This window comes from Cygnus atratus, chromosome 20 (assembly GCF_013377495.2).
Source record: "Cygnus atratus isolate AKBS03 ecotype Queensland, Australia chromosome 20, CAtr_DNAZoo_HiC_assembly, whole genome shotgun sequence".
Classification (NCBI taxonomy): Eukaryota; Metazoa; Chordata; class Aves; order Anseriformes; family Anatidae; genus Cygnus; species Cygnus atratus.
Genome location: NC_066381.1, coordinates 6,070,209 through 6,171,209, shown reverse-complemented (window position 1 = coordinate 6,171,209; position 101,001 = coordinate 6,070,209). Strand labels below are relative to the sequence as shown.

At 49.4% G+C, this 101,001-nt stretch overlaps 2 protein-coding genes, 1 long non-coding RNA gene and 2 other non-coding genes across 6 annotated transcripts in view; 4 read left to right on the top strand and 1 right to left on the bottom strand.

The window, feature by feature from the left end:
- Positions 1 to 8,145, top strand: part of NCBP3 (nuclear cap binding subunit 3) — a 17,723-nt gene extending 9,578 nt beyond the window's left edge. For both annotated transcript variants that reach the window (XM_035559090.2, XM_035559088.2), the window contains exons 7-13: positions 528 to 636; positions 1,401 to 1,500; positions 1,845 to 1,951; positions 2,075 to 2,360; positions 3,127 to 3,284; positions 4,496 to 4,660; positions 5,147 to 8,145. In XM_035559090.2, coding sequence (XP_035414983.1) covers positions 528 to 636; positions 1,401 to 1,500; positions 1,845 to 1,951; positions 2,075 to 2,360; positions 3,127 to 3,284; positions 4,496 to 4,660; positions 5,147 to 5,382 — 1,161 coding nt within the window. In that variant the 3' untranslated portion in view covers positions 5,383 to 8,145. The remainder of the gene's footprint in view (positions 1 to 527; positions 637 to 1,400; positions 1,501 to 1,844; positions 1,952 to 2,074; positions 2,361 to 3,126; positions 3,285 to 4,495; positions 4,661 to 5,146) is intronic.
- An 872-nt stretch (positions 8,146 to 9,017) lies between these two features.
- LOC118254138 (uncharacterized) lies at positions 9,018 to 11,175 on the top strand. Its single transcript, XR_004780597.2, has 5 exons — positions 9,018 to 9,276; positions 9,708 to 9,731; positions 10,167 to 10,245; positions 10,511 to 10,566; positions 11,004 to 11,175. It is a non-coding gene; the product is annotated as an uncharacterized LOC118254138 (long non-coding RNA).
- On the top strand, positions 10,010 to 10,084 carry LOC118254223 (small nucleolar RNA SNORD49). Its single transcript, XR_004780619.1, has one exon. It is a non-coding gene; the product is annotated as a small nucleolar RNA SNORD49 (small nucleolar RNA).
- On the top strand, positions 10,857 to 10,930 carry LOC118254228 (small nucleolar RNA SNORD65). The gene has a single exon (XR_004780623.1). It is a non-coding gene; the product is annotated as a small nucleolar RNA SNORD65 (small nucleolar RNA).
- Positions 11,176 to 26,321: 15,146 nt separating the features above from the next.
- LRRC75A (leucine rich repeat containing 75A) lies at positions 26,322 to 95,293 on the bottom strand. The gene is made up of 4 exons (XM_035559236.2): positions 95,033 to 95,293; positions 69,046 to 69,174; positions 49,987 to 50,099; positions 26,322 to 28,506 (listed from the first exon to the last, which is right to left on the bottom strand). The coding sequence occupies exons 1-4, from the start codon at positions 95,291 to 95,293 to the stop codon at positions 27,903 to 27,905; spliced, it is 1,107 nt and encodes a 368-aa protein (XP_035415129.1). The 3' UTR covers positions 26,322 to 27,902.
- Positions 95,294 to 101,001: the final 5,708 nt, after the last annotated feature.

Here is a 101,001-nt window from a genome sequence, read left to right as displayed (position 1 = left end):
CACATTGATGGTGAGTAAGTAATTTAATCTTCACTGGTTGAATGTATATAATAGATGTCATTAGTATTTTCTTTAGGAATGGCTCAGTGAACATTCATACATATGATGGAAATCTGAATTTTGGTTTATATGAACAGATATAAATGGAAAAAAAAGCCTGTAAGTCATTGTTTGAGGGCAAGATAACCGGATAGTGTAACCATTTACATATGAAACAAACAAGTTGTCACTGTTCAAGTTGTGCTATTTATTTTCTACATTTGAATCAGTAATATAGTTTCATTTGAAAGTTTATTGAATGTCAATCTGAGATAAGGTTATGAAGAAAGAGATAAAAATATTTTAAATCTTTTGGGCAAGTTATTTTAAAAATTCACAGTAGTTTGTCAAAAAAGAAAAAGTTCACCTGAACAGAATTTGAAAAGTAACTTACTTAATAATCAGTTGATTGCTTCTCTGTAAGCAATCCATTTTCATTCAACAGTAATTTTATTTTTGAGTCCAAAATACCTTTTTTGCCCCCAAAGTTGGATGCCCTGTCCCAGGTAGAAGAGGATTCTCTCCTGCGTAATGATCTTCGCCCTGCCAATAAACTGGCTAAAGGAAACAAGCTATTCATGAGATTTGCTACTAAAGGTAAATGAACAGCTTAACAAACATGAAGAATTAATTGCTTGTTGCAGTTTTATTTGTTGACTAATTAATGACTCAAATACCTGATTTTTATTTGCAAAATTGTTATTTTTATGGTAATTTTTAGGTGTTAACATTTTAGAATGGAATACACATCTAATGTGTGAACTAAATGTAGTTCAAGTTGTATGAAGATTATTGTACATAAAATTTTGTCTTGCGCTCAGGGCATTCTTCCTGATACAATAGAACAGGTTTTATGATGCCCTTCTCCACAGAGGTAAATTTCACATTTTATAAATATGAAAATCATTTGAGATGTTTATGAGGTATTAGTGGAAATTGTTGCTAAATACAGTTGAGATATTAAATTATATTTATGAGTTAAATTAAAATGCATGTAATTTCTGGGTCATGTAGAAAATGACATATCCGTAAAGGAAAGAGAGGTCAGCAATAAGGTAAGTAGAGCCTCCAGCAGTTACAGTGGCATGTAATGCTCTGTTAACTGATATGTAGAAACCGAGAGTCCCCATGGAATTAAGTTTCTGGACACACACAAAACTGTGCGGTGCTAGGACAAATTTTAGATGAGGTATCAGCAAAATTTTATCCTTCATGAAAAAAATTGAAGTAATACTGTTCTGTAGGACATATTCAGTCTTCCGCTCTCTGTGTCTGACTGGATGGTTATTTATTTTTATGCTAGTATAGTAAGGTATATTCTAAGAGGGAAATATCCCAATAATTTATGTTTTTCCTTTCAGATGACAAAAAAGAGCTGGGAGCTGCAAGGCGAAGCCAATATTACATGAAGTACGGCAATCCCAATTATGGAGGCATGAAGGGGATTCTTAGTAATTCTTGGTGAGTACAGGATAGAGGAATTGGAACACTTCAAGTGCTCAGACAAGATGGTCCAAAACTGTTCTAACTTGTAGATTTTTTTTTTCTTTTTAGTTTCTGTAGATATTTCTTAAGAGTGAATAATTTTTTTTTACAAAGTGATAATGAATTTGCAAGAGAAGTATTTTATTGTGAAAGTAAATGTTTATATTCAGAACATTAATGCAGAACAGATCTCTTACGTAAATGTATTTGTCTGTTATTAGAGTGAGTGATAATTGCACATACTTAATCCAGGACTGAATACAGCTCATTCACCGTGCCTTTTCTGTGACAGCAGTGTCATTCTTTTTATGGTGTTTCAGGAAACGAAGATACCATTCACGACGAATCCACCGGGATGTCATAAAGAAGAGGACACTTATTGGGGATGATGTTGGCTTAACTCCTCCTTATAAACATCGTCATTCAGGTAATTGATGCCAATATTGATGCTTAATTGTATTGAATCATTTATTTACATTTTTTTTCTGCATTGGTTTTTATCTATGAATGATAAATTTCAGCTTACAATAATCGATATGTTTTGCTACAGGCTTAGTAAATGTTCCTGAGGAACCTATTGAGGAGGAAGAGGAGGAGGAAGAAGATCAGGATATGGATGAAGATGACAGGGTTGTTGTAGAATACCGTGATGAACTGCAACCTTTCAAACAGTCTCGAGACCGCAGTGCAGCAAGACGATCAAGTGCAAGTGCATCTGATTCTGATGAAATGGACTATGATCTTGAATTGAAAATGATATCAACCCCCTCTCCCAAAAAGAGCATGAAAATGACAATGTATGCAGATGAGGTCGAATCGCAACTGAAAAATATTAGGTAAAAGTTTCCTATTCTGTAAAAGTGTCATTTGAAATATAATCAGTGACAGTGCAGTCAAAGCTTAAAGACAAACTGTTGAAGCCACTATTTTAAATCTTAATGTTATTTTGTAGTAGATGTTTTAAAGATGAAATGCAAAATACAGAAAAGCCTGTATTGGTCTTTTCTTTGCAGTTAACATATTGAAAATACAACTTTCTTTGTAGATTTCTGTATTTGGCATTATGATAATGTAAAACTCAAAGTGGAATCAGTGGACATATAGGCAAGCAAGCACAATTAACCTCTTGCATTTCATAGCTGGGCCAACCATCCTTGGATGTATAATGACAAAAAGTAGTGTCTGTTCATTATGGGCATATTAACCAAAACTACATATATTGTAGGTAATTAAAATAACCTTAAAATGCATCCCTCTAGTAGTATATTACTATGGTTCATTATAATGTCAAGTCTTTTAACAATTCTGAAATTGTTCATTTACTCTGAATCTCAACCCATGAGGCACAGCCTTAGAGATACAAGCTGGACATCTGCATATCTGCCTTGTAATGGTTACCGAGGTGTTCGTGTGATTATTGTTATACTTCTGATCTTCTGATTCTGACCAAAAAGCATACTCTTAAAAGTTTTTATTATTCTTACCTGTTTCTCAGTAGAGAAATCCTGATAGTACTGTTTTCTATAATTTTACTTACAAGAAGATGTGAGAGCTATGTTAGATTTGATTTTGTTTAAGGGACTTAATTATTTTTTTTTTTAGGAATTCTATGCGAGCAGATAGCATAGCGACCAGTAATGTCAAAAACCGGATTGGCAGTAAAGGATCGTCGGAGAAAGTTGTAGATGTAAGACTACTGTTAGAAGAAAAACGTCAGCATAATAATGGGCCACGCCAGCAAAACAGCACTGTAAAATCAGGTAATTTGAAACTCTGACGCTCTGCAGAATTATGACTGGTTTATTAAAATGGATATAGTCATTTCACATTTGTCCTCTACTGTGACTTAAAACCTGAGGGAATTCTGTTCAGCAGCAGTTTCTGCATTTATAAAGTTAATTTTTCCTCACTAAGGTACAGAGTTGGGGATTGCTTTGGGGGAAAATGACGTATGTTTAAGTGAGTGACATTTATTTTTATATAATTTGTTTGCCTGTGTCTATTTTCCCCCACTTTGTCCTTTTTATTTACTTAATTGTTGAGGCAGAGATTCTGTATGACTCTATGGGAAACAGCACGAGGGGAGTCAGGTACGAACTCAAACTTGAGACACCAGCTACTTACATGAAATAATACATATAATGTGAATATGAAGGTATTTTTCAGTTGGCTGTCTTTTTATTTATTTTAAATTTTGTGCTTAATTTACTTTTTTTTTGACTCCAGCATGTGTGATTTCAGCTATTTCTGACATACGTAGTATCCAGAGGATTATCTGACTGATGGGTGAAAGATACTCTTGTTTGTATCAATGTAATATAGAAGTTACATTACTGTATATTATGTTTCATGTACATTTTATGCCTCTGACAAGGTGGCATATAAATCATGTAATTCCTCTTTCCTTCATATTTTTGTTTGAACCTTTTTTAAGACTAGGCACATCAGGCTAAATCAGACAAACTTCAGGATATGAGATTCTTATCATGGATTAAGTGTCAGTATATTTAATATTCTTATATTCTTATTTTTATTCTGCAAAATATTAAGCAGTATTAGAATTCTAAAGCAAAATATCTATAATCTGAAAAGAATTATTGAAGGCCTAACAATTATCTTACAGTCATACCTCATGCTGGATACATACATGCTGAGCTGCTGAAATATATGCAGCAAGCCATGGAATTACTGCTACGTTTTTGGACAGAATATAACCTGAAAACATTAAATATCAAATGTATTGCCAAGAAAAAAATAGTGAAATCTGGGTAAATTTTATTGCAGGCATTGCCAAGACTGAAATCTGTGTATGAAAGACTTAATGAAAAGACTATAGAAAAGATGAAAAAAAAAAAAGACATCTGTAAAGTTCCGAGTTCTACAAAGTGTGCAATGAACGCAAAATTAGCTGGCAGAACTTAGGTAAATGCAACACGATTTTTGTCATTTTAATCACTGAAAATATCTCTAGATGTGCGGCAAAGACTGGGAAAAAGACCCCATTCTCCAGAAGTTAAGCCTCCAAGTAGTACTTCTGCTCCTCGTCGAGAACCGATATCTGATGTACACAGCCGGTTAGGAATCCCCAAACAAGATGTAAAAGGCCTCTACTCTGATACCAGAGAGAAGAAATCAGGTTAGTTTTATGAGGAAAAGGTAATAGTGCAAGTATTTGCAGTATTATATTCGATTTTAGAGTATAAGAGAAATTTCAGCTTAAAAATTGTGAAGGATATTTAGATGAATGAAATTAAAAAACTTAATTAGTACATGCTTGTTCTGAGCTTTGAAATCTAAATGTTTGCAGGCAGTTTAAACTGCGTAAGATAACAATATTTTTCTGGAGGTATGGTTAAGAGTAGAGGAATACTTCAGAACTGTGGTCAAAACAGGGCAGTAAAACAAGTGCAGTGAAAGCAATGGCACTTCAGACCTGTGTGTAGCGTCCTCTGAAATGGGAAACTGAGTGAATGAGACTGTACTGAAGCTCATACTTTAATTTCAACCACTGCTTCAAGGCACAGCAAGTTCCATACCAGACATTGTGGGAGGAGTACGAGGAGTTTAAAGAGATGCAGTAAATTGCTGTCATTTTTAAAGTGCTTGTTTTTCATCTAATTAGGTAATTTATGGACCCGATTAGGGTCTGCTCCGAAGACACAAGAAAAGACTTCAGATAAACCTGAAAACCCTGTGACATCTCCAGAGGAGGAGGATTCAGAGCTCCAAAGGGTTTGGGGTGCTCTCATTAAGGAAAAAGAACAGTCTCGACAAAAAAAGAGTCGATTGGATAATTTACCATCTCTACAAATTGAAATCAGCCGGGAAAGCAGTTCTGGATCAGATACTGAATCATGATTTTACACTTTGATCCTCAAGATTGTGACTCTGCACCGTGACAAGATTTCCTTTGTCCAAAAGTTGAACACTGGCAAAGACTCTGCAGTGAAGGTTCCAGAAACGTCTCTGTTCCTTTTATACAAAAATAGATGCATATGCCACTAGAAACCTAAAGCAATCATGTTTGTCTGGAGTCTGTGGTTGGCCCTGTGTTACGTAGGGCGTTGTCATATATGTTTATTACAGCAAACCTGTAGTTAATTCTAGCCAGACACTTTTCCCCGAGCTCAGAATTTAAAAGAAGAGGCAGAAATACTCTGTATTTTTAAGAAGACCTTTTTGTTCTTAATATTTTTAACATGGAATCTTTTAACAAAATATTTTACACAATTCATCCAAAGAACAGGGCATTTCATAGCCAACACCATTGCCTTGCCCTTCTGGCTCTTACCAGCACCTTTCCTCTTAAAGTAATAACAATAATGCTTCCTGGGTAGGCAGCCAGCGAGGATAAAGCATAAAGGGAATGTCATGTTCCCTTCCTTCAAAATACTGAATGTAAATCTAAGTTAAATGTTGCAGTACGGTGAAGTTTCGTATAGAATCCATACAGCATCACTGCTCTCAAAGAATTCTACTCATTTGTTTTGGTCATACTGTGTTCTGCTCTTGTAGGGATTGCAGTGCTCAAGACTGCAAAGATGGGTGTTGGAGAGAATCATGCAAATTCCCAAGGGTGCTTTGTTTTTGGTTACATACTGAGAAGTCATATTTCTCTCATTTCAGCTGTATTGTTTTGAAGAAATCTAACAGTTTAAAAACTTACATTTTTATATTTGTGAGAATTCTCCTGTTGGCCATGGTGAAAGCTATAGTGATGTTTTCCTACGTGCTGTTTAACTATACATATATATATAACTGAAAGAGAAAAGGAAAACTATAGGATCACTGTCCCATGTCAATATTTCTGAATGTTCTTATTATATAGTACATGTGAATGTGCACATGGTTGACTTGTTACATTCAGCTTTTTTATCTGCAAACCCTCTCTAGATAGGTAAAATGTTTGATCAGAGTGCAGCTGCAGTTTTTTTCTTCTGTTGCCTATGGCATAAATTTTGATTGTCAATTCTGAATAAGGAATGATGATAGCACATCGGATTCAGCTGAATGGAACAGGTGACAAAAACAGTGCTACATTGTGACAGTCTGAAAGTGCTTGCATTCTCTTTGTGACTGTTCAGCCAGGAGAAGAGGGTGCTTGGGGGGGATCTTTTCAATGTATATAAACACCTGAAGGGAGGATGCAAAGAAGATGGAGCCAGGATCTTTTCAGTTGTGCACAGTGCTAGGATAAGAGGCAGCAAGCACAAACTGGAACACGAGAGGTTTCCTCTGGACATCAGAAAGCACTTCTGTGCTGTTCGGGTGACAGAGCACTGGAAGTTGCCCAGAGAGGTTGTGGAGTCTCCTTCTTGAAGATCTTCAGAAGCTGATGGGACGTGGTCCTGGGCAATGTGCTCTGGGTGGCCCTGCTGGAGCAGGGGCTTGGACCAGATGACCTCCAGAGGTCCTTTCCAGCATCAGAGATTCTGTGATTCTGTCCATATTTCGTAGGTTCTATCAGTCCAAAATGTCTGTGAATATTTCTTCCCCTTTCTGCTTTTTAGCAAACGATTTTTTCTCTCCCTGTGCCCACCACTTTTTTTTTAAATGAGTTGGAGTAGGTTTGAAATTTCACAAAAGCAAGGGATCTGCAGTTAGCTTTTCTTCTTGGCTTTTTTATGGGTAAGAAAGCAGCATGTAAAATGAGAGACTTGAAGTGTTATCTAGTGACTGACTAGGCTTCATGTCTTTGTTTCCTTGTTTTGTGTCACCCTTGATTTTATATTTAATTATTGAATATATAAATATGGTTCATAAAAGTATTATGGAGAGTAAACGACTGCAATGTCTGATCACTGTAATAACTCACTTTAATGTGTGCTTTCATTAATATCCCTTCCAGAGCTTTAAAATAGAATCCTACCTTACCCGTTTCTCAAGATCCTGATAAAATTCATTTAACCAGTCTCTTTTTGCCAGTAAACCTCTGTGTTGTGTTACTGCTTTGAATCCATTACGGCCTTTCCTTTTTCTGAAAGGAGAAGGTAGATACTGATCGTGCTTCTGGTCTATGAAGATCGTCTTCTGCGTTGCTGTGAATCCTTGCATGTTTTTAAGCTCAGTAACTGGCTGTGGTCTGCTGTTAGTTGCTGATAACCACTGTGTTTCTATGTAAAAATTCATAACTTGAGCCTGGTGAAGGATGGACTAACTGGTATGAAAGGCGGAATGGGAATGAATAGAAAGTCTCTTCAGCTGATACGAAAGATCCGAATAAATGGACACATGAAGGCAAGGAAAGTGGTGTAGGCAATGGCTTGCACTCTTGGAAGAGGAGCCATTAATACTGGTTCTGTCTTCCATGTAGCCGTAAGTACGCCTTAGAAATGCCTCTACGTTACTAGGGTCTATTGTGTTTATGGTTTGGGGAGGGGGTTGTGTGTGTTAATGAGACCACAGGAGTTTAGCTGCAAGAAAAATAGAGTTTACTGTTGAAGCGACCTACAGAGAGGATTTTTTTTTCTTTTGGTAACTGAGTGTTTGCCTGGTTTTGGTTTTTGATTATGTACAGAGAAGCCTTGAAAAGGCATTTGCTGGTGTCAGGAATGCTACCTTTGGTCTTCCTTAGTTACCTGAACATGAATTTCTGTGTTTTGATAATTAAAAATGAGCACTGAATCTTTAGTGAACGTTTCTTCCTTAACATAGTTAACAAATCTGTTTGTCCTAGAGAGAGATTGCATAGAGAATTTTGTTGTAAGTGCCCTTCCTTCTCTTTGTGGTCAGGGAACCACAAAGATTCCACCTTCGAGTGATTTGCTGTAGAAATAAATGTGCTGATGCTGAGAAGTGCAACCTATGTATTTTACTAGAATCTACTGCTTTTAAAAACTGCAAAAAATTAGAAGTTGGGCTTTTTTTGCAGGCAAATCTGCACCATGGAAGAAAAATGTGTTTCTGAATTTGACGTGACTAGTTATAGGACCACACTAATGCTTCTCATAGAAAGCTTTTCCTGCCATCAAAAATGGGAATTTTGGTGCAGGGTTCACGTGAACATATCGCACAAAGGGACCCAGCCTCTGTGCCTGCAGCTCTCCTCCTGGGCTGCCTCAACATGCTAGGCTTTTTCTGTGAAGATGAATAGGTGAGCTAAGAGGGGAAAAAACTAACTTATTTTCGGTTCAAGGTGGTGTTATAATGTGAAAACACAGCGAACACCTGTTTTATTCCCAATAATCACACTGGCAAACTCCCTTTTACTGGAACGTAAGTACCAAAAGGCCACTAGTGCAGCTTTTCTGAACAAAAGGGCTGCATCCCCCTGTCTCCCTGTGTGTAAGAAGAGGGGTCAGAGGCTGCTTTTGCCCCCCGCTGCCTGTTTTAGGGCCGCCCCCTTCCATGAGGGCCGTTCACCCCAGAGCGCACTGCAGAAAATGGCCGCCCCCGGCTCCCCCGCCCCGCGGCAGCAGTGGCCCAGCCCTCCCCCCCCCCCCCCCCCGAGTGGTGCGTCCCGAGCCTTATAAGCGGCGGCCGCGGCGGTTCGCGCCCTTTCGCCCAGCGCGGCTGACGGCGTCGTGGTGGGGCCCATGAGGGGCCGTTGGGCGCCGCCATTTTACTCCCCCCCCCCCCCTTCCGGCAGCGGTGGTAGCGGCCGTGCCTCGTGGTCTCCAGGGCTCGGTCGGACCGTAGGAGGCAGCGGCGGGGGGGGAGAAGGAGCCTCGCTCCTCTCGTCTCCACAGGCAGCGCATGGAGGCGGGCACCGACACAGGGCCCCGCCGGGACGGCTTCGGGGCCTGCTCTGCGGTACGTGACGGGGCTTCGGGGGGTGAGCGGCCTCGGAGGGGGCGGCCGGGGCGGCGGAGGCCTTCTGGGGACTTTACCCTTTTTAGCAAACGGCTTATCCGTTTTTTTTTTTTTTTTTTTTTTAAATCTTTTTGCTTTTGTGCTTTGGTGTGCTAAACCCTTGCGATGGAGCAAGCGTTACGACCTTCTAGTTGATGTTCCGTGGAATTTCATGTGAAAAACTGCCCTTTGTGGCAAAAATGCTCTGGCAGCCAGCCCAAGGGAAATGTCTTGAGTAAAAAATTGTTTGGGGGGGGTCGTTGGCTACTGAAAGCTATTTGAGAAACATTTGGGTGGTTTTAAATTATTTTTAGTTACAATAAATGTGCTTCGATGATTTTTTGGAATTACTGCTGAAGTGCACTGTATTAATGCTTGTTTTATTCCCCCAGCAGGAAGATGTCTTGAAGCAAAGAGTAAGTTAAAGTTTATTTTCTTCTAAGCTGTACCAAGTTGTTCAGAAAGTTCCGGGCTTTTCCTTACATTACTAACAATGTAAAGTAGTTAAATACAGGACTGTTAATTGAAAATAATCTCTAATAATTACAGTTTAAAGTTAGTTACGGAAATAAAGCTGCTCAAAACTATCTTATGTCCCATTGAGCTAACAGTTAACACTTTTTATCGACAAACGGAAAAATGTACAAGCAGTTAAACAATTACTTCAAGTAGTGGCATGCAAAAGTTGTTGGCTGTTGATGATGATACCCTTGAATAGGAAGTGCCGTCAGATGCGAGAACTGACGATAACCTTCTTATTTGTCTGAAATACAGCTACATGTGCGCGCGGTTTGATTTCTCTGGAAATCTGTCTGCTAGGACTAATCAGGTAATGTTTGTTTGCTCTGCAGATGCCTGGTATTTCCAGATAAGCATGATGTGATTAGGACTGGGAGCAGGTAGCTCGGTGGAGCTGGCCGTAACGTGAAGGTAAGTGATGAATTTCAGTGGACCCTGTAGAGCTTTATGCCATCTAGAATCCAAGTTGAGAATAAATGGGTTTTATAGGTTGCCAAAAACATGAGAAGCAAAGTTTGTAGGTTCATTCTCCATAGCTTGAATCAATCTACTTTCCCTCCTTTCTTCCTCAAAATATAAAGCCCTATGATACTTATTTCCAGCAATCCTTATATTTAAGTATAGCTTCTGGATCTCTGCTGCCACGTATGCTGATGTCTATCAATTGATGTTACAGCCCTTCACAAGTCCTGGGAAAGGAAGTGAGACTGCAAGAGCAGGAGATTCTTTAGGGTGAGTTTAATCTGTATGCTCTTAATTCCTTGTGATGCTTTTTGGCTACAGTCTCAGAAAAGTTACGTAATTGAAAACATTGTCGTTGGCCATATTTCTGTGTATTCTTATCTCTAAAAGTACAATTAATGAAATTCTAGGACCAAAAAAAAATGCTTTATTGAGCTAAAATACTGAGGGTAAATGATATGAGCAGCTGTCTTCTGTACTACAGTTTTGCTGACAGCACTAGAATAGACAAAGGAACAAAGGTATTCTGTTAGAAACGTATCAATTTATTTGTGGATATCATATGATGAAATAAACCAAAATTTGCTGGAATTACCGGCAGATTGAGTGGTGGTGAACAAAGGTTTTTCTGATGATATCTCTTATGGTAAGAAATGGATTAATAATTAGTGTTGTTTGGTTAACTTATCCATGCTGTTGTATTACAGGTGTTCATGCTGAAAGCATGTTTGTCTGAGGAAGAAGGAATCCAAGGAAACGTGTATGTGAGCTCGGGGACTAGTCTGTGTAAACACTGCATATTTTTTCTGTCCGTAGACTTTAAGAAAAGACAGCAGTAATACTGTTACGATTACACACATTAAAATTCTCATAAAACCATCTTGGGTCTATTTTTGTTACTTGACTGCGTACAGAAATGACTTTCCATTACACGACATGTTTTTGATAAACATACTGCACACTTGTGTGATTAGCTATAATATGATAAAGCAGCAGATGTATACACTGCAGTGTAATTACTGCAAATAATGTAAACAGCTTTTAGTTGCGTAAGCGTTCTATTTGGTGTTTGGTAATTTACTTGCTTTAAACAGTTTAAACAAGTGATACTAATACTGCTACTGTAATTACCGTGGAGATGAGGCCTTAATACCTCTACAGCAAGAAAAGCAAATGGTCCAATTAGGGCAAACACAACTGTTTCTGTAGCTTGTTCCAGATTTGGTGCTTATGCCTTACTTTGGCCTCTTTTTTTGAAAGCCTAATACGGACACAACAGAGTCTGTTTCTGTAGTACCAGCATTCTAGCTGTGGTCCAAATGTGAAAAGTAATTTCCAGATGCAGAGAAACGGAAAAGAGATCCTCTGCAACTTGTTTGCTGTCTTGGGTGTAGCTGGTAAGAGTAAAAAAGGCTGCTTTTGTGATAAGTGCCCACTCTAGAATGATGTACGATGAAGGTAGGTTAATGGAAGGCGTCAAGTTTGGGGAGAAATCTGGGCATTCAAAATGGAGATGCTAGAATGAGAAACACTGCATCCGAGGCTGAAACTTCCACTGAGGTTTATTATGGAAGTATAACTGGCAGGCTCAAACACTGCAGTGCTCTTTATATTTGTAGGGGAGGTATGGAATCTGTCTCACCGTATGTAAAATGATTGAGCATGTGCACTGAGACAGCCTATCAGTGCATATGTTGCTGATCATTTTGCCCACTTGGTGTCACCAAGTGAAAAACGTTTGTGTAGTCTTTAAAGTGTGCTTTCTGAAAAAGGTAAAGATCACTAATTAATTAATTGTGACCACACGCTCATACTGTGCCAACAACAACCTAAGTAATGTTAACTGTACAGCTCCAAGTAGAACATATCTTGATATTGCTTCTGAAAGCAATTAAACTTTTGTTCCATATGAAGTTTTGTCAGAGGGTATGTGGCCAGGAAGCAGCCCTCGAAGACAGCTGACAAAACACCTTTAAGTCAAAAATGGTGGCACGTGTGATGAGTAGTATTTTTATTGTAGTAATTTAGGTGAACAGTTCTTGATTGTCATAAAATAAAAAGCAGGGTATGGATGTACCCAGGTACTTGTAGTCCGTAAAACCACTGTCGGAGGGTTTGCTTCCTTTCAGGATGGTGGGACAAGGGAAAAAGCAGCAGTGACAGGGGCGTGTCAATGTTATTCCACTCCTGGGTGACAGGTGAGAGACTTCAGGGACCGCCCCAGCTGTGACTGCATTCTCTGTAGCTTAGGTAAAGAAAGAAGGTACTGTGGCTTGTTGCAGCTGATGTGGCATCACAGGTCAGCGTCACAGGTGAGCTGTGCTGTCTGATGGCTGTGCAAAAGGCATGTAAGGTCTTGTTAAGCCACAGGTTTGGGGTTTGAAAGGACCACGTCACTGTATTCTGCCCATGGAACTGGATGAACTGGAATGTATGTCATACACTTGGCATGTCCCAACCTCCTGTTTTCCTGAAGTTCATAGGAAGGGTGCATTTGGTAGAGGCCAGCCTCTTGGGATGCTGTAGTTACTAGAATACCATTTTATCGGCGGGGAGCAAGGTTTGTCTTTGCCTTAGCTGAATTTTGCATTTCTGCTTGTTATTCCTTAACCAGACGTTAACTGATTGAGCAAGAAGTTAGGAATGACCTCGAAACAGTTCTGCATAGTTCACTTGTGCTCTTTGAAATAGCCAGTCAAGTATGAAAGTTGAAAGAAAGTAACTTTTGATAGTCATAAATTAACATAGTTCTGTTAACACAAGGCTCTAGAATGCTGTCCAATTCATATCAGTGGAACCAGTATGTAAATCTTTGCTTAGGGAATTAATTGTATGAAATGGTATTTCAGAGGCTTCTGTCATTGTAAAGCCAGAGTTAAATGTTTTAATCATGTCAGAAGAGGTTAAGTGTTTTTCAGAGAAACATCTAGAAGTAACAGAGTGCCTGATACTTTAATACCATGCAGGTAAATTAATCTGGATTCTTCCTAAGGGCATTATTGTGATAGAGTTTAATGTAAATATTCAATCTGGGTAATGAAGTATGCAAAAGTTGTTTGGATCTAATTAGTTTCTTCTTACCTGAATGCGTACTTGAATAATATGAAGAACAGTTTGCTATAATGTTTATTTAAATGAAAATTTTAAATAGTTGCATTCTGTTCCCTGTTTTAAGAAACAAAATTATTTTCACTTAATTTTAAAAACTTGTGTATGAGAACTTGTTGACAGGTGATTTTTTTTTTTTTTTTTAGCTGACATGATATGTATTGGAATTAATGTTTTTAAAGGTTTCATAAGGAGCTCAAGGAATCTGACTGTTTTAAATGGGTTTCTGTATACCATTAGTGATAATGGAGGGTACTGTGGTCACACACCCCCTGTTAACAGAAACTTCTCGGCACTTTTTTGCTCAGCAGTTCAATGTGCTGTTTAATTTGCTTAAGATAGTTTTGCTGCAACCTATTTTTGTAATTGCTCTTGCTAGTATGTATCAGAATTATCTCATTAAAATGGGAAAGAGTTGATTGGGGAATACTTTAGTAAACAGGAAACAGCTTATCCAGGTTTATTGAGGTTACAAGTTGGTGGTATCTATTATGGTTAATTATTCAAGAGTTTCCTTTTGGTATTTGTTTATTGTTTTCATCAAAAACAAAGTTCCTCAGCAGGGATCCTCTTAACAAGCTGGTTTTTTTGCAAAGATGAATGAATGCAGAAGTGTTGTTCTTATTAGAATATGGTGCCTTTTGACCAAAATAGGTGTCCTGAACATAACAAATTACTATGATCTTAAATGGAAGCATTAAATAACCTTAGTATTTGTCTTAACAGTGCACGGAGGGGAGGGGAAATAAGATCGTTCTGTTTTTATTACATTTAGAAGGCATCAGCTTTCCAGTGTTATGAAATAAGTGACAAAATAAATCCTGGTTTTAAAACACAATTATTTTGGATTTTCTAAAGATTTAAGAGAAAGTTGGCAGGAGTCCCTGGCACTTAAACAGCCGACAACCACAGATAATTCTAAAATAGATGATAGTATTAAAGCAGCAAGAAAATAAATCTTACGCCGTGAAACAAAGAATGGCAGAGTGCCAGTTCTTAGCAATAATCGAGATGCCGATGTCATGTAGTAATTCATTTGTGCGAAAACATAATGATTACGTATGGTGCTATTATCCACAAACTACAAGCTGTAACTGCTGACCTGATGGAGAGTAGCTGCTCTGGGTAATAGACTTCTTGTTCCCATTCACATCTTCCCTGCTGTACTCAGATGGTGCTGAGGGCGCCAACAGCAGAGATCACTTTGTGATGTGAATACTCGCCTAATTGTAAGCAGAATCAAATCCTCAGGCTCCTTTATATGCAGGACGCTAAACAAGACAAGGTGGTGCTGACCTGTAATCTATTCAGGGAATTTGTCATCTGACTATGCTAAAAGGCACAAACAGGCAGCTCACTAGTCCATTGGAGGCAGAATATAAAATAAATAATAAAAATAGGCTGAGGTGTTACAATGCTGAAGATGGGAGAATGAATCAAAAGAAGTATTAAATGTGCATGGTGCAAATGGTTTGCATATGCCAGTGAAGGTGCATTGGTTTCATCCCTTGTTCCTTCCAATGTTGCATAAAAAAAGACGTGGGACAGGAAAGCAAGCATCAGGGGCAGAGAAAGTGTTGGGAGATGGCTGCCTTTCCAGCACGCTTGTGGTTTGCAAGCTTCGTGTTTCGTATAAATGCTAATTACCGTTATTTCCTGATTAGTTATTGTAAAGCAATCATATCTACATAAGCATTAAAATGAACACTTGCGAATCCATGAATTACTATAATTAATATATCCCAGCTATTAACTAAAGCCAATCTAAAATGTGCTCTTTCTTGGCTTGGTAGCTGCTATTCCAGTTGAGTCAATTCTAGCTGGCTGTATCAACTTAATTAGAAGGGAGGAAGGGATGTACTGCATATTTCAGAATGAAGACTGTCCTAAACTGTAAAACTTCACTCCTTATTTCTTGAAGGTAGATGGAAGAGCAGTTAATTTTTCAACTCTTCTCTCCCTCGTCGTTTCAAATTAGTGGAGGAGAAAGCAAGGCGCCGTCAGAGGAATTGCAGTTTTCTGGCAGGGAATGACTAAGATGATATTAGTGTCATGCAAGGAAAATTTAGAGGTTTGTTTTCTTCCAACTGCTGCATTAGCAAATGCTTTGTTACAGTTTTTCGGATGCTAGAGTCAGACTCTGAGCTACTCCAAATACCCATGGGACGTTTGACCTTCCTAACCCAGGCCTTGAGCTCAGCAATGTTTGTAACACCTGATTGACTTTGTGTAGCCAAAGCTTTGTCACATTTTGTGTGTTCCTATAAAGAAGGACAAGGTCAACACATTATTTAGTTGTCTGGTAGAACAAACACGCATCTTATTTTGTCAGTTGGTGTAATTTAGTGTCTCAGTTTTACACTTAACATCAATTTTAGTCCAAATACAATGAACTCATCCTAACCCTGCTCAAGATTTAAAGAAGGGAACAGGTGGAATTTCATTTAGTGCATGCAAAGAATAACGTATTTAGAAAAATGTAAGCATTTGTGCTCCTGGGCTCTAATTCAGGAAGAGGGAGAACATCTGCCCTGTTTCACCACCCGATGTTTGAGACCACAAGATGGTGCAGCCATCACCTTCAGAGCATTTACTGTAGAGAAAGATTTTGAGACCTTGGAAGGTGCTTGTCTGGGGAAACATGGTGTTTCTGCTATTTCCTTCTTCTAATAAGATTTGCAACTTTCATTACCACACAGAGAATCCCCCGTACAGTGAAAATGTCACTTTAATTGGCTGTTAATGATGTTTCGTAGTGTAGGACCAGCAAAGGCTGAGCCTTTGTTTTCTTTGATGGGAGTGACACAGTGCATGATTAAACAGTGTGATGAGCTGATGGAATGACAGTTTATTTTTCTCTAGGAGAAATAAAAACAAAGCATGAAGAACGGCCTCCCCTTCATTATCTTTCTCTCAAGTGCATTCAGCTTCAGGACTTGCTGAAGCCTGCATTTCATGCAGCAAAGCTCAGGTGCCTCTCTTTTGGTGAGTGTTGAGCTTCAGCTCAGCTGCAGTGAATAAACACCTTTTGCAGACCAGCACCTGCATGTGGAGCTGGAAACCCTGAGCAAAATACAAATGAGTAATTCGTTAATATTAAGGAGGTGGAATTTGAAATCCCTGCTGTTTTAATCAATTTGAAATGCCAAAAGTTTTATCTCCAGTAATTTGGAGATCAAGAGCTCTCCTGTACATGCTTTTCTTATTAGACACTTGTTCGTTTTTGCAATTCGGTAGTTAGATTTTTCATAATTAGGGGTTTTATTTGTAATGGTTTGTGATAAAAGGATTGCATAGCACAGCTGCAACTTGAACTTGCTAAATGAATGAAATAATGATCCGTGTTCCCAATACTGTCTATGGCTTTTTGTTGGGCTTTTTTTTCTCAATCATCTTATTTTCTAGATTTTTTTTTTAATTACCTCCTTGCTTGCACTTTTGCAGGTCCCTTAGGAGGATAATTTATTCAGGTTTGGTTGTCTTTCTTTTTCTTGTATTCTGTACTTTTGACATCTGCTTTTGATGATTTGTGTTAGCTGGGCATTGTTTCTGAAGGATGGAATTAGGTTTGATGCTAGCACATTGAGACAAACTTCCTAGCCAAGAGGCAAAGTCTAAGCTTACTACCCAGATAGTGAATTTTCCTGAAGAGCTTAAACTTTATTAATAAATATCTGGATCACGCTACCAGTGGTATAGAACACTTCCTATAGTAATTAGGTTATCCGAGTGCTTATCTGCTAGCAAATGCAGTGCTATTGCTCAAGCAATCTGCTGTCCAGCAGCCATTTAACACAGCCCACAGTGACAGCAGATGAAACGTTTGAAATGTTTTACATCTCTTGTGCCTCCATCAGATAACCCTGAAATGGTCTGCCAGCGTTCCTGGGAAGCTGTATTATATCCCCAGCACAGGTGAAGAAAGTGGAGATCAGAGACTTATGGGGTGAGTGAGAAAAGGGAGGGGCAACTTGGTTGGTTTTTAGATAAATGCTTTTACTTAAGTAATGTCAAACCAGCTATTTATTACCTTCAACTGTAGCAGTAAATAAATAAAATCTTTTGCTGAGTGCTCCTCAGGCTGTGAAATGCATAGGGTACCTGCTGTGAAAATGATGAGAATTGTTTCAAAGCAGGGTACGAACCTGGAGCTTTGAAACGCCACAGTGATATCAGAAAATAATGGAAAGCCACTGTACCAAGGTACACTTTGAATTTGATTTAATACATATCCCGTCACCTCGCTAAGCCAGCCTGTGTGCTTCTGCAGGAGCATCTGTACAGGGGGAGGAGGAGGCTCCCTCTTGCAGGAGGCAACAGAGCCTTTGTGTCAGTGCCAAGCTGTTTGGTAATGCAAAATGGGAGACCACATCAAGGAGAGAGAATTTCAAAGCTACTGCTTTTATGCTTCAAAAAGGGTTTTGGAGATGACAGCAGCAGTGACTGTGTCACTTGGCAGGATGTCAGCAGCTCAGAGGCTAAAGATGAGGAGAAAGCAGGGTTTTGAGGCAGACAGCAGGACCAAAGGAAGAGCAGTGACACCACAGTTGGGTGAAGAACCGATGCAATGCCTGGAGCTGGTCACACAAATAAAGGGGCAGCCCTGGTCTGATGTGTGCCCCTGCTCTGGGTGCCTGTTGGCCAAGTTCAGCCCATTTTTGAGGTTGGTTTCTCTAGTAGGAAAGCTCATTAGCCTGTGTCTTTGGAGAGAGTTTCTGCAAGGAAGGTGGAGAAGGCAGTTCTGCCTCCAGGGAAACTCCTCTCACCGAGAAAGCAGCAGGTCAAAGCACTGGGTTTGCAGATGGGATGCTGCAGGAGACATGTGAAGTGCCCGGAGATGGTGGATGTTAGAGAAAACATAAAAGCAAGATTAAAAAAAGAAAGCAGAAAGTGGTAGTAAAGTAACACTGCACTTGGGGAAACATCTTCCCTCTGGAGACAACAACCAGGAGCACAGATACAGGGTGTGAGAATTTGGTGTCGATTAAGAGAGGATATTTGTGCAGACCTGTAAATACAAAACAAGATTTATACTCACAGACAGATGCAGTGGAGATATTTCCACCAAAGCCCTTAGGTTCATGTTTTGTAGGTCTTATTTCCTGATCTGAGGGATTAAAGCTGCACCTAATCAGTCTGGCAATTTCCCTAATCCCCCCTACAGCCTCTGACGATCTGATCACATGCTAAAAAGCAAAGTCTTCAGGTAACTGCAAGAAGGGGTGGCACAATCTGAGTTGAACAATATTAAAGCTTGAAAAACCCTCCCTAAAAACCCCGAGGCTGTTCACAAACTGGCACAGGGCTGGGCTGGACATTTGCTGACCCTTGGTGATTGCACAGCTGCTGCCTGTTGGCGCTCCAGGTGCAGCACCACCTGCAGCTCTCCTCGTTTTAAGCCTCCCCCTCATTTTAAACATCTGTCTCCCACTTAGTGCTCCCCAAAACACTCAGCTCAGGCACAAGGCAAGGTTTTTTCTTTTTCTTTCTTAACTGAATCCAGTATTTTATAAAGAAAGAACACTACATTTATTATCTGATTTCTCCTGCTGCTTGCAGGGTGGAAGCTGCAGGGATCTAACAGCAAAGTGGGCAGCACTGGGTGGTTTGGGGATGCAGGTGAGGACAGAAAGCTGCACTGCTAGTCGGTGTTGAGGAAAGAAGTCTCTGAAGCAGCAGGCTTGCAGGCAGCAGTCGCACTTGCCAGAGGAAGAAGAGTTGGTGCCTAAGAGGAAATTACAGCAGGTAGGAAAATTGATGATACCCGGAGAAACTGGTGTCTAATCCCACCCTGCAGGTTTTCCTAGAGGTTAAGGAGGGAGGAGGAAACGCTGCTGGGCAGATGCTGATCCTGGCGCACGGAGGGATTTTGGGAGGAGCTGCTGGCACCAGAGCCTGCCTGAGCCCTGCACAGAGCCGCAGCGCAAGGAGCCTTGTCTGAGGTGCAGCTCTGATTTTGGAAGGAGTTTTGGAGGGCTTAGGAGGGAGAGGGGAAAGAAACTGGTGAGTTGGAAGTACACGGCATAAAATAAGGACAAGGTAATGGAGACTTGAACGCAAATACACAAGTGGTGCAGCAAGGGCAATGTTTTGCCACATCTATGTGGCATTGATTCAGAAATGCCCTTCGGAAGTGTTGGGACCTTATTTCTTATAGGTTATCATTGATTACTTGATTCTTGCATATAGTTACCACCAGAGAATGCCTTTTTAATCCCTTTAATGCGAGCTGTGTTGAAGCTGTGTGGCACTAACTTTTAAATCAGGCTGGTGCGGCAGGCAGAGTGCCGATACCCCTGTGTTCAGCAGCCAGATGGGTGATGATGTTGGCGTGCACACCTCAGCTGCTAAGAGCCGTCTGTGAGATGCGCTTTATAGGAAAATGACCACTTAAATTAAAGCTGTTATTCCACTAGGCATATGTACTGCCTAGTGCAGAGGTGTAGGGAAAATAACTCTTGCCTTCTACTGCCTCCTAATTAGTCCTGCAGCTTAAAGAAGCAGTATCCGCTCAGGTTAATGAGCTAGAATGAGGACAGTTCCAGCAGCGAGACGTGTAGAGGGCTGAGATGGGAAGCAGGCTTTTCTCCCAGGCTGCCCGCAGCAGTTGCTTGGTGCCGCTCTGGGGACTTGGTTCCTGTCGCATGTTGCAGGCAGCGACCCGTGCCACCACCCAGCGTGTCTGAAAAATAGAAAGCGTTGGAGTAGCGAGCGGTGGAAAGATTTAACGGAGCTTACTGTGACTCTCTGAACTTGCAGCATTTCCGTGTAGCACAGGGTTTCTCTCTAATTTACCAATTGCTTGATTTTCTTCTCTTAACCTGTCCCAAACGCCGTGGTGGCTCTGAGCCCTTTTGCCCCCCAACAAGCGCAGGTCCTGCGGCTGCTCTGAGAGCTCCCAGGGCTCTGTGCCGACCGTGTTGTTTCTGATCTGATTTTTCTTCTCCCCCGTTTCTCACCGTCCTCTTGTCTCACCTGTTGACTGTGTGCCCTCCCAGTTCATTGCATTTAGTAGCGTTGGAAGCGGGGTTGCTCTCTGTGGATGTTGAGCAGGACAAACCATCTATCTCTGGCCTGTGGTGATCTGAGCGTTGTGGTGCTTTACGTTATCCTACCGCTTTTATTCCTAGCTGGACAGTGGACTGATTTTACAGTAATTTTTGCAAGTCGTTGAGGGAAATGCCTATCACCTGGTTGGCTTAAGCATGCTTGCAAAGCCTTTTCTTCTCAGCTTGGAAAAGGGGCTTTGTTCTTTTGAAAATCTCACCATTTTCATGTGCCTGATACTCTTTTCCTTTCCTTCTCTTGCAAAGACCCTGAAGGTAGCTGTAGCTGGCAGGTTTGCGTGGCAAATGGAAGCAGACAAAGGGCACGAATATGAAGTAGGCTAAGTTTTGTGTTTTAGCCTGCAGCTCTGCGAAAAGCTGTTTCCATGTGGTGGAGGGGAGCTGTGAGCTTGCAGGCAAGTGCAGCTTCCCCCAGAGCTGCTGGAAAATGACTTAGCCTTTGCATTCATAATTGAACAGGCAGGTGTGTACAGAGGAGATGAAAGAAAACAACAAATTAATGGTGAAGCTCTCCTATTGGAAAGGCATGTGTGAAGGTAGCTCTGAAGGAGATGCCTCCTATTTTACGTGTTTGGAGATGCAGCCACCTCTGAGGTTTTATGCCTGCACTGCTATGTGCGGGATACAACAGGAATTTGTTTGGTAGGAGCTGGGTTAGCAGGTACCAGAGCATGGCGTGCACTGTGCTCGAAGACAGACTCTGCTGCCAGCTTACATTTCATTTATATCAGAAGCTGAAATTGCGGATCTTGCCTGGAGATATAGAAGGACAAGAGGCAGTTGCAAAAGAGGAAAAGGTAGGCTCATTCCCATGGCAATGCACCTAGATTTAGTTATAGCCAATGTCCCTTCCCTTTTCTTGTAGTATTGCATATAACCAGTCTGAGTCCCTGTGTATCTGTTCCAGGTATTTATACCTGGAGGACAGACGTGCCTGTAGTAAGATATTCCAACGTCTAATTCTAGCTGTGATTTCCACTAACAACTCACTGAGGGATGTAGTGTGCAAGAGGGCTCCTAAAGAGCGGTGCTGACAGCTGGTTCCTCAGCCAAATCCACCAGATGCAGCTTAGCACCCCTTCCTGAGGGCTGAAACAGGCTGCCTGGGTTTACTTTCTCCTCAGAACTAATAAAAAGGCAAAGAAGAATAACCGGTGGCGCACAAGCCACAAAATCAATAAGCTATTAGGAGGCAAAAAACCCGGGAAATGGATTTAGAAATCTGCACAAATAATTAAGGGTGGTGTTGAACAAATCACATCTTTTTTGACTATATTAAACCAGGTTTTCAATTTTCTGTAAAGCCATAAGCTCACCCAAAGGTAAAACAACTGTCTTCTCTGCATATTTACAGAAGAGAAGATAGAAAATGTAAGCCCCGTTGAGCCTAGAAACAAAGCACCTTCAATTCCCTGTGGAACAGTAATTGAGTCATGGGCTTAAGAAGTTTTCATTCAAGCTGTCAGCACTGTGTTCCCAAACATGGGTCCAGCTTGGGATCCCAGGCCCCTCCAGTCCTTACAGTTAGCAGTGTTCATGCAGTTTGTCCTGGTAAATTCTGCACTAGTGATTTGTTAACAGTAATGCCCCAGCCACGTGGATTAAATATTTTCTTTCCCTACCAGCTCAGTGATTATGGCTGCTCAAAGAAATACGCTAAGCAATTTAGTGGTAGTATTCCCAACAAGCACCCAGCTCAATGCAAAACACATATTTTGGTTGTTCAGCTTATTTTTTGGCAATTCTTTCATGATGTTTAGGAAAACTGGTCTTTGAAGGCATTATATAGAAAGAAGTCACTTAGGAGTCACTTTTGTTGGTCGTTAGTTTTGAGTGCGTGGTGAAAGATGCTGAGCTGTCCCTGGGTTTTGTCCTCTAGTCAGAGCAATGTTTGGGTCGTGGATTAAATTGACTCCCATATTCTTAGTCCTTTGCCTTTATACAGCTCTAAACCATCTGCAAATACTATTAGCTGTTTTTCCACTTTTAACTGTTCAAAAAACAAATATTAAGTCACAGGAGGCATTTATGTCCTGTAGTCACTGGTTTGGAAGGAGCAGACAGACGAGAAGGGGTATCATGGGGTAAAATATCCTGAAATCCTCCTTTCCACTATGTATGTTCAAAGTACAGCTCTAAGCTTAGTGCTAGGTGGTTAATGCAATATTTATTTGGTTAAAAAAAATGTCTACAGTCCTTGCACAAAACAGATACCCCCACCCTGAAGTAAAATTTTACCTTAAACAGGTTCTGCCTTTTTTTTTCCTTTTCTTTGTAGTCAACAAGCCTCCAGCTGATACTAAACATGATTTTCACTGTATTTATTTTAATTTAAAAAAAAATCTTAAGGAAAATCTAGTTGAAGATCTATTCTGTTTCTTCTCAAGGCAAGCTGAAACAAAATACAAACAAAACCCAGGGAAAGCAAAACCCATGCGTTGTCTTTCCTTCCCTCCGACCTGCAACAGAGCTGCTCAGGAGCCTGGCACGTGGCTGTGCCGCTCTGGGACTTGGCAAGCTCCAGCCCAAACTGATTTCCACGCGATTTGAGGCTTTCTTTGGAACTGCAGCAGCATTGCTGGAGGCTGCTTCGCTCCGTGCTCCAGCCTTATTAGGTATGCCAGCAGCATGCACAGCGTGGAAAATAAGAAAAAGAAAGAGGGCACTGGGGTGTGTGGGTGGGCAGACCTCCAGGTTCGGGGCCCAGCAGCCAGGCTGGGCCCGTTATCTGGGACGTGGTTCGTACCCTCCCAGGGGAAATCATGAGAACAGAGGCTGGAGGAAGTTAGGGAGCAGGCACGAGTTGTAGGAGCTCAATAATGAATGTTAATTTGTCCAAAATCAGTTTAAGCATGTTTACTTGTCGCTTCCAGAAAAGCCGTGTCCCAACGGATGCCATTTTGGCACCTATTAAACCCCCCCAAGGAACCTTTGTGGGTTATTGCCTGTCTCAGAGCCGCCTTGCTGCCTCTTCGCCATGGGCTGACGTAGGAGAAGATGAGGAACCCACCAGGCGCTTCCCTCTGGGGCTTGTTGGCAGCCTGAATTTTGTCTCAAGTCGCTGTGGGGCATCTCCCCAGGGGCAGGCACTACGCTGCGGGAGGAGGCCTTGGATGAGTAACAGAAGCGGTTTATATTTATTGCAAAGCAGAAGCGTTAAATAACTTCCAGTAGAGACAGCTTTACTGGTGCTCGGTAGACATGAAATAAGGAGAAATTCAGCCATGTGTCTGTCTTATTTCTCGTGGTTCCTGTAAGGGATCAAATGCCTTTTCCTAGGATGTCAGAAGGTGGTTTCAAGGCCTTGGTGCAGGGCAGAAGAGCAACCCCAGCCCTGATATTTTTCGGATGCACTTACACTTGCACTGCCAAGGGCTAGTTTTCCACCCAGGCACTGCATTTCACAGGCATGATAGAGCTGTGACTGCAAGCAAAGGCTGCTAGCCCACCCCAGACCCAATAGGGTCCCTTCCACGTGGGTTACAATGTGCTGGGGCAGGGCTTGTTTCTAAGCACCTGCTGCAGGAGAGCCCTGCTCCTGGCTGGGACCTTTAGCGTTGTCATAAGCATCAAAACAACACCATACATCAGGGGTTTTTTAGACTGTGGTCAGAGAAAAAGGGAAATTTATCAACAGGAAGGGACGTTTGCTCCCTGAAATGTGGGAGATGATCGATGGGCTGGGAAGGGGAGGGTGGCCTGACCCATCCATCCCCACTTGCAGGAGCCTGGTCCTCACCACTGCTCAGTGTTTGCCATCTGGCACCTTTTTTGTGTTTGTTTGTTCTTCTGGGCCCTGATGTGTTTCAGTGTCAGCCTTTTTGCTCCGGCAAGGAAAGCGATTCCAGCAAGAACCGTGCACGTCTGAACTGCAAGGTCATTTTGGTTCAGAGCTACCTGAACAGCAAGGACTAAAGCCCCTCTGGTTTCTGGCTGTGCTTGCTCGATGTTTTGTATGTAAACCAGGTAGCCCTTAAGGGATAATAGTTGCTTTTCCAGATGTCACTAAAAACATTTTTGCCTATCAGCTGAGCTCCAGCAGCCTGTGCGTGATCTCTGGGCCTGGAGTTAAACACACCAGCATGAGCTGCCAATAAATAATGCAACAGATTCCCCTAGCCAGGACTTTTTCTTCTACTAATAAGGAGAAAAAGACAAGGCAGCAGGTAGCGTGGTTCAGCAGCTGACAGCTTTAGCCTAACCTCCTCCTGGTTGTTACGCAGACGATTTTCTCATCCCACGCGCTGTGGGTGGGATTTGCCTTGGTCTCGCTCGTCTCCCTTCTTGTGTCCTGCATCAAAATCCCCCCCCCGAGGCATCTGCTCCCTAGGAAAACTGCATCCTGCAAATCCCCCTTTGCTCCTACCCGTTTCTTTTTGGTTTACCCAGGCGCAACTGAAGCACTCTTACAAGAGTGGATTTTCCTCGCAATACTCATGGAATTTGTGTAGGTTTTGTTATGGCCTGGCTCCAGCTACCACAATCGCCCCCCAGCTGCTGAGTTAAGCCACGGGTGGGAAAGTCCTGGCTCTGTGCGTGGCCTGGCTGAGGGGTGTGGAAGGAGAAGCCCTGGAGCCTGCTTCCCCAATATGTTTTTATGAACTTTTTATTTTAAGGTGGGCATTTCCCACCCACCTTGATGAGAAATGACCTCAGTCAGCTTTCATAATCTACAGCAGTGATTTTCAGTACTCAAATCCTTATTTTAGGGCCAGTTAAGAGCTTCTGTCCAGAGCAAGCAGCCCCCTGTAGCGTGGGAAACATTGATAGTGTATGGGGCAAGCTCCAGGCTTGTTCTGCTGCTGGTGGCTGGGCAGGGAAGCAATCTCATGGCATGGTCTTAAAAAAACCTCACGCTTCACTGAGCCCGCAGGATCAGCATCATGCTGAAGTGCAATAAATGGCTAATTAACCTAACCCACACTGCAAGGAAGAGACAGAGTAGCTAAAGCCCTGTTGGTTTTATGACAACGCTGTCTCTTAGAGCCGTGTTATTTTTCTTTTCCTGTGACAGTCAGTAATATGGTGCAGGCTTCAGCATGCACGAATATTTCAATAAAAGGCCCTTTCCAGTTATTTCCCTGTCTCAGAGGAGATAAATTTTTCTGGACACAGTGACGCTGGTGCAGCCTGTCCATGCTGGGAGAGCAGAGCTTGCTCTCATGGTGTAAGGACAGGGGACGCGGGGGCTCTCTGGAGCCTTGTCCTTTGCACAGCAGCCCTGGAGATAAATGCAAACCAGCTCCTGATGAGTTTTGCAGCATGTAGAAGCTCAGCTGGGGGGAAAATAAGGCTGGAGCAATGGGCTTGATGCTTTGTGTCAGTGAGGGAGTTCAGTGTACACAGGATAAATAAAAGATGCAGCTCTCTAAATGCAAAGTAGCTCTGGTTTTTGGATTTGCACAGCCTGACTGGGGGGGCCAGGTGGATGCTGAGGACCCAGGCAGCTGGTTCCTGTGCAAATACTTAGCAGAAATTAAAAGCTGTGCAGCAGGGAGCTTGCGATTTAAATAATTTAAACAGATGGGGGGGACCTGGGCTGTGCACAGGAGGGAGGGGAGCAGTGTGGTGAGCATTGGGGTACCAAGAGAGCTCTTGCTCATTTCTTACATATAAAATAAGGATGGCCATCCGTCTCCATCACCTCCCTTGCCCCCGTAATGTACTCTGAACATACTGAATCCAGCCCACGAACAGGACTGTTTGTCTCCTCTTTTGATTCTTTGCTGAGACCTGGAGAAAGCAGAGACGCTGTGCTCAACACCGTGCTCAGCACTGCTCTGCCCTGCTGCTGTGGGTGCGCTGGGGCACCAGAGTGCTGGGCAGCCGGCTGTGCAGAGATCTCAGTGCTACCTCTTTATTAAACATTGTCATTTATTTTGATTACGGATAGCTCCTTTATTTCAAACAGAACAGTTTATTCACTGCAAAGATTCTTCATGCCTGTTGGAAAGAGCACTAAAAAAACAGGCTTGGATACATGCAAATCATACTGAACTTTGCCAAATGTAGTAAAACGAGTAGCAGAGTTTCTTCTAAGTTACCTACTTGCATATGGAGGAGAAACAACAACCAACAGCATGAACCCCCCTGAAAATGGTGTGCAGCTTCCTGTGCAGTGATGTTAAACAAAGAGAACCCAAGGAACGATCAAAAAGTCTGTTTACACCCAGAAAAATCAATGCCAGAGGGTCACTGCTCCAAGGCAGAGAATGGTGCTGCAAGGCTGGTCAGGGGAAGGGCTATGAACAGATACAGAGGGGCTCCCTCTCAGCAAGGGGAGTCCTGTTTGGTCCTTTGAATGGGAGGGGAAGTATTTCCCACTTTCCTGTCCTCCCCCAGGTTTAGGATCAAATGAAAATCTGGTTCAGAAGCCAAAGTGCATTCCCACGCTGATGCTCTGTTGTGATCTGTTTTCCATCCAAAAATAAAATAAAATCAATGTCTCTTAAAAACAAAAAACAGAGCAAAACAAAACATTTTACAAACAAAGCACTTCTGGTCCGGGTGGGGGTGAACACAGCCAAGTGACGCAAAAACCTTTCTGAGGCTTTGAGGCTTCGGCTGGCTGCATCCACCCAGTCCTGAATGGCAGTGACATAGGGGAGAAAACCCCAGGGGTTGGGTTTCTTTTTTTCTTTTAAAAACCTCTGGGACTGTGGCCTCTTCTGGCAGTAACAGCAATGAGCCTGAGCTGAGCCCCAGCTCTGGACTTCACAGCTCACTCCCTGGGACAGACCAAGTGCCCTAGTGCCAGCTCCAGGTACCTCATGGGAAGCCCTGGAGTCATCACAGCAGCAAGGCCGGTGGGAAAGGGGATTTTACAGCCAAATAAACCCCGGGCGGGCAGCGGGGCCAGCCCAGTTCTGGTAAGGCTGGAGAGGGCAGCATCCAGGCACGGGATCTAGCTCCGCGCCAGCACCAGGAAGGCAAAGCCCTCCCGTGGGGCTGGCATGCCGGTAGCAGGAACATCCCCGCTTAGCGTGCGATCAGGCTTTGGGCTCGTCTCACCAGGCACGCTATTCAGCAGCAGCTCCTGAAGTCAGAGTGGGAGAGGTCTGAAGTCCTGCTGTGGCATCTGTCTGACCAGCCGGGATCCTGTAAGACCTGGTCACCTTCCTTCTCCGGTTCTGTGCTCTTCTAAGGGCCTTGTCTTACACCACCTTGATGATGCGTTTTTAAGGAGTTAAAAAGCATAGCACTAATGTTTAAAAATACCCGGCCAGCTTTCCTACAACGTAAATATTCACCGCCATCCCGTCTGTATGTTCGTCAAGAAGAACGACGTCGACGTTCATCGCAGGGGAGGCAGGCGATGCTCTGCACTCCCAGAGCATCCCCGCTGCCTGCGCCCACCCTCTGCCAGGACCCCCGTTGTGGAGGTCTCGGGTTTGCCACCCCTGCCCAACGCGCCCACTGCGGAGCCGAGCATCACGTCTGTGGCGTGGCAGCGCCTTGCTCCGAGCCGGGCAGCGTCCCAGCCTCCACCGTCCTGTCCGTCGGCTGAGAGCCTGTGCTGTCAGTCATGCCCGCTCCGGTTTTATCACCCTCGTCGGCTTGCAGGTCCTCCTGGCTCTCGGCCCGGCCATCCTGGCTCTCCAAATCGCTCACCTGCCCCTCGCCGAACTCCAGGATGGTCGGTAAGTTGCCTTGCTTGGGGCATCGTCTCTTGAGGCTGACCAAGAAGGGCTGGGGCAATGAGAAGATGTCCACATTGTTGCCGAGGTCGATCCAGGTGACGCTGGGGAACTTTTTGGGGTCCTTCAGGGTTTCGGTGAGGTCCCGCAGGATGGCTTTGGTCAGCCGGTTGCCGTTGAGGGAGAGGGTGGTGAGGTGGGGCAGCACGCAGAGCGCCGGCAGCAGCTGCAGCAGCATCTCGTCCGTCAGCTCGGTGAAGCACAGCTCCACCGTGTCGATGTGCTCCGAGCTGTGCTGCAGGTAGGACGCGATGCGCTCCAGGTCCTTCAGCGTCAGCGGGATGCCCGACAAGTCCACCGTGTTGTCCTGCGGCTTGCCCATCAGCACGGCCTTCAGGCTGCAGGGGAGGAAAAGGAGAGGGGTGTAAATGTGGGGGGCATCTCTGCTTGGAGCCTCCTGCAGGGCAGGACTGTGCATTATTTAGGTGAGATGTTCAGCTGTGGGTAACAACCCGTTCTCTGGAGGCCAGGGGTGTTTTGTGCACCTGGGGGGGGGGATGTTTCAAAGCTGATTATAGGTAGAAGATGGTCAGAAACAAAGTACATTCAAACACCATAATTCAGAAAAAGTGTGTATTTCTTTCCCATGTCCACTGCAAAGCCTATGGAAAAAGCTGATTATCCTGCTGCTTTTGAAGATGCAAGAAGCCAAAAACTGTAAGGAAACCCTTGCTTAGGTGGACAGGAACTGCAGCTTGTGTCAGTGCTGGTGTAACACGTCTCGCAGCGGTGATTATGCAGCTCATTCAGCAGGAGGACGGGGTTTTGTCCTCTTGGCAGTACAGGTGGGAAACTGAGGTCCCAAAACAGAAAGAGTTTAGCCCAAGACAGCAAACGTGGGCTTGCCACCTCCAGGGCCGGGTGATGAGATCCAGCACCGTCAGCATGTTAGAGCTAGGCTGTCTCCTTAGCCTTGCTGCTGGGGAGATGAACGCTGCCACCAAATCCTCAGATAAATGAGTGAATTCCCATGATGTCCCTACAGAGACTCATTAGCCCAAGCTCAGCTGGAGCTTCACATGTCAATTTATCTTCCAAAGAGAATCAAAGAACACATCTACAATCAGGACCTGTCGGCAGAGGATCGCTGCTGAGGGCTTTCTGTTGATGAATTATTCTGAGTGAATTAGGAGGCGGGGAGAGCCCTGTGCATGCTAATTGCTCCTGCCAGCTGGGTGAGTTCCCTTTTCTCATCTGCTGCCATGGCACAAGCATGAACTTCTCACTAAAACCTGCAGAAATTTTGCCTTTTGTTATATCCTGAGCTGGGCAATGTTTCTGCCCAGCTCCTGTTGGTTTTTCCTGCTGAAGGTGCAAACCAGCACTGACACTGCTTTTGCAGAGCAAGCTTACCGACTCCAAGCGTGTCTGCTCTGGTGCCAGCACACGTTGGTGGACATTTGTACTGCACGGCACGGAAATGTGTTTTACGTCTCTTCCCACCACGTCCAACCCGAACCATGGGTGTGTGCGGCCAGCTGGTACCTGCGGGGCCTTGCCCTGAGGCATCCCACAAATAACCCAGCTCTGGAATGGTAAATTGTGTCGAGTTTCATTTCTGTTGAGGGAACACCTCATAGGAAAGAACCAAATTCCTTTTTCATTCATGGGGCCCTGATCCCTTTATGGGCTCCCATAGACCAGTGCAAGCCTCATGCTGTAATACAAAGGCACCTGCCTGCCATGCTGCAAGCAAAATGACTGAATTTCACCCAAACTAGGCTGTGAAATGTTAAGGCCTCCTTAAGGAAATCAAATTTTCCCTCTCTTCATGCTCCAGAAACTGCTCAGCTGCTCCGTATGTGTGAGAGGAGAGACCAGGCAGGACACCGGAGGCACCTAGGGACCACCACGCGTTTTCCCGAGAAACACAGGGGTGTCTCTAACCCAAATGGCAGCTGCATGAATTAATTCCCCACCCTGAAAACGTGGGGTTGTGCAGCAGTCAATTCTTCCAGCCACCATTAAGACAAGCGTTTGACTTCTCAATAACCTAATCCCAAGTACCCGGGAGACCGAGGGTAATTTTGAGCCCTGTTCCTGCCTGGCAGAGGAAAACCCTTCAGATACGTGACGGGGAGCGCAAAGCAGGGTGAGCATCCCAGAGCAGCACGGTGTCTGCAAGAGGTGCTAGACAGCCAGGGATCAAACGCCTCTGCCAGCACTTTGCCTGTCACGAGCTCCTGCGAGCTAGCCATAAGAAAAGGCCAGGCTCGATGCCGAAATAACGTCATTGCCACCAGGAAGGGTCTCCCCAAAATCCTTTCTGCTCCTGAAGCCGGAGTTAAGCCCAGTGGGAACAAGCAGATCTGGTCCAGTCTGAAACCTTTACAAAGTGACAAAAGGAATTTAGAAAAATGATGTGTTTGTTTTGCCATCTAGAAATCAGGCTTGGAAGGTGTTGACCATACACCGGAGCTTTGCAAATGATGTGTTTAAATTATTTCGTTGTGTGGGCAATCTCCCAGAATATTTGCCTCCTCCTCTGGGAGGTGTTTTCTGCTGTCTCCAGCTCTTCAGGCTCCTCTGCTCTGTGCCACCATAACGTCAGGAACCATCAGGCCCTGTCCTGCAGCATCTCAGTGCTTCACTGTGAGCTCAGAACCCTTGATGGGAAGCCCTGGGAGGCTGAGGGAATGGCAGACATCTGGGCTGCTGTGAAGAACCACCGCCTGCACCAGCCTGCCATGCAGTCCTGCCCCTAGGGCCGAGCACAAGATGTCTTGTTCAGCAGCAGTGGGGACAGAGCAATCCATAACGGAGCCTTGAGAACAGAAGCTGGGAGAAAAGGGCCATATCCTGCACGGTTAGCTAGGACACAGAGGTGATGGATGAGCTCAGAAGGGGCAAGAGCAAATAAGAAAAGCCAAAACAGCTGGAGGCAAAGGAAATGCTATTTTCTTCTGAATGCAGCACCAGGAGCAAGGAAACCAGAGAGCTGACGTGCTGGGGTTTTGCATATTATATTTAATATGGGGGTTTGCTTCTCCTGCTCGGACAAAATCCAAGGGGGCCTCAGGCTTCATGGGACCAGCTTTAGCCGACACCAACTGAAGCCCCAGCACAGAGCTCTGCTCCTGCTGGATCCTACACAGCAGCGTGAGAGTTTGGGGTTAAAACTCAGCAACCTTCCATGGGCTCGGGCAAAACAGTGGCAAGTATAAGCCCAGATGGTTGCAAGGCTCTGCATTGCTTCGGGCAGCTGAGAGAGAGCTGAGGAGCAGAACCCAGCCCAGGCTGATGGATGAGCCTCCCCGTGCGCCAAGTGGGCCGTGCTTTCCCATAAACAGCAGCCCCAGCCCGCAATCATGCTCAGCAGGCTCTGAACCATCACTTGAGGCTTACTCACGGGCAGGCAAAGCTGATTGGAAAGCTTTTTTTTTTCCTTTAACAAATCTTGGCTCATTAAGCGTGAGCCTGTGGCATATTATAGGCATCCACCAGGGACAGGGCAGAGCAGGGATTGGGGCTGGGGCAAGTCTAAGGAGAGCTGCTCTTACTGTTTGTCATTATCTGCACATTTCAGCTGCCGGTTTGCCCTGGCAAAGATTATTCATGCAGGCTGCTGAGCAAAAGGCTGGCCAGACAGTTTCTATAGTTTTAATTTTTTTTTTTCTTTTTTTTAATTATTATTTATTTTGGTGCAAGATCACAATTAGAGGAACCCGGCTGGGCTCCTCTCAGCCACAAGACGTGGCTAAGAGAGGCTGTATCTGCTACACCCCGTTACATTGCTTTAAAATGAAGTGTTTTGGAGAGGGTGGATGTTGGGAATTTACCCCTGGGTGCCAGCAGAGCTGGAGAAAGGGTCAGGGCTTGGCCAGCGGTCACAGGGCTGCTGCAGCATCTGGGCTCTTGTTTCCTCACAGCAGCACCTTTAGGAAAACAGCTTACCCAGCCTAAATACCTCCAGAGAAAAGTTGTGTCAGTGACTGATCCAAATCCCCTTCACCTGAGGTGAGCCTGGGCTGCTCTGCCATAAGGATGTGTTTGAAATCAAAATTGCCAGGCTGAGCCTAAGCTTCTTTCATCCGAAGAGTTGAGGCCTCTCTTTAAAAGTGTTAGGTCCGACTTAAAGCTTACTGAACACAAGAAAATAGCCCAGGATTTGTAGGAGTAAACAGCTCTGGAAGCTCTGGTAGATATAAGAGTGGTGCCTTACCTACAGGGAGGATCAGAGCTCGAGCACAACGCCCAGGAGAGCGAGAGAGCTTTTTTAAATCAGTTATAAACCCCTGATGTTTTCCCTTGTTTAATGTAAAACCTCTAATGGAGTTCTCTCCCTTGCAGCAGGACGGATCACGCAGTGCAGGAGCTGTTACTAAATGATCTGGTGCCAAGCTCCAGTGAGCACATCAGTAGCGTCCTGGAGCTCGGCAATACGGCCCCGCTAAACCCTCCCGTGCCCTGGGGATGTGTGGCACTGCTGCGGGGCTCCTCTGTTGGTGACAGGTCGTGGGATGCAGGGTTAGCCGAACCTTCAAACACACACCTCTGCAGGCAATTAATGAGAGCTGTAATTATCCCTTCACCAGGGCCCCTTCCACCTGTATGTAGGCAGAAAGACATTTAATTTGACATCGTTATCTCTGCATATTTTTTTTTTTGGCAACAATGGGAATGAAACTGATGGAATAATACATTTAATATAAAAAGAAAAAATATATATATATTTATATGTTGGCAGACACTTCTTTCCACCTAAGCTGACAAAGCCTAAACCACTCTTGTCTTGTAGCTGGGGAGCCCAAAGCTTGTTACACTGTGATCTCACTTCAAATAAAGGGCATAATATCCCTGTGAATAAGTGATAACCATTTAAAAGCATGTCTAAAATCAGCATTCAGGGGTTGAGCCTTGCTTTATCCCCTGCGTGGAGCGATGCTGCCTGCCTGCCTTCATGTGACTTTGTGTGGGCCTTCTACCCTGGCTTTAATTTAGCAAACCCAAGAAGATAACAAAGGGGGAGTGGGGATAACTTCAGGGCAACTCTTTTTTGTTTTGTGCTGCATTCTGTCTTGCTTCACATTTGCCTTCTTTTTTATTTTTTTTTCCTTTGGTGTATGCATACAATTCCTGCCAGCAAGTAAAACAGACTTTCTCCTTAAGGATCTATCCGTTACCCTTGAGAGGGATTTGGCTGATAGCTACCCAAACTGATTGATTACCTTGCACAAATAGCCTTTCCACCCTGAAGATCAGCAGCCTATAGTAACCGTAGAGGAAATCTCCCCTGTCAGTGGGACAGCCCTGTCCCCGAGCTGGGGGATTGCTCGCTGCTTTGCAGCTGCCTACACTCAGTCTATCCCTCGGGAAACAAGCAAACCAACTCCAAACATGATTTAATAAAAATAGCTCTGTGGATCCTGTGAACTGTCTCACGGCAATGAGGAGGATATTACGGTAACAAACAGCTGTAAAAACTTTCATCCCTGCCATAAAGTTTGCCACAGAATGACCCCAAATCTCTATAGGAAGATTTTTACCATTACAAAAATCCCAGTGAGTTGTGGTGGAGGACCACTTACACCCACTTGGTTACATCCTCCTGCTTTACGAGGCTGTTCCATAGGGGAAGACACGGCTTTCTTCCCAGCTGGAAACAGTATATGGGGTTTTGACTGCTGTAATGATAGGTTTTGGCATAAATCCCTGCACTAATCCCTGATAACGCTTTGGTAGGACATGTTGCTGGGATGTGACGCTGCCCCATGCAAGCCAGCCTGCTGCTTTCTGCCCGTTCCTGCAGAACCGAGAGCTGTTTTGCATGCAGCACCGGATCAGCTCACAAAATGTTCCCATGACCGAGAATGTTGATGTTTAGATCAAAGAGAATTAGAAGAAAGGGCTTTCCTCCTGGTTTAAATTCAGGCCATTTCCCTACAGCACTGTATAACTAAGGACATGAGATGCTGACGTGCCCTATAATAAAGTGCAAATGGACAATTCAGCCACTTCCTTGGAGGACAAAGGAATCAAGAAATAAGGGAAGGCATCCCCAGAGAGTGAAGAAAAATATGTGATGTCACTGGTGAGAAAACTGTTCACAGAAATGCCAGCAAAAATCACTGAATGCAAGAGGACACCAACTTTGAAAACATGCTTCAAATTTTGGGCATTTACCTTTTCCACTTTTTTTCCTTGTAATTCTTTTAAGGTCAAGTTGTTAAAACATCCAAGTCTGCAACATAGTAATATCTCGCTGCATAAATACCAGTGCCCATGTGGGGAATCTATGACCCATGGATGGATTTTTTGTTGTTTTAGGCTTTACAAAATAGGTGTCAAGATTTCTGTGAACATAGAAAAATTGTTGGCATGGGTGGCAGCACTGTACACCCTGCACCCATTTCTTGGGTAAAATAGGTCTTTGATAAAAGAGCTGTCCTGAAGTTGTGGTGTTTGGCCAAAGACAAGTTTTGAACGCGTACTAATGAGTAAAACAGAGATGATGAGGACAGACCGCTGTGGCTTAGGCTCTTCATGCATGAGCTGTGGGACACCCCCTGACCCAGGAGCCGGAGCTCCCAGCGGACGAAAGGAGCAGCAGCCCTCCCACCTCGGGATGTAGCCCAGATCAAGGGCTTTGTGGGAGGTCTGAAGCTGACACAGAGCTGCTGTGGCTGATAACATCGACAGTCATGTTAGGATGGTGAAAAAAAAATTGGCTGGGTTTGCATCAAAAAGTCAAAGCCACTCGGTTCCCACCACGTCTCACGCTCACCGTCCACTGCCAACGTTCTCCGGCAGCTTCGGCACACGTGTGTGCGGCTGGGATTAGTCAATGACTGCTTTAGCTCCTTGTTTACTGCCACAGAAAGGGTTAGGGGATTATTAACAGTACAGTTTAAAGTCTGGTTTTCACAGCCAGAAAGATTTCACTTCTCTTCTTACAGCAATTCGGAGCAAAGAGGATTTTTTAAAATATAAAAATATGTAACTTTAAAACTCCTTCAGACCTTACCAATAAACACATAAGAAATTCCTGAGTCTTTGCTGGTAAGAGGGAAAGTACCGGTGGGGATTAGTTATTTTGATCTCTTCGCGCTCCAAGAATGTTCACGGTTCTGCTAAGGTTTGCAGTTTTCACATCGTAACATGCCGACAACCCCATTGGTAACGTCCTGCCCCTGCTGCCAGAATCACAACCTCGAGCGAGCGCCGTGTGATGTGGGAGGGAGGCAAGGCAGACCCACAAGCCTGCAGCTCTTCATCTGCGGGCCTTGCTCCTAATTTTGTCCCTGATGTCTGACATCAAAATCAATTTTTCCATTTATAAAGTAATTCTGTCTGCTGGGAATGACATCATGCAACAGCCCTAAAGCCTATTGCCTGTTGCCATTGCTGAAGACCAAATGCTGGGCTATTTCTCTGCTCCAGCTCAGCATTTTTTAAGCCTCTAGTTAAGGGCACAGCTGGAAGGTAGGCTACAATTTTCTCTCAAATTTCCTCTTGCACACCCAGCTTTGCGTGCGTGTGTGATGCCTGCAGCTCACCTCCTCTGCGTGCCCAAGAGCAGGGGCTGCTCCAGGAATAGCTCTGTGTTTACTCGCCTTTCCTTTCCAAATCCCGCTGAATTTTCTTTGGCTCCTCACCAAGCTGCACAGGCCTGTTCCTCTCGTATTCCAGGCTCAAAGCTTGCTATGTGCATGGGGTGTTGGATGGGGAGAGTAATTTCTGTGCACCCAAGAGCATCCCCTGCACCAGGACCCTAGAAGGGTAGAAGAGCCAACAAGGGTCTTGTTTTTGGCCATGGTGTCTTAGTGGAAGGACTGCTGGCATCAGGAAGATCTTCATCAATAACTCCTTCCCATCATGGTTAGATAAGTCAAGTTACATTTCATTACTGAAGGTGAACATGGCTCTGTGCCTGTGTAATGTCTCTATGGACGTGTTCAATTCTAAAAGTTCATGATGCAAACAAGAAGAAAACACACTTTTTATCCACAGATGAGCACCTACCCTTTCCATCAGCCTCAGCTCCTGCATCTCCATCCCGCTTGATGAAGAGCCATCCACTAGAGAGCAGTGTCACCCAGCCCTTGGTGCCTAAAAGCCAGCACCTTGCCCGAGAGCGGGAAGGACACAGCCCACCCGATGTCCTCCCAGCTGGCGGGGACAAGGGACGCTGCCTGTCACCCCTGGTGACCCTGACATCGGATGGCCTCCTTGTGGCACAGCCCGTGGCTCTTCAACTGGGTTTTTATTTCACACGGGCTGAGATTTGGATTTGGAAGACCCATCTTTGGCTCAAAAAGTACCTAGGCATTCTAATGTTCAAAGTAATGTGTGCGTGCAGGAAGGAACTTGGTATTTTGGGTGAGGAGCCTCTGTGGGGAGAAAGAGCTTTCAGACAAAGAGAGCAGAATTAGCAGCAAACAGTCTTTGTTTGCGGCTGGGTAATGGAACCAACATCTCCCCAGCTGCCTCTGATTCCACCCTAGAGCATGTTTCTGAGGAAGGGAAATAACAGAGAGACTTTCTTTGCATTAAATGTTTTGGCAATTTGATATTTGGTCCCTTTCTAAGGCTGACAGGTCTCAATCATGTGCTAGAATAGAACAGGAGGAAAATGATCAGGGTAATGAAGGTCAGGCAGCTCCATGAGCAGGCAGGGGCTGGCTCCTGCACTGCCTTTCACGGACACGTTGGCTGCTGGAAGTATGAAGACTGCGTTGATTTTGGAAGCTGAGAATAAAAATATCGTCAGGCAGAAGGGAACAGACACACTGAACAGTTACTCAAATTTAAAAGGGGAAAAAACTCACAATGTTTCTGGTTTTCAGTCCAAACCACATAAATGTGACCCACCAGCATCAGCCAAGCAGAAATCACAGCTCCATTACCCGGGAACCCAAGGAAAACCCAACCGAGTCAAACTCCTGGGGCTCATGCCTGAGCTGCTGGAGAAGCAGCTGCATTTGGGGGATATTCGGTGACCTACAGCCACTGCTGGGGTTTTATGGCAGCAGCCCGTAGAGCAGGTGGCAAGGATAAACCAAGCAAAAAGTCCGGGATGGACCAAAAGACCACCCGCTCCTTCCCATGGCCAAGCTGCTATCAGAAAACCTCTCTTCCCTGCCGCTCAGAGCAGCCTACAGCTGCGAGATCACTGCTGCGCCAGTGTCAACGCATCACCGTGGTATTTAGCAAACGAACCCAATTAAACCTTTAAAAGCAATGAGATTCTCAGAAAATGAAGTGCTGTTAGACGAAGAAGCAACTTGATAAATATCTCCAGCAGGGATAATTAAGCAGAAGAATGGCTTTCATTTGCATGTCGCACAGCCAGCTCCTCGTCATGGTCCAGAGCTGAGGAGGCAGGATAAAGTGTTTTGGAAAGCGACGGCCTTACTCATTGCGAGAACCACCATTTATGTGTTACACGAAGAGGGATTTTTCCCAACTTGTTTTTAATTTCCTGCTAAACAAAATTCTAAAAATAAGCCTTTGGCATCCATCAAAATGCTTTGCTATAATTATAGCCCTATTTAACTTCTTGTAGAAAAATGTAAATATTGCGCTGTTGGAGTACTCCATTATTCTTCCCTCCTTATCCCCGAAATGAAATGTATTTATAACCTCCTTCCTATGATATATTTTGCACTCAACAAACCTGCATTTTCCTATAGAGAAACCGTGCTGGAATATTTCCAACAAACTCTACTCCAACGTAATAAGAAACTGCAGCTGACGCCCCATTAATAACATGCATTTGCAGGAAAGGCAATTTGCACTACTGCCAACAGAAAAACAATCAAGAATTTAAAAGAAAACAACACGTTGGGATTGCTGCTTCTGTAAATGACCTCCTGGAATAGAATTTGACCAGAATAAGAATTTGTTCAAGTTTACATTAGAACAAACAATAAGAATATTTTCTTTAAATTCTAGCACAGGAAAAAAAAAAAAGGCAAAAAAAAAAAAAAAAAAGCTGAAAAAGCTCTTGGAAAGGGACTTTTGTGATTAGGTATATTAAAAATATCCAAGTCTCTATTGGATTTTACATGACCAGCTCCCCATTACAGAGAAGGGAGTCTGATGTGACTGGAAAAAAAAGACCTTTGAATCAGGTTTAATTCTCAGTGTCCAAAACAAAGAGGCCACAAGAAGAGAAATCATTAGTAAATCGCTCATAAAAGCACACAATTTGCTGCCAATATATTTAAAACAGTTCCAAAACGGTGAGTTGAAAGGAAGAGAAGGAGAAAGGAAAGGACCAGAGAAGGTAGGAGAAAGGCAGGGGCTGGGCTGGGAGGCCTTGACTGCATGGAGGCCTTGTCCGCATGTGGGTGGAAGGGGCTGGCATTAATTATCGTCGTCCCTTCCTGCCTGGGAAAGGAACAACCACGGTCATACAGGGTGGCCTGAGGGGCATTGTCTCTGTGCTGTGGGTCTCTGGGTTAAAGCAGCGCCTGCACCCACTCCTGCCTCTTGTAGGCCTCAACCGTGCCCCTTGGGGCGTCGAACGCCACAAAAAGCTCAGGAAAAGCTTGCAGAGAACTGCATGCATGAAACAGTAAAGGACTTCCCTGAGGTTCACCCGTTGCAGAGCCTGGTTCTGTTTCCTGTTCCTTGACATGGGTTACATTCCGTCAGTGCGAGGGGAAGGAAAATGGGATAGTTGTCTGGGGTTGGGGAGGGAGAAAAGCTTCAACTCTGCTCCTCCAGTCCAGTTTCTCATCAGAAACCAGCCCAAGGAACCAAAAAAAAAATAATAATTCCCTCTCCCAACTGCTCTTCCTGCAATTAGGGAGTGATCAGCTGCCAAAGTGTGTGCCTGGGGCTTTGCTTTCCCTAAACTGTTTATTTTATCGGAGCACAGATCACATTTGGAAGAGTTTAGGCAGGCAGGGGTCCCCCGTTGCCTCTGCTCCGTGCTGATGAGAGCCAGAGCGCCAGAGGCGGCCGCCAGCCCGGCTCCCCGGGGCCCTCCTTCTTTCTGGGACTGCCTTGGGCTGATGGCTTCCCTGGGGCCAGGCCAGGGAGCTGAGGGCACCCGGGCACCTCTGTTAGCAAGATCTACACAGCAAGAAGGGCTCCATCGCCAGAGTGACCAGCTGCCAAGCAGAGAGGTGAGAGGCAAATAGAGAAAGCCACGGTGAAAGGCAAATAAAGAAAGCCACGGTGAATGCCCTTCACCTAATATTTGCTCTCGTATTTCACTCTGAAAGACCCTTTCCGTGAGCCCAGGGTGGGCAGAGAGCAGCCGCTGCCATTTCTGGGGACGCAACACCAAATGAAAGGAAGCAGGCATCGCCAAGCGTATTTCACTGCCCAAAGCAAACATGCTCCTCCAGCAGTGCTTCATTGCTGTTGGCAGATTATTGCCCTGCTCCCGGAGGGGATTTCAGCCTTCATCTCCCCTAAAAAGATGAAAAGGGAGCGAATATCAGAGGAGACGTGGGCTGCCGAGACTTCCTTTTCAGCCGGGCAGAACGGAGGTAACCTGATACACTGTTCCGTCCAGCACGCCAGCAGCACTCGCCCAGCTCCCGCAGTCTCTCCCGTGCTGCACATTGTGCTGGACAAGCAGGAAAACCACAAAAACCTTCCCTGAATTTTCCCTAGCTGGCTGTTTAACCTACTTGCTTTTCTGACACGAGACAGGCCCTGTTATCGGCTGTATCATATGCTGTGCTGCAGGGAGCTTCAGGAGAAAACAATGAATAAAACCACAAGCAAAGCACCCTCTCCAATTCAGCTTTCTCAATGCAAACGTTTTGCCCTTTTTTCTGTTTTCTGTACCCATCAGTGATGATATTTCATGTTGCTGTGCTCTGAGCTGTTAGAGAATGAGTGATGCTGGAGAGATCAGCATATATCTTTCCAAGGTAACTTGCCCATATTGTGTGGACGCATCAATATATTTTTTCCAAGTCGCAGCCTCATCGCCTTGAGGATGGTGAGACACCTTTTAACCACCAGTGGCCTAAAGGACCCAAAAGCTGATTAAAGCAGGGGTGGCAGGAGGGGACTCACTCCGGTTGTGCATTTGTCTCTTAGCTGAGATGCTACTGAGGAAAAATCCTCATCTTCTGGCAGCAAGGTGAGACGTGATTGTCATGAGACACTGAGCAGGCTGGGAGGCCACCACATGAGGACAGCTTCCTCCACCCCAGAAAAGAAAAAACAATTTAGTGCTAACCCTGGACAAGGGGAGGGTGAAACACCTGGAGAAGCATAGCGTTACCCTGGGCTCCTTGCTGGACAAATGAGAAACCAATTTTGGGCCTGAATGTCCCATTATTTAAGGGGTGTGTCCAGCTGCCACGTGTTGGCAAGAGTCACAAAAGCCAAAGCTGCTAACTGAGCGCCTGGTCAGCATCTGAGCTCTGCAGTTTGGTCTCCCTGCTAACAGAGGTGCTGCCCAGCCCCTTGTTGGGATGCAGAAGCTCCATCGCACTGGGCTGAGCGCTGCCATGATGCTCGACCATCCCCGCTGGGCCCATGCCAGAGGACACTTTTTTTCTGTTTTCCTCCACCTTTTGGCCCGTTGAGCCAAGGGAATATGCCACGTCTAATTACAAAGCCTTCGACTTGGAAGGGACGAGTCCCATCTGTGTCTGGGTCACCGCGGGGCGAGCTGGGACCTCAGGGCCAGGCTCCCAGGGGATGGCACCGCTTCCAGCGCTCTCATCAACCCCAGCATTTGCATCCTAATTTTAAAGCGTTATTTTCATGCAAAGAGAGCAGCAACAAAACTGAAAAGCTGATCAGAAGTGAGAGCCCCGAGGTTCGGCTCCGTATGATGCATGAGCTCATTGAGCACTTCATTTACTGCTCCTAATGACGCACAACGTGAAAGGGCTGAAAAAAGCAACCCGATGCACTATCAAAGCTTCACCATAAAGCTCAATTCTCCTAATTGGCAAACGTAGCCGGGGGCTGCCCAGGAGCCAGCCACACCGGGCAGTTTCTTGCAAGGTGGCGGGCTGAAAAAAGGAATAAGGTAACAGGGTTTGGACAAGACAAGTGGTCACGGGGTGCCTTGAGGACTTCCAAGGCAGGGAGGAAGTGTGGCGGGGGGGATTAATTATCTCGCCAGCCAATTCCTCCTTTAATAACAATTTCTACTAGATGCTTTCCTGAGTTTTGAGGATAGATTTAAACCATCACTGCAATGTGCCGAAAGCAAATCTAATTTCCACCCCCCCCAGCCGCAGAGGAAGTGGAGGACTAATTATTAAAAAACACAAAATCACACCTTTAACAGTCAAAGGCCTTTCCTAATCAGGCACAGAATGAAAAAATACATTCAGGGAGCAAGGTGCCACCAAGGGCGTGCAGGGATGTCAGTGGGGCTGCTGGTCCTGCTCCCACCATACCCGCTGCTTACCCTCTTTAGTCTTCCTAAGGGAAAAAGGGAAGGACGAGAGCATGGCTCCAGCTCCCTTCAAGCCAATTATCACCTAGGAATGTTCCCTCTGAGAAAACTGAATTATTTCTTAGTGTGTTGGGGGGAAGGAGGATGAGGATGGAGGCTGGGAACTGAGGTTTTAAGGCACAGGTCGTGCTGGTGACTACCTGAAGCTTTTAGGCTGGGGCAGGTTAAGCAGTGTGAGCCAGCTCAGGAGAGCACGCAAGCAGTGAGGAAAGCCCTGGTGCTGTAAATCACCTCGTTCCACTCTTGCTGCCAGGGAAGATTTTTTTCTCCTTTAGGCTATTTTCTAGTACTTCTGGCTGTCGGTTCATTTGTTCAAGCAGGGAACAGCAAAGGCGATTCGAGCATTTGTCAGAACCGGTATTCATCAGCGGAAGAAAATAAACGGTGCTCCACTGTTTGGGTTAATTGTTTTAAATTCTGGAGCATCCCAGTAGGCTTGCAGAGGGCAACACACGGGGTAAGGGCTCATTTTACAGTGATTGAATGGAAAACCTTAAGCCCCTTCCAACACTACATCTTGCCCTGCAGCACGTACCCGGATGGCATTTCAATATGAATGCATAATTTACAGTTTAGCTCCAACAAGCTTAAAAATTCGGTCTTTGTTAACGCCGGCACTCTTTGGCTGAGCAAGGTGAGCATGGGCTGGAGGCAGCTGCAGTGCTGGGGAAGCAGCCGCAGCATCACTGCGATTACACAGCCATCGGGGACAGCCTGCACCAGCAAAAAAACAGCCAAAAAGCCAGTGGGAGCAGCCCAGCGAGCCAGGGTGAGCTGCTGCAGGGCTGTGTGGGTGAAGCGGACACAAGGCAGAAATTTGAATCAATGGAAATCCCTATTTGCCATGCATTTCATTTGAATCCGGTGAGCAGTTGCAGGAACAAGCACCATGCGTTTGCATGTCCTCTGCTCCGTAAACAAGCGATCCCAAATGCTGCACGGGGAAGCACGGAGATGCTGACCCAAGGGCATCGAGCCCCACTGCAGGGCATGACTCTGACAGTCCTGTGTGACACTGGGCAGCTGGTGTGGGATGCATGAAGCCAAGTCCCAGCCAAAATCAACGCTGGCTGCTGCTTTCTTGCAAAGTGTCCCTGCCAGGAGTTACTTCAGGCAGGAGAATCTCCTCTGAAGAGGCGCTTGTTGTCCATAAGCAAAGGGGTACTGGCTGTAGGAGCGATCTCTTTGTGCCCAAGGCAAATTCCCTATTTCCAAGGCAAATTACACCAATTTGAATTAGTCCCAAATGCTCTCAGGTTGGTTGGAGGCTCAACAGACCTCACGTGGCACAAAACCACCCTGCAGCTGGTGTCTCCGGCTGTCACCATCCGAGTACTGCATAACAGTGCTTGCCCACGTTTTGTTTTCCTCACATTTTGCTGAAAGCTTTTAAATTCATGCCCAGGCTCAGCCCCTGACAATCTGTTGGCATACCTGGGTCCCAAGGTCTTGAAAGAGCCCCAGGCCAGCCATGGCGCTTTCTGACAGAGCGAGGACACCGTGCTCCCTTCCCATGGCTACGAGACTTCTGCAAGCAGAAGCACTCTCCTCATCGGCTGCCAGAAAGGCATTTTTGGACCTGCAGAGTCGGGATTTGGCCTGCTCAATCACCAATTCATCTGGCCTAAATCTCATCAGTCAAAATGTCTTGATGCTGCAAAGCAGCAACACGCCCACACTATGAACGCCCACAGTGCAGGAGCTGGGATGAAGCTTTCTTTGGACACCTCCATCTGATGCCACACACTGGTTTGGCACCCAGAGGGACCCAGCATCCCCCATCCACGCATGGGTGCTGAGCCAGGGCTTGTGTCTTGTCCCAGAAAACTGCTCTGGTGCAGTAAGCAAGGCAGCACCGTGCTCTCTGGAGCCACGCCAGCCTGCGAGCAACCTGCTGGCCTCCAGCAAACGGCTTGATGGATCACCTGGTCTCAGCCAGATGATATAAACTCACCAAGCAGCTGGGAAATTAAACCAGTGCTTTCATCTCCATCACACAAAACGGGCCCCAGGGTGAGCAGCGCTGGCTGGGAAGAGTGCGGGCAGTGCCCAGGAGCAGCCCCACCCTCCACATGCTGCTGCAGTGCTCTGTTCCCCTGCAAAAATAACTCGTTTCCACCCCAAAATCACCTATTTGGTGGCCAGATAATTTCCAGAGGAAACAAAGAATGAAATGTGTGATTCACCAACTGCTTATCCTCCCCGCTGGGCGCTTTTTGGGGTGTGCAGGGTTGGAGCGTGCTGGGAAGTGCTGGGGCTTCCAGCAAGGGGAGGGAGCAGGCTGCCAGGAGAACTCTGATTTCTCCCACAAAAGCAAGCACAGCATGTTTCACTGCCACAAGCAGCACGCTGCAGAATGATTTCTTAATCACAGACCTCACCAATATTTGCTCCCCTGGATTCAGGCACTTCATCCACTCGCCCTTCAGAACCGTTCGCATCTCGCCAAAGGTCGTGCCAGTGCCTCTGCCTCTAAATGAACCCACTGCTGCTTCACAACAACCACCGCAGCACCTTCCTTTCAAGCCTCTCTGCCTTCCCTGGGAAAGGCAGACTGATGTACACTAACATCCCAAGGGACCCTGGCATGGGGACACCTCTGTTTCAGTCACCATTGGTGTTCTCCAATGGAAAACATCTTTCCCTGGGAACATTTCAGCCCAGCACCACACTGATAGAGTGACAGCAGCAAGCATCAGTGCAAAAGAAAAATCATTTTTGGTCACATCAAGGTCTACTGAGTGAAGAGCCTGTGTCTGGATGTTAATTAATGCTTAAGTAAAGGATATAGGACTTTAATCAGTTATTCCTCCCTGGAAAATCCTCCCAGCTTCCAGAGCTTTAGGGACTTCTTGAGCCAGAGGTTGCACCTAAACCATGCTGCTTAATGCTGAAAGACATCTCCTGAGTAATTATACTGAAGTCCAAAGAGCCCCAGGCTGGCAGAGGCAGGAAATGCCCAGTGACCATGAAGGACACAAAGTGAGGAGGATAAAGGTGATGAAAAGTGCACGCCTGTGATACACACTGTGAAATCACCTGCATCCAAATACTTCTCCCAACTCCGTCTTGACTTCTGGTGCCTCAAAATGTTTTGCTTTTTCCTTTTTTTTTTTTTCTCCCATGGTGTGTGCTTTGAATTGCAGTCAGCCTGCTCATGGGCTGTACTGGGTGCTGTAGGTGGGCACAAGCGGGCTCAGAGTGCAGGTCCCAGCTCTGCTGGAAGGCAGCCCCATCCCCTGCTGTCCTCCTTAGCGTTGCCACAGAGTTTCAAAGCACAGAAAACATGTTTTTACATACATCAGCTGAGTGCTGTGCATACCAGACCAAGCCAAAGGTGGATATCCCCCACAGGTTATGAGATCTGCCTGCTCAAGGAAGCTCCTACTTCGTCTGCAGCTGCTAGGAAGACGCTGCTGTTATGCTCACAGGGCTGGAGACGGGCAGAAAGGTCACAGAGGTGGGAAAGCTTAAAAAAACAACCTGTAAATGCCAGCTGGCTTTCCTCCTCCCTCTGCACTCATGGCTGAGCTGCCTGGCTCCTCCACTGCTCCCTCCTGAAGGAGCCAGGCTTAGCACCATTCTTCATCCTGCCACTGCTCTCATTAGCGGGGCAGAGAGCGACACGAGAGTTCATTAATAAGACCGAGCAAGTGTCTCGCCTGTCCGAGACCAACGCCGTAAAAGAAAGGCCAAGCGAAACGATGCTTTAAGCAGGATGCTGGGTGCACCACGAGCAGGCTGATGCTCAGCACTGCTGACCGCACCGAGGGTGGCCGGGGGCTGCAGAACCCAAGGCAGCCAAGGGAGGGCTTTTTGTGCGTTGCTCATTCTCCCTTTGTTTTCCACTCTCCCTCCCCAAACCTTCACTCCCTTCTGTGTCACGCCAGGACTTCCCACCAGATGAAGTCACCCCGCTGTTACCGGATTACTCTGTCCCCGTGGTTAGCCCCACTGCTCCCTGTCAGCAGGGCTCACACAGGGACCCCTCCTGTGCCACCAGCAGCTGGCACGATGACAAGGGACACCAGGGCACCAGCCATGACGTGAGACCCTTCTGGGGGTCACTTTGTGTTTCCCAAAGAAGGCTGGTCTGCCTCAGCCAGGTGGGGTTTGAATGCTGAACCACCGCCATACGCAGAGATTAAATTGTCATTTCCAACCCTCCTGGGACAAGCAATGGCAAAAGTATGGTATGATAAGTTGGAGATGGACTCTCCTGTGCTTTTAGGGCAATTAACAGGAAAAAAAAATGCAGTAAGTAACTGCAGTATTTCTAATGCTATGGGATACACATGGAGACAAGCTGCACTCCACCCCAGCAGAGCTGTTATTAGCATCTGCCACGCACAGGCAGCCAGCAGGCAACACTTAGCGTCTGCCCTGGAAAGGGACTGCTTTCTGCTTGCATCTGCTACTTTTCTGTCTGCCACCACCACCAGCGTGGGGATGGGCAGGGATGGCCGGGAGCTGCGTGAGGAGGGCAGCAAGGATGGCAGCCTCCTGTGGTCCTGCTCAGCCGGACCCTCTCCGAGGGGTGATGCTCCCTTTGGGGCCATCAGTGAAATCGCAGGCACCACAGTGGGCGTTTAACTCGGAAAAGGGTGGCAGCACGAGGCTTTGCAATGACCACACAGGTGCCACCAGGCTGTGGACCACGGCCATTTTGATGTGGCATAGCTAAGGTCAGAAGATCCACCATGGCCTGGAGCACCTGATGTCCCCAGTCCCCAGCCCCAGCAGCGGCATGGAGCACAGCAGCTCCCAGCAAGAACCCGAGTGCTGCTTTTCAGCAACCCAACCGCAGGCACGGAGCCTCAGGCCTTGCGGGGAAGAGCAGAGAGGCTTGGAAATCACCTGCTTTCCACTGCAAAGGTGGAGTGACTTGGAACACAGCCAGCCCTGAGGGCACCAGGCAATGCCCCAGCCTGGTTTTGGCAGCATTTGCTCTGTAAGCTGGACAGCACTGTGCTGGGGCAGCCCCGTAACCGAGGGGGAAAGGCAGTCCCCTCGACACAACAGCCACCCACAGATCCCAGAGGTCTCCATCTCACAAAATCCCTGCTCTTCTTCAGCAGCCTGCTGTGCACGCACACACGAGGATGGGATTTTAATGAAGAGGAGACCACACAATTCCTCCCACTGGCGGTGGATTCGTCCTGGAGGCTCAGAAGGGGCCATTGTTGCAGGAGCTACAACTGCTGCTATCGCTCGCCCACGAACTCCCAACAGCATCAGAGGATTTTAATCCACAAACATTCATTCTCTCTCTGTTTTCAAAAGGAAGGGCACATTATTCATGCATCAGGCTTCCCCCTGTAAAAACTCCCTTTTTTTTTAAATTTGTGTTTCACAAAGGCTTTGCAGAGAAATGCAAGCAGATACTACAAGCAAGTATGAACGATATGAACGATCAGCAGCCAGCATTCCTCCAGAACAGAAATGTTTTGTGCCCCTGATGAAATCAGGAGTGGGATGTTAAAAGATCATTGCTACCAACAATTAAAAGCTGCTTAACCTCCATAAGTTCATCACAAAATCTAAATGCACGTCTCTTCTGCTCTAATAAAGAACTCCCGCTGTGCTAGAGCAGGTAGATCTTAGCCCAAATGGGATTTTCAAGTAGATTTTTAACACATCCGAAGGTTTTACAAGAGCAAGGGGGAGCTCAGGCTGACTCCTGGGTGTAGAGGAGGACCCATGAGCACCCATTTCAGACTAACATTGCCTCTCACATAAACTCCTTCTTTGCTGCACTCACTCACCCTTTGAGCACTGTCTGGAAAAAGAGGGAAAATGCAGGCCTTCATTCTACAAAGGCTCAGTTTCTGATAAAATATTTCTGATGGTAAAATATTTCGGATGCTTTCCCCAGCCGTTTCAATGAGAAGAGTCACCTGGCACCGAACCGGTGCTGAACTCTCCCAAGGAAGAAAACAACAGTGGCAGGAAAAATTAGGAATTTTCTGACCCTAAAGAAAAATTCCCAAGCAGCTTTGAGACCAAAGCTCAACAGGAAGCATTCCTCTTTGGCGAGAGGCCTTTTACTGGCGTGTTCCCACATCCCCTTTAATACCCTGGGAAACAAAGCAAGTGGGGGGCCCGGCTGGAGGGGTCACCTGGCTGGAGGAGAGCCAGGAGGGGAGCCCCCACTGCTGCAAACGGGAGCTGGGAGCTCTGCCTCCTCGGGGGCAAAATACCTCCAACTTCTGGCAACGCTGGCACTGAAAAAGAAGGGAGCAAAGCACATTTCCAGCTGCCTCCAGAAGGCAAAAGGAGGCTTGGAGAGGGACTTTAAGGCAGCTCCAGGAGGCTGACCATCCACGCTGAGCTACCAGACATCCTCCCCAGGCTGTTCCTTTGTCATTGAGTGCTGCAAAACCATGTCCCGCAGGGCCAAATGCCTGCTCACTTCCTACCCAGGTGCTGCTGCCACCGTGCAGGAGGGACGTGGAGCAAGAGGAAAGCACCACTGCATTTTCAGCCCTGCTCAGGCTGGGAAAAACAAAGGAAACAAATGCTACATTCTGTCTTATCGTGCATCACCCCATAATTTGCATGTAACGTGAAAAGGTTCTTATTATTCAAGGGCTTTTATGCCCCAACTGAGGCAGGACACAGGCAGCAATGCCCTGCATTGATGTATGCCAGCAGTGACAAACACCTGTCTACTGCATCGCCTGACGCACACCAGCACTCACAGAGGGACAGAAGATGCCAGCCAGTGTCAGACACTTTCACGATTAAACAGATCCTCCATCTCAGAGATTTACAGCCCATCCCAGTCAAATTTCCTAGCTCGTCCCAAGAGAAAAATGATGGATATTGAGTCATAACAGAGTCAGAACCAGAGAAAAAAACACTGCCCAAGTGGCAAACCACGAGCAAAGTACACGAGGTGGGTGCGTTGGCACTGGGATGGGCACTGAGGTTCTGCACCAGTGGGGCATCGTCAAAGGGTCTGGATCAGTCCCTTAGGCATGTTAAAGAGGAAAAAAAAATTAAAAAAGGCTTAAACTTGAAGAGAACGAAGAAAATAGGTAACATACTGGAGTACTAAATCCATATTTAAGGTCCCAAGGATGTGATTTTTATAAATGCAGAGATCCCACCGGGTCACAGCGTGCTTGTGCCACGTTCCTCAACCGCAGCAGCTCCCTTTCCCCTCACTGACCTTCTCCTTCCTACCGCAGTTATCTTAAGCACCCAACAGCTGTTGTGGTAGTACCACAAATTAGTAGAAACAAGATTATTCCTCGAGTGAACCAAGAGCAATGCCATTTTTCCACGGAATGACATTTCAGAGCAAGGCATAATGAAGCCGGAGCATGTTGAAGCACTGACTGCGCTGCTTGTTGGGCGGAGATGAAAGAAGTCTCTGTTTAAACTGGAATTTAGCCCAACAAGATAGAGTGGTGAAACAATAAAGGGGCTTTTGGACTGAATTGGAGAGACATTGGCAGAAACTACACACGAGAGGTGGTTGCAGCTTCGGGATGGGGGAAATGTAGCGGTGAACATCATAGCAGCAGGGAAGCAAGAGATTACAAGAAGGGAAGCGGCTGATGTGCCATCCCATCACAGCAAAACGCCCAACTAGAGGTTGAGAGGTACTGAGCAACCGTGCCTGCTTCTTGCATGTGCAGGATGGTGTCAATGGGGAGGTAACAACATCTCTATGTTGTTCAGATATGTGGGTCTCTACGAACAACAGGGCTCAAGGGATGCTGAGCCAGCTCTCTAGGAGACAGGGTCCTAATCCTGTTTGGACCCGCAGTCCTTTAGTCCCTGGTGTCTGTTTTCCTCCCCTCTTTTTCTGTAATCTTTTGTAAGACTGAGTTTTTTCACAGGATTAGTCTCTTCCTATGGCTACAGATAACATCTGCTACACCAGGAACCAACACTCTCTCAGGACCATCAGCAAACACCTGGATACAAATCCTAACCCTGCCAGATTGCAGCTTCTTTTGCACTTCTTACTTCTTTAAAAATACAAAGCACCACAATTACATACGTAGGGCATAGTATTGCCAAAAACAAGGAGCCCTTTCCATTCCCATCAGACTCATTCAGAGGTTTTCGGTACCATGGACCAGGACGTTGGCGGCCAGAATGCTTTGCTGAGGACCCGGGTGAGAAGGGCACTGGGCCATTTATTCCTCTTTTTTTGATTAAACAGTTCCCATCGTGCAAACACACAGCAAGCCCTGGCATGCACGGTGACATGTGCTTGCATGATGACATGTGCCTATACGTTAATTACCAGCTAATTAGGGTATCTTGGAGCAGGCTGTAATGGGGAAAGAAAAGTGGCAGCGGAGCAGAACACCTCTGGGTGAGCATGAGGAAACCTGGTAACACGGCCACGTCTAGGGGAAAAGGAGCAGGGACAGGACAGGGACCATTGGGGTGGCTCGGAAAGCCGACTCACCAGGACTGCGGCTTCCTCTTCATGATGCCTTGGCGTCTCCACTGCGAGTGGGGGCTGAGGTGGTAGGTGAGCTGCCGGCAGAGCTTCTCCATGGCCCCAAGGGAGTCCCCCTCCTGCAGAGACAAGGGAGGGAAGCCAGGTAAGGTGGCTGCAGCGTGACTGTCCTGCCCACAGGATGCTCCAACCCCAGAGCCGCTAGAAGCTGGCAAGTCGCAAAGCACCACGCTAAAAATTGTACAGGAAGGAGGACAAAAAACCCCAATGATAGCTAGGGTGCTGCAAGGACAGGGCGTTTCACCGAGGGCCAGCACACACACGGATATTGCTCACAGATGGGATTCTTCTTCTGCAAATCCACCTCCAAGTGCGAGCAAAGCCTGCGAGCAGCAGCCCACTGCCCTGGTGGGATCCATGACCCAAACTCCCAAGTGTTATCCATCACATATGCGAGCACTGTTTGTATTTATGGGGTTTATCCCCAGCATGACCTGCCAGGAAGGTTTGTCCCGTGAGCGCACGCAGTGCCGTAGTCACTGCAGTTCATTCAGCAGCAGCGCCGTTATCGTTTGACACCACCTAATGGCTTTGGGCACACAAATTGTACAGAGATTGATTAAATAAACCAAACGACCCATCCATTACTGTCAGAACCATTTTACACAAGGACAGACGCTAAGAGGCTTGGTGAGCCTGGAGATCTCAGGAAGAGCACTCATCAGAAACTCTCAAAGTGGATATTTGATAGGAAAAAAAGCATCAAGGAAAGCAGCGATTTTGGTGGAGTCGCCTTAATTCCAGTTAAAATTTCCATGCGAAAGGATAGTAAAATGAGAAATCATTGGTTCCAAAAACTTTAATTCTGAAACTTTCTGAATTTGGTCCTAGAATTTTGGTTCCTAAAAATAAACCATAATACAAATGCCAGCACCTGAATAGCTAAATCACGTCTCCTTTCAAGGTTTCTATATACCAACACATGATACGACTCTTAATGCTGTAAAATGTCTGGCTTGCTCTCTGAGAGATGACAAGCAGAGATTAAGCAAAGGAATAATTATACAACAAGCCAAGATGTGACAATTTGTGGAATCTGCCTGGTTTTATGAAATTGCTGCATCATGAAACAGCTTAGAAAAGAAACAGAAACTGGGTAGGAAGCCCCCAAATCAGCAGCAGCCCGGGTTTGGCTCACCACTGCTCTTTATACACACTGATTGCCCAAGATTTTGCCACAATCTGGACAGGGATGCTGATGAAGATGTCGTATCTCATCTGCCAGGATGCCAAACTACTGCTGCCCTCCTGTTCCCTCCCTCCAGCCCCGGCTGCGAGCTGCGTATTTCGTGCAGCGTAATTTATGCAATGTATTCTCCCACCTCACCTCGTAGTCAGCAGAGCAGGACGGGCTTTATAAAGACATTATAAATATTAAATTAACCAAGGAGCAATCTGGTTTTTGACAAATCACCTCTGGGTGTGCAGGGAAACAAATACATCAGGTTTTCTCAAGGAACAAAAAAAAAACAGGGCAGAAGGGGCACATCAGCAGATGGCTGGAGCAGAAATAGCAGCATAGGGCTTTAACCCCTTCTTTTCAGCACCTCATTTATCACCATGACTTTAAATAAGGGTTTTAATCCCACAAATTTTGGTGTGGCTTCAGCCTACGCTCACCCCCAGCAAGCTGAAATCTCTCCTAAAGGCCCTGCAGCAACAAATAGCTACAGCTCGAGACTCGAGATGGGGGAACTCAACAGGCTCAGCATGTCAAATTAGCAGAGAAAAAAAAAAAAGGAGAATAATTTATTTCATGTTTTCCACTAGAAGGGCTGAAAACACATTACAGTCATTTTTTAATCAAGGACTCAAAACATTTGAGGCAGACAGCAACACGTGCTGCTCCCTCTCGATGCTCTCCCCTCTGCCAGCACAACCAGCAGCCCCAGCACGAGAAGAAAATGCCGTGGATTTCCACACCTAACCTGTGTTTCAGCTCCTGCCATTTATCTTTGGGTCCGTGAGCCATTTGCTGCCTTTCAATTAAGGGGAAGCAAAAACATTTTCCATAAAACAGAGGGGAGAGAAGCCAGAGAGAAACTCTTTAGAGAAACTACAAATCAGGCACAGCTGGTGGGGACGCTGCGTGCCAGGCAGGGCTCCTCAGCGATGCTCTCCCCGTGCCAGTGCTGTTTGTGCTTCATCCTCCTGGCTCCTTGCATGCCAGCATCACCAACTCTGGGTCCCAATTTCAGCAGAGATGTCTGCACAGCCACAGTGGGTGCCCTGCTCCCTGCTGCGGTTCAGACCCCGCCGTCGAGACCCCCACCTTGAGCAGAGGGGGCTGCGGTGTCCCAGCTTCGAGATAACGGTGCCCAGCCCCATGACAGTGCCCAGTTCCATAATGGTGTCCAGTCCCATGCTGCTCAGGCTCAGCTGGGCTTTCCCCCGCTGCACCGCATGGGATGATGCATGTTAGGAAGGGAACGGCACACCAAAACGCATGGAAAAAAAACAAGGAAGCAAGCACTGTGTTGCGACTCAGCGCTGCAAATTGCCTCTGCCATCATCCTGGAAATGACAATTAAAATTATCTCCTGTATTATCCTGACAACTAAATTGTTGGGGAAGTGAAACGACTCCGCAGAGGAATATGGAAAAAAAAAAATGCACAGGAAGTAAAAGCACCAGAAGCTTGTGCTGATGCACGCATGGCAGGAGGCTCCCTGGGAGCCCTCCAGGCTCTGGTAAGAGATTTTGCCCGAAGCAGCTTGCAAACCTCCCGAGTGCTGTGTCCAGGTCCTTGCTGGAGGCTCAGACCTTGGCTTCCCATCACAGCCACCCTCTGAGAAATTGAGCACAAAGAAATCCCCCCAAGGGCACCCAGCAAACCACCAGCACCCCTGCAGCACGTTGAGGGGCTCCACAAAAAGATGCTAGAGCAGGATGAGGCACCTTCTGAGCCCCATCTCCCTGCTTCAGCAGCCACGGCCAGCTCATCCTTCACTAGCAAGCTCGACTCACAAGTTCTGCGGGCACAGGGCTCCTTGTGTTTTGGGGCTTTAAAACATTATTTAGACACCACCACTTCTGGACACAGCAACTCATGCCCCTCTGGTCGTGGCACCACGCAAGGGGACGACAGGAGGGGCTTCTCCACATCGTCCTGCAGCAGGCTGGAGATAAATGCTCCAGTTTAGCACTGGGATGGATGCTCAGCCCATCTCAGAGGCTGCTCACTTGGTTGGACCTGCCCAAAGCCTCCAGGACCCCAGACCACCAGCAGCACTCGTGGGGCAGCGCTATTTTGGGGCTGGAAAAGGCTGCAGGAAGCCTCTTTTTGAGGAAGGCCCTAAACCTCCAGCACCTCCAAGACCTGAACAGGAGCAAATCCCCCAAGAACTCAGTGGGGAAGGTCACAGGCCAGCCCTACAACAGCTCTTCCCAAGCCAGCAGCACCACGATACAGCAAAATGGGCTCCCCAAAATCACCCCCAGGCCTGACCTGTGTCCAAATGCCACCCTGGGCTTCCCAAAACCTGCTTGCAGAAGCAGAGATGCAGCTGAAGCAGTGCCAAAGGCAGAGCTGGATGCCCGTGCTATGGTTTAAACAAAGGCTTTTCCCTGGTTTATTGGACAAGTCTATCAGGAAATAATTGAAGCTTACACACGCTCTCATGGGACCGAGCCCAAAAGCTTGTTTGGAAACCGATGCAGCAGAAAAAACAGTGTGGCTCGCTCGCCTGGAGGAAGTTTTAACCTCGCTTCCCTCAAAATGAAAGGCAGCGGCCAGACGGGCTTCCTGCCCCCCCGCAGCCGTCAGCTCAACCTAGGGCTGGCTATTTTGGGGGCAGAGGGCACAAGTGGCGAGGAGGATTTATCTCAACCTGCAAAACCTGAAAGCCGCAGCACTGGGTTTTGGCAAACACTCCGTAAAACAATTTTCCTTGTAAACAATGAAAACTGATGTTTTTTACTAAGCACGTTGTCTGCAAACAGAATCAAATTGTGGGGTTGATCACTGCCCCAAAATAACATGGAGGGACGAACCTCCAGCAAAACATGGGCAGCGATGCCAATGACGTGGTGCTCCATGTCCGCAGAGGACCCGGCTCCTGCTAGCGCTGGGCATTTGTGGAAAATGGGAACGTGAAATTTGTTGCTCTGGTTTCCAGCCTCTGGGAGGAAAACCGCAGGGCGTCTGCGGGTCGGGGAGATGCAGGGCAGCACGCAGAGCTCCTCAGCTTTCCCACCTGCTGCTGCTGACGAGGCCCGGGGGCTTTCTCCCGGCACCGCATGCACAGGACAGTGCACGGAGCATGCAGGGAGCCACGTGGCACCTGCTCCCCTATTCATTTATATCGGGAAGCTGGGAGGCGTTTAGGAGAAGCCGTGCCTCACAGAGCACCTTTGTGCAGCACCTCAGCTCCTAGTAAGGCTCACAGAGCTCACGGGCAAACCCTGCCAGTGCAAGCATCGCTGCCGTTGGCAGCAGCCACAGTTTTGGGGCAATGTCTCGGTTCCTTCTCCGCCGTGTCCTGGCCGAGCTGGCAGAGACCCAGTGCAGTTCCTGGCCATGGAGGACATGATGCTGAGCATGAGATGGAGGAGGGATGAGGGGAGAGCTGAGAGCAGAGGCTTTCCCTGCACGGGGCCCCTCTCCCTGCCGTTCCTCCTCCATCCTCGCCTGCCTCCAGCCCCTGGAGGAGGAGGAGAGGGCTGCTTGCTGCCAGGAGGAGCCGGAGATTCATGAGATTGCAATCCCTTAACCGATTTCAGCTGGGAGAAGGATTCGTGGCACACACCCCAGCTGCGAGACGCCGCCAGCCCCGCGCCCGCAACCGGAAAACAAGGAAGGGGCAGGAGCCGAGCTGGCTCCTGCAGGGGGACCTGCTTTGTCCCCACGCAGGGCTCACCCATGGCATGGGCAAGGAGCAGCTCTGAGTGCGCAGGGCACCGCTCCTTGTCCGTGCACTGCGCTGAGCCAGCCTCGGCCATGCTCCCTGCCACTCGGCTGGCAGAGAACGGGCTGTGGTGGGCAGCAGAGGGGTGACACCACGGGAAAGCAAATGCTACTCAACAGCAGCCGAATCCCTGCATGCTGGGTGGCAGCGACGCAGCAGGCTTGGGACTGCTGCTGTGGGCGCAGAGCTGGGTGCAGGGACCTGGTGCTGCTGGTGTCACCGTGCTGGGTGGTGGCAGGTCGGGGCGGGGAGAGATCCCAGGAACAGCCCCGTGAGAAGAGAGGTGGGTCTGGGCACTGAGCAGGTGTGGGCTTGGGTAGGGCTGGGAAGTAGAGCAGGGAACTGGGCTCAGATGGGAAGGGATGCACACGGCAAATGGCACACATCTGTCCATCCACCCATCCACCCGTCTGTCCATCCATCCATCTATCTATCCATCCACCCATCCACCCATCCATCCCCACACGCAGCCCCATGAGCCCCCAGGGGCTGCAGCCCATGCTGCTCCTCCCAACCCATGCCACGAGAGGAGCCAAGCTCCGCATTCCCAAACCTCACCTCTGGGCTGCTCCAAAAGCAGCACGCCGAGAGGCAAAAAGCACCGTAAGGCCTTGAAATAAAGATGTTATTGCAAACTCATTTGTTTTCGCCAAGCACTGAATCGCCTGTGGCAGAAAAGAGCCAGGGGGGCTGTGCTGGGGCCAGACACGGTGTTAAATGGGTCAGCGTTAATGACTGCAGAGCCCCGATAAAGAACTCAGGCTGCAGCACAGCAGGGCTCTGACCCAAATTAGAACAATTAGCCATCGGCCCAAGCCGGAGGAAGCGACAGGTTTTTGCTCGCATTGTTACCCAGCCCCACGTTTCTGTCACTCGCAATCAGTCTCTGGGCAAAACTGGTGCTGTGCTGCAGATCTCAACGTGCGACAAGCCCCGGATTGGCCCTCCAAAACCAGGACTGAATTAAAAATATTAAGTTCTCTCTTCTGTTTGTTTTTTTTGTTTGTTTTTTTTTTGTTTGTTTGTTTTTGTTTTTTTTACCTTTTCCAACTTGCATCCTCTCTTTGAGGCTGCAGCAGGATTTGTGGTCGCAAATGCACAAAGCCACCAGCCAGGGAAACTGCACTTGTCCTGGGGGCACCGTTCCCTGCACGTAACGCATTTGAGACGTTTCCTTTCCATACGGTTCAGTGGATGTTGACCCTTAAAACACGACCTATTTCATACCCATAAAACAAGGAGAAGCTGATGGATTTCCTTCCAAGTACCATTTGCTTTATTTGCCTTAGGTGGTTAGCTAGGATTTGCCTTCCTACAAATAGTTTGGGTTATTAGGGGGGAAAAAAAACAGTTGAGAGAAAAAACTATGCTCACAATGGTAAACACAGCTATTACTCAGTATCACGAAAACATAAAACAGTGAGAGATGCTCTAGGAAGCCCTAAGACAGATCATCTTAAATGGGTTTTGGCACACATCAGAGCAGTTATTACAAATTAGCACGCAGCCAAGGAGAACAAGCCCCCAGTAAACCACGCTGACAAAGGGATAAACTCTAGGGTTGGAAGGGAATGGCAACAAAATAAACATGCTCCCACCTCGCTTACCTGCAAACACGAAATGCAAAATCCTGAGCAAAAGCCAGTCCAGGGAAGGAAGATTTTTCTTTGCAAAAACTCAATGAAACAAAACTGAATCAGCCACCGTCTGTAGAGATGAGCAAGGAAACATTTATAGAAGGGAAGAGAAAGGTTTGGGCACTTGGGTCCCTCCCTACCATGTTAAATACCTCAGTACCATTTAGAGGGGCAAAACCAGAAGTATGATGAATTTGGGGGTGACTTTTTTTTTTTTTTTTTTAATCTGGGAGACTGTGACTTTGTACGTCTTTGTACATGCAATTATGTGCATGGAGCAAAGCAGCCTGGCTGCTGGCAGGCTGGGTAACGGGGCACCCTCGGAGCAGGGAAATCCCATCGGTGCCCAGGTGGCACCCAAACAGGGCACTCAGTCTGGCTGAATGGGGACAGGGATGGTGGAGGGGAGCCTGACCTCCTGCAGCAGGATTCTGGTATTCAAAGTGGCCTCGAGCTGGCTCCTGGGCTTGTCACCAGCCAGTTTTGGGTGACCTGTGTCCTCTTCTGTGACACCTCTGTAATGACTACAGCCCTGCAGCAGGCGCTCCCCGCACCCTGCTCCCTGGCCCCAGGCTTTAATAAAGCCAGCACTGCCGAATTTACGATGCCTTCCCTTTTGATGTAGTCACGCGGAGCTGAGGTCATCTAATGGGTTTCTGGTTTTCTTTTTTTTTTTTTTTCCCCTCCCCTTTCAAAGCACGGGGCTGAATCGCAGCCTATTGTTGCGTGCAGACATCTGCCCGGCAGCCACCCTGGCGAGCAGCGCCAGATTTGCCTTTTGAAGCCCTGATGGAGTTTTCTCCAGCAAACCGACCTCCTCCTGTGGGACCAGGAAGGCTCCAACCCCCCTGTGTAATAAGAATGAGGGTGTTCGCAGAAGGGCTCACTGTTTCTGGGCTGATCCCCTGGATCCTACCCCAATTCCCACAGGTACACAGCCCTGGGGCCGCACGCTGCCCGTGACCCTACCAAGACTGGGGCCAAGCATGTTTGTCTGACCAGCATCATCCTACAGCTTCTGTAGGAGAAGGATGAGCCCCAGAATTAATCTGCATCATGAAATGGCCAAGAAAGGACCAGCTGGAACAGAATGAAGGTCTCTTGTACGAGAAGAGGCGTTTACCTTCTTACAGGAAATATGCGTTTTTTCAGTATGGGAAATTCAGATTTGGGATTGCTGACCCTTCTCTCAGCATGGCTCCAGCGGCGAGCTGACCGCAGAGTCTGTCCCAAGCTCTGCTTACGTCCCCTTCCAGCCATCCACAGAACAGCAGGAGACTTGAAATTCAACAAAAATAAACTAGCTCCCAATTTCCCACTCCACAAGGGCGCTGGGTGGTGGAGTCAGCTCCGGGGGGGTGCAGGATTTGGGCCGCAGACCTACAAACAGCCAGTGAGACCCTGGCAGAGCTGTCAAAGCACTATGCACCACACCGCTCCATACAAGCATCAGGAGGCTGCCTGCAAAAACATCCATTCAAAAATTTTAAACCTTTTAGTCTGTTCAGAAGCTCTTTATGGGCTCCTAAAAGCTGTTTTAATGGAAGAAGAGCAGAGTGAGAGCTGCTGCTGGCAGTGCTCAGGCCATGCTGGCTATCCTGATGCAGGACTGAGAACTCACCTAGGATGATCAATTACAGGGTGATGAAGACCCCAGTAATTAAACCCTGCCTTGACCTAGCCCAAATTAGGAGCTGGTGATGCTGCAGCAGTAGCAGAGCACTGAGAGCGGAAATTTGTAGAAACGAAGAGAAATGGAAACCAATTTTGCAACCCAGATACCACCATAAGAAGTGCTCAGCACCTGCCTGAACGAAAGGCCAAAGTGCAATGCATCGGATTCGGTGTTGACATACCGAAATGAAAAGCAACGTACAATGGGGCTTATCAAAAGAGCCAGGAGTACAAGATGAATGGGATCGCAGTGACTCAGGAAGTTATTCAGGAAGATTCAGGAGTAATATTACACTTGGACTTCGGAGAAGCAATTAAAAAAGGCAATAAAATTCGAGGTGAATGATGGCCCTGAGGGAAGCATGAGAGATAAAGGGAAATTGCAGAAAGGAATATAAAAATCTGGTGCGAGATATACTGGAGGGCACCCAGCTTGGCTCCGGCAGCAGAGGATAAATGAGCAGTGGTCGAAACGATGAGGGGAATGGGGAGGGATTGGTGGGGGGTCTGCACCCTGTGCTGCAATGCCCAGCCCCATCCTGCTCCCAACAGTGTTTTCTCACCCCACAGACAGCAGCAGAGCCATGAGGACGGCGCTGAGCACAGAGCCGTGTGTTATGGGATTCATCCTGATGGCAGAAATCACTGCAGTGTGGGCCAGGGTACTTGGTGTTAACCCACCCCTCTAAGAGCAGAGCATGCAGTTACCCCTGGCCCAGCAGAACAGATGAGGGAGGGACCAAAAAGCCAAATTCCCACCCCAGGTCAGCAGAAGGATGCTGAGCCCACACCTCCCAAACTCTCAGCTGAGATGCCCACAGCTGTGACTGGGGAGGAGGCTTCTGAGCATCACCAACTCGTGCTTCTGCCACATGCAGGAAGATCCTGAGCCAAGTATGTGGGGACCCTCTGCATTGCCATAAACACAGTCATGAACACAAAGGCCACTGAGGTGCCAGCATTGATCCCGAAGGGTCGCAGGACCACCCTTTTAATCACCGCCCTTCTGGCTCCTTCCACCAGATGCAGGGTGTGACCACAGACCCAAGCAAGCAGCTCAAAACCCAGGAGCTCCATTCATTACGCTGGCAACATCTCAGCAAACAGCTTCGCGAGATAATCCATATAGCCGGGGCAGAACAGCGAGGGCAGAAACCAAGCAGCTTTCTGGTGATGGCTCACTTGTGTGTGTCACGAAGCGGGGAAGGATGAAGATGTGGCACACGGAGGGGGCTGGTGCCCTAGGACGGGGCAGGCAGCCGAGGTGCGAGGTACCCAGGGCCACGGCGCGCTGCAGAGCGATAGGCGCAGGATGTCATGCAGTACATCCGTGTCACCTCCCACCACAACACCCCAGCCAATGCGTCTTGACAGCCCCAGCCTGCCCCAGGTGTGAAAGCCACAGGAGCAGGCACTTCTCAGGGGGAATCGCGTTGGGAACCGCAGGTCGGAGCCCGGTGCCTGCTTTTGCTGCTAACTAAAGGGGAACGCTCACCGTTCGCTGTGCTCCGGGGTGAAGCCAGCAGTAAAACATTTGGTTATTTATGTTGCAGATGTAGGACATCACGGAGGATTTTCCCAGCCCAGCAAGTCTCCTGCGGAGCCTGCCTCTCAGCCGCACCGCGCAAGGTCCCACGGGAAGCAGAGCTCAGCACACTCGCTATTTCTGTCGGAGGCAAGCAGAAGCGTCTCCAGGACACTGCTTTGAGTATTTACGTGGTCCCGTGCGGGTTCTTAGACCCTCGCCACAACCCCTGGGAGCCTCGTGATGTGCACAAGAGCCTGGGAAGGGGAGACAAAGTCCCCATTGCATCAGTGCCAGTCACTCCCCGCTGCGGGAAGGCACAGAAACGTGCACCTGAGGGCAAGGACACGGCCCTCAGAGCAAGTCTCACCTTCAGCTCATTCACTTTGCGGGCACAAGATAACCTGGGATTATTTTTTTTTTTAACTGATAACATCACTGTCATAAAGCAGCAAATAAAATCAGTGGCCATGCTCTGGCAAAGCTCTCCCAGCAACAGCAGCGGGATGTGATGAGGCCAGGAGGAGCGGGGTCGTCCCAGCCAGTGCTCCAAGCAGACATGAAAATACAAACACAAACACAGGGGCTGTACTGGGATGTTCCTGGAGAGCCGGATGGGGAGAAGAAAAGGGAGAGTGGCAGAGGAATCAGGAGGTTTAGCAGATCACCTAATGATTGCAAAAATCTTCGAAGGTGGAAAGGGTGGGATAATGCCACAGTGTCAGATCATCGCTCGCTGAACTCTGGCCAGAAATCACAGTCCCCGCCATTTGAGAGCCATCACCAAACGTCCTGCTGGCAGCCTTCCTATCTGCAAGACCTTGGCTCTTTGCATTTCGTAGCTCCTTTTTGCCCAGCAGAGACAGAGCAGCTCCATCACCTCGGTGAAGAACTGTCACCTGGGTGTCCCCCGGGGAAGCAGGACACGGCGCACCCCTCTGCTCCTCTCGATCCATCAGCCTTTTGTCCCCACAGGGTCCTAACCCACCCCAAACCTACAATCCAGCAAAGAAGCTGAAATGTAGGGTGCAAGCCAAGCAATGGATTTTTCTTCAGGTTTCAATGCAGTCCACAGCACAGGGCAAAGGCAGGATTTGGAGCAGGTGACCACACCACTGCAGGACCCCAGACAGCCACCACACAGTGCCCTAAGCTCCCTGCTCCCCTTGGCAGGGCTCGCTCCTCTGCCCTTCACTCTGCGAATGCCCCCATCTCCTCCCATTCCCCAAACTCTAGGGAACTTCCCCTGCTTTTGCCCCTGAGATGGAATCATGCTATTTTTTAGAGCATCTTTCGCCCATTTGAATGAAAACTGAGCGGGACTTTTCTGCCTGGCATGTGGGATCCGAGTGCGATGTGCCCGCGACCTGCGGCTGGGCGGATTCCTCAGCGTGCCATCAATTTCTGGCATCATCAGCAAATCCTCCCTATTAAACCATTAATTTCTGCACACCCGCATTGCCAGCAGACCATTTGCTTGCTTGGCGTTCACCCTGCTGTGAATTAGGCTGGCAGCAGATATTAAAGCATCCATCCACGTGCCCGAACCACCGGGACAAAACCAGCAAGCAGGGAGCTCCCTGCTCCAGCCGTGGTGCACAAGTCCCACCATGCGCTCCATGTACATAAACACTGCTCCCACGAGGAGGCAGGGAATCAATACGCTTCCTTCCTACGGGGTAAATTATCTTCTGATTAAAAGCTCAATGAGCTGAACACAAATGTCAATTACCATCAGAAAACATCAATAAAACATGTTGTTACTGTTTAATGAGGTACCTGTTTCTTCATCCGTCGTTTCCCTCGGGGACACTCACTTGGTTTTAGCTGAGAGGCTGCAAGTGGAGCATTCCAGGGCAGATGGTGGGGATGGGAACTGCTCTGCTCCCCATCCATGCATGGGCAAAGCTCCTCTGCCAGGGACAAAACAGAGGCGACATCAAGCCTGGAAAGTGGTACGAGGCCACACACACCCACAGGACTCAATTATTTCAAATTATTAAGCAGCATATGGTATTGTTCACAAAATAGTCTGTGAGCTTGCCAGCTCTAGCAAAACAAGCTCAGCAAATGGTTTCTTCAATTCATCCTTCTTCATCACGTTTTCTCCTGGCTATATTCCTCATCTTGGGATTCTCTGGGAGTGAGGGGCAGGACCGGACAAGGTCTGCTTGACCCAAACTGGTTTTGTGGTGTGGATTGCATGCGGATGGCTCTTCGACATGTTTCCCAGGTGACATTTTTTGGAGGGAGCGATGCATTGAAGAAGAGACCGAAGACGGCTCAAATGAGGGGTTGCTGAGCCCCTACTGCCCAGACAGATATTAGAGCCTTCCCCAAGAGATTTCACCAACACTAGAAGGAGCCTTGCTCATCGTGACCAAGAGCAGAGCATCTCATGGCTCTTCTTCTTGCCCACCTTGAATGGGAGGCCACCAAGAAGGTGAGAAGAGCTGCTCTGCCCAACCATGCAGCATCGATGGGAGAGTCAAAGGTGGACACCCAGCAGTGGCAGCTTGGGTCTGTATCATCTCCTCCTGAGGTTTTCTCTAGAGGAGAAGTTGGGAAGAAAAACAATGAGTTGGGGAGGAAATCACTGCCCTACTGTTGAGAACCGGTGGATCCCTCCAAAATTCAGCCACAGACCATTTCCTTCTCTTTTTGGCATTAATATCCTCATGCTGATCTGTCCCCTTCTACCTCCTCTTCTGCTCTGGATTCAACCTCGAGGTTTAATTCAGGTGCTTGGCAACAGCTGCCTTCTGAGAAAAGAAGGAACATTTGCTAAGAGTGCACCACGAAATGTCTTCTCCTGCTCTGGGTTCCTTTCTTTAATCATCTGCTCCGGTCCCAACCTGGGTGACGAATGCCCTTGAGCAACACCTGACATTTTGGAGGCTCTGCAAAATCTGCCTCTGAGATGACAAAATCCATCCTGCAGCATTTAGGAGGGTTTGCAGATGCTTGCACAGCCATTAGGAAAGGTCGCCCTGTTATTATGAGAACCGAGCAAGGGGCTCAGCAGTTCTGCCAGCCAGCATTGAGATTTTGGGTTTAAGCAACCCAAAGGAGATAAAAAGATAACAATTTGACAAAAGTCACCCTCACTAAGCTGGATAGGCCCCAGAGGTCAAGGAGGGGAAAACAAAATGGAGTTTTTTTTGTTTGTTTGCTTGTAAAAACCTCAGTCGGCAGTTGTTTATGCTCATACAGCCCCCTTCTTCCAGAATGGTGCAGCTTCAGAGACTTTGAGATTACAGCTTCTCCGTGCATCGCCCCCCACCCGCTATCATTTAGGGAACCGGGATGTGAAAGGCTCCTTTGTCTCTCCACACTGCAGTGAGAGCTGTGTACACTGCTGTGCCTTCACCCAGTCCCCAGACAAGTCAGTACTTTTTAATCCAGGGAATTCTTCACCTTTCTGGTAACAGGGAGTGATGGGGGGCTTTCCCCAGCTCTTCTGCACACAACAGGCTGAAAAATCATGTGATAGATTTCCTTCAGAGCCACAAGAAGTACAAAAGTCTATAACGGGGTATCTGATTTTTGTAAGGAAAGGCCAGACATCCAAGACGTGAGGTAGCCTGAAAGGGTGGTACCCCACTGACCACCCCCAAGAGGGGAGTAGATCTCATATATGGTGCTATGCTCCAGATAGGATTCATCTACTTGACGTTTCATATATTTTTTTAAAACGACAGGCACAGCCTCCCCAGGTTCCTGCATCACGAAGCGTGGCACTATAAATAAAGGGTGCAGCAGGCTGAGTGCCGGAACCCAACTCAGAGCTCACAGCCCCAGCCCAGAGCCCTGCAGCGACACCAAACCCACTTCCCAGCCACATGCAGCTTTCGGAGAGGGGAGGTTATCATCCCCTCTCCCTCTGCACTTTAAAAAAAAAAAAAACACAGTTTTCCCCAGCAAATTTGCTGGTAGTGGCACCATCGCAGCCCATCTAGCCCTTACTATTATTCACTTTCAGTCTTAATATTAAAGAAACTGCAAAGAGAAGGCTTCAGTGCAATTTTCCCCATGTTTCCAAGGCTCTCTGTTCAGCTTTAGCTCATGCTCCAGGGCTTCTGAGAACAACTCTCTTTTTGTAAAGAGCAGAGGGCACGACACTTCCAGATGGGGAAGAACCAGAGCTGTCGTTAGCAGAACCTGAGCTTCACAGCCTTTTTCATGCTGCAGGATATTTTAATGTATTGCAGATGTCTAAATACCCATAACGAGTTATCTTCACACTTGGAACAAGACTGGCAAAAAAACCCTGAGCCACTAATACAGAATACAGTTGAATTAGCTGAATCCTCATCATCCCCTTTGCTTTTATATCAGGTATTTGGGGTTTTAGAGGTTTTTGCCTGAGTGTCCCCCAACGTGTCATCCCTTCATACCTGTAATTTCAGCTTGTCCTGCTACAAAAATAAGTGTGATGTCAGAAACCTGGAATGATAATTTTAATTCAAGAGCAAATACTAACACACATGGTGGAGGAGCTGGATTACGAGCTTGGTTTTGGGATAAAGGCACTGAACTAGTGGTCACGGTATCCTGGTTATATTCACCCTGTATAAGCTGAGCTTATTAATACAGTCTCAGCCACATGTCACAGCACACAGGGCTGTAAATAAGAGGAAAAATGCTCATGTTACTTTCTGTACAGCTCCATCAGAAATTACATGTTTTAAAAATTCAAGGCATAAAAACCTAACATCATCTGTAAGTCAAATCCTTATCCCCCAGGGCTGAAGAAGGGTTAGAAATTGACTATTTCAACCAGGTCATGATAACTACTTTTTCTTTACATATCTTTTTCTTGCTTTCATGGGTGACAAGCCATATAATCAAACCCACACTGCAAATCTGATCAGTTTAGAGCTCAAGCAGGAAATCTGAGCCAGGACCAGAGTTAAGCATGGGTTCTCAAATGACACAGAAGTGAACAACAAAACGGGTCTTCATCTAACCGCGCCTACATGGGCAAACCCAGTTCTGCGTCCCTGCCCAGCACATCACCTCTGCATTTTCGGTGAGGAGACAGAGGACCACGTTATCTGTCAGACAGAGTTTTTATGCTGAGCTGTTTGCCCTCATCCAGTGCCCTACAAGCAAATGGGATTTCATCTTTCACCTGGCTTCTCAGTGGGCTGCAGAAGAGACAAGCTTGGGGTCTCACTTGGGGAGAGGCTTGGGGACGGGTTTTTGCTCAGCTGCTCCACCAGCCCTACCCTGTCCACTGCTGGCAGAAACCTGCAGCAGGATGGGGATGAGCAAAGCCAACATCTCAGTTTTCATTTACTCTGGATGAGCTTCCACCCCCCTGGCTGCTCCCCGAAACCTGTAAAAGCTGGAGCAATCAAGCGCCCCAAGGCTGCAAGTGGAAAAAGCAGCCTTTGCCTGAGGCTTCACGTTCTGCTCTCCCCTCAGCCCCGCTCGGTGCTTATCCCACGTCCAACAAGTCCTCAAGCTGGGGGAAAGCCTGACTCACTCGCTATCACAGTCATCAGTCATCCATACATGTGGCTGCAGTCTGTGGAAAAAGAAACCGCTTTAATTTTCCAATAGTTTATAGCCAGATATTCCTGCTGGCAAAAAGAGCTGATTTTTTTTTTTTTTTTGCAGGGGGCCCTTTGCTCCTTTTGCATTTGTGTCTTCAGCTCCTTTGCCTGGAACACCTCTCACTGCAAACATAAATGGTTGTGGGGAAGTTGTGGGGCATTAGGCAGCTTGGTCCATACCATGATGCTTTGTTCGCCACTGCATTTTGTCCCTTTTCCCCATTCAGAGGGCAACCCTGGACAGACAGACATCGCACCAGAGCTCCCACAGCACCGCAACCACCTCCTTAACCTGGTGAGGACGCATGCCCAGCACCATGGCATTTGGCAGTGCCCACAGCAGAAACCACGGCTCCCTGCCATGGTGCTGGGGAGAAACGGAGACTGCAAGATAAAAGAGAGCCCCAGGGTCACGGCTGTGGGGAAGGAAACACTTGTTCAAATGTCTTTGATCATATGCAAGCGTCAGTCGAATGGCATTATCCGTCCGTACCGAGGTGCTGAGCAATCCCGAGCACTTCCAGGTGACATGGAGAAGGACAATGGTCAGGCTCCTCTCACAAAAGCCACCTAACCTCAAGCACCTCAGGGAGGCTGGGACCTCACAAGCCACACGGCCCAGCCTCTGCACCAAACACTCGTGTGTCCCTATGAGGGCTCACCCAATTTCTGAGCTTGTGCTCATTCAAAGCACTCCAGCCCCATCCGTCACAAACTGGGTTTCGTGCCTTGCTGCTGGTTTGAATTTGCTCGCTGGAATAAGCATCCCCGGAGCTGTGCTGAGCAGCAGCCACGTCGGACAGCTCAGGCCAGCTTTTCCTGGCCCTACAGAGCACTACGTGTTTACCCAGTGCTCGGAAAAACCATTCGGCTTTTATTTTAGCTTGGAGGAGAAGCCAAGGGGTCACCTTTAAGCTAAGGTGGTATAAATAGAGGCTGAGTGGAAAGAGCAACGTACAGAGAGCCAGGGAAGAGCTCTGTCCAGGAGGAAAGCGAGACCCCATCGCTCCCAGCTATTTAATAGCCACCAGGGTTCACATCAGCCCCAGTTTTTCCACCTCCTTCTAGATGTGGGCAAGTTCACAGCTACCTCATCCTATATATTCATGCATATGTGTGCCACAGGACACAACGACATACCTTTGGCAGGCTGAACGAAAGCCAAACCTTCAGCAGCACTCCTGGCCCAGAGCTCTCCCCTGCTCTCGTGCAGAGCTGCCAAGTCTCTGCCAAAGAAACTGGGGAAGAGCAAAAGTTCTGGGGGGAAAGGGACTGGAGGCTGGAAAATAACCCAGGTGACTCAGGTATGCAGCTTGTTGGGGGACAAAAAGAAACTCACTGTATCAGGAAACCACAGCCAAACACCAGGATGAAATTATTTTTCACCCAGAATCCAGCTGCCAAATGAAAGACGATTTAAAGCTCAGCCAGTGGCACCCAAACCCTGAGCAAGGCCCAGCGGGAGCTGCAGCACCGTCCTGCTGCTGGACTTGCTGCCTGCCACCTGCACAATCCCTGCTCTCCTCTCCAAGGCAATGCCCACCGGGGATGCTCCGGGGCTTAGCAGCTGCCCGCGAGCCCCCAGGGCTCCGTGCCGCCGCGCTGAGCTGCACAAAAACACAGGGTGACGTTTTCTTTGCTGTGTGAATACAGCTGTCACCGCTCACACGCTTGCCACCTGTCAGCATTTGCTGCAGCAGCCTCGCTGGGGATGGCTGGCACCAAGAAGCTGTCCCTCGCTGTGCCACCAGGGCCACTGCCTGGAGGGGTGCAGACCCCAAGGGATGATGAGGACCACGTGCATTCAGCGACCAGCATCTCGTGGGGAAGAAGAGCCCCCATGCTGCATGGGCTGCTTGCAGTTCAGCAGCAGCAGAGAGAGAACAGAAGAGCTCTCCCTGAGTTTGCTGCCTCCAGGAGGGAAAAACAATCCAACAGACCCCCACTCTGCAACCAAGTTCAAGGATATGGAGTGCAACAAGCAAGCTCTTGGCAGAAATTCAGAGGTCTGGGACCTGCAGGGAGACACACAGCCCCAGTGGGAGCATCGGGAAAACATCAGGGCTGCACAGCGTGGTCCCCAAGAGGGGCTGGGTCTTGCTCTGATGTCCCCCTGAGCCATGGTGCTGCTGCCCCCCAGGAGGGGCAAAGGAAGGGCTGCACCCTACATGTCACAGGAGATGGCCCCACCAACATCAGGTGTGAAACCCAACTGATGTTATGTTCCTGGTGGCCCTCAAACAGAGCTTCATCATGTCTGTATGTGACCAGAGCCAAGTGCAGGGTATGGGGGTGGAAGGGCTTCCTCTGGAGCAAAGAGAGCTTTTTAGTAGCTTATGGGTCCCAGACGGCAAGTTCAGTGAAGCCGCAGAGCTCCCACACCCCCAAGGAAGCTATTAGGATGGAGCCATCCCACCAGGAAGCCCTGTAAGCCCTCCTTTGTGCTCACCAGAAAACAACGCTCAGCCTCTTCCTACAACTCACATTGTTTTAAATTCAGCTTGAGTTCCTGACAAGCAACGTGCAGGGGAGAAGAAAAACACAACTGTGACAGAGGAGCCTTCAGCTCCCCACACCGTGCTCTGACCTGTGTCCAGACCAGATAAAACACAGACAGAAACGCCTCTTTAGGAGGAAACACTCCAAGGGGAGTCGAGCGAGCATCACTGACCACAGCTCTTGCTCAGCCTGCACAGCACTTGGCAGAAGCAAGCAATTTCTTCTGCAAGGTGTGTGTTTTAGACGTTTGCACCCAATTCATCTTTGATGCACAACACATCTCTGTGACTGCAGCGCCAGGACACAGCACATGGAGCTGTGCCATCCTCCCAGGCTTACAGGAGAGCGACTGCAGCACAGGGGGACGGGGAGATTAAAACATTCCCCAGATCTGATGCCACCTACGTCTGCTGCAATCACTGCTTGGCAGCTGTTGGTCTTCCCCCCTCCCCTCTCCCCCTTATCCAGTGTGTTTGGAGTTATCAGACATCTCGCACCACTCTGAGCCTACGCTGCTCTGAATCAGACACCGACAATATTGCTGATTTAAAAGGAAAGCCTGGGGAGAGAACAAACCCTAATTATCCAAACAGCCAGTGGCCACAACACGAAGTCACGTTAACCGTGGAAGAGAAGAGAGCCAGCCTGGGATTTCCAAAAGCCTGTATGCTGATGATGATGCCAGGGAGCAAATAGGGCCAAGAGTTTTGAAAGCCCCTATCTGCATGGGGCTGTGCTTACAGTGAAACCTGCTCACGGCAGAGCCCAAACAGCAGCCCACGGAGGCTGTGTTTTTTTGGCAACCTGGCCTTGCAGGCACAGCCAAGGACTCCCTTGTCATTTGGGATCACAATAAATATTGCACAAGGGCGAGGAAGGTTCTGTTGTCCTTGCAAGGCAGAAAGTGTTCTAACGTGGCAAGTTCCTTAACACAGAAACAAAAAGCCATAAAGCAGAAATAACTTGCAAAACCAAGTGCTAGGACACGAAGTACTCACATTAGGTGAATGTCACTAGGATAGCTGAAAAGCCCGATATCATGCAGTCTAACCATGATCTCTGAGCACGTCCCCTCTATCCGAAGACACACTAGCATTGCAGTAAATAGGAAGCCTTTTGCCTTGGGTGAAGCCCCACGCTCCCAGTGGAGCCGTTTCCCAAAGCAGCACAGTTATGGGGTGTGACGATGCCACGGTACCTACCGGCTTGGGGCAGTGGATGTACCTAGCAAGACTGATGATCAAGTCGTGAGTGATCGGATCCACCAGGTTTCGAAAGCTGGCGTATCGATAGAGGACATCATCCAGAGAGGTCGACTCCATTCCTAAGTCCTGCAGGAGACAGGGTAAAGGAGCAGTGTTAGATGTGTTACCAAGGCTGGTGGCTAGCACGGATCTTTTACATTAACCTGCAGTGGTGGTTCCCATGAAGTCAAGAAGAAAGTGATCCCCACCACCACCCAACACAAGGGACACACCAACGTGTCACCCAGGGGGAAGCAGCACTCCTGTGCTTTATCTGCTCTGCAAAGAGGCATTAGGGGTGCAGGTCCAACACCTTGATGCCCCTCACAAGCCAAAAACCCAGTGAACAGACACCAGGCATGCAACAAGGTAAAATCACAGGCGACTCCAGCAAACACAGATGCTTGGCCGGCATGAAGCTGGAACCAGAGAACAGCCATAGCATAGCCGTGCTCTGCATCTGCTGTGTATAAGGAGGAAGGAATGAGCCTCAAATTGCAGTGAGGGAAACAGAAGGATAAACCCAGGGGCTGTGGGGATGGCGAAGTGCTGGAGCAGACTGGCTGGGGAAGGGGTGGAGGCTCAGCCGCTGGAGACTGGATAAGGAAGTGTCAGGAACAGTTTCGATCGAGCTGATCTTGCCCTAGGGATGGGTCAGACCTCCTGAGGACCCCTCCAAGACTATTTTCTCTGATTCTCAATCCTGAGACATCATAATCTGAGGAATTTTGGCAGAGAGCTCATCATGCTGTGAAATACATTAGTGCACAGGGACGAGGAGAGGAAGGGTTATATGTAGTGTACTCCATTTACTTCAAATATTTCAGCTCCACTGTAGTTTTATTCCACAGCAGCAGCTGATCAAGGGACAGGATGGCCCTCAGATGAATGTGGGTCTCAGTGAGGTCTGACAGCCACCCCACAGCATAACCCCATACCAGGGCTGGTGCAGCAAGCAGACGTGCCTCAAGGAGCCGGCTGACACCACAGCTCCAGCAGAGCTGGGCTTGCTTTCCAGCCTGGCCTTCCCGAGTCAGCTTAAGCAAGCCATTTCCCTTTAGCCTTTTATTTTTGACAGCAATGGGCTGTTTCATGTGTCTCTTCACAAGCCTGTTTTTGCTTGTAAAGAGTGAAGCCCAGAGGCAACCCCTTTTATTTGGCCCAGACAGGATTTAGTGAAACAAGGGCCTGTAGGTCCTACTGCACTTCATCCTACTTCACCTCTCGTGTGGGCAACACGTCCACCTCCTCACAGCAGGGACAACACCATGCCTACCCCAAGGCATTTACTTTCCAGATGACATCTACAAGGCTCGGCAGGCAGGGACATACCACTGCTGAGAACGGCCTGCCACCCCGCTGTGTGTTTTGGCAAGACAGAGGCCCAGTGCTGCCAAACCCTCGTGGCAGTGATTAACGGGCAGCCAATGCTGAATTGGTGGAGATGTGACTTGATGAGGAAGAAGTGACCATCAACATCACACCAGTGTGAACCTTTCTGCGGGAAATCCCAAACCCTGGCCCTCCAGGCCCTCACTGGCAACGGGAGATGATGTGTAAGCTGGTGGGCTGGCCTAGTTCTGAGCTTTTCCTGAGCCAAAATACAGCAGAAATGAGGAATTATTTCAACTCTTCACTAAAAGTCAGGAAATGATGAAGTTCTCGGATGCATATCTCCACCGACACTGAGGAAAATGGTTTTTGATCCCTGCGAACAGCCATGCTGGAGAAGATTTGTCCACAACCCCATTAAATGCCAAGTCCCCCTTTCACATAGCTGGTGGCACCTGGCATGGAGAATGTTGTGATGTTTGAACACACACACGTCACTGGGGGTGGAAATGCCTGCAATTTGTAGCCGGCTGGCTTGGGGCGGGCAGAGACCTCCACATGGACCTGGTGCTGTCCCCCTACCTACCTCATACATAGGAAACCATGAGCCTACGGAGACAGACCCATTGCCAACTTGCCCTCCCCAAATTTCCTTCCTGCCACCCCAAAACTAAGCAGCTTCCCAAGACCCTTAAGCTCAGTGCTCAGCATCCACCTCTCCACATGCACCCTATGAATTCTGGAGGGAAGGAAGCAGGGATCCCACACCAGGGCCATGGAAGAGGCATCCACCCTTGTGGCTTCCACACTGCAGCGTTGGCGCACGTGAGAGCCCCGACAAGCTGAGCCGGAGCAGCAGGTCTGGGAGTGACCGCAGCCAAATTTTGTGTGAACCAGAGCAAAGAGATCTGCGGGTGTTTCGGGTGCTTAGTGTCTCGAAAGGAATGCTAACAGGTTGATGTTAAAATCTTTAACCCCATGCAAGGCTGAATGTCAGCTACAACAAACTACCCAGGGCAGCAGGGAGGTTCAGCCCAGTGATGGCTGCACTCCCAGCGATTAGTGGTGGTGCCAGCAAAGCAAACCGGGTCCCATCCTACCAAGAATTTGAGGCTGGAAAGGGCTGAGCTGCAAAAACAAAATGGAAGTTTCAGGCAAAGAAGGAATGAGCAATGCCAGAAACATGCCTGGAGGAGAAAGCACATGGTGCTCTGGTCCTCTTGGGAAAAACCAACTGGCTGCAAAGAAAACCCACAGGATAGGACCCCAGGGCCGGGTGCTGTTGTGCCAAGCTGGGAAAGTGAAACGTGAAGTTATTTATAAGGTGCTGGTAGCAGGAAGGTGCTATTTGACCCTGCGGGAGTTGCAGTCTGGCTAAGGCACTCAGTAAAAATTGAAAAGTGCCAGACACACAGCACAGGGCTGGGGTAATTTTATTCACGATCATTCTGCAAAAAGCTGTCCTTCCTGGCTCTCTTCTTATTTACAGTCTCTACAAATAACTTGTTATTTACTGAGCATTTTGCACTTCTGCAGAACTTGTCATGTGAGGACATTAGAGCATCTCACAAGCGCAAATTGCATTTATCACCCACAACCACAAGCACTTGCACTTAGAGATGATGTATTTAAAAGGAAAGGATCACACCAAGGCATTATTTCCCTTACAGAGCTAAGCAAAGCAGCTCCATGAGATGCTATAAGTCCCACACACGAGGAAGGAGCCCATCTCCAATCTGTGTCACAGATAAGGCAACGCAGAGCCCAGGTCTTGCTCTATAAATGCAACTTTTAAAGTACAAGTGCAGAAGAGTTGGATACAGCTGCTGCTGTAGGAAGCCAAAAATCAACATGGCAGTAAGAAAGCATCTTTTCTTGGTTTAACCCCCTCCAAAAAAAGGGGAGGGGGGAGGGAAGATACTTGCAGACCTAAATAACCTTGTTACTGCTAGGGGTATCCCTCTGGCACCAAGTGCAAGGCTTTGTTGATTGCTGCAGACATGCTGTTTGGTACAGAAGAGCCCCAAGCAAGCCAAGGCAGTTGAAAACCCACATGCATGGGGCTGTTCACCCTCACCAGGAGCACCCAAAAAAGCCCCAAAACAACAAATCCAAGCGGCCACAATAATCAAGCAACCAAGGCTCCAATTGCAAACACACCTTGTTTGAAAAATAAAGCATCCCTATCTATTTACAGTCTATCCCACAGCTTCTACCAAGTTGACACTTAAAATAATGAATTAGTCTGAGGGTTGAGAGCTGGGGCTGAGATGTCTGCGTGCACGGAACTCCCCAGGAGCAGCACTGCAATACCCATGTGAGCCCAGCAGTGCTGCTCAAGCATGTTTGGTTTTAATTAGGTTGGCAAAACTAACTCCATCCTTCAAGACCTTCTTCTTCCTCTTGTATTTCAGCACTGTGTGGTTCCACGAGTGATTGTGCAGAACTGGGTGTGTTCAAGAGCTTGGGCTCCTTTGTAAGAGGAGAAAAAAGGGAGAAAAAGCAATCCTGCAGATAACACACTGCAGGGAGACTCCCAAAGCCAGCTCCCACTCTTCCAGGGAGAGAACGCCATCTTCCAACAGCAGGGTGGCTGTTACCTGCCCGATCTGGTACAGCTGAACCTTAGGATTAAGCTAACATCAGGTCAGAGCTGGATTTGACCCATGGTCATACAGCATCACTGGCAAACAACACGCAGTACTAAAGGGGCCGAATCTGGGGCTAGGCAGGAGCAATTCCACACATGCAGCTCTCAGCACACCGGGATCTTTCAGGATCAAGCCAGGCTTAGCATTTGCCACTTCCCTTTGAGCATCTCAGAAGTCTGACAGTTTTCAGCTAAAATTAAAATATAGAACCAACAAATCTGGGAATGTATCTCTCCTGGGAGAGCTCACATTTTTCACAGGAAGCTTCCCCTCCTCCCTCCCCGTAAGCATTCTTCATGCACAGATGTCTTTCTCAGCTGCTCCCTAAATCTCTCTGCCACACCAGCATCGTCTCTTCCCACCACATGTAATATTTTAAAGCCACTCAAGGCTGAAACTTGTTCGAGGCCAAGCGATGAGCTCATCTGCAGTTTAATAACTTAGCACCAGCTCAGGCTGTCAGCAGCAAATCGCGGATCGCGAGCTTTGGAGGAAACGCCCAGCATCTGGCTCCGATCTCTATGGGTTTTTACAGCACATTTCCTTTCCCTGGAGGATCCTTACCTGGACAGAAAGTACAAAATATAAAAATAGGTGTATGGGTAAAAAACAATGGTATTTATGAGCTGGTAAGACCATGGCTGTCTCAGTGCTGGCTGGAGGGGTGTTTTTCTGGTGTGCACCCAAAGTCCTGTATGGGGCTGTGATGGTTTGGGGAAGGTTTGCATCAGCAGAAGGGGAACGTCCCTGCATCCCTGAGCTGCCCCGAGCCCCTGGCATCCTCAGGGGCACCAGCAAGAGTGGACCAGAGATCTCAGTGTCTCTGAGATGCACATCCTGCGTGATGCTGCTGCACTGATGCCCAGGTCAGGCAGGATTTGGGATCAATGACACAAGCAAGCAGAGAAAGCCGGGATAATGGAAAGGGCTGAAAGCATGTTCCCACTCTGCTCTTTTTGCTGCTCATCCTCCCTGCTCTCACCCATGCCCTTCCTGCAATGTGTCTGACTTGTTTCTAGCTTTGGGAGGCCAGGAGAAAGCCAAACCCTCACCAGTCCCTGGGGACAGTTTACCAGCTGGGGGCAAGGACGGAGGGATCACAGCCCCCTGCCACCAACTACCTGCATTCAGCCTCTGCAGGAGGGGTCTTCTGCTGCAATGCAAACATCGTACATTTCCAAAAAGATAAAAAAGAAGGTTGTGAAGGAAGTAGCGATTTAACTCAGAAGTCCAGCAGGAAGAAGCAATGCCTCCCTCCACGGCAGCGAGCAAAGGAAACTTCCTGGGCACAGCCATGGAAGGCACAAGAGTTATTTCCCAGTTATTTTGGGAAAACAGCAGCCAGGCACGGGTGCAGCCACAGACCTTGGGATTCCTTTTTGCAAGCAACAACATGAAACAACCCAGCTCCCCATACCCCAGCCCAAAGTCAGGGCTCACCACTGACTTCCCCAGGCAAACCCTACACGAGCGATGCCATTTTCCCAGTAAAAAAAGTAAAAAAAAAAAAAAAAAAAAAGGCAAACAAGGCATTAGGAGTCATAACCCTAGCTTATCTTTCCCTCTCGCTGGGCACAAGGATTTGTTAGTCCCTTTCTGTTGCCTGTCAGGAACTGCAGCACGACACCAAGAGCCCAGCATTCGGCTCCCCGCGCTCCGTGCTGCGTTTCCATGAGAGCTGGCACCACGCGATGCTCCCCCAAGCCACCAGGAGCCAGCCATAAGCAGCGGAAGTCGGGCACATTTTCTCTTATTAAACTATTTGTCACTGCGCACTGAATTGCAATTAGAGGAAAATTCAGCAGGTCTGTGTGAGAAGCCAGACGATAGAGCAGGGTGCTCAGTCGCTGCTTTTATGAACGCGGGGGGAAGGCAGTCACTGGTTGCCCAAATGAGGTTACTGTGCAAAACATCGCCCAGAGCTCCTTCGGTCGCAGCTGCTCATAAATATCCCTAGAGCTGCTATTTTGGCCAGCACCTCTTCCAAAACTGGTTCTTATCCACTACCAAGTGCCAGAGCAGCATAACGGATCGCCAGGCAGAGAGGCTGGTATTGTAAACAAGCATTGGGCATGGAGGAAGAGAGGGATTAATCCTGAGTGCAATCCATCACCCTCAGCAACTCCTCTGGGGAAGGTGACTTCATGAGGAGGGCGTCTGCCACGAGTGAGGCCGGATCACAGATGGGCATGGGAGATGGGACGTGCTCAGCAGCGAGCACAGCACGGGGTGCGCACAGGCCCCAGGGCTGTTCCACGAGGGAGGACGGATGGAGCTGCTCGGTCCCACAAAACACACTATTCCTTGCCTTTAATCCTTAGGACGTTCAGGTCGATCACCAATCCTCTAGAGTCTGGTTGAGATTCCTAAGCCAGAGAAGAACTGCGTGTTTATGGATCTGCCAACTGCAATCTTCTAGGCCTGGCCACAGCCCCTGGAATCAGCCCCCACCTGTTTTGCACGGGATCGGCCCTCCTGCATTTGCTTAATTGCTAATTAGTTTGCTGCTGCCTTACTTTCCGCTGAAATAAGGCCAGGCAAGGTGGCCAGGCACTGCTGGGAAGGACTGGAGGGCAGTTGATTCTCCAGGTGCCCAGCACCCCATGGCACCCACAAACACCCCTGTAACCAGCCCAGAGACAAGGGTGACAGTCCCCAGCCCAGGCAAACCAGCAACTGCTGCCGCAAATTTCTGTTTGTAATCCCCAGGGTGCAAAAGACTGGTGCAAAACCGGAGTTTTGCATGGGATATTTTCTGTTTAGGAGAGTAAATACTAGTCAGAGACTGCTGATTGCACATTCAAGCCTCAAGTGAGGGTACATTTAGAGAAGAGTAAACATTTACGGGAAGAAGTAAACATTTGCCTGGCAGATTGACTCAAATAATAAATGGTGGCAGCCCAAACCCCCTCCAGGAGGCTGGAATTTTGGAAACACAGAGAGACGGATTAATGGGCAGATAAGATGCTGCCATCCCAGTAATAACCAGGAATAAGAGATTGGCAGAAGAACGTGCCTCCTTTACTTTAAACTGTGAGGCAAATGTAATTACTCCAATTGGAGTTAGGCCAGACCACAGCTTGCAGACTTTTTCAGGAAGGTGCCTGTGGATATTTAATGGGAACAGATAGCCCCCCACCTTGATTTACAGAGCCGGTGGGATCCCAGTACAGAAAGGGCTTAAAAGCACTGCCTGGGGAAGGGAACTCCAGGCTCTGAACAATTCAGACAGTTTAGGTCCACCAATGCCTTTAACACAAGCATTTGTCTTAAGCTCACAAAATATTATTCACGCATCCCTCCTGAAGCAGCAGGAGCTGCCCACACCCTGGTTTCCCACCCAAGCCGCTGCTGGTCCATCAGTTTGGGACCACTGCTCCTGCTGGGACCCCAGCCCCTGCAGAACCCACACAAGGAGGCTTCAGGTCCCTTCTGTCCTGCCCCATTAATTCTCCTCTGCAAGCTGGAGCTCCCCTTAACAACTCTGTGGCGAAGCATTAAGAGAAAATATGACAAATTGCATCAAGCATCCGCCATTTCCAGCCTCGTGTGTCTGCTAGAAGTGCTCGCTGGAGAAAGCCCAGAGCAAACCGCAGCGTCCAAGCCTCGGGTCAGCAGCAGGGCTGGGGTTTGTCCCTGCACTTCAGGGTCACTACTGCAGTGCAAACCAGGAGCAGCAAGCTCTTCTTTTGCCCTGCAGCTACCGTAGCTTTTAGGAATCTCCTGTTTCTAAAGAGACCTGCTCTTCAGAGCACCACCATGGCACCAGCTGCTGCATTTTGTCTTTAACATCGCTCTGCTTTGTGTGCCTTCGGCTACTACAGGCCCTGCAGACTGCACGGGGACCCTCATCCCAGCAGGGGCCAGCCCCATGTAAAACCCAATTCATACTCCCTTGCAAAAGGCTCTGAGATCTCAGTGGGCAAACAGCCTGACAGGCCAGGAGGCATCTCATCTGCTGACAGGTAAGGACCCAGCCTCGTGGCCTAACCTTGTTCTGCTGCTCGCTCACGTTAAGGTGCCGATTGCCCCTGCTCTGAGGCAGCCCCGGGACGTGGCTGTCTCTATCAGTCAGCTGCCAAGAAAAGCCCCTCTAATTAGCTCACCCTAGACATCCAATGTTCAGGCAACTCGAGCAGGAAAAACCCATTCACGCTGCTCTCACCTTTGTTTTCCAGCCCAGGAAACGCAGAGCCCTGCATGGCTCTCCTTCTGTCTCCTGCTGTTTGCAGCTGACCATCCAGCAGTACCAGCTAAGTTTTTAAGCTTTCCTTAGGTCCCCACTATTTTGTTGGCAGCAAGTTGTAGCTCAAAGACCTCTTGGACTTGGAAGGGGACAGGAGATGCCTTACGGGCACTCAAGTCTTACATTTGAGCATGCAGTTCTTGTGTTCGCATGCACCTCTTTGTTTACAGGAGCAACAAAAAGGCAGCACTGGGATCCTTGCAGAAAAGAGGAAGGGATTTGCAAGCAGAAGGGCGGGATCACTCATCTCCCTAATTTCCACGGCCTGTTACAGACCGCCCGGCGTGTGGGCACACAGCAAGCGAGCGATTCCCGATACGAGGGCAGCACTCAGCGCCACAGCACTGGGAATTACGGCGGCGTCTCACCGCACACGCTACAATCCATGGGAGTTCCTGAAGCCACAGCGAGCCTACCAGTGCTTTGTGCAATCTGCTCTTATCTCTCACCTGCTCTTATCGAATTTAATTAAATGTAACGAGCCAAGCACGCTCGCTGTACACAGTCCCACTTGCGCACCCAGCATGGGCAGCCTCTGCAAAGGGATGTGCCAAGAGGAGAGCCCACGAATCCTGATTCAGGTGGCCCGACCTTAATAATGAATCCATCAAGCAACCAGGCCTGGCTGCTGTCTGTCCATCCTTCCACCTGTCTGTCCTCCAAGTAACTCCAGAAGGCAGCCAGTTTCATCCAGCTATGGGAAAGGGGCAAAGGTGATTAAGGTCCCGTAAGTTTTGGGGAATCGGCAACAGGGGAAGGAGGAGATCCCAGCTAGGGGAGGACCAGGACCTGGTTGCAGCAGACGGACAGACAGCAGGACAGATGGTCCACAGCTGCCATCGGGGCTGCTGAGCTGGGACCTCAGGCAAGATGCTGGCAGAAGCTGGGTTTCCCCAGAGCTAAGGTTTGCTTGGTGTGACGGCCACACTGCACTGAACCTGCAGCGTCGATGGTGTTACCGTACCACTGGGAGCCTCCCGTACCCCCCCCAGAAGAAATCAATCCCTTCCTGCACGTACAATAAGAGCCTGCAATCCAATAACGGCTACCTAAAACCCGGCTTCACTTCCAAGCCCTGGGTTGATTATTATTGCATTAGCTACGGAGGGACATATTGTTACTGCTCAATAAATGTAACCTCTACTTCAAAGGGACTGAATTTCAGCAGTGGAAGACTACACAAATGCTTTGACAATTGCTTTGGGATCCTTCGAAGCAGGTAGATGCCAGAACAAAACCTGAAATCTTATTGATACAGACTTTATAGTAAAAATGAGCAACGACGACTCCTCAACACAGCTGGCTCTCAGAGGAGGTTATTCGAGGGGAGTAATTGAAGGCATCGCTCAGAGAGAGAAATATTCAATTAACTCCTTAAACCGGCTGCCATAGAACAATGTGAGCATTAGCAAAAAGATCATTTAAAGGAACAAACTGCAGCTGACTCCAAGAAAAGCATCTCAAGCCATTTTTTGCCCCATTTATACACCAGCAGGAGCCTGGGTGGGAGGAGAGCAGGGGCAGAGGAGGCAAAGTTGCTTGGGAGGAACACGAGGTCGGTGGATTTTAGCTCAGAGCCAGCGATGGGGAGGCAGGGTGGGATGTGGCACTAAAATAAAATCTCCTTCAGCTAACGGCCTGCTGTTCCACACCACATTCGGAGCCTCTTTCTGCTCTTGCTACCTTCTCATCGCGTATGAGAGGCTTCCAGCAAAGGAGCAAAACAGGCAAACCCCACAGCACCAAGCTCGTTTTCTTACTCAAGACAGAGCAACAGGAACGGAATAAAACCAGAGGTTTCCACAGCTTCCACCCGCTTGCCAAGGAGGCCAGCGGAGCACAAGTAATTAATATGGACACCATGAATTTCAGTCCTTTCATTTGCAAATCCAGCATCGCAGTTCACCTCAAGCATAGACAAAGTCCATTAATAAAGCAGATTCTTGTAATGGGATTCAAAGCGATGGCAAATCAATACATAACAGGCTTGTACGCTAGAATAATTTATGCTTTGCATAATAATCAGGGCAACTGTACTTCTGGATACATATGTGGAGGCATGCTCAAGCCCAGCCCAGGCCACCTAAGGAGCTCAGCAGGATGCAGCCAGGTTGAAATTCCCAGCAGCCAGGTTGAAATTCCCAGCAGCAAACCCAGATAACTGTGCACGAAGCGGCCACAGCATGGGGAGGATAAGCAGGAAGGTTACATAGCACACAGGGTTGGCACTCCTAACATCACCACACATAAGAAATATATCTCTTGTGCCTTCTTGTCTTTGTTGGAACAACAGAAAGAGGCTTCCCGGATCGCCGGGTTTTGGTAGAGATCCAGTGCTTTGTTTTCACTCTGCCCACGGCCAAGGGAAAATTAACAGCGTATTAAAAGCTCAGCTCTCAGAAACTCTCATTGCACTGCCAGGCTGTCCATGGCTTTCCCCCAATGTTCACCTCCCCTTCTGCAGCCTCCAGGCCACGTTCTCCCATCGCTGAGCTAAGACACCCACCTGCTTGTTCCCAAAAGCCAGGCGAGGAGGGGAGGGAGCTGCTGGCTGTGGCCCCCATCCCACTCCAGCACATCCCGTGCAGCACAGCTCCCCGGTAATCCCATCTCATGAACCCGACCTGAAGCTTACGGCTCGTTTCCCTCCAGACACTGGCAGCAGATGGACCAGAAGTGGTTTCATTAAGCACCCATCACACACACCTTTGCACAAAGAAACCCACTGTGCCATGCTACCCCAAACTATGGGGTCATAGTGGCCAGCCCCAGCCTGGGAAAAAGCAGGGTTATCACCCACTTCTCCTTTGAACTCCTCATCAAACCTGTGAAATGCTTTTTTTTTTTTTTCAGGATCTGTGCCTAGCAGTGTGTCATGGCAAGCTGGCACCAGAGCTAAGGATGTCTCCAGACAGACACGGCCGTGCTTGCTTCCAGCTGGAGGATGCCCAGCCCCGATGCCCACCCGCGGCGGGGGTTCCCCCGGCACCGCTCTCCTGTGCCCGGCCCTGGCCAGAGGTGCAATTGTAAAACTTTGTTGTGCTAGAGCAAAAAACTACGTGAATTTGATTTGCCTGACTTACATCAGCAAGGAACTCAGTGAAAGTGCTTGGAAATGGCAGCAGAAGCACCACCAAAGGGGCCCGGCTTTGGGGATGTCCCCCAGCCCCGTTCTTTATCAGCAGCAGGAGGCAGGGCTCTCCCTGTTAGATCTCCCTTGCAATCCTTCCTCAAGCATGTCCCACGTGCCTGCAGCTCACCAGCCACCTGCGTGGACCAGAAGAACCAGAGCAAGCTGAACCCACAGCCCCTGGCTCACCCCGCAGCTGCCTCTGCCTGGTCAGGTCCCCATCTGCACAAACCTTCAGCTGGGAGACCACGGCTCTGCTCTCCTCCTCTGCAATATCTTATCTCATGCTTGGCAAGCCAGAAAATCACTTAAATACCTGGTTAACCCTCAGCACATGCTTACACCCTGCTGAAGCCAAAGGGCTTTGTAAAACCTCTTTCCTCTGCCCCTGTAGGGCTCAGGGGTGGGCTTTGTGGGAACACAGCGCAGGAACCCACCCTTGGCCAGAAAGAGACCCCGCACTTGGCCAACGATGAGAATTCATTCCCAGATCTCATTTACACAGCAACCAACCAGCCTCTGCTCTGCTCCACAATTTCTGCCCCATTTGCAGGCTCCGGGTCCTTTCCCCGGGGGAAGAGGCACTGCCTGCACCCCAAACATGAGCAGCACCCACGCTGGGTGGCTGCCGCTCCCTCGGGAAGGCACTAAGAGGCATTGGAGTCCCCCGCGATTAAAAATGAGAATATTTCTGCTTTGTTTGACAGCCAGGGCCATTTAGCTGCTCTTGTTGATATTTCCTTTCCCGGTGGATATGCCGGGAGCACACGTGCCAAACGAACTCGGGACGACCTGGAGAGCAAACCTTTGCCCGAGGAGGGTTTGCTCAGCATGTAGCGGCACGCTGCCCGCCAGGTTTCATCATGCTGCCCTTGCGAGCACAACCACACCTAAAAACCACACCTAAAACCTGCTTCAAGGGGAGCACAGCCTCATCGGAAACCTGCTGCTCCCACTGCCGAGCCCCGCTGGAGCTGATGTGGCCCCACTGGAGCTGATGCGCCCCAGCAGACCCAAGGCAGGTTTCAGCTCTGGCTTCTCGCAGCTCCCAGCCTGCTGAGGAGCTCCCTGCCACCGCTGGCTGCCACCCAGCCACCACTTTTGGGGTGCGACAGGGGGACCCAAAGGGCCATGGTTCCTGTGTCAGCTCCTGCTTGGTGTTTTCACCCCCATGGGAGCACAGTGAGCCCCGTGGCCTGGTGCTCAGGTAGAAGCCTGGTCTTCCAGGGTTAGGTCTTGCCAATTTATAAGGTCAGAGGAGCCGACACGCAGCAAGAAAGCAGTGCTGGCAGCGAGCTGTGGCTCACAGCACTCCACTGAGCAACATGGGATGAAGGTCTAAGTGCCCTGCACACCTCCTCCTCCCCCCGACCTGCATCCTCCAGCCCCTGGGCTCCACACACACGTTCCTTTGGGAATGTAGAGATTCCTGCCTCCACGCCCTGGGCTATTTCCCTGCCTCCTTATAACATTACACCGCCCCAGGAAGCGTCCCCGGCCAGAAGCAGAGGCCTGAAATGCCGGCGGTAACAGAGCACCTCGCTAATCCTCGTCCTCCTCCCTGGGTGGCTGAGCCTTCCTGGGCAGCTAAGCCAGGCCCCATGAAGCGCTGTGGCCAAGGAACACTTCCACAGGTGCTAGAACAAAGTCCTTGGCTCCCAGCTCTCACCGCAACCCTGGTGTTACCAGCCGAGAACATTTCTTTTCCGACTTCTGAATAGCCAACGCTAGTATTTTGGACTGGCAGCCTTTCCTGAAGCTAGCAGCAGAGGAAGAAGAACCCGAGAAGCCTTCAGGATGCAGGACCAACTTCTTAACAGAGCTTTCCAGATACAACAGCGGGGCTGAATAAGCGCTGAAACCTGATGCGAGACGACGAGCTGAGCAGGAGCAGAGCCAGGATGAGCTCACTGCACAGCCCCACGGCCGGCCGAGCCTTCCCCCCCTGCTCTGGTCCCACTGAGACACCCGTGACCCTGGGCTGGAACTCCTCAATTGGCCACGAGGCAGCCGAATAAACGGCCGGTGATCTCAGCAGCGAGTCAGCACCAAGACGTGACCGCTGCAGGCCTTGGGCTGGCTTCCAGCAGCCGGAGCAGCCAGCCCATGGCCCCTCGGGCACCTCCAGCCTCACCCCCAGGGCATGCAGGGGAACCACGGCGTCCCCAAAGAGCTGGGAGCACTGAGCACAGGGTGACGCAGACCGGCTCTTGGGACCCTTTTCCCCTCAAAAAATGTCAGGGAATCACGCTGGAAGGAAAGATTCCTTTTTGCAAGATGTTAAATGGGGAAAAAAAACAACTTGTTTCTCTCGGCAGGAGCATAGGTCGAGCCAAAGCCACCACTGAGGAGTGAGGAGGGTTCAAAACCCTACCTCTAAGGGCCAGCAGGCTGACGAGGAGACTCATCTTGTGCTACCACGTTCCTTCTTTCCCTTTATCTTCCCCTGCTCAGGAAGAAGCAAGCAGCAGCTGCTCTGAGCCGCCCACGGCCACGCCGCCCCTGCCCTCAGGACCTGCCTGCCCCAGGGGACAGCAGCCACCAGGCTGCTACCTGCTGGGAAAAAAGAAAGGTTGTTGGAAAAAAAAAAAAAAAAAAAGAAATGTGGTCAGAAAGGAGCACACGGGGAGGGTCCTTCCCAGGATGAAGCCTCCCCACCGACACCCTACAAAGCGTCCTCTTGAAATACCAACCACAAAACCAGAGCTGCATTCCCAAGCGTGCCACATGCAGCAGGAGAGCCACCTCCCAGCCAAAGGTCAGGCTCCAAGCAGGTCCCCAGCGATGCCGTCTCCAGTGAGAGCGAGGAAATCCCCATCTCACCCCCTTTGGCACGCAGGCACGTGGCACAGCAGCAGTTACTTGCTGCAGGAACGCAGGCAGAAAGCACGGGGATAAAAGTCCACACAGCGCAACCCTTGTCCAGTTGCTGGAGGTGAGGTTTTGGCTGCTAACAAGAACGCTCGTGTAATGTGAAAGGTGTTTTAATCCTCATGTCTAATTACACCGAAATTGTTGCAGTGTCTTTTAGGGCGCTGTAAATGTAAATAAGAAGGATGGCTCTTCTAGACAAGCCTGATGGGGATGGAGAAATCTTTTAGAGAGCCACAAGCCACATTTTGGCCATTTCCTTGCACATATAGTTTATATTTTACACATATATACACAAATGTAAGATCGCAGTCTATAAGATGCTTTTTACACCATTACTACTGCTTGCACACAAGGTATGAGTCAGAAATTAAAAAAAAAGCAACAACCCCCTCAAGACATGAAAACGAAGAGAAGTTATTCCTTGCTTTCAAGTCAACTGGCAATATGTCCAATTTTAGGATTTCTGGTGCTCTAGCCAGGAGGTTGTTGAGGCTGCTGCAGCCAGTAGGAACCAAAGGTGAAAAGCTGCCTGGCTGCTTCCCACTTAATTGACAGCACGAGCTGCAAACGAGCCCTGTGGCACTCCCTGGCACATCAGAGATGGAGCTTGGTGAGCCTCCAGTCCCGCCAGGACGTGGCACGTGGTGGCCAGCAGCACAATGCCATTGTCCATGTGCAATCCAGGACTGCAAAGTGACCTGGAGCTGCACGCACCGTGTTTCATTCCTGCCTTTGGGGTTATTTCAGGTTTGTATTTTTATTTTTTACCCATTTTTTTGCATATTTTTTTCCGGCGCCACCTCTGCAGGGAGGGCTCACAAGCGAACACGACTCCTGCTAGAAACGTATTTGATTTACACGGTGCGGCAACGTTGAAAGCGAATATTTTAAAAAAATGGCTTGCAGGAGTTTAGCTTATTTATTTCCTTTGTGTCGGTGGAGAATAGCAGCTGCCGGGCAAGAGCTGACAGCACGGCACGCAGAATTCTCTCGCCACGTTTCAGGGAGTTAATCCCATCAGAGAGCTGCTGCGTGTCTGCCTGAGCCGGGGCGGGCATGGCTCGCCGTAGCCAGACCTTGCGTGGGCGCAGCTGGGCTGCCCCAAACTCCCTCTGCAGCTACAGTGTGGGATGGAAAACGGAGGAAAGAGCAACTAGCCCTGAGCCCACGGGAGGGCAGGGAGAGCCCCGAGACCACTTCTTCTGTGCATCAGCCTGGAAAACAGGGGGAGTGGAGCCATGCATCGGGACACCAGCTTGCGTTGCAATCACACAGTCGCCACCTGCACCATGCCGGGTGCTGCGCCGACGCAGCCCCAGGTCACTTGTGACGCACCCAGGGTGTTCCTAAAACCCGGAGCAACCTTAGGAGCTGCTGCTGCCCTCCGTCCTGATGCCCAAGGCAGCCTGGCAGCTCTCATTTCTCAGCCCAGCAGAGCTACCGTGGCTCACCCCTTGGCTTTCATCCATGCCCATCAAGCGTTGGGTTTGGGGTCTTCTCCAAGCCTGTTGCACTACAGCCACACCACAAATAACACCACAGAGACCTGGAAGGAGCCTGTTTGCACCGCCCACCCTAGGGATGCTCTGCTGCAGGTGCTGAAGAGCACTCAGGAATTGGGTTAAAGGCAACGTTTATAAGGCAAAGAGAAGATGAAAAGCACAGCCCTGCACTCTGCAGTCAAGAGAAGAGAAGGCGCCGGCACAGCACAACACCTGCAGGAAGCAGGGCCGTGCTGAATGCTCTTAATTCCTCTCCAAAGCTCTCCTGCACAGCCAGGCTGTTTAAATTGCAGCCCTCTGCCCGATTCACCGGGCAGGCAGTCCCTAATTCTCATTACACAGCTTGCTAATGGCACACACAATAATTTTGTCTGCTCGAGTAGAGGCTGCGAGGCAGCCCCAGGAAGGGAATTGCTGAGGCAAGGGTTTCTCTCAAAACACCCCAAGAAAAATGGGATGCTGATTGGGGAGGTAATGGAGGAGGCCATCAGCTGGAGCAGATTAACCCCACTTTTCACAGGGAGTTTCAAAAGCCTCCCCATTTGCCCCTCGAAGACCCACTCAGCCCTGCAATTCGCTCCGCTCAGAACTGGGAGGCGCGTCCCATCTTACAGGAGTATACGACTGAGTGAAAACGGGCATGTTCGGAGGGGTTAAGGGAGGAAATTCAGCCTTTCCCGTGTTTTATCCCATGCTTGCATGTTTTTATTTACAGCACGCAGTTTTTAACCATCAGGCAGAGTGGAGCCTCAGGGACTCGGTCGCAGGCATTGCGTACATGGCTCGGGGGAAAGAAGCCTGGAAAGAAAACCCTTTCTTGATGGGTTTCTAACTTCCCTCCCTAGGGAACCAAGGGATTTGGATGCTTCTCTGGGGGCTGGTAGGGGTGAGGAGGTGCAGCTGTGGCAGGGTGGGACCCCTCAGGTCACTCACTCTCTTCTAAAAACCCCAGAGGTAAAGACATTTGGCTCCACAAATAGGCCTTGCTAAGGGAGAAAAAAAAAGGATTGGGTTGCACAAGAATTCAACCCAATGACATTAAAATCCACTTAATACAGCCATTTAAAATGGCTTTATGCATTACACGCGTTTACTTTAAAGCATACATTTCAAACAAGCCACTCAAGATAATGACAACCTATGGCCACGCTTTCATGTTAACCGGCGTATGTCAGCCCAAGCAGCAGGGCGTGCTTGCTGCCGAAATTTTAAGGGAAGTCACTGATGAAACAGCAACCAGAAAAACCAAAGCACCTTGGGCTTTGGGGGAGCCTGACAAGGGCAAAGAAAACATCTTCGCTTCGTTGCCCTTTTCAGAGAAATGCATGTTTTTGCCTTCCAATCTGCAAGGAAAGCTGCAACCCGAGAGCCAAGCTCACTAATTAAGGTGGCCAGAAGAATAATTAATTGTGTAAAATTAATACTCTGGTTAATGGATCAGCTGGCTTTAAATGTAAAATGTGTTCTGAGAAGTTTGTGTGCCCTAAATATCCAGCATACTTTGAGGTTTTTGTCTGATCAAATCCCATTCAAATACTAATTTCCTGCATTTTGAACTCTAGCTTTCATCTCTGTGTAACTTGAGTCACAAATCTAAATAATAATAATAAAAAAATAAAACTGAAAGCAATCAATCCTGTAAACCAAAAATTCCCCGCTTGCCACCAGAGTAAAGCCACACACAAGGAACCCCGCAGCCGCCCAGCTCCTGCTCGGGGCAGGAAGTATCACATTGCACCCAGCTGAACCCGCCTTTTACAACCCAACAGGAAAACATCCTCTTGCTTAAAGGATAACCAAAAAAATCCTACCCATAAAACCAGGCTGCTTAAATCCAGATCCCCTCCTTGCTGATTTTGGCTGCGGTCACTGCCACGGATAAGTTGTTCGTGCTCACATCCCAAACTGCTTCTCACTTTCTGCCTTTCTGCAAGCTGCCATCACCCAGGAAGCCCACAGCAACCACAGACAGTGAGATTTCCCCCAAATCCTCCCTTTTTCTGCTCACAGAGCAGGGAGAGCTGCATTTTGGGATGGGCAAGTACCAGTTCCATGCCCTGGGCTGGGAGAGGCACAGAGGCAGGTTGATGCCCCCCTGCTGGGAGATGGGAGCTCCACCCGCATCCTGCTCCCAGACATCCAGCATCCCTTCTGGTCCTAACCACGGTACTTTTCTGCATTTCCATTTCAGCTTTCCCATCCCATTGCCCCCACTGCTCACCGTCACTCTGGCATGGCAGCTGAGGCGGGTATTTGCAAGCACACTGATGTCCCTACTGGTGTTTTTGGCCAAAAGCTGCACCAGAGAAGCGAGAGGGCTGATGTGTGCTCAGAGGGGACTCCCCAAGACGTTGGTTTGGGGGCTGCAGATGCCAAAAGTCTGCTTCTTCCCCATGTCCCCGCAGCCTTGCTTGGCTGGTGCAGTGATACATCAGCATCGCATCATAACTCCTCCCCTGGAAGCATGCCTGGATAACAGTGGGAAGCAGGAACCCTACAAGCACCTACTTTCTTCCCTGGCTGTAGCTAGCAGGGGACTTCTCCTTCATGGGTTAACATTCTCTTGGCAATTCAGTTTCCATCCAGCAGTACCAGTAGGGAAGCTGGTGCTCAAAAGGAGTGAGCAGGATCCTCAGCGTGCCCCAAAGCCAGCAAGAGGCACATTAATGGAAGGTGGACAACTCTCTGCTACTTCTCCGCATGCTGATCTCGATAAGCAAGTATTGAGACTCAGAGAAATACAAGGAAATATGGAAATAAATGACAGAACACTGCAATGAAACAAGCTTTGTTAGCTCTACGTGCCACCATAGGTCAATGGGGAGCTGACGTCGCGCGGGTCACCGTCCCCAAACCCGATGGGGCTCGGCTGAGCCCTACACATGCAGCCCTGTACCACTGGGCTCTCCCTTTCTAAATCAGAAAGCTTTTGCTTTCCCAGCTGGCACTCACTTTCTGTGGCTAAAGGTAAAGCAAGGAGCTAAGAAATCCAACATCTGCTTCCCATCCTCCGGAGAAACGCACATGTCCAGCCCCTGCACCCAAGGGTCCTGCAGCGCACAGCCTGGCTGCTGGGGGCTTCTTTAGTTAATTAACATTCACTTCAGCCCAATTCCTGTGAGAGGTTTAGGGACAGGGCCTTAGCAAAACCTCTTGTGCAACACGTGAATGTAATCCCTCACCGCGTGAGCACAGACACAAACATTGCAAAACCTCCCGAGGAGGGCAGGCAGCGGGAAGCGGCAGGTCCGGAGCGAAGCGGTGCCAGGAACCCAGCTGCTATTTCCTAGAAACCAGCCTCATAAGGAAAGGGGACATGAAAGAAAAGAAACCAGCGGCAGGCAGCCCGATCAGAGCCTGGGCGAAGCAGAGCTCAGGAAAAACCTACAAAAAGGATGCACGGGCTGCTTGAACCAGCGCAATGCCCAGAAATATCCTGTAAAGAAACGCCTGCACCGAGATCAGCCCTGAGCCCTGATCTGTAATGGAAAGAGAGCCAAACCTCATGGAAAATACAACAACGAGGCCATAGGGCATTAAATACCCACTGAGACACACAAATGCATGGGGCACCTCCCTCCTGCCCCGATGCTTGTCCGAGGCTTGCCTCAAAGGCTCACCCCGAGGCAGGCATCCTGCCCGTCGGGGAGCCTGGGAGATGCAGGACTTGAAACCTGAACAGTCCTGCAAAGATCTGAGGAACTCGGAGAGCCACCAGGTTGCCAAGAAGCGAGGTCATAGCCCCTAGGTAATTGGAGCTAACTCTTCAATTTGGAGAGGGATGGAAAGGACAATTTGCTTTTGCTTTCCGAGGAAACACTGAATTTGCCATCCAGAGGTCTTTTCTACAAAAACTGGGGGAGAAAGAGGTCGAGCTATACAAAAGAGAGATAGGGAATTAAATCGTATTGGGCTTTTGGCTAGGGCCTGCAAAAGAAATTAAAGGCTAAAAAATCCCTTATCTCTTTGTACCAGAATGAAACCAGTATTAATGCATAAGCACCTCCCTTACCTAAGAAGAGGCCACGGCCACTGACCCCCCGACACAGGGAATGATGCCATCTACACGAAGCTGCCAAGAGGGGGGGGACAGGTTGGATTTCAGGTGCCCTGCCACCAGATAGGAAAGCAGAAGCAGCCCAGGTGAAAAACAAACAAACAAACAAAAAAACACCAAAAAAAAGATGCGATCCTGGTGCTACAGAAGCAGGTGAAGTGGTGGCCAGGGGCTGCCGGCCAGCAGCATCTCCCAGCCGTGGTGCTCCTGGCTCTGCCGAGGGCACGAGCAGCCCGCACAGCCCAGCTCGGTGGGCCCGGGGAGATGCTGGGGATCGGGGGAATGCTGAGCTGGGGTCTCTGGTGGCTGGTCATGGAGGGAACTCGGCCAGGATGTGCCCTTTGGTGCCAGAAGGTATAGGAACACGGGGCTCAGCCCTGCTTGGGCTCTCCTTGTGTTGCAAATGGAGCCTGCCTGGGCGTGTTGCAGGGATTGCATTAATGCGTTCGCTACCGGTGCCGATTTCTGTGCTTCCTGATCCCAGGGGAGACAGGGAAGTTAGGAGAGGAAACCATGCCAGCAGCACGGCGAGCATCGCTGCTGCAGGCACAGGGAGAGAGGGAGCTGGGGGCTGCCCCCACGCTGCGGGGCGGGAACTGCCTCTGCCCTCCCCCTGCATCTCAGCATCCCCCGTCTGGCTCAGGACGAGCAGCAGGAGTCCCCTTCCTGGGGTTTAATTAAAGCCAGGCTGCTAAGATGCTGAGCAGACAGCGGGGCGCATCCACCCACGGATCCCACGGGGGAAGGGAAAAGAACAGAAGGAACCAGGATGGGAAACCAGGAAGCAGAGAGAGGACAGCGCACGAGATCAGCTCTCAGCAGAGCACGGCAATGAGGCCAGAACCGCCCATTTGGGGTGGGAAACACCAAACCCCACTGCCATCAGGCACGTTCATTTGCTGCCAATGCTATCAGCAGCCTGGGGGTTAAAAATATTTGCACAAAGCACCGGCGGTGGTTTCGTCAGCAACTCAGGCCAGAGGAAACCGACTGCTGAGCCCCAAGCGGCAGCGCTGAGCTCGGGGCCCTGCGAAGCTGTGTTGCCCAATTTCCACCTCGCCGTGCCACAGCCATAGGCGAGGGCATCCCCAGCCTGGCACTAAAATCTGCTTCGTGTCTGCCTGTTGTGTGGGGGCACCACGCTCCTGGAGCAGAAGCGATGGTGCCAAGGTCCAACAGCATCCCAGGGGCTGCAGGACAGTCCCCGTGGCTGGCACAAGGGGACAAGGGCAGACACGGTGTGGTCCGGCTGTGTTGAGGTCACCTGAACCCACAGAGCTTCCCAGGGTCTGCTCGAGGCATCGATACACACACCAAATACACGGCCAAGCAGGGATATTTCAGCAGGTTTGCCATCTGTGGGGCGAAGCACGTGCTTCAAGGCTGGTGCAAAACAGTGTCTGGCGGCATCCTTGGCGGAGTTGGTTTGAATCTTAGACGACGAGACACCAAAACCCATCCCTTTCACCCTGCCAGAGACACCGTGATCACCGGCAGCTCAGCTGACAACGTATCCGCCTCGACGTGGAGAGGACACACAACAGCATCTGTCTCCCCTAAGGGTCATTTGGGGGAAATGAGCAACCCTCAGAGCACTCCTGACCCGCCATGACCGATCCCGATGCGTTTCTCTGCCAACCTCCTTGTGCAAGCCAAGAGCAGAGCCCAGAAATGCTGGCAAAAACCAGATGGGGAGGGACTCATTAAGTAGAAAAATGCTACTTAGAACCAGCAACAGTAAACACACTGCTTACGAGCTTCCCAAGCCGCCCAGACCCTCCCAAGGCAGCCTTGGGGTCTCTCGCAGCCCCCTCACCCCACATTGTTGCCTTCCCCTGGGAGCTTCAGGGACACACCTGGGGACAGCTCACGGGGTTGCACGTTCACGGCAAGGGGCGACCGCCTGCACCCTTCGGGCTCTGCAAAGCTCAGCAGGCATCAGACCACGCTGAACCCCATCCCCTTCTTCCAAGCTGAAGTTATCGCGGTGCCTTCACCCCTTTTAGGGGCTCTGAGCCCCGTCCCCAGCCTCATCACATCCCAAAACCGCCCAGGCATCAGCCAAAAAGCCACCTGACAAGTCACAAAGCTTTACCACGACTCGGACCTTGCAATTTGGCTTCCGGCCACCTTCGGCGTCCCGAGGGTTTTACCAGAACACTTTGCCCTGTTTTCCCCTTTTATTTAACTCCCGGGACTGCTGTCCACGCCGTGCCCCGGGCAGGCGATGGCCGAGCCCGTGGCGAGCAGCAGCAGCAGCCCCTGCCCTGGCGAGGAGGGCACGCCGAGCCCCAGCCGATGGCAAATTCCTCATGCAAGACGTAATGTGCTGGGAAGCGCCTCGCCATCCCGCTTGGGAAAACGATCCGTTTGGCAGCAGAGAGGAGGAAAACATGCTTTGTTTTACAAATTCTCTCCCCAGCAGGAGAGACACTCCCAGAATTTAATACACTGACAGTGCTTGGCTGCTTTAACCACTGAAACTCAAGAGGACTTCAAAAAAAAAAGAAAAGAAAAAGGAAGAAAAAGAAAAAAGGGATGCTCTATACAATATTTAAGCCTCTTGCTTCCTGCAACACTTGGCAATGGGCACGGTAATCCACTGGCATGGAGAAGATGCAATTCTCCCACCCCTGAGAGCCTTAGGGTTGGGGTACAGGGTCCAGGAGCGGGGTCCCAGGTGTCTCCAAGAGCCAACATCATTAATTCAGCTCTCACCATCCCGTAGGACGAGGCCCTGTGGCAGCTCCATGTGGGCAAGCAGCGAAGATGCTGACAGGTCAATCTGGGCTTTGCAGCAGGGAAACTGGATCCCGACTTGTTCAGCACCAGGACTATTTCCATGAGAGGCAAGTGGCTCCATCCACGGGGCTGGGAGGCTTCTCTGCTATCGCGATCCCAAATGCTGGCCTCACCAAGGCGGGAAGCATTTGATCCTATTTCCACTTACCCTCAGATGTTTCTAACTGCCAAACGCATCCTATGTGCAGCATGGGCAAGGATGGGTTATGGGGAATCACCCCTCATCAACAGAGGGCAGCACTTTTGGGGGAGTGGGGTTAATAGGGCAGTTTGGGAAGGCTCTCAGCTCCCTGCCATGCATTACCAACCCAGAAAGAAATAGCCACCGGTACTCCAGCTAAAAAACCCATCACTGCCTCAGGCTGAGCAATACGAGCACGAAGCCCCGCTCAGGGCCGCTGCCAGACCTTGCAGGCAGTAAGAGGCTGGGCGTTATTGTGGGGGAAGGCAGGGGTCAGATCACCCCGGCTCTGGGGATGTTTGTGACCTCTCCGAGGAGCAGTCTCGAAGCGAATGAGTCTGGCCGGCTGCTATTCCCATTTTTAACCTTTTTAAACAAAAAGCAGCCTGCTTCCTATCTTTGCGCTTTTATAGTTGTTTGCAACCTCCAAAGCATTTCTGGAAATGCTCCTTAATCCTTGCAGGAGCCTGTAAAGGAAACAGCGGCGCTCCCACTTTGGGGCTGTGGAGGAGAGGGGGAAATTGGCCAAATTTGGTGAAATGCAAGAGGCCAGCAAACGCAGAAGGCAGCGCGTGCCAGAGGCTGGTGGAGCACACACAGGACCTGTCTGTGCTTTGGCGCAATGGCCATTTGCTGCCCTGCCCCTTTGCTGATCGTCGACCCCAATTTTTGGGGCGTGGGGGCCGGCAGGCAGGAGGGGTCCCCTTGAGCCTCCTCTCGCAGCCGGTGGATGGGGATTGGGCAGGGAGCTAGGTCAAGGAAAGCCAAAAATCTGCTCAGCCTCGTGTCTGCCAGCACGCTCATCCCACTTAAACCAGGGATGGAGCACCTCCAAAATGCAGGGATGCTGTCACCTGCCCCCTCGTTAGCGTGCTGGGCTCGCTCCAAAGCTTGATGAAGTCAGTGGAAAGACTCCCAGTGACCTAAATGGCTGGGATTTTCAAAGAAAACAGTCAAAACGCAACTGAGAGCTAGTTTTGCTGGAAAACCCCAGTCTTGCAGCCTTATCACCATCATCGTCACGCATTAAGTTTGTAATTACACAGCCCAAGCAGCAAAGCCCCTCTGCGATGGATGCTGCACCACTGCTAACGAGAAGAGGTCTCTGCCCCCCTTTTTTCCCCCAAAACCCCACATTCAGGAGCTCCCAAAGCCTCCACCACCGCCCAGCCCCAGCTGCCTCCCCCGGGAGCGATGCCAGTGTCCCCGCAGCCGCCAGCACACCAACAGCCGACCCGTCACAACCCACGGCCGTCAGGATCTGCTCAGTGGGGCATCCCACATGCGCTACCCGGAGGCAAAAGAATAATACCGCCTCATTAAAAATGTGCTTCAAGTCTATTATAGTATCTAGGACAAAGTGTTCCCTATTTTGACACTTTAAGATACGTTTTATCAGAGCGAGCTCTTCAGCAATGCTCACTCACGACGACTTATCTGACTGTAACAGGTCCCTTGCTTCCCCCAGGAATTTTAAATCGATTTCTAGCCAAAGTGGAGACCTTTTTTTTCCCTTGGCAGATGATGGGATGCCCCCATGATGGGATTTGTCATTAGGGCAGTGCCCGTGACACATGCCCACACCTTCCCCAGCCATCCCACAGACACAGGAGGGACGAGGACGGTCCAGAGCATCACCAAGAAAAAACAGGACCTGAAGCCAGGGAGAACTTGGGAACAACTCACGGTATTTCACAGGCACCTGGCTTATTCTGTCTGCGTGTGCAGGGCTGATAGAAACACCCTCTAAAATTAGCACCCGTCCCTCTGCCAGCTCCAATGGGCTCCTGTCGCAGGGTGAAGCTCAGCGGGGCTGCAGCGGCGCAGCTCTGGGGCACGGAGCTGCCACCTGGCTCACGGCCACCTCAGAGCCTGCTCTGGGGCGAGGGCACGTCCATCTCGGAGGGCACCTTATCTCAAGGCCGGTCTCAAGAGGTTTCTAACACAAAAGCATATGAAACTGTTCAGATTTCTCAGCTGGGCTCCTCCAAAGACAGCAACAAGTCGCGTAGCTGTGGGCAGAGGGATGCCAGCCGCTGGGGTAATGGGAACGTGCCTGGGGTGGGGCGGGTGACGGGGTCAGGGCCATGCCCGGAGCGACTCATCCACTTGTGAAAATGTTAACAGGACCTGAAAATGGGGGGAAAATGCAAAAAGCAAAGCCCAAACGCAAAGACGACAAGGAGAAACCCACAGGGCCCTGGAGCAGCTGGATTTTTACACGGACAGACTGACGCTGAGCAGAGCTACGGGGCCAGAAGCTGCTCCCAGTGCCCCGCAAGCTTTCCCCCAGCTGGTCAAACTGGTTGTGCTGAACACCAGGACGCCGTGCAGGCTTCTGGCATGAAAACCCGAGCTTGGTGAAGCCCTACTTTCTGTTTGCATGGAAAACTTGCGGCTCCTCAAAGCCCGGCGTACCCCAGAGCCTTGAAGACGCCCAGCGCTTCGGTCTCGTTATCATCTTCTATCAGCAGAAAAGGTTAAATGCGAATTTCCTGGGTGCGGAGCAGCGCTCCTCGGCTGCCCTGCTGTTTGCTCAAACCACCTTCCCGTAGCATTGCCTCTCAGCTAATGCCCGGCTCAAACAGATTTTCAAGGGGAAAGGTCTCGAGCTCGGCACAATTAATTCCCCCCTCTCCGACAGCATTTCCACAACACGAGCAGAACTCCACCGAGAGCCGTGCGTCAAAAGGAGCGAGCTAAAAAGCAAAGCTGCCAGCTGCTGGTGCTGCTCAGCCTGGAAGGAAAGAGCCAGTTCTCAAAAGCTGCCGGCTCGATTTGCCTCGGAGCTTTGCAGATCCGCCTCAACCACCCAACTTTTCAAAGTTGAGTGGGAACCTCCTCGAGTGGGCTGCGCGTGCCGCAAAACCCCGAGCTATCAGCGCGAGCCACCAAGGGAAGGAGAAAATGAAGCCAGCGGGGTTTCCTGACCATGCAAAGCACCTCCCTGGGGTTATTTCCCTGTGCCCAGCACCACGACCACCCCGCGGCTCCTCAGCCACGTCCCCAAAAGCACGCCACAAAAGTCAGACCCGCGAAGAAGGAGCGCGTCCCTCTTTGCTATCAGGGCAGCACGCCGGATTTCAGGAACGGGATGCCTTTCGGTCCCGGGCTGGCTTTTCCCCACTGCAAGCAAGCAGCCCCCGGGGGAGAAAGCTGCGCGCCCTCACCTGCCGCAGGTGTCTCAGCAGCTCGGTGGCCTCCTCCTGCTTCCCCTGCTTCACCAGCACCAGCATGTCCTGGATCATGCAAATCCGCCGGTGGTAGGGGGGCAGGCTGCCGGCACCCTTGCCAAACTTCTCTCCGGACTTCACCACGAGGGAGGCGAGGAAGTCCCCCCGGTCCCTGGGGGATGCTTTCTTGCGCTGGTGGGTCGGGGGGCTCTCCCCGGCGCTGCCCGGCTGGCAGCCCTTGGTCTGCTTGGTGCCCATGGCGAGCGTCCCTGGCCCCCGTGGCCCTGCGGCTGCATGCGAGGGTGGGGGGATGCCAGGGGGTGGGGGGCACACGGGGGGGCAAGAGGAGATTGGGGGTGCACGGCGGGAGGCACAAAGGGGTGTACAAGGGGATTTGGGGTGCACAGGGGGAGGCACAGGGGGATTAGGGGTGCACAGGGGGAGGCACAAAGGGGTGCACAGGGGGATGCAGAGGAGGGTGGGGGGGATGCGCAGGGTGTTTAGGGGTGCACAGAGGGATGCAGAAAGGGGTAGGGGGGACACACAAGGGGTTTAGGGGGACGCACAAGAGGGATGCACAAGGAGTTTGGAAGGCGCACGAAGGGACAGGAGGATGCCCAAAGGGCTCGGGGGGCGCACCAAGGGTTCGGGGGTGCCGGCCGGGGCTCGGAGCCCCCCGCAGCTCAGCAGGGAGGCCGGTGGCCGGCGGCAGGGCGGCTCCGCTCCGGCAAGAGGAGGCAAGGACGGGCGAGCCCGGCTCGGAGGAGCCGAGGCACGGCCCCGCCGCCCCGCTCCATGGCTGCGGCGGGGGGGGGGGGGGGGGGGCGCGCACCGGGCTCGGCGGGGCTCCTGCCCCCGGCACCGGGCCGACGAGAGCGGTGGGGGCTCCTCGCAGCTCGCCCCCCAGCCTCTTCTTCCTCCTCCTCCTCCTCCTGGGGCCGAGGGGGCTCTCCAAGGGTTCGGGCTGGGGTGGGGGGTGGGGGGACCAGGGATGGCCACGACTTCTTGGGGGGGCAACTGTTGCGCGGAGCCGCAGGGGGGGCTCCGCCGGGAGGAGGCTCGGCACGGCTCGGCTCGGCGGTGAGGGGCATGCAGTGGGGAGAGCCGGGGGAGGGCCGGGGGCGGGCACCGTGCACCGAGGCAGGGCTTGCGGAGGAAGCTGGAGCCGGACGGGGCTCTTCCTTCCTCCTCCTCCTCCTCCTCCTCCTGCTGCTGCTGCTCCTCCGCCTCCTCTCGCCCTGCAGCGCCGGGGCTTGCACGGGGGGCTTGCACGGGGGGCTTGCACCGGGGGGGACTGGGGATAAGGGGCGGGGGGGGGGGCACCGGGGCTGGGCTGCGGGGCGCATCCCGGCGGTGGTTCCCCGCAGGGGGCTTCTTCCTCCGAGGGACCGCTCCCTCGCCTTCAGCCCCACCTGCGGCTGCCCCGCCTGAAACCCTCCTTGTGCAGAACCCCGGCCCCGGCCCGGACCCCCCAGAAGCCCCCCAGCAGCCCCCCAGCTGGGATTTGGCCGCTCCTCCTCTCCCAGCCACCCCCCTGGCAGGGCTTGGGGCGTGGGTTGAAGCTCTGGGGTAAGGAGGGTGAGGAACAGCCAGCGCTCACCTGCTGCAGCAGCAGACGGATGTCTCGAGAAATAACCTGGGAAGAATTCAGGTTTTGACTGCCACGGCCCCAGCAGCAGCCTCAGAGCCACTCCTGGCGGGCTGCCTTCCAGCACAGATGTGCAGCAAGCTGCGGGCATCCGTCCCACACCGCTGCTCGGCCGGGCAGGCATCCCCTCCTGCACCAGGTGCATGCCACGGGGGCAGCCTGTAGCTGTGCAGAAATAACCCCCGAGCGGCTTTGCATCCTTTCTGCCTCCTCTGCAACCTGTGCAACCGCCCCTCCATGAGCACGCAGGTATTTTGTTACTCGGAGGAGTAAAAGGCAGCTCTCCTGCATACCCAAATGGCTGCAGGCCTGCACAGAGATTTCTAAAACCCCAAAGTCCGGCCACTGTAACACGTTTTTGTACCATGAGAACCATGCAGAGCCCCATCGTCTTCGGTAGGCTTTGGCTCTGGCTTGCAGATGCTTTGTGGCATCCAAAGCCAAACTTAACACCAGTGCTTCCCCCCGAGGTACACCTTGTGCTGCTTCCATGAGCTAAAAACTGCATTTCACTGCTCCAGCCCTGGCAGGTTAAGCCACACGAGGAAACACAGAGCCACTTGGTTCGTAGAAACCAACCAGAGATTTAGGGGATTCCATGGGGCGCATGTCAGTAAACTGAAGAGCATCATTCCTGACCTGGAGCCCGATGCTATGCCGCAGAGCCGTGGGGAGGGGACTGCTCACCTTGCCCGTCACAAGGCATTTTTCCCACTGGAATCAGCTGAGCACCAGCAGCACTTCCAGCCCTACAATCCTCTGCCTGTCCCGAAGCTTCATCCCAGAGCCTGTTCGTTACAAAACGCTTTGCGATGCAGGTGCTCGGCCTGCTGGTAAAGGGGTTTGGGCATGATGCAGCCGCACCAAGAATTGCTTCCCTGTGGTCATTGCAAACACAAGCAATTGAAAGAGCCGTGCATCTATCTCACCTCTGAACCAGCTTCGAGCAAGGATTACAACCAGTTTACGTCTAGCTCATTCTTTTAGCAAGCAAACCCTCTCCGTGGCACCGTCTCCCAGAAAAGCCCCCAGGACCCTCAGCATCAGCTCGTGGGGGACCTTTACCCCCACCTTGGGATGCCCACGGAGCTGATGCACACTTCCACGGGGGCTAAAGCCCAAAGTCCCCTCCCCTCGCTTCTGGCGGAGGAGAGGCGAGCCAGCAGAGCCGCATCCTGGCAGGAGAGGTGGTTTCGCACAGCAACCGCAGTCCCGAGTAAATAAATAAAACCCAACCTTTGCACTTCTGACACTCCTGTCAGCAGGGCGGATAGATTATCTGCTGCTCCTGATCATGCTTATTTATAGCGCAGGACAAAGCCAGCAAAAAGGCAAAAAAAAATAAAAAGTGCAGCTCCTGTTACACCAACAGAGCGAGCTCAGGACACACTACTGCACCTCCGGGAGGGACCCGGCCTCATTTTGCCACTCATGGCAATGCTCATCTTGCACACACACCCAGTTGTCCATGCACAAACCAAGCACACCCAGGGCTCGTGTGCTGGGAACAAGTCGAGGCCGCAGCTCTCCGCAGGCCGCAGCTTGCTCCGGAGCTCTCTGACCGAGAAATACTCTGAAATACTCTGCAAAAGTCATTACCGGATCCGCAGCCAATCCGCATTTTTTCCTTCATGCAGATGTGTGCAAACTGCAAATTAATAGATGTTCATCTAAGGGAATTTGCCTTTTCTTTTTCCTTAACTCTCTTCACACTTCTGATGGTACATCGTATGAAGGGCGTGTTACCAAAGTCCGCTGCTTTAAAAGGAAATAATTTCACATTACGAGGCCCTGGGAGAAGACTTTCTCCTCTCCCACAGAACTCAGATTTAAGAACACTCACTTTTACACCAAAGTGAAAGTAATACCTCACAAAGCCTCGTGCAGAAGCCAGGACACACTCGCACCACAAGAGCCAACGACCTGACACTGGATCCACCATCAGCCACCTGAAACCAGAGGCACCTAGCCTCAGCTGCCCGTGCCCACCACCAAACTGCCCTGCACACATAAACGAGTGTACCTTTGGATTCAAATCAGCCACGGGTAAAACCTCCCGCTGCCAGGAAGGGCTGGCTGCTGTTCCTGGAAGATGGCGACTCAGTGACACCTCTCTCTTGGCAAGCCACTTGTGCTGGCCTTTGCAATGCGCTTTGTAAGATGCTGCGACTTCTGTACGCTCACAGACTGAGATGGGGGGATTAATTCTGCACAAAGCCTAAAGCAGAAAATCCCTTTTTGATCTCAGATCTCAACCAGAACTCCCATCCTAAATGGGAAAATCCACTCTGCACAAGCATGGTCCAATTTGGGGTAATGAAAAGGGGGATATTTCTCAAAATGCTTTGAGAAACCCCCACAAATCTACGGCTTACAAGAGCTCCCACCGTCGCTTCTGCACGCAGAGCCCAGCCCAGCCCACGACTCTTCCCCAGACCAGCTTTTTGTGTCCCTCCCCAGCAGCTCTGGGCATTCAAACCTGGACTTGCTGGGACCCAAACTCTGCTGCTGGCGCTCACCAGAGGCAAACTTTTGCTTCGGAGGGCAGCACACGACTCATCGGTTTGTCTTGATGGGGAGGCAACGATTAGGATTAATTTTAAATGCCAGTATCAGATGCAGGTTAGCGCTGCTTGCTGTGTGGACGGGACTAAGCTGGCCACTTGAAACATCGCTGTCAAGATGGCATTTAAAGGGATCCCAGAGTTAAAGAGATTTCGTCTCTGACTTAAAAAAGCAGCCCTGCTGGAAGACAGCACCAGGCCCAGGCGGAGGAGAGCAGCCAGCCTCCACACAGCCTCTCTGGGGACAAGAGCCAAATAGAATAAAAATCTGATTTCAGAAGAGCACACAGCTACCCATTCCCCAGGCTTTATTCGGTTCGGGTTTGGCGAGGCTGGCAGCGAGGCGGTGCAGCAGGGCCAGGTGAAGTGCAGCAGGATGTAATTGCAGACGAACCAAACCCAGGGATAAACGAGGCAATATAATTATGAGAAACATTACATGTACTCAGAGAGTGGTTTAAGAAGAAATGAGAAATCACACAGACACAATGCGTTTCCTCCGGGCAGCGGATGAAGTTTTCCCTATTCACCTTGAATTCGTTCTCCATAATCGGCTTCAACTAGAAAAGGCAAACAAAAAAGATTAAAAAAAAAATAAAAAATCCCCTTTTTCACCGCCCAGAGCAAAGGAAACGCAGCCTGAGCAGCCAGAGAAATGCTGGTGTGATACAGAGGGAAGTGCCTTCCTCCTCCTCCTCGCTGCCTGAAAACCACCAGACCTTGGGGCTCTGGGCTAGCTGCAGAGCAGGCGGGGGGCCGACAGGGCAGGATTTGCTTCCAGGTAACTCGGCTGCTTAAAATTCAGTCCCAAAGAGCCAGCAGAGAGCAGTTGCTGCTGGGTGCCTCTCCTGTGCGCGTGTTATCATACCGACCATCTCCAGTGCTAAGTGTAGGACTTCGCCCAGCGGTTCCTGAGCCGAGCAAAAGCCTTGCACCCCCCCCAAAAGCCCCCTGCATCCTCCCCAAGAAGCCTCCTGCATCTTCAGTTTTGTTAAAGGGCTCTAAGGGGGTTGTCCCTTTATCAGGGACAAAGGCACTGTCTCTCCTCTGGGCCAGGCAAACCTATAAGGTTACATCTGCCTCCCAGGAAAAAAAATAAATATATATATATATATTATTATTATTAGCCATTGGCAAATGTTAAATAATTTAGTCCAACTGGAAGAGTGGACGAATCCAGAAGCATTATCCCAATGCAGAGGGATGGAGGTAGGTGCCCGTGCTACCCCCACAGGTGCTGGAAGGACGGATCCCAGCACCCAAAGCACACACCCTGCATCAGACCCCGCCACAGCCGTCCCCACACATTCAGTATCTGCCAAAATGGGCTTCTGCCATCCTGCCTTTCTCCAGCTCCAGGTGCTCGCCCTCTGCAGTGCCACCTCTCCCCGCTCCTACATTTCCCAGGCGAAATACGTCCAAACCCAAACCCTTAACCCCAAGAGAAGATAAAAATACTTAAGCTGCCGGAAGCAATACATCTCCCCTTCACGTGACGGCCGCAGCTTTTTTCCACTCCACGATCTGGATGCCGTGTTTATAAAAGCAGAGGACTGTTTACACACAGCCCAAAAGTTGTTTAGCAAGAGGCTAGAGCTGCCAGGAGGGCTCACTGAATGTTTTTCTGGAGTCATCTCGCAACCCACCCTCTCCTTTCCCTCCAGCTCTTTGCAAAATGGCAGGATTTGAAAGGCTTGGAGAGTTTTCTGCACTTTGGTCCATAGGGAAAATTATTGCCTTGCTTCAAAAGTGGA

Bases quoted from the DNA above. Each gene is read 5' to 3' on its own strand.
- LRRC75A (XM_035559236.2), bottom strand. From the start codon at position 95,293: ATGGGCACCAAGCAGACCAAGGGCTGCCAGCCGGGCAGCGCCGGGGAG. The intron at 50,100-69,045 runs GTAGGTACCGTG...TTGTCTCTGCAG, and splicing joins ACATCCACTGCCCCAAGCCG to GAGGGGGACTCCCTTGGGGC. The intron at 28,507-49,986 runs GTGAGTCGGCTT...CCTCCCCTGCAG, and splicing joins AAGAGGAAGCCGCAGTCCTG to CCTGAAGGCCGTGCTGATGG.